The following is a 144,179-nucleotide window of genomic DNA, read 5'->3' as shown; positions in this document are numbered from 1 at the left end:
ACTGTTTGATTTCTTGTACTATACTGGGAACACAGATGTACAGAGATGGCAGGACGGGGGTCTTCAGGAGGCCACTGACTGCCACTGTTACCCACCGGTACCCCACGATCGATGGCATATACGGGGTAATCGGAAAAGACGTCACGACGGCAGCAGACCCGATCCCTGCGCAAGGAGGCGACGTACCTCGTTATAGGAGAGGTTCAGACTCTGCAGGTGCCGGGTCAGGTAGAAGAGATGAGCAAAACCAGTCAGCTTGGAGAGACGACGACAACTCAGGTCCAAAGACTGAAGCTACAAAAATATATATAGAGAATTTCACAAACACCCTATGGACAGGGGGGCGCTGGTTCTTACCCCATGTATCATTAGCCCAAGAGTGACAAAAAAGATTGTGGGGGTCCCAGCAGGGTCCCCAAGGATCTCCAGTGGCATAGCCTAGTGTGGATCTGCTCAGATCACAGATGGGGCTGTAATTAATAGTATTTATTATTACCTGGGGGTAACACTCCGAGATGATCTGCAAGACGACCTCTGCGGCTGCAGCGTGGGTCAGCGAAAGCACAATGTTGTCAGAAAGCAAATCTAAGGAAAGCAAATAACATTAGTGAGGAAGGGGCACGGCGCCGGCAGAGGAGAGAAGGCGACGGGGCGCCGGCAGAGGAGAGGAGGCGACGGGGCGCCGGCAGAGGAGAGGAGGCGACGGGGCGCCGGCAGAGGAGAGGAGGCGACGGGGCGCCGGCAGAGGAGAGGAGGCGACGGGGCGCCGGCAGAGGAGAGGAGGCGACGGGGCGCCGGCAGAGGAGAGGAGGCGACGGGGCGCCGGCAGAGGAGAGAAGGCGACGGGGCGCCGGCAGAGGAGAGAAGGCGACGGGGCGCCGGCAGAGGAGAGAAGGCGACGGGGCGCCGGCAGAGGAGAGAAGGCGACGGGGCGCCGGCAGAGGAGAGGAGGCGACGGGGCGCCGGCAGAGGAGAGGAGGCGACGGGGCGCCGGCAGAGGAGAGGAGGCGACGGGGCGCCGGCAGAGGAGAGGAGGCGACGGGGCGCCGGCAGAGGAGAGGAGGCGACGGGGCGCCGGCAGAGGAGAGGAGGCGACGGGGCGCCGGCAGAGGAGAGGAGGCGACGGGGCGCCGGCAGAGGAGAGGAGGCGACGGGGCGCCGGCAGAGGAGAGGAGGCGACGGGGCGCCGGCAGAGGAGAAGAGGCGACGGGGCGCCGGCAGAGGAGAGGAGGCGAGGGGGCGCCGGCAGAGGAGAGGAGGCGACGGGGCGCCGGCAGAGGAGAGAAGGCGACGGGGCGCCGGCAGAGGAGAGAAGGCGACGGGGCGCCGGCAGAGGAGAGAAGGCGACGGGGCGCCGGCAGAGGAGAGAAGGCGACGGGGCGCCGGCAGAGGAGAGAAGGCGACGGGGCGCCGGCAGAGGAGAGAAGGCGACGGGGCGCCGGCAGAGGAGAGAAGGCGACGGGGCGCCGGCAGAGGAGAGAAGGCGACGGGGCCGTGAGCAAAAAGCAAAGCAGGATGCCAATATTTATTTGTATAAGTATACAAAATGCCGTCATATAGTGCCCACACATTACCGCTATACAGTACAACATATATAATATAGTGCCGACACATTACCGCTATACAGTACCTACAACACGCATCATATAGCGCCCACACATTATCGCTATACAGTACCTACAACACGCATCATATAGAACCCACATTACCGCTATACAGTACCTACAACACGCATCATATAGCGCCCACACATTACCGCTATACAGTACCTACAACACACATCATAAAGCGCCCACACATTACCGCTATACAGTACCTACAACACGCATCATATAGATCCCACACATTACCGCTATACAGTACCTACAACACGCATCATATAGTGCCCACGCATTACCGCTATACAGTGCCTACAGCACGCATCACACAGTGCCCACGCATTACCGCTATACAGTGCCTACAGCACGCATCACAGTGCCCACGCATTACCGCTATACAGTACCTACAGCACGCATCACAGTGCCCACGCATTACCGCTATACAGTGCCTACAACACGCATCACAGTGCCCACGCATTACCGCTATACAGTGCCTACAGCACGCATCACAGTGCCCACGCATTACCGCTATACAGTGCCTACAACACGCATCACAGTGCCCACGCATTACCGCTATACAGTGCCTACAGCACGCATCACAGTGCCCACGCATTACCGCTATACAGTGCCTACAGCACGCATCACACAGTGCCCACAGCACGCATCACAGTGCCCACGCATTACCGCTATACAGTGCCTACAGCATGCATCACAGTGCCCACGCATTACCGCTATAGTGCCCACACATTACCGCTATACAGTGCCTACAGCACGCATCACACAGAGCCCACGCATTACCGCTATACAGTGCCTACAGCACGCATCACACAGTGCCCACGCATTACCGCTATACAGTGCCTACAGCACGCATCACACAGTGCCCACACATTACCGCTATACAGTGCCTACAACACACATCATATAGCGTCCACACATTACCGCTATACAGTGCCTACAACACGCATCACACAGTGCCCACACATTACCGCTATACAGTGCCTACAGCACGCATCAGTGCCCACGCATTACCGCTATACAGTGCCTACAGCACGCATCAGTGCCCACGCATTACCGCTATACAGTGCCTACAGCACGCATCACAGTGCCCACAGCATGCATCACACAGAGCCCACGCATTACCGCTATACAGTGCCTACAGCACGCATCACACAGTGCCCACGCATTACTGCTATACAGTGCCTACAGCACGCATCACACAGAGCCCAAGCATTACCGCTATACAGTGCCTACAACACACATCATATAGCGTCCACACATTTCCGCTATACAGTGCCTACAACACGCATCATATAGCGCCCACACATTACCGCTATACAGTACCTACAACATACCTCATATAGCGCCCACACATTACTGCTATACAGTACCTACAACACACATCATATAGCGCCCACACATTACTGCTATACAGTACCTACAACATGCATCACACAGTGCCTAAGCATTACCGCTATACAGTACCTACAACATACATCATATAGCGACCACACATTACCGCTATACAGTACCTACAACACACATCATATAGCGCCCACACATTACCGCTATACAGCGCCGACAACACACATCATATAGCGTCCACACATTACCGTTATACAGTACCTACAACACGCATCATATAGCGTCCACACATTACCGCTATACAGTACCTACAACACGCATCATATAGCGTCCACACATTACAGCTATACAGTACCTACAACATACATCATATAGCGCCCACACATAACCGCTATACAGTACCTACAACACGCATCATATAGCGTCCACACATTACCGCTATACAGTACCTACAACACGCATCATATAGCGTCCACACATTACAGCTATACAGTACCTACAACATACATCATATAGCGTCCACACATTACCGCTATACAGTACCTACAACACACATCATATAGCGCCCACACATTACCGCTATACAGTACCTACAACATACATCATATAGCGCCCACACATTACCTCTATACAGTACCTACAACATACATCATATAGTGCCCACACATTACCGCTATACAGTACCTACAACATGCATCATATAGTGCCCACACATTACCGCTATACAGTACCTACAACACACATCATATAGCGCCCACACATTACCTCTATACAGTGCCTACAACACACATCATATAGCGCCCACACATTACCGCTATACAGTACCTACAACACACATCATATAGTGCCCACACATTACCGCTATACAGTACCTACAACACACATCATATAGTGCCCACACATTACCGCTATACAGTACCTACAACACACATCATATAGTGCCCACACATTACCGCTATACAGTACCTACAACACACATCATATAGTGCCCACACATTACCGCTATACAGTACCTACAACACACATCATATAGCGCCCACACATTACCGCTATACAGTACCTACAACATACATCATATAGCGCCCACACATTACCGCTATACAGTACCTACAACACACATCATATAGCGCCCACACATTACCGCTATACAGTACCTACAACACACATCATATAGCGTCCACACATTACCGCTATACAGTACCTACAACACACATCATATAGCGCCCACACATTACTGCTATACAGTACCTACAACATGCATCATATAGTGCCCACACATTACCGCTATACAGTACCTACAACACACATCATATAGTGCCCACACATTACCGCTATACAGTACCTACAACACACATCATATAGTGCCCACACATTACCGCTATACAGTACCTACAACACACATCATATAGTGCCCACACATTACCGCTATACAGTACCTACAACACACATCATATAGTGCCCACACATTACCGCTATACAGTACCTACAACACACATCATATAGTGCCCACACATTACCGCTATACAGTACCTACAACACACATCATATAGCGCCCACACAAGTTCTCAGTGAGGATTGTCACTGCTAATTTCACTTAATGGTTTGCAAAGAGTGAAATCTGTGGCCAAATCTGCAGTTAAGTTTTGCACAGATTTTGGTGCAGATTTTCTGTCCCATTTACAGAGGCTTTATGACAGTTATTGCTTCAGTTATAAACTGTGGACACAGCTCAGGTGTGAACAGAGGGCAATGTGATGAGAGCTGATGGGCGGTGATGTCCTTCCTGTCCTGCAGCCAGATATTATCCGCCTCTGATTGGTAGAATTAGAAGCCCCCCTCATTCCTTTCCTCTGCTGAATGCGGCCCTTGTCCCCCTCATTACCGCGCTCGTCCCCCTCATTACCGCGCTCGTCCCCCCTCATTACCGCGCTCTTCATCCCCGGCCCGTCCCGCTCCTTCGCTTATTGTGCTGATGACTCCCGCGCTCTGGATTTCTGCCAGCACTAATGTTGTATCTTCTCCATCCCCCTCATCGGCAGGTGGAAGACCCCAGCCAGCCCAACGACGAGGGTCTCACAGCCCCCCACACCGCCGTGTGCGCCCCCCACACCGAGATCGTCCAGTTCCTCATCCAGTTCGGAGTGAAGGTAAACGCAGCAGACAGCGCCGGCTGCTGCCCCGAATATCGGCTCGCATTAAAGGGGTCGGCAGAAAACCCCCCATCCCTTGTTAGAGGCCTGAGAGCACTTATTAAGCACTACCCCGCCCCCCCGGCCAGCACGTGACTCAGCCCCCGGCCAGATTGCATCAATGGGAGAAAAAGAAAAAAAAATCTTGGCCCAAGAAATAGAAAAGTTGAGCCCCCGAGGGTCTGGGTGATTTAGGACAGACGGTCTAGTTTTTCAGGGGGTTTTCTGTGGCGGTTTCTGTCGTTTTCTCCGCTTGGTGTCGCTGTCAGGACCCCGCTGCACTGCGCCGCCTCCTGCAACAACGTCCAGGTGTGTAAGTTCCTGGTGGAGTCCGGAGCCGCCGTGTGCGCCATGACCTACAGCGACCGCCAGAGGGCGGCAGACAAGTGCGAGGAGATGGAGGAGGCTACAGCCAGTGCTCCCAGCTCCTGTACGCAGTGGCGTACCGCCAATGGCGGCAGACCACGCGACTGCTATGGGGCCCGTGAGCCGGGGGACCCCATAGCAGTCCAGGGGTGGACATACCGCCGCCGGTGCAGCAGCGCCGGGTCTCCACCATGCAGCTGCTCCCTGCACGCGGCGGTCAGGGAGCGATCCCTGCAGCTCCGCTGCTGTCAGGAGGAGAATAGCCGCGGAGCTGGAGGGTTCGTCCTCTGCTTCCTCCCTGACCCAGGCGCGCGCAGCTTGATGACGTCATCATGCAGCGCGCGCCTGGGTCAGGAAGAAAGCTGCCGGCAACCAGGAGGATGCTGCAGGCGAGCGAGCTGAGGTAAGTTGTTCTTTTTTTTTTTTTTTTTTTTTTTACTGAAATGCTGGGGAGGGGAGGTGGGTGGAGGAATGATGGGGCTGGGGAGAGGGCTGATGGGGCTGGGGAGAGCAATAATGAGGTTGATGGGGCTGGGGAGAGCAATAATGAGGTTGATGGGGCTGGGGAGAGGAATAATGGGGTTGATGGGGCTGGGGAGAGCAATAATGGGGCTGGGGAGAGGAATAATGGGGTTGATGGGGCTGGGGAGAGCAATAATGGGGATGGGAAGAGGAATGATGGGATTGATGGGGCTGGGGATGGCTACGGAGAGCAATGATGGGGCTGGAGAGAGGAATGATGGGGCTTTGGGGAGCAATGATGGGGATGGTGGGGCTGGGGAGAGCAATGATGGGATGGTGGGGCTGGGGTGAGCAATAATGGAGTTGATGGGGCTGGGGAGAGGAATAATGGAGTTGATGGAGCTGGGGAGAGGAATGATGGGATGATGGGGCTGGGGAGAGCAATAATGGGGCTGATGGGGCTAGGGAGAGGAATGATGGGGCTGGGAAGAGCAATAATGGGGCTGATGGGGCTGGGAAGAGCAATAATGGGGCTGGGGAGAGGAATGATGCGGCTGGGAAGAGCAATAATGGGGCTGATAGGGCTGGGGAGAGCAATGATGGGGATGGTAGGGAAGGGGAGAGCAATGACGTGTTGCTGGGAGCAAGCAATGATGAGGGTGCTGGGACAAAGCAATGGTGGGGGCCTGGGAGAGAGCAATTATGCGGGGCTGGGAGAGAGCAATGATAGGGGTGCTGGGAGAGCGCAATGATGGGGGTGCTGGGAGAGAGCAATGATGGGGGGGGCTGGGAGAGAGCATTGATGGAGGTGCTGGGACAGAGCAATGATGGGGTGCTGGGACAGAGCAATGATGGGAGTGCTGGGAGAGAGCAATGATGGGGGTGGTGGGACAGAGCAATGATGCGGGTGCTGAGAGAGCGCAATGATGGGAGTGCTGGGAGAGCGAATTGATGGGTGTGCTGGAAGAGCGCAACGATGAGGGTGCTGGGACAGAGCAATGACGGGGGTGCTGGGAGACAGTAATGATGGGGGTGCTGAGAGAGAGCAATGATGGAGGTGGTGGGAGAGAGCAATGATGGGGGTGCTGAGAGAGAGCAATGATGGAGGTGGTGGGAGAGAGCAATTGCGAGGGTGCTGGGAGAGAGTAATGATGGGGTGCTGGTAGAGAGCAATGATGGGGGTTTCACTTTGCTTGTACTGTAAAGCCTTGTATGTTTTCCGTGTGCACATAGCCTTACAGTTAATTGGGGAGAGTCACAGAGACTGAATAATTTATTTTATTGGCCGGTGCAGATTATAGTTAATGGGGGGCACAGTGCTGCTTATCACTTTATATTTTGATTACTAAGTGGCTAATAGTATATTAATGGGGGGGTGTTACATATCTGTATTCGAGGACGCAGAGCGGGGGAGACACATGTATGCCGACAATATCTGACCTTGTTATTTTTAGGGCTGTACTGATCATCGTGGCTGGGAGATGTCGACATGAAGGTCTGACCAGATGGAGAAGAAGCAGCAGAAACCGGCTCTGATCAGATGAGACGTCTGCGGTAAGTGCCTGGATGTAAATATTATTCTGTATCTGCACTGTGTGACTTGCAGTGATGATGTTATCTGTAAAATCCCTTAGGCTGCATTCTCACATTTGTGTAAAATGTCCGTGTGCTGCCAGATCTTTTTATCGGATGGTCCACGGACTCGTACAGTTTTATAGATCCATTCACACATCCATGAAAATCACGGATCTGAGAATGAGATCTAAGAGGGCAGAGAATGTCCTGTTCTGATCCGATTTTGAGGATTAGAATAGGACATGCTCAATGCGTCAGTAAAACAGGCCAGCACACCGACACTGCGCACAGATGCAGGAATGTAGCCTTATTATGTACAGCACAGTCCCTTAGTATATAGTGTACTCATTATGTATAGAGCCGTCCCTTATTATGTACCATCCTCTCTAGCGGCTCACAGTTGGGGGATCATACTGTGTTGGGGTCAGCATACTTTACCCTGGGAGTTGAGTTGGGGTACAGTAGGGTCATTATACTGTGCATATGGAGGAATTCACCATGGGGGTTTCATACTGTGTTTGGGGGGCCCTTTTTTTGGCATCACACTTTATGGGGCAATGAAAGCGAGATCTAGGACGTCAGCAGGAGGAAAATTACTATGTAAAGGATAGAAAGTTGTGAGATCTGATCTTTGGTGACCCCGACAATTATTTACATTTTTTTTGGGGGGGGGGGGCCCAATTAGAGCTTCTGCTATGGGGCCCCATGATTCCTATGTACGCCCCTGCCTGTACAGTAAGTACAGACAATCCACCTAGCCACGTACAAGACATCGTTCACACTTACCTGGCATTTTTTACATTTTCTTAAATGCATATATTTTAATTTTATTAAAAATGGGATTTATTAAATTTTTTGCGTCTGACATCTGCGGAATGAGTTAACTGAGAATTTATCAGTGAGCTTGCAGCTTTTTTTTTTAAGCTGTCATTTTACTGAGCCTACATGAAAGCTGAGCAGAACTTTGTGTCAGTGAGAGGAGCTCACTGACAGGTCCTCAGTTGACTCATTCCACAGCCACTTAAAAGGCCTGTAAAAGCCAAACTGTGAAAAATTTTAATGGAACCAATTTGCAAAAAATATTTGGCTCAAAAATAAATGCATTTAAATACAAAAGAAAGTCCCCAAAGGTGACCATAACATTTAAAGGGGAAATGCCCGCTCAAACCAGATCCCTATGGTTAGAGACTTCCTGGACACAGCCCTGCTCAGAGTGGAAAAACATGGCTGCTCTGATACAGAAACAGCGCCACATCTGCTCACAGCCGGTATTGCAGGACCCTGAGCTGTAATACCAAATACAACCCATGGGTCAGGGTGGTGCTGTTTTCCGTAACAATTATTTAAATGTTTTTATTCCCTGACGAAGTAAATGGTGAAGAATAAAAACGCAAGGTATATAAGAAAGCGCCTGCAGTTTATTCCGGCGGGCGGGATGCTGAAGCTTCGATCCCCATGGTGCGAGCCTCCATGTGAGGCCGGTGTGGGGACTCGCCTCCTCTCCTGCCTGGAGGGCGCACATTAGCGGCCGCTGTAGGCGGATTAGGATGAACGGCTGGAATGTGCTGGATTATAGGGCCCCGGCTCTCACCGCTCCGGGCTGAGACAATAATCATCTGCGCGCTGATTCCATTACTCAGAGGCGAACGCCCAGTAACCCTGTACGGCCGGGTCTGCGAGTCACTATAGCGGCAGGATGGGCCCTGAACACTGTCAGGAGTCAGTCATAGCCGGGGTCCTCCAAGTCACACCTGCTACCTACAGGGCACCAGGTCCAAGGCCAGAGTCCGGTAACTGACCTCCTCCCAGCGAGTGAGGCCGCACCCAGCGGAGGCCATACAGGAACAGAAGGGAGGCCATTGTAGAGCAAGTGCCCGGAAATGTGGCATCCAGAGAAGTCACCGCATACAAGCGCCCAGAGCTGAGCCCTCATCTAAGCCCAAAACAGGTTTAAGACGAGGAGGGGTTAATGCAGTAGAAAAACAGCTCAAATAATGATGGCAATACCGCCACTCATACCAGTATCATAGCAGTTATATTCTTACACAGGGGCAGTATATAGCAGTTATATTCTTATACAGGGGCAGTATCATAGCAGTTATATTCTTATACAGGGGCAGTATCATAGCAGTTTTATTCTTATACATAGTAGCAGTATTATAGTAGTTGTATTCTTATACAGGGGCAGTATTATACCAGTTATATTCTTGTACATAGTAGCAGTATTATAGTAGTTATATTCTTGTACATAAGAGCTGTATTATAGTAGTTATATTCTTATACAGGGGCAATATCATAGCAGTTATATTCTTGTACATAGGAGCAGTATTATAGTAGTTATATTCTTGTATATAGGGGCAGTATTATAGTAGTTGTATTCTTGTACATACGGAGCAGTATTATAGCAGTTATATTCTTGTACATAGGGGGCAGTATTATAGTAGTTATATTCTTGTACATAGGAACAGTATTATAGTAGTTGTATTCTTGTACATAGAGGGCAGTATTATAGTAGTTGTATTTTTGTACATAGGGAGCAGTATTATCGCAGTTATATTCTTGTACATAGGGAGCAGTATTATAGTCGTTGTATTCTTTTACATATGAATTTTCTTCTGTTGGGCAAATTGTATGAAATTCTGCTAGGTAGTCCTCGGCATTCATGTGCTCTGTATAACCCCATCCCCACCACTGACTGGAGTAAAGCTGCCGATCAGTGGTGTGGGTGGGGTTATACAAAGCTCAGCATTCAGAGAACTACTAGAGCTGCAGCAGATAAAACACTGATTTTATCAAAATAGCAGTAAGCAGCAAAAAGCGTGAGATATCACTGTAATCAGGGTCTCACCCCTTATATCATGCTGCTCTCAGATGGGGCATCTAAAACCGGGTGGCAGATTCCCTTACGATTTAACAGCACTTTCTGATGACTTTTTAGAATAAGGAGTACTATATAAGGAATAATTGCCACTCATTATACACTCCTGAGTGTACATGAATGTATGGGGAGTGTACATTATATGATGGGTCTCCTGCATTTTTTCTCTACATTATAAGCCTCAGCATTTACCTTTTCTGTGCTCTGCTTTTTCTCCCTCCATCTCCCCCTTCCATAGGTTTATAGGGGCATCGCAGACATTTTTGTTGAAATGAACCTGTCGCGTTCCTCCCGGTAGCGTTCGACTTCCAGTCACCGGGGTGGCACTGCTCTGTGTATAGAAAGTGGCGCCTGTAACTGCGACCCCTGTAGTGACTGATGGCAGCTCAGCATTAGGGCCGGCTGTCAATCAGGGCTGGGGGCACGGTGACAGCCGTCACTCTCTATACACAGAGCGGTGACTGAACCAGTGCCGCCCCCATGACTGATACCCAAACGCTACCAGGTACAATAAAGTTAATTTCCTCCTGGCAGAGGGAGTCTAAATGCCGGCACCGGGCAGGTTCAGAATGCTATTAACCTGCAGAGTAACCCCATATCTACAGGTTGATAGCGTTTTTTCACGTGACCGGTTCCCTTCCCTTCTCCCACAGATTTAGCCGATATTGAGAGTGAATGATTAGTGCAGGAGACCAAAAAATGTGTTTTAAGTGACAAAAGAAGAAGGTTTATCTGATAATGTATATTACAAAGTGTCTTATCTTTACTTGCACTATTGATTAATGAAATCAGGTTAGGCTGGAGCAGGAGCACAGTGATAGGACAATCAGAGGGAGACACGGGCAGATCGTACTGCAGCTTATTCTAGTAAGGAGTTTATCTCTACACAACCATATCACTGCCACTGCTTCTGAACATGTGCTGAATGGAAAGCGGGAATCCCTCCCGCCTGTGTGCGATGTGTACGTGAGCAGTCAGTGCAGCATTCTCTACCCACTAGCTGAGAGATAACTGAAGCTTAGCGCTAGAGCCTGCAGAGGGGAGAACTGGTGACAATTGCAGGACACACAGGGGCCAGAATAGAATATACACATAGCAGTAGCCACCTGACATGACTGTTATGCCCTCAATATAACATTCATTGTGTACGCTGTCCATCAGTGTACAAGCTGTGGGGATCTGGCCGAGGCCGGCAGTACCAGGCACACACACTTATATGGATCTTGCTGTGAAGGGGCGTCAGCGCCCCAGTGAGCACCATGGACCATTTGTTCTGTTAATTGGGAGGACCAATAACGTAATGCAGTAAAGTACCTGTACATTATCTGATAATGCCCTGTATATTATGTACTTACATTATTATTGCTATTATTACATACAGTTTTTACAGTACAGACTCATTTCTTGTTACATCATTTAGATGAAAAAGCGAGGTCTGGTTGCCACAGATGCCACATATACTGCCCTGTTCAACGCCTGCGCGGAGTCGCCATGGAAAGACTCGGGTCTGCAGCACGCACTGAAGCTGCGGAAAGAATTGATGGACAAGAACATTGAGCTTAATCCCATCACTTACCGGAGCTCGCTGAAGGTCTGCACGCTGAGCTCAGGACTGCAGGGGAGCTGTGAGCTATTTAAGGTAAGTCAAGGTCACAGTCCTGGTCACCCACAATGGAGTCCTTATAAGATGCCCCTATCGTAGATTAACCGGGAGGGAACAGCATCATTGTAATCATTCCACGGGGAATCACCAGTGCACCATGTCTGGCCGGGGACTTAGCCGCCATCAGAAGGCACCACCAGAGTTCAGTTCTTCTGTGGGGACCAGGGGGTCACTTACTAAATTCGAGAAAGGTGGACAGCTTTGAACTATCTGCTACTGCGACGCCCTCCCTGAGCGGTGGGGTTACTCGGTGCCGGACAATATATGGTGGGGGTATGTGGGTGTCGTCGTGGCCGCGACCCAGTCCGTGCCCAGGGCTGTCACATAAAAAGAATGGGCTATTGGATGAGTGGATGTTCGACTACGCCACCTGTGGTTTCTGGTGATGGCCACCAGCGCTGCAGCAGTCCTCTGAGGCTGATGTTCTGACAGCTTGGTTGGTACTACTCCCCACAGGTGGAGTAAGCCTCAGGGCAGTTTGGAGGATCTGGGGAGTTGTGGTGGGTGCAGTGCCGCGCAGGAATGATCAAACGGAGGCAGTATGTGAAGTCATCCAAAATTTACTCACTTTGATGAAGTAGTAGCTGCAAAGCTTCTCTCTGCTTCTCGTGGCGCGCTGCGGCCACCAGGAAGGGGTTCAGCACTTCCTAGGTAGATCAGGAGCACCTGTCAAGACCCCGCTGGGGTGTTCCTTTCTTTCCTAGATTCTCCCACTGAGTCCTCTCCTGACGGTATGTGATGTAAACGTGGAGTAAGGCCGGGTCCCACTAGATATACACAGGTTGAGAGATACAGGTGGCGACTCCGCTGCGTCCGTATCCCCCTGGGATCCACTAAGCCTCCGGGCTTTTCTAACGATGACGTGAAGTACACTGTCAGATATCGGGGGCCGGTCCCCTCTTGCGGCAGGAGTCCCTCAGGCTAGGCCAGAGTGAAGAATACAGGTGGCGACTCCGCTCCATCCGTACCCTCCTGGGATCCTTTCGTCTGTGGAGCCTATCTCCTCTGCTCCCCTCCTGGGCCTTCTTGATTGGACTCTGACCGGGGACAGAGCTAGCTATAACTCAACTCTGCCCCAACCCCGCGTCTCGAGGCCTGAGACCGGGAACCGTGACCCCTGAGCCGGCCGCAGCTTTGTGCTGACTGACCTTCCCAAGGAACCACGACAAAAGACTAGGTTATAAAGATGGCCGCTGTATATATATGATGCTAAAGTAAAGTGCTTCCTCCACCCTCACCCACTACATGGTTCCCACCATCTTTGGTTCCTCCCCATCTCCTCTATCGCGGGCCGGGGCAGCACCCTGGTGCATTTAGGCCCCCTACAGCAGAGGTCCCCAACCGCCGGTCCGCGGACCAGGACCGGGCCGTTGGGGTTTTTCAGCCGGTCCGCGGCGCCGCTGACCAGGGCCGGCGTCAGCACCCGGGCAAATGCCGGGGCTCTGAGCAGGCAGAGGGGCCCACTGGCGGTCGCGCACCCCGCTGGGCTATGGGCGGAGGAGAGGAGAGCGGTGTCAGCGCCCGCCCTTCTCCGCCGCTTGCTCAGGGCCCCGGCAGCCCGATACTTACCTCTCCCCGTGCCTCCGCAGATCAGCTGTCTTCCTGCTCTGCGCTCCCTGTGACGTCTCAGGTCAGAGGGCGCGGTGACGTCTTTACACCGCGCCCTCCCCTGAGCCGTCACAGGGAGCGCTGAGTGGGAAGAAACGACAACGCTGGAGTTCGGAGCCGAGCAGCGAGCGGCGGGCAGCAGGTAGCAGGTGAGGAGAAGGGAGGTGAGTATTTGATTTTTTTTTTTAATGTATGGAGGCATGGGGCAGTATAAAGAGGGGAGGGGGGGCATCCTGCTTGGGGCATTATAAAGAGGAGGGGTGACAGCCTGCATGGGGCATTATAAGGTGGGGAACAGCCTGCATGGGGCATTATAAAGAGGGGGGGATTCCTGCTTGGGGCATTATAATGAGGAGGGGTGACAGCCTGCATGGGGCATTATAAGGTGGGGACCAGCCTGCATGGGACATTATAAAGAGGGGGGGATTCCTGCTTGGGGCATTATAATGAGGAGGGGTGACAGCCTGCATGGGGCATTATAAGGTGGGGACCAGCCTGCATGGGGCATTATAAGGTGGGGAACAGCCTGCATGGGGCATTATAAGGTGGGGAACAGCCTGCACGGGGCATTATAAAGAGAGGGGGGGACATCCTGCATGGGGCAGTATAAAGAGGAGGGGTGACAGCCTACATGGGGCAGTATAAAGAGGAGGGGTGACAGCCTACATGGGGCAGTATAAAGAGGAGGGGTGACAGCCTGCATGGGGCAGTATAAAGAGGAGGGGTGACAGCCTGCATGGAGCATTATAAAGAGGAGGGGTGACAGCCTGCATGGGGCATTATAAAGAGGAGGGGTGACAGCCTGCATGGGGCAGTATAAAGAGGAGGGGTGACAGCCTACATGGGGCAGTATAAAGAGGAGGGGTGACAGCCTGCATGGAGCATTATAAAGAGGAGGGGTGACAGCCTGCATGGGGCATTATAAAGAGGGGGGGTGACAGCCTGCATGGGGCAGTATAAAGAGGAGGGGTGACAGCCTGCATGGGGCAGTATAAAGAGGAGGGGTGACAGCCTGCATGGGGCAGTATAAAGAGGAGGGGTGACAGCCTGCATGGGGCATTATAAAGAGGGGGGGCAGCCTGTATGGGGCATTATGTGGGGGGTAACAGCCTGCATGGAGCATTAAAAGGGAGGGGCCTGTATGGGGCATTATGTGGGGGGTAACAGCCTGCATGGAGCATTATAAGGGGGGGACAGCCTGTATGGGGCATTATGTGGGGGGTAACAGCCTGCATGCAGCATTATATGGGGACCGGTATCCTGTATGGAGCGTTATATGGGGGCAGTATCCTGTATGGAGCGTTATATGGGGGCCAGTATTCCGTATGGAGCCTTATATGGGGGCCAGTATTCCGTATGGGGTCTTATATGGGGGCCAGTATTCCGTATGGGGCCTTATATGGGGGCAAGTATTCCGTATGGGGCCTTATATGGGGGCAAGTATTCCGTATGGGGCCTTATATGGGGGCAAGTATTCCGTATGGGGCCTTATATGGGGGCCAGTATTCCGTATGAAGCGTTATATGGGGGCCAGTATTCCGTATGGGCGTTATATGGGGACCAGTATTCCGTATGGAGCCTTATATGGGGGCCACTATTCTGTGTGGAGCGATTCACCGGTTTCTGAGCTATTGTAGAATTTACAATAGATATCACTCATGAAGTGAAATCTTTGCATTGTACTATATATATATATTTCTCCGCCGTATCTCTGCATCATGAATCGTGGTATGTGTTAAAGGGGCCCACTGAGACTCTTTCGCCCGGGGCCCAGAAAAACCTGGAGCCGGCCCTGCCGCTGACAGCTAGCTCCGCGGCCCTGCGCCTGGTCAGAACTCGCTCTGTGTGGATTTATAATGTTTTCTGCCATAGCCGTGACAGCTCGCAGCTCCCGGCAGAGAACATTATGCAGGACGGGGTGGGGCGTCGGGCGGGTCTTAGTGACGCAGCCCTCCACAGCACAGCATGGTACCTGTTGTACGTCACGGGGCGGGTCTTAGTGACGCGGCCCTCCTGCACAGCATGGTCTGTTCCTGACGGGGTGGGGCGGCAGGCTCTCCTCACTGACACGCCCCCGGCAGAACATGTTATGTGGGGCGTGCTGGGGCAGCAGACTGGCTTCAGTGACGCGGCTCCCGGTACCGGTGTTCAGTGTGTAGCGCTGCTAAACAGCAGCGCTGTATACACTGACGCTCAATGTACAATGCTGCTACTTAGCAGCGCTGTACACCGAGGTCCCGCCAGCATCCTCCCCATACAGCTCCACCCCTCCATAACCCCACCCCCATATGACCAAAGCCCTGCCCCCACCCCCACCGGGCCATGGAAAACTGGTCTTGCTTAAAGCCGGTCCCTGGTGCAAAAAAGGTTGGGGACCTCTGCCCTACAGGACAGGAGTGGTGTAGTGTTGAGTGTGAAGTAGGGTCTTGTGTGATGCTCCATCCTTACCTGAGAGAGGAGATACCACACCTCTTTCTGAGGTGCAGTACCCCTGTGGCAACTGAACCCTCAGGGGCGCCACACTACCAACACATTCACTGTCAGCTTAAGAGATAGAAAGATGGTGCTGGGGTGTAAATTTTCAGCTAGTTAGTATGTCACCTGTTAGGGGGGCACAGGGACCCCACCAGGGGCGTTCTGGCCCACCGGAGGATCAGGAAATCCCCCGGTGGGCCCTGGGTCCCATTGGCCACGCCCCCAAGCCCCGCCCCCTACCCCCCCTGGGCCCTGTACAGAGAACAGAGGGCCCCCTGGTTCGCTTATCATATTGGCAGCACTGTATGGGCCCTTTCAGGTATATATTATTGGAGGCAGCAGAATGTATGGGCTCCTGACAGGTATATATTATTGGAGCCAGCAGAATCTAAGGGCTCCTGTCAGGTATATATTATTGGAGGCAGGAGAATGTATGGGCTCCTGTCAGGTATATATTATTGGAGGCAGCAGAATGTATGGGCTCCTGTCAGGTATATACTATTGGAGGCAGGAGAATGTATGGGCCCTTTCAGGTATATATTATTGGAGCCAGCAGAATGTATGGGCTCCTGTCAGGTATATATTATTGGAGGCAGCAGAATGTATGGGCTCCTGTCAGGTATATATTATTGAAGGCAGCAGAATGTATGGGCTCCTGACAGGTATATATTATTGAAGGCAGCAGAATGTATGGGCTCCTGTCAGGTATATATTATTGGAGGCAGGAGAATGTATGGGCTCCTGACAGGTATATATTATTGGAGGCAGGAGAATGTATGGGCCCTTTCAGGTATATATTATTGAAGGCAGCAGAATGTATGGGCTCCTGACAGGTATATATTATTGGAGGCAGCAGAATGTATGGGCTCCTGTCAGGTATATATTATTGGAGGCAGCAGAATCTATGGGATCCTGTCAGGTATATATTATTGGAGGCAGGAGAATGTATGGGCTCCTGTCAGGTATATATTATTGGAGCCAGCAGAATGTATGGGCTCCTGTCAGGTATATATTATTGGAGGCAGGAGAATGTATGGGCTCCTGTCAGGTATATATTATTGAAGGCAGCAGAATGTATGGGCCCTTTCAGGTATATATTATTGAAGGCAGCAGAATGTATGGGCTCCTGACAGGTATATATTATTTTAGCCAGCAGAATCTAAGGGCTCCTGTCAGGTATATATTATTGGAGGCAGGAGAATGTATGGGCTCCTGTCAGGTATATATTATTGGAGGCAGGAGAATGTATGGGCTCCTGTCAGGTATATATTATTGGAGGCAGCAGAATGTATGGGCCCCTGTCAGGTATATATTATTGGAGCCAGCAGAATCTATGGGCTCCTGTCAGGTATATATTATTGAAGGCAGCAGAATGTATGGGCTCCTGTCAGGTATATATTATTGGAGGCAGGAGAATGTATGGGCTCCTGTCAGGTATATATTATTGGAGGCAGGAGAATGTATGGGCTCCTGACAGGTATATATTATTGGAGGCAGGAGAATGTATGGGCCCTTTCAGGTATATATTATTGAAGGCAGCAGAATGTATGGGCTCCTGACAGGTATATATTATTGGAGGCTGCAGAATGTATGGGCTCCTGTCAGGTATATATTATTGGAGGCAGGAGAATGTATGGGCTCCTGTCACGTATATATTATTGGAGGCAGCAGAATGTATGGGCTCCTGTCAGGTATATATTATTGGAGGCAGGAGAATGTATGGGCTCCTGTCAGGTATATATTATTGGAGGCAGCAGAATGTATGGGCTCCTGTCAGGTATATATTATTGGAGGCAGGAAAATGTATGGGCTCCTCTCAGGTATATATTATTGAAGGCAGGAGAATGTATGGGCTCCTGTCAGGTATATATTATTGGAGGCAGGAGAATGTATGGGCTCCTGTCAGGTATATATTATTGGAGGCAGCAGAATCTATGGGCTCCTGTCAGGTATATATTATTGGAGGCAGCAGAATGTATGGGCTCCTGTCAGGTATATATTATTGGAGGCAGCAGAGTGTATGGGCTCCTGTCAGGTATATATTATTGGAGGCAGCAGAATGTATGGGCTCCTGTCAGGTATATATTATTGGAGGCAGCAGAATGTATGGGCTCCTGTCAGGTATATATTATTGGAGGCAGCAGAATGTATGGGCTCCTGTCAGGTATATATTATTGGAGGCAGCAGAATCTATGGGCTCCTGTCAGGTATATATTATTGGAGGCAGCAGAATCTATGGGCTCCTGTCAGGTATATATTATTGGAGGCAGCAGAATGTATGGGCTCCTGTCAGGTATATATTATTGGAGGCCGCAGAATGTATGGGCTCCTGTCAGGTATATATTATTGGAGGCCACAGAATGTATGGGCTCCTGTCAGGTATATATTATTGGAGGCTGCAGAATGTATGGGCTCCTGTCAGGTATATATTATTGGAGGCTGCAGAATGTATGGGCTCCTGTCAGGTATATATTATTGGAGGCTGCAGAATGTATGGGCTCCTGTCAGGTATATATTATTGGAGGCAGCAGAATGTATGGGCTCCTGTCAGGTATATATTATTGGAGGCAGCAGAATGTATGGGCTCCTGTCAGGTATATATTATTGGAGGCAGCAGAATGTATGGGCTCCTGTCAGGTATATATTATTGGAGGCCGCAGAATGTATGGGCTCCTGTCAGGTATATATTATTGGAGGCCACAGAATGTATGGGCTCCTGTCAGGTATATATTATTGGAGGCTGCAGAATGTATGGGCTCCTGTCAGGTATATATTATTGGAGGCTGCAGAATGTATGGGCTCCTGTCAGGTATATATTATTGGAGGCTGCAGAATGTATGGGCTCCTGTCAGGTATATATTATTGGAGGCAGCAGAATGTATGGGCTCCTGTCAGGTATATATTATTGGAGACAGCAGAATGTATGGGTTCCTGTCAGGTATATAGTATTGGAGGCAGCAGAATGTATGGGCTCCTGCCAGGTATATATTATTGGAGGCAGGAGAATGTATGGGCTCCTGTCAGGTGTATATTATTGGAGCCAGCAGAATCTATGGGCCCCTGTCAAGTATATATTATTGGAGGCATGAGAATGTATGGGCTCCTGTCAGGTATATATTATTGGAGGCAGCAGAATCTATGGGCCCCTGTCAGGTATATATTATTGGAGGCAGCAGAATCTATGGGCCCCTGTCAGGTATATATTATTGGAGGCAGGAGAATGTATGGGCTCCTGTCAGGTATATATTATTGGAGGCAGGAGAATGTATGGGCTCCTGTCAGGTATATATTATTGGAGGCAGGAGAATGTATGGGCTCCTGTCAGGTATATATTATTGAAGGCAGCAGAATGTATGGGCTCCTGACAGGTATACATTATTGGAGGCAGCAGAATCTATGGGCTCCTGTCAGGTATATATTATTGGAGGCCACAGAATGTATGGGCTCCTGTCAGGTATATATTATTGGAGGCAGCAGAATGTATGGGCTCCTATCAGGTATATATTATTGGAGCCAGCAGAATCTAAGGGCTCCTGTCAGGTATATATTATTGGAGGCAGGAGAATGTATGGGCTCCTGTCAGGTATATATTATTGAAGGCAGGAGAATGTATGGGCTCCTGTCAGGTATATATTATTGGAGGCAGGAGAATGTATGGGCTCCTGTCAGGTATATATTATTGGAGGCAGCAGAATGTATGGGCCCCTGTCAGGTATATATTATTGGAGCCAGCAGAATCTATGGGCTCCTGTCAGGTATATATTATTGAAGGCAGCAGAATGTATGGGCTCCTGTCAGGTATATATTATTGGAGGCAGGAGAATGTATGGGCTCCTGTCAGGTATATATTATTGGAGGCAGGAGAATGTATGGGCTCCTGACAGGTATATATTATTGGAGGCAGGAGAATGTATGGGCCCTTTCAGGTATATATTATTGAAGGCAGCAGAATGTATGGGCTCCTGACAGGTATATATTATTGGAGGCTGCAGAATGTATGGGCTCCTGTCAGGTATATATTATTGGAGGCAGGAGAATGTATGGGCTCCTGTCAGGTATATATTATTGGAGGCAGCAGAATGTATGGGCTCCTGTCAGGTATATATTATTGGAGGCAGGAAAATGTATGGGCTCCTCTCAGGTATATATTATTGAAGGCAGGAGAATGTATGGGCTCCTGTCAGGTATATATTATTGGAGGCAGGAGAATGTATGGGCTCCTGTCAGGTATATATTATTGGAGGCAGCAGAATCTATGGGCTCCTGTCAGGTATATATTATTGGAGGCAGGAGAATGTATGGGCTCCTGTCAGGTATATATTATTGGAGGCAGCAGAGTGTATGGGCTCCTGTCAGGTATATATTATTGGAGGCAGCAGAATGTATGGGCTCCTGTCAGGTATATATTATTGGAGGCAGCAGAATGTATGGGCTCCTGTCAGGTATATATTATTGGAGGCAGCAGAATGTATGGGCTCCTGTCAGGTATATATTATTGGAGGCAGCAGAATCTATGGGCTCCTGTCAGGTATATATTATTGGAGGCAGCAGAATCTATGGGCTCCTGTCAGGTATATATTATTGGAGGCAGCAGAATGTATGGGCTCCTGTCAGGTATATATTATTGGAGGCTGCAGAATGTATGGGCTCCTGTCAGGTATATATTATTGGAGGCAGCAGAATGTATGGGCTCCTGTCAGGTATATATTATTGGAGACAGCAGAATGTATGGGTTCCTGTCAGGTATATAGTATTGGAGGCAGCAGAATGTATGGGCTCCTGCCAGGTATATATTATTGGAGGCAGGAGAATGTATGGGCTCCTGTCAGGTGTATATTATTGGAGCCAGCAGAATCTATGGGCCCCTGTCAAGTATATATTATTGGAGGCATGAGAATGTATGGGCTCCTGTCAGGTATATATTATTGGAGGCAGCAGAATCTATGGGCCCCTGTCAGGTATATATTATTGGAGGCAGCAGAATCTATGGGCCCCTGTCAGGTATATATTATTGGAGGCAGGAGAATGTATGGGCTCCTGTCAGGTATATATTATTGGAGGCAGGAGAATGTATGGGCTCCTGTCAGGTATATATTATTGGAGGCAGGAGAATGTATGGGCTCCTGTCAGGTATATATTATTGAAGGCAGCAGAATGTATGGGCTCCTGACAGGTATACATTATTGGAGGCAGCAGAATCTATGGGCTCCTGTCAGGTATATATTATTGGAGGCCACAGAATGTATGGGCTCCTGTCAGGTATATATTATTGGAGGCAGCAGAATGTATGGGCTCCTGTCAGGTATATATTATTGGAGCCAGCAGAATCTAAGGGCTCCTGTCAGGTATATATTATTGGAGGCAGGAGAATGTATGGGCTCCTGTCAGGTATATATTATTGAAGGCAGGAGAATGTATGGGCTCCTGTCAGGTATATATTATTGGAGGCAGGAGAATGTATGGGCTCCTGTCAGGTATATATTATTGGAGGCAGCAGAATGTATGGGCCCCTGTCAGGTATATATTATTGGAGCCAGCAGAATCTATGGGCTCCTGTCAGGTATATATTATTGAAGGCAGCAGAATGTATGGGCTCCTGTCAGGTATATATTATTGGAGGCAGGAGAATGTATGGGCTCCTGTCAGGTATATATTATTGGAGGCAGGAGAATGTATGGGCTCCTGACAGGTATATATTATTGGAGGCAGGAGAATGTATGGGCCCTTTCAGGTATATATTATTGAAGGCAGCAGAATGTATGGGCTCCTGACAGGTATATATTATTGGAGGCTGCAGAATGTATGGGCTCCTGTCAGGTATATATTATTGGAGGCAGGAGAATGTATGGGCTCCTGTCAGGTATATATTATTGGAGGCAGCAGAATGTATGGGCTCCTGTCAGGTATATATTATTGGAGGCAGGAAAATGTATGGGCTCCTCTCAGGTATATATTATTGAAGGCAGGAGAATGTATGGGCTCCTGTCAGGTATATATTATTGGAGGCAGGAGAATGTATGGGCTCCTGTCAGGTATATATTATTGGAGGCAGCAGAATCTATGGGCTCCTGTCAGGTATATATTATTGGAGGCAGGAGAATGTATGGGCTCCTGTCAGGTATATATTATTGGAGGCAGCAGAGTGTATGGGCTCCTGTCAGGTATATATTATTGGAGGCAGCAGAATGTATGGGCTCCTGTCAGGTATATATTATTGGAGGCAGGAGAATGTATGGGCTCCTGTCAGGTATATATTATTGGAGGCAGCAGAGTGTATGGGCTCCTGTCAGGTATATATTATTGGAGGCAGCAGAATGTATGGGCTCCTGTCAGGTATATATTATTGGAGGCAGCAGAATGTATGGGCTCCTGTCAGGTATATATTATTGGAGGCAGCAGAATGTATGGGCTCCTGTCAGGTATATATTATTGGAGGCAGCAGAATCTATGGGCTCCTGTCAGGTATATATTATTGGAGGCAGCAGAATCTATGGGCTCCTGTCAGGTATATATTATTGGAGGCAGCAGAATGTATGGGCTCCTGTCAGGTATATATTATTGGAGGCTGCAGAATGTATGGGCTCCTGTCAGGTATATATTATTGGAGGCAGCAGAATGTATGGGCTCCTGTCAGGTATATATTATTGGAGACAGCAGAATGTATGGGTTCCTGTCAGGTATATAGTATTGGAGGCAGCAGAATGTATGGGCTCCTGCCAGGTATATATTATTGGAGGCAGGAGAATGTATGGGCTCCTGTCAGGTGTATATTATTGGAGCCAGCAGAATCTATGGGCCCCTGTCAAGTATATATTATTGGAGGCATGAGAATGTATGGGCTCCTGTCAGGTATATATTATTGGAGGCAGCAGAATCTATGGGCCCCTGTCAGGTATATATTATTGGAGGCAGCAGAATCTATGGGCCCCTGTCAGGTATATATTATTGGAGGCAGGAGAATGTATGGGCTCCTGTCAGGTATATATTATTGGAGGCAGGAGAATGTATGGGCTCCTGTCAGGTATATATTATTGGAGGCAGGAGAATGTATGGGCTCCTGTCAGGTATATATTATTGAAGGCAGCAGAATGTATGGGCTCCTGACAGGTATACATTATTGGAGGCAGCAGAATCTATGGGCTCCTGTCAGGTATATATTATTGGAGGCCACAGAATGTATGGGCTCCTGTCAGGTATATATTATTGGAGGCAGCAGAATGTATGGGCTCCTGTCAGGTATATATTATTGGAGCCAGCAGAATCTAAGGGCTCCTGTCAGGTATATATTATTGGAGGCAGGAGAATGTATGGGCTCCTGACAGGTATATATTATTGAAGGCAGGAGAATGTATGGGCTCCTGTCAGGTATATATTATTGGAGGCAGGAGAATGTATGGGCTCCTGTCAGGTATATATTATTGAAGGCAGGAGAATGTATGGGCTCCTGTCAGGTATATATTATTGGAGGCAGGAGAATGTATGGGCTCCTGTCAGGTATATATTATTGGAGGCAGCAGAATTTATGGGCCCCTGTCAGGTATATATTATTGGAGCCAGCAGAATCTATGGGCTCCTGTCAGGTATATATTATTGAAGGCAGCAGAATGTATGGGCTCCTGTCAGGTATATATTATTGGAGGCAGGAGAATGTATGGGCTCCTGTCAGGTATATATTATTGGAGGCAGGAGAATGTATGGGCTCCTGACAGGTATATATTATTGGAGGCAGGAGAATGTATGGGCCCTTTCAGGTATATATTATTGAAGGCAGCAGAATGTATGGGCTCCTGACAGGTATATATTATTGGAGGCTGCAGAATGTATGGGCTCCTGTCAGGTATATATTATTGGAGGCAGGAGAATGTATGGGCTCCTGTCAGGTATATATTATTGGAGGCAGCAGAATGTATGGGCTCCTGTCAGGTATATATTATTGGAGGCAGGAAAATGTATGGGCTCCTCTCAGGTATATATTATTGAAGGCAGGAGAATGTATGGGCTCCTGTCAGGTATATATTATTGGAGGCAGGAGAATGTATGGGCTCCTGTCAGGTATATATTATTGGAGGCAGCAGAATCTATGGGCTCCTGTCAGGTATATATTATTGGAGGCAGGAGAATGTATGGGCTCCTGTCAGGTATATATTATTGGAGGCAGCAGAGTGTATGGGCTCCTGTCAGGTATATATTATTGGAGGCAGCAGAATGTATGGGCTCCTGTCAGGTATATATTATTGGAGGCAGCAGAATGTATGGGCTCCTGTCAGGTATATATTATTGGAGGCAGCAGAATGTATGGGCTCCTGTCAGGTATATATTATTGGAGGCAGCAGAATCTATGGGCTCCTGTCAGGTATATATTATTGGAGGCAGCAGAATCTATGGGCTCCTGTCAGGTATATATTATTGGAGGCAGCAGAATCTATGGGCTCCTGTCAGGTATATATTATTGGAGGCAGCAGAATGTATGGGCTCCTGTCAGGTATATATTATTGGAGGCAGCAGAATGTATGGGCTCCTGTCAGGTATATATTATTGGAGGCAGCAGAATGTATGGGCTCCTGTCAGGTATATATTATTGGAGGCCACAGAATGTATGGGCTCCTGTCAGGTATATATTATTGGAGGCCACAGAATGTATGGGCTCCTGTCAGGTATATATTATTGGAGGCTGCAGAATGTATGGGCTCCTGTCAGGTATATATTATTGGAGGCTGCAGAATGTATGGGCTCCTGTCAGGTATATATTATTGGAGGCTGCAGAATGTATGGGCTCCTGTCAGGTATATATTATTGGAGGCAGCAGAATGTATGGGCTCCTGTCAGGTATATATTATTGGAGGCAGCAGAATGTTTGGGCTTCTGTCAGGTATATATTATTGGAGGCAGCAGAATGTATGGGCTCCTGTCAGGTATATATTATTAGAGGCAGCAGAATGTATGGGCTCCTGTCAGGTATATATTATTGGAGGAAGCAGAATGTATGGGCTCCTGTCAGGTATATATTATTGGAGGCAGCAGAATGTATGGGCTCCTGTCAGGTATATATTATTGGAGGCCACAGAATGTATGGGCTCCTGTCAGGTATATATTATTGGAGGCTGCAGAATGTATGGGCTCCTGTCAGGTATATATTATTGGAGGCTGCAGAATGTATGGGCTCCTGTCAGGTATATATTATTGGAGACAGCAGAATGTATGGGTTCCTGTCAGGTATATAGTATTGGAGGCAGCAGAATGTATGGGCTCCTGCCAGGTATATATTATTGGAGGCAGGAGAATGTATGGGCTCCTGTCAGGTGTATATTATTGGAGCCAGCAGAATCTATGGGCCCCTGTCAAGTATATATTATTGGAGGCATGAGAATGTATGGGCTCCTGTCAGGTATATATTATTGGAGGCAGCAGAATCTATGGGCCCCTGTCAGGTATATATTATTGGAGGCAGCAGAATCTATGGGCCCCTGTCAGGTATATATTATTGGAGGCAGGAGAATGTATGGGCTCCTGTCAGGTATATATTATTGGAGGCAGGAGAATGTATGGGCTCCTGTCAGGTATATATTATTGGAGGCAGGAGAATGTATGGGCTCCTGTCAGGTATATATTATTGAAGGCAGCAGAATGTATGGGCTCCTGACAGGTATACATTATTGGAGGCAGCAGAATCTATGGGCTCCTGTCAGGTATATATTATTGGAGGCCACAGAATGTATGGGCTCCTGTCAGGTATATATTATTGGAGGCAGCAGAATGTATGGGCTCCTGTCAGGTATATATTATTGGAGGCAGCAGAATGTATGAGCTCCTGTCAGGTATATATTATTGGAGCCAGCAGAATGTATGGGCTCCTGTCCAGTATATATTATTGGAGGCTGCAGAATCTATGGGCTCCTGTCAGGTATATATTATTGGAGGCAGCAGAATCTATGGGCTCCTGTCAGGTATATATTATTGGAGGCAGCAGAATGTATGGGCTCCTGTCAGGTATATATTATTGGAGGCAGCAGAATCTATGGGATCCTGTCAGGTATATATTATTGGAGGCAGCAGAATCTATGGGATCCTGTCAGGTATATATTATTGGAGGCAGCAGAATCTATGGGCCCCTGTCAGGTATATATTATTGGAGGCAGGAGAATGTATGGGCTCCAGTCAGGTATATATTATTGGAGGCAGCAGAATGTATGGGCTCCTGTCAGGTATATATTATTGGAGGCAGCAGAATCTATGGGATCCTGTCAGGTATATATTATTGGAGGCAGCAGAATCTATGGGCCCCTGTCAGGTATATATTATTGGAGGCAGGAGAATGTATGGGCTCCTGTCAGGTATATATTATTGGAGGCAGCAGAATGTATGGGCTCCTGTCAGGTATATATTATTGGAGGCAGCAGAATGTATGGGCTCCTGTCAGGTATATATTATTGGAGGCAGCAGAATGTATGGGCTCCTGTCAGGTATATATTATTGGAGGCAGCAGAATGTATGAGCTCCTGTCAGGTATATATTATTGGAGGCAGCAGAATGTATGGGCTCCTGTCAGGTACATATTATTGGAGGCAGCAGAATCTATGGGCTCCTGTCACGTATATATTATTGGAGGCAGCAGAATCTATGGGCTCCTGTCAGGTATATATTATTGGAGGCCACAGAATGTATGGGCTCCTGTCAGATATATATTATTGGAGGCAGGAGAATGTATGGGCTCCTGTCAGGTATATATTATTGGAAGCAGGAGAATGTATGGGCTCCTGTCAGGTATATATTATTGAAGACAGCAGAATGTATGGACTCCTGTCAGGTATATATTATTGGAGGCAGCAGAATGTATGGGCTCCTGTCAGATATATATTATTGGAGGCCACAGAATGTATGGGCTCCTGTCAGATATATATTATTGGAGGCAGGAGAATGTATGGGCTCCTGTCAGGTATATTTTATTGGAGGCAGGAGAATGTATGGGCCCTTTCAGGTATATATTATTGAAGGCAGCAGAATGTATGGGCTCCTGACAGGTATACATTATTGGAGGCAGCAGAATCTATGGGCTCCTGTCAGGTATATATTATTGGAGGCCACAGAATCTATGGGCTCCTGTCAGGTATATATTATTGGAGGCAGCAGAATCTATGGGCTCCTGTCAGGTATATATTATTGGAGGCAGCAGAATGTATGGGCTCCTGTCAGGTATATATTATTGGAGGCCACAGAATCTATGGGCTCCTGTCAGGTATATATTATTGGAGGCAGGAGAATGTATGGGCTCCTGTCAGGTATATATTATTGGAGGCAGCAGAATCTATGGGCTCCTGTCAGGTATATATTATTGGAGGCAGGAGAATGTATGGGCTCATGTCAGGTATATATTATTGAAGGCAGCAGAATGTATGGGCTCCTGTCAGGTATATATTATTGGAGGCCACAGAATCTATGGGCTCCTGTCAGGTATATATTATTGGAGGCAGGAGAATGTATGGGCTCATGTCAGGTATATATTATTGGAGGCAGGAGAATGTATGGGCTCCTGTCAGGTATATATTATTGGAGGCAGGAGAATGTATGGGCTCCTGTCAGGTATATACTATTGGAGGAAGGAGAATGTATGGGCTCCTGTCAGGTATATATTATTGGAGTCAGGAGAATGTATGGGCTCCTGTCAGGTATATATTATTGGAGGCAGCAGAATCTATGGGCTCCTGTCAGGTATATATTATTGGAGGCCACAGAATCTATGGGCTCCTGTCAGGTATATATTATTGGAGGCAGGAGAATGTATGGGCTCCTGTCAGGTATATATTATTGGAGGCAGCAGAATCTATGGGCTCCTGTCAGGTATATATTATTGGAGGCAGGAGAATGTATGGGCTCCTGTCAGGTATATATTATTGGGGGCAGCAGAATGTATGGGCTCCTGTCAGGTATATATTATTGGAGGCAGCAGAATGTATGAGCTCCTGTCAGGTATATATTATTGGAGGCAGCAGAATGTATGGGCTCCTGTCAGGTATATATTATTGGAGGCAGCAGAATGTATGGGCTCCTGTCAGGTATATATTATTGGAGCCAGCAGAATCTATGGGCTCCTGTCAGGTATATATTATTGGAGGCAGGGGAATGTATGGGCTCCTGTCAGGTATATATTATTGGAGGCAGGAGAATGTATGGGCTCCTGTCAGGTATATATTATTGGAGGCAGGAGAGTGTATGGGCTCCTGTCAGGTATATGTTATTGGAGCCAGCAGAATCTATGGGCTCCTGTCAGGTATATATTATTGGAGGCAGGGGAATGTATGGGTTCCTGTCAGGTATATATTATTGGAGGCAGGAGAATGTATGGGCTCCTGTCAGGTATATAGTATTGGAGGCAGGAGAATGTATGGGCTCCTGTCAGGTATATAGTATTGGAGGCAGGAGAATGTATGGGCTCCTGTCAGGTATATAGTATTGGAGGCAGGAGAAAGTATGGGCTCCTGTCAGGTATATATTATTGGAGGCAGGAGAATGTATGGGCTCCTGTCAGGTATATATTATTGGAGGCGGCAGAATCTATGGGATCCTGTCAGATATATATTATTGGAGGCAGGAGAATGTATGGGCTCCTGTCAGGTATATATTATTGGAGGCAGGAGAATGTATGGGCTCCTGTCAGGTATATATTATTGGAGGCAGGAGAATGTATGGGCTCCTGTCAGGTATATATTATTGGAGGCAGGAGAATGTATGGGCTCCTGTCAGGTATATATTATTGGAGGCAGGAGAATGTATGGGCTCCTTTCAGGTATATATTATTGGAGGCAGGAGAATGTATGGGCTCCTGTCAGGTATATATTATTGGAGACAGGAGAATGTATGGGCTCCTGTCGGGTATATATTATTGGAGGCAGGAGAATGTATGGGCCCCTGTCAGGTATATATTATTGGAGGCAGGAGAATGTATGGGCTCCTGTCAGGTATATATTATTGGAGGCAGGAGAGTGTATGGGCTCTTGTCAGGTATATATTATTGGAGCCAGCAGAATCTATGGGCTCCTGTCAGGTATATATTATTGGAGGCAGCAGAATCTATGGGCTCCTGTCAGGTATATATTATTGGAGGCAGGAGAATGTATGGGCTCCTGTCAGGTATATATTATTGGAGGCAGCAGAATGTATGGGCTCCTGTCAGGTATATATTATTGGAGGCAGGAGAATGTATGGGCTCCTGTCAGGTATATATTATTGGAGGCAGCAGAATCTATGGGCTCCTGTCAGGTATATATTATTGGAGGCAGCAGAATGTATGGGCTCCTGTCAGGTATATATTATTGGAGGCAGCAGAATCTATGGGCCCCTGTCAGGTATATATTATTGGAGGCAGCAGAATCTATGGGCTCCTGTCAGGTATATATTATTGGAGGCAGGAGAATGTATGGGCTCCTGTCAGGTATATATTATTGGAGGCAGCAGAATCTATGGGCCCCTGTCAGGTATATATTATTGGAGCCAGCAGAATCTATGGGCCCCTGTCAGGTATATATTATTTGATAATCATGCCCATTGCCCAGCTCCCGCCATATGTTGATCGCCAGCCAGATAAAACAAGGCAGCTGGGGGCTGGGATTCGCAGCATGGTAAGGCCCAAGCGTTCTTGGCCCCCCACGCTGAAAATCTCAGCCCGCAGCCACCCCTGAAAATGGCGCATTCCTCATAGCACCATTTCCAGGTGCTTTACCCGGCTCTTCCAGCGGCCCTGGTGGTGAGTGGCACCCTGGGTAATAATCGGGTTAGTACCAGGCCAGCTTTGTATTATCAGCTGGTACTAAGCCCGAAATTCATGGTGTCACGCCAAATTAGACATAGCCACCATGAATTTCTAGTAAACCGAAAAAAAAGACAGAAATTTTTTTTTTTTATTAAAAATAAAACACATTTAGGGACTCCATCTTTAATAAAGAAAAATCCTCACTCCAACCTAATCCATAGGTCTTCTGTCTTCAGCTCTGCTACATCTTTGCCATCTGACAATATGTCTGCTGACAGAGATGAGCCGGCACAGAATGACACCGGAGCAATGTTACTGTGTAGTGCGGCACTAGATTTCTTTTTTTGTCATTTCATGCAGTGTAGAAATCTTGGGAAAAGTGTAGATTGTGCTCTGGAAGTGATCAGTTATAGCTAACTATGTTATTTTCTGCAGAGATAAGTCCTGCATAGAAGATGTGATATATCGGTCTGCGGCAGATAAAGAACTTCACCTAGAGACATCACTGGTGAGTATGTGTGTTACCTATACACACACACTGACACTATATACAGAGCTCCTGTGTGTAATGTCACTGGTGATCACTGTATTACCTATACACACACACTGACACTATATACAGAGCTCCTGTGTGTAATGTCACTGGTGATCTCTGTACATCCTATACAGACACACTGACACTATATACGGAGCTGTCTTGTGTAATGTCACTGGTGATCACTGTATTACCTGTACTCTGACACTGTATACAGATCTCCTGTGTGTAATGTCACTTGTGATCACTGTATTACCTGTACACACACACTGACACTATATACAGAGCTCCTGTGTGTAATGTCACTGGTGATTGCTGTATTACCTATACACACATACTGACGCTATATACAGAGCTCCTGTGTGTAATGTCACTGGTGATCACTGTATTACCTATACACACACACTGACACTATACACAGAGATCCTGTGTGTAATGTCACTGGTGATCACTATATTACCTATACACACACACACTGACACTATATACAGAGCTCCTGTGTGTAATGTCACTGGTGATCACTGTATTACCTATACACACACACTGACACTATATACAGAGCTCCTGTGTGTAATGTCACTGGTGATCACTGTATTACCTATACACACACACTGACACTGTATACAGAGCTCCTGTGTGTAATGTCACTGGTGATCACTGTATTACCTGTACACACACACTGACATTGTATACAGATCTCCTGTGTGTAATGTCACTGGTGATCACTGTATTACCTGTACACACACACTGACACTATATACAGAGCTCCTGTGTGTAATGTCACTTGTGATCACTGTATTACCTATACACACACACTGACACTATACACAGAGATCCTGTGTGTAATGTCACTGGTGATCACTATATTACCTATACACACACACTGACACTATATACAGAGCTCTTGTGTGTAATGTCACTGGTGATCACTATATTACCTATACACACACACTGACACTATATACAGAGCTCCTGTGTGTAATGTCACTGGTGATCACTGTATTACCTATACACACACACTGACACTGTATACAGAGCTCCTGTGTGTAATGTCACTGGTGATCACTGTATTACCTCTACACTGACCCTATACACAGGACTCCTGTGCATAATGTCACTGATAATCTCTACATTATCTGTACACTGACTCTATATACAGAGCTTTTTTACATCTTCATTATCAGTCACTATCTGGTGCCATTATGTGCCATGGTCATGGCGTGGCGGAATTTGTCCCTTGTATGTGGTATTATTCGGACAGTCACTATGTGGTGGTAATATGTGGTCTTCTCATGGTGTGGCAGTATATATACCTTGTACTTGGTAGTATTTCATCACTATGTGGTGGTATGTGTTCTGGTCATGGTGTGGCGGTATTTCTCTCTTCTATATGGTATTATTAGTCTAGGGATAGTTGTCAGTCATTTGTTTTTTCTGATATTAAGAATGGGAACATTCTTTATTTGCAATACATATTAAATACTTGGATGGTTAACCTCTCCCTGTGTTGTGACTACTACAGAGCAGCAGAGATGCACGTCAGTTCAAGACGCAAAAAATAAGCCGTCACAAAGCCCCAGATCCAAAAAAATGAGAACACTACGGTGCGCAGAACATGGCGTGAAAAGTGTGATTTTTCAAACTTATGAATTTGTTTTCACCACTTAGATACCAGTAAAGGTATACATGTTTGGTATCTACAAACTCGTACTGACCCGAGGCATCACCCTGTCACGTCGGTTTTTCCATATAGTGAACATGGTGACTAAAAAACCCATTAAACAAACGTGCAATTGCACTTTTTTTGCAATTTTACTGCACTTGGAATTTTTGTTGCCATTTCCCTGTACACTATATGGTAAAATAAATGATTGCATCTGAAAGTACAACTCGTCCCGCAAAAAAACTGTCTTTCCTGCTGCTACAGACTTTTATATGACTACAATTTACATTCTGCTGCTTATGGAAACATTTTTGCAGTTTACAAGACCCTTCTTACACTTGCTTGCACCCAGGTTTCATGTGAAAGAGTGTTCTCAAAGCTGAAAATTGTAAAAAATCGTCTGAGGGCTTCGATTGGACAGGAGCTTTTAGAGTCCCTCCTTCTGTTGAACATTGAGTGTGACATTTCAAGGAACTTAGACTATGATGACATTATTAATACGTATGCAATGTCATCTTCTGTTCTGAAAAAAAACGTTTGTAATTTTGCTGCTGATTGACTGTTAGTGTGAGTTTATTTGTTGTTTTGGGCCTTTCACTACAATGATGCCGGCTGCTGGGATGCCAGATGGATGCAGGTTCAATTTGTGGCACTTATACTTTAAGAGAATGTACCTTGAAAGTATTTCTTGTTATTGTTCTGTTATGGCACTTTATCACACACTGGTGTGAATAAGATAACAGTGTTCCTCTTTCGCCAGGAGTGTTTCTTTAGTTTGTTATTTATTCGTTATATTGGTTATTTATTGGTTAATAAAGTTGATTCATTTTGAATGAGTTTGTGGACTTATGTTATTCCTATATACGGTATCTGCATGGTGCTGGTGGGCCCCAAGATTGATTGTTTCCTGGTGGGCCCCAGGTACTCCAGTCCGGCGCTGGACCCCACTGATCCTGGGCACTGGTGCAGCACTGCGCCCCCTTCACTGTTTTTTTCACTGGCCACCCGGCTGTTCTGGGAACGGCAAAGTGACGCTTTCCCTGAGATTTTGATTTTGGTTAGATTTCTCTTGCAATACTCAAGCAGTGATGTCGCGAGCTGGATAATAACAAGCTAATATGGTCTTCTTGGGTTTATAGGAAATTGCACAAAAATTCCGTGTCGTTGGCCCTGAAACATTCACCGTCCTGTTTATGGGATGCATAAAGGATGAAGAGCTGGGCTTCCTACAAGCTCTGCAGGTATGGCTTGCTGCACACATCCTGCATCCTATATCCGTACAGTGCACACTTACCTGGGAATTATGTCTCACACTTCCGACATGATGAGATACGCAAAAACTTTGAGGAATCATGGAGCGACTGTTCATTTTACTAATACAGATATTTCTTGCTGCAGTATTTCTGCTGAAGTGACGATGGGGCATGCCGGCTGAGGGTGGGACTCTTGGAGTCTCTGATGACTCTGTTGGGCTCGGTGCACATTACGTTTGTGGCCATTGTTGGGCGCATACACATAGAAGGTGTGTGCCCCCTAGTGGCCACTGTCAGGATGGATGATGAGGCATCCGTCCACTATTGGGACCCATTGTAAAGAAATGTATACCACATTGCAGAGGTCGCTCTACATTTTTTACAGAAGAGTAAAAATCCTCCTCATAGTATTTTTCAGGAGTATTTTTAGCCAGTCTTTGAATATTAGAGAAGAGGCTGCAACCTGTGCTTTGCTCTACCGCTTCACCATCTTTGACGTATATTTACGTCAAAGGTCGTGTCCCTGCCTTTGATGTGATCTCGCACACCGAGTCCACATATTTCCCTGCACATGATGACTGATTTAATCAACCATCATGTGCCTTTAATAGCTGCTGATGTACTGTTGCTCCGCCTGCTGCTATTAACCCGTTAAATCCAGCTGTCAATCGCTGACAGCGGGATATAGCGCACGTCGGCTGGAAGCGCGTCATACATCCTGCCACGTGATTGTGGGGCACCGATGGGTTGTCATGACAGCTGGGGGTCTGCTGATGACCTCCCATACATGTCATTATGACCCTCCTATGGGCCGGCGTTCATAGAAGATGGTGATTTCTGCTATAGATTGCAGTGTATGTACAGCACAAGCGATCAGACGATCGCCGCTCCAAGTCTCCTAATTAATCTGATCAGTAAACATTGTAATGGGGAAAAAATCAAAATGCCAGAATGACGTTTTTTTGGCTGCCACAGCATTGCAGTAAAGTGCAACATCAAAGTGGTTGCAGGGAGTATATAAGGATATGTAGCTCACAAACTCCTAAATATATGATGTTTTCATTTACAATGTATCTAATTTATACATGTATATAGAGAGTACTGAGCATGGATTTGTAAGGTTTCATAACTTCCATGCTAGACAAAATTCTATAAAATAAATAATGTGACAATTCTTTCATGGCCGGAGGTGATAATAAACTGATATAACATTGTACACTAGTAATTAGAATTCCCTGGGCTCGGGTGTAAGAGGCAATATTCCTGATGATCAGGGTCCCGTGTAGGGACGGTCACTGCTGTATACCATCTACTACAGAGGTACAGAAGCTGGCGGCGCTCCCATAACCTCCGGGCTGCTGGATTCTATCAAACATCTCCATGTTATTCTGTATACAGTTATATTCTTCTTTCCATCACAATGCGGTGGGATATCACTACAATATGCCAACATGCTGTGATTAGTGGAGGGCGGCTGTCAGTATCCCCCGACTTTAGAATTAGATTGAATAATCCTTCAAAGGGGGTGTACAAAGTTTAAAAGATATCTCCTATCCATAGGATAACTTCCCGATGGATGGGGTCTGACTGCTGGGAGCCTCACCAATCCTGAAAACTGGGGATTTGAAGAGTCCTTAGTGACTGATGTGATGGTCGATCATTGCTGCACCATACATTCTCTATGGGACGACTGAAGCTCTGTGCTCGGCTGGTCTTCAGCACTCCCATTAAGAATGAACGGAGCAGTGAGTATACTCAACCACCACTCCATTTGCGGCACCCTGCTACAACAGGTACCACAGGACCCAGGGTGCATGGATGGACTTCTCCACAAGAGGCCCTCACTACATACAAACACCTCCACCCTTCCTCCTCATACCACCAGAGGGAGCCCGTTAGGGATATATATATATGGAGGGTGGAGCCAGGCAGTTCAGTCAGAGTTAGTAGTCAGACAGAGGGAGTCTGAGAGCGTGCTGACGCTGAGAGCAGCGAAGACGCAGCGCATCTGCTGCTGGGTTCTGAGGGCCACGAGTGTGGCCGACGGTAAGGAGGAGAGATGAGAGGAGTTGAGGGGGCAGAGGAGCATCACAAGGCTCACACCGAAGATACAAACCGGACACCGGGTCCGCGCCTACAGGGTCCTTTATACCCAGTAGGGACAACCGGCATTCCAGGAGGACTACAAGTCCCTGGCAGACCTGAAGCTAGACCCATTACAGGACCAAGAACCACGATGGCCCCGACTACCAGGGATAGTGGTTGCCAGCAGAAGGTCCTACTACCGAGCGACAGGTGAAGGAACAGCACGACACATAAGCTAGGCCCAGTTGCAGGCTGGCCAGGAGCATACAGAGAGGCAGACACGGACCAGGAGGCCTTATACCCGCTCACTGGGGAGAAGTCCTGAAGTGCACCCATCCTGCTGAGTACCCTGGACCGTACCTGACATCCGCACCAGTAAAGATATTGAAGCGAATCCCCTGTCTCTGTCAGTTACTCCTGCTGCACCATCCCGCCTGCACTACAAGTCCCAGCATCACCTCCCACCAAATTCCACACTGCCCCGGGGGCCCGCTCCACCTGTGGGAAGCAGAAACACCTCAGCTGCCATCCCATCACCCCCCTGGAGGTCTGAAGCAGCGCTGGTAATCATTACCAAGTACCACAGGTGGCGTCACAAACTGTTTATTTATTTTATCCAAGTTTCAATCCCCTTTTTCAAGAGTGACCCCAGGGTACGGGCCCAGGAGCCGACCACCGCGACATCCCCAAAACCAGGCAAAGGCCCGGGTACCGAGTCGTCCCCATCCCCTGGGCGCGTCGTACTCATCGTCTGTGGGACTGCCAGAACTAGTGGAGCGCTGCTCTTGGCTATTTTGGGCAGTCCTATAGACAGTGAATGGAGGGGAGGCTGAGCATGCTGCCTGTTCTTGGGTTTGCTAGGGGTTCCAGCAGTCAGACCCTCAGTGATCAGTAAGTTATCCCCTAACCTTTGGATAAGAGATGATTTTCTATTTTGGCAATAACCCTTTAATTGCATCCATGTGGTTATTTTCCCCCTATCCTGTCCACCTTTATTATGTCCGTTATTCCCTCTGGTGGTCAGTGCAGCCATGTAGTGTATGTCTGTACTACTCAGGCTCTGGGGGGCCGGAGCGTGCAGCTACAGAGCAACCTGCTCCACATCACTGCCAGGAGGGGAGATTTATTGCTGTGTAGTTAGTCCAGGTGGTGCCGACAAGTAGAGGGAACAAGTTCTGGCAATCCTGCCAAAGGAGCACAGTTATTCCTGCACCGGACCTGCATCTCCGGTGTGCGGCGGCCGGGAAGGTGCCCGCTCTCCTCAGGGAAGATGCTGACGGCCCGCAGGCACATACCCGTCCTTGTGCCAATGCACAGGAGATAAAGCAGGACATTTATCTAAGTAGAGATGTGGCGTCTCCCACCCGCCTGTCATATTTGTAGATGACGCGTGGCGGAGGGCAGAAGCCGGGGCAGGACTCCTGTCCGGCTGCAGAAGTCTCATGTGTAGTGATACTCATGTGACTTTTCTAAAAGCATAAATCGGCCTGCAGAGGTGTCAGCGACGCTGGCTCAGACGTTACTGTGAGCGGAATAACAAGGCTTTGGTAACAGTTTCACCTCTTTATATTGTATTAGCTCCTTTACTTAGTCCTAGTTCAGACTGGTCTAAGAGATCACCTGCTGATTCCTTTCTTGCGATTCTGATAGGAGATTTCTGTTAGAAGTTTGGCGCAAGGCTAGTGATTAGACTGGCTAGTGATTAGACTGGCTAGTGATTAGACTGGCTAGTGATTAGACTGGCCAGTGATTAGACTGGCCAGTGATTAGACTGGCCAGTGATTAGACTGGCCAGTGATTAGACTGGCTAGTGATTAGACTGGCTAGTGATTAGACTGGCTAGTGATTAGACTGGCCAGTGATTAGACTGGCCAGTGATTAGACTGGCCAGTGATTAGACTGGCTAGTGATTAGACTGGCTAGTGATTAGACTGGCTAGTGATTAGACTGGCTAGTGATTAGACTGGCTAGTGATTAGACTGGCCAGTGATTAGACTGGCCGGTGATTAGACTGGCCGGTGATTAGACTGGCCGGTGATTAGACTGGCCGGTGATTAGACTGGCCGGTGATTAGACTGGCTAGTAGATAAGGATTTTGTGCCAGATTTTTAGTAACAAAGGGAATACCGCGGTCGGCCACTTTAGGTGGACTGTTACAGTAGGCAGCATGCTGATAAGTTATTTTTTGACGTTTTGCATGATTTTCGCTGTCTTCGGTTGGCATATCCCCCCCCGTCCCAACGGCACTTCCATCTGCAACCTGTAATGGCCAGTCGGAATACCCGTGCTGGCATCAGGGTCTTATTGCATGGGTAGGCGCTGTGGCATTGGGGTCTTATTACAGGGGTAGGCATGCTGGCATCAGGGTCTTATTACATGGGTAGGCGCACTGGCATCGGGGTCTTATTACACTGGTAGGCGCACTGGCATCGGGGTCTTATTACACGGGTAGGCGCGCTGACATCGGGGTCTTATTACATGGGTAGGCGCGCTGGCATCGGGTCTTATTACACGGGTAGGCGCGCTGGCATCGGGGTCTTATTACACGGGTAGGGTTGCTGGCATCGGGGTCTTATTACACGGGTAGGCGCGCTGGCATCGGGTCTTATTACACGGGTAGGCTTGCTGGCATCGGGGTCTTATTACACGGGTAGGCTTGCTGGCATCGGGGTCTTATTACACGGGTAGGCGCGCTGGCATCGGGGTCTTATTACACAGGTAGGCGCGCTGGCATCGGGGTCTTATTACACGGGTAGGTGCGCTGGCATCGGGGCCTTATTACACGGGTAGGTGCGCTGGCATCGGGGTCTTATTACACGGGTAGGTGCGCTGGCATCGGGGCCTTATTACACGGGTAGGTGCGCTGGCATCGGGGTCTTATTACACGGGTAGGCGCGCTGGCATCAGGTCTTATTACACGGGTAGGCGCGCTGGCATCAGGTCTTATTACACGGGTAGGCGCGCTGGCATCAGGTCTTTATTACACGGGTAGGCGTGCTGGCATCGGGGTCTTATTACACTGGTAGGCGCGCTGGCATCGGGGTCTTATTACACGGGTAGGCGCGCTGGCATCGGGGTCTTTATTACACGGGTAGGCGTGCTGGCATCGGGGTCTTATTACACGAGTAGGCGCACTGGCATCGGGGTCTTATTACACGGGTAGGTGTGCTGGCATCGGGGTCTTATTACACGGGTAAGCGCGCTGTTCGGAGACAATGGGAAAACCAGTGGGCAAGGCTTCACAGATACAGAAAATAGCACAGAATTTACTAGTAGGAGTTGCCTATTTATTATGTAGACACACGTTTGGAAATGACATAAGTAGATGGCCCAAGCCCTCCACAAAGCTTTTCATCCTGGAGGGCACCGGCTTTACCAATGTGACCCTCTGACATATGGGAGCATCATTATAATAGGGTACTGCCATTACATGCCAGCTAGTCCGTGTCCAGTTACTGCTTTCTCTGTGACGGGGTGTACATATTTGCGTGAATGTAATGTGGATAATGACTGTATACGCCATCTTGTGCTTCAGGTCTGGAGGCAGATGCGGCACATGGGGGTAAAGCCGGATGTAATCACCTATAACCTGCTTCTTTGTGCCCCCCGAGACTGTGGGATTGGAGACACCGCTGACGCTCTACATTTACTCACGCACTCTAAGGAACTGGCAGCCCTGACTTTAAGTGCAGGCAAAGAGAAGCAAGACAGGAAAAGCCAGCAAGTGAAGAAAAGAAAGGATAGTCCTGGAGAGGTGGGCAGCCCATGCTCCTGGGCCATTCCTCAATTCCAAGTGGCAACTATGGCACAGCTGAGGACTTGGCAGGCTCACAGGCACTGGCCGTGGTGAGTACGGCTGACCATTTTCCCAGCGTGCCCTCTTTTGATGCCAGTAATGTGCCAAACCTCCTGGACCTGTCTGTAAATACGGGAAAAATTGTGTCACTTGTAAATGTCAATACCCCATCTGACCGATTGGCAGTGATTGGCGACTTAGGGGGCGTTCTTCAGAAGATGAAAGAAGACAACGTCTGTCCTACAATAAAGACCTTCACCCTCCTAGCGGCAGTCATGAGAGCAGAAGTGGGGTCAGAATCTGCCGTCCGGGCCACTATGGACGCCTACGGAGTACAGCCAGATCTCACCTTTTTTAACACTTTGGTGTTGAAGAGGAGTAAAACTCTGAAGCTGCAGTCGGCTTTGGTAAGGGAATGGTTTTTATTTTATCATTTAAATGTTAAAAAGCCATCATAAAATAATTAACACGGCTTGTGAGAAGATCCACGCTATCTGACAGTAAAGAGGCTGAGGTACAGTAGGTGAATGATGTTACCGCATTGTGGGATTATATTTGCTGCATGAAATCATTTGTAAAGCGTGTGACAGATCTGCCTGACTTTTTATATATATTTTTTTCTTAAAAGTGAATACCTTTTTTTTTTTTTTACTATTGCTTAATAACGATCCAAAGCAAATGGTTCTGTGTGACCCACTACTACTCAGATAGCGTTAGCCCTCCCTGGGAAAGGTGTACTTGGACGATGGGCCGGTGGAAGAGGGGGATGCAGTCCCGGCCTTGACCCGGTCTGTGCCCAGGGCGCACACATTAAAAATATGGGCTAGCAGATGAGTGGTTATTTGTCGACTACGCCACCTGTGGTTCCCGGTGATTACCACCAGCGCTGCGGCAGTCCTCAGAGGCGGGTGTCGTGGCAGCTCAGCTGGTACTACTCCCCACAGGCGGAGCAGGGCCTCAGGGCAGAGAGAGAGGAAAGTCTGGAGGTTGGTGGTGTGTGTGCGGTGCCGCGCAGGACAGGATAACGGAGGCAAGGGGTGAAGTCTTCCAAGCTTTACTCACGTTGTTTCAGTAGTAAGCACAAAGCTTCTCCTTGCTCCTCACGGCGCGCTGCGACCACCAGGAAGGGGTTCAGCACACTCCGGGTAGTTTAGGTGCACTTAACGAGACCCCTGGACCAGAATGTTCCTCTCCTTGGTGAGTTCTCCCATTAAGTCTCCTCCTGACTGTGTGTGTGGTATGAACTTGGTGAAAGGCCGGTTCCCGCTGCATCAGCGCAGTTTAAGAGATACGGGTGGCGTACGCCGCTCCGTCCATATCCCCCTTAGGGATCCAGAAGGCCTCTGGGCTTTTCCGACTGAGACGTGAAGTAACAGAGTCAGATATCGGGGGCCGGTACCCCTCTTGCAGCAGGAATCCCTCTGACTAGGCCAGAGTAAGAAGTACAGGTGGCGTATGCTGCTCCGTCCGTATCCCCTGGGATCCTTTTGCCTGTGGAGCTTTACTCCTCCGCTCCCCTCCAGGCCTTCTTAGGTAGGGACCTTGACCGGGTAGAGACAGCGGTTAACTCTAACCCATTCCTCACCTCAAGCCCAGAGTACGAGGACCGTGTATCTTCAACAAGCTGCAGGTTCCAGCAGAAAGCCACTATCAGCGATAAAGATCACAATCAAAGACTTTGAACCTAAGATGGCCATGTATTAAATATGTATCAGTAAGTGTAACCTAAAAGTGTGTCCTCCACCCTCACCCACTACATGGTTTCCCCTATCTTTGGTCGTCCCCCCATCTCCTCTATCCCGGCTGGTTTTGCACCCTGGTGCATATAAGCCCCCCACAGGACAGGAGTGGTGTAGTGTTGAGTGCTGAGGCTGGGTCCCGTGTGGTGCTCCATCCTTACCTCGGAGAGGAGATACCGCACCTCGATCTGAGGTGCAGTACCCCTGTGGCGACTGAACCCTCAGGGACGCCACAGTTCCAACCGATTCATATAGAAACTACACTTTTAGATATCTGCCTAATTGTTTCTAAGCATGGCTTTGAAAGAAGGGGCATGGCTTTGAATTAAGGGGCATGGCTCTGAAGGAAGGGGCATTGCTTTGAAAGAAGGGGCATTGCTTTGAAAGAAGGGGCATTGCTTTGAAAGAAGGGGCATTGCTTTGAAAGAAGGGGCATGGCTTTGAAAGAAGGGGCATGGCTTTGAAGAAGGGGCATGGCTCTGAAGGAAGGGGCATTGCTTTGAAAGAAGGGGCATTGCTTTGAAGGAAGGGGCATGGCTTTGAAAGAAGGGGCATGGCTTTGAAAGAAGGGGCATGGCTTTGAAGAAGGGGCATGGCTTTGAAAGAAGGGGCATGGCTGTGAAAGAAGGGGCATGGCTTTGAAAGATGGGGCATGGCTTTGACAGAAGGGACATTGCTTTGAAAGAAGGGGCATGGCTTTGAAAGAAGGGGCATGGCTGTGAAAGAAGGGGCATGGCTTTGAAGAAGGGGCATGGCTTTGACAGAAGGGGCATGGCTCTGAAGGAAGGGGCATTGCTTTGAAAGAATGGGCATTGCTTTGAAAGAAGGGGCATGGCTTTGAGGAAGGGGCATTTCTTTGAAAGAAAGGGCATAGTTTTGAAAGATAGGGCATGGCTTTGACAGAAGGGGCATGGCTTTGACAGAAGGGGCATGGCTTTAAATACAACAACATGCACTAAATTGCTTGAAAATTGGGGGGCAAAAAAAGTGATGCAAGGCAAGCCAGCAAAAGAGTCTAAAGTATGACAAATTTTCTCATTTACATGTCCATATTTAACCACGTACATGGAAAAAATGGCCCTGGTGTCAGCAGTGTTTGTTCCGTGTGTCATCAGTGTTTGGTCTGTGTGTCCGTTTTTCCCATCAATGTTTGACGGATGGATAAATAAATCCTTGAATTACAGAGCTTCTCCTATTCTTTGCCATCCGGGTGCTGAATGTTTTTGCACAGACCCATAGACTTGTATCGGCTCTTTTCATCTGTGATATCGGAAAAAGACAGACAGATGCACAACAATCAGACACAATCCGTGTGGCAGGTATGTTTTACCGGACGCACTGCATAGATTACATAGGAAAGTGTGTCTGGCCTTCTATTAGGTTTTTTTTTAGTTATGGATGACAAATGGACGCTGTACGGATCAAAAATGGCCTTTTTTTCCCCTGAACACAAAGCATTGTGCTTGTGTGAATTTGCTCTTCGGCAGGGACTTGTGCCCTGAGCCTATATGAAGGCGTTTTGTGCGCTGCCGCCAAAATGCAACATTCAGTTGGACGCAGCAATATTTTATGTGTGAATACTGTTTAATACAGATTTTAGCATTTCTCTTTTTCTGAAAATGCGTCGGGCCTCATGCAGAAACAAACTTTTTGTCGAAACGGACAGTGATACCCATAACAACCAATCAGAGCTCTTCTTTTATTGCCCTGGTAAAATGAAACGTGGCATCTGGTTGGCTGTCATGGAGAACACTGACACATTCTGAAACTTAGTGCAGATTCTTACACACTTCATGCCACACGTACAGTGTAAAAACTGATCGTCTGAATGGTCTCTTTACAGCAGCTGTTGCCTATGATGGCACAGAGAGGCATTGCACCAAACATCCATACCTTTTGCAATCTCGCTAGGGCATGCCTTAAAGAAAAAGATGGTTTACAGCTCCTGGAAGACATGGAGGTAATGACATTGCTACTTTGCATAGTTTATTTAGTGTCTTTTTTTTTTTTACTCTAAGGCTATGTGCACACGATGCAGAAATGAAGCAGAAAATTTCTGCATCATTTCTGCATCTCCCTGGCAGAAAAAATGCATGCAGATTGTGCATGCGTTTTTCCTGCAGAATACATGCGGATCCACATGCAGATTCACATACGTTTCCGCATGCAGATTGACAAGCGCTTTCCAGGCGATTTTAGCATCACCTGGAAAGTGCTTGACAACTAGGTCACAGTATATAAATCCATGCAAACAGCATGGATTTATATAGTGTGACCCGAGAGAGTGTATATACTTACTTCCGATGGCCCGCGCTGTCCTGCTTTACACTCCGTTCTCCCGGCAACTTTGAATTGAAAGACCTGCCGACGTCAGCGTCACGTGACCCGTCACATGACTCTGACGTCACCGCAGGTCCTACAACTCACTGGAAGTGCCGGGAAGCAAGCAGGAGCGCTGCGCGGGCCGACAGATGGTAAGTATATATATATTTTTTATTTTATTCTTGTTTTACAGCTTTTTTAATGGTACCTGGGTGTGGAGGAGACTCTCCTCTCCTCCACACCCGGGTACCATCCGCACATTAGAACGCACCAATTACGCAAGTGACGCGCCCCTGGGCCTGTGTCGTGCGGCATCGCGCGCACGGGGGCTTACCCGGAGCCGGATCAGATGGGGGTAGTAGTCTCGTGGCGGTGACCCGGTCCGTGCCCAGGGAGTCAAACTGAGTGGCAGTATTTAGCAGTAGATGTTAGAATGTTCGACTACGCCACCCGTGGATTGCGGTTACGAAACCGCCGCTGCACGGCAGACCGCTGAGGCCGGTGTTGTTTGTGCAGCTGAGAATGAGATGACTCCCCACGGGAGGAGTATGGCCTCAGGGCAGATATGCTAGAGATGATGATGGGAGTGATGGTGCGGGCGTCCCAGTGCCGATGGTGCAGGTGTGACGACGGAACACGGAGGCGGGAAGTGCAGTTTCAAAAGCTTTACTCACAGTTCTTTATCAGGTCCTTGTGCACAGTAGGACCACCCGAGTCATGCTGCGTCCACCAGGTCAGGGACTCGGCCAACTCCCAGGCAATTCCAGAGCGTGGTCCAGAGCTCCCCTCTCTTCCTTCCTACTGGCCGTCCCCACCAGGGACCCACCTTTGTCCGGCTTCCTCGGGCCTTATGGGGGTAAAACCTCTCTCCGGTTTCCCTGACCCTATGTGGCGTGCCTTCCTGGTGGATGTGGTGAGGGGTCGTGCCAAAACTTGACCACGACCTCCGGTTCCTGGCTAAGGATAATTGGCCTCCACCAGTTTGGGATCCGGTACCCTTCTCTGCCAACCCTTCACCCGTTTTGGTTCTCTCGTGGGATCTCAGGGTTCCCTCTATGCTTGCGTCTCTGGGCCTTTCTCTGTGTTCCTCTTCTTCCTTCTCTCTCTCTCTCTCGGCTTCAGGCCTGGCTCTGGAGCTGGGCCCAGACGGAGCCACAGCTCCCTGTCAGCCCTCTCTGGCTGAGCTCCTCTCACAACTCCTCCAGGCTGAACTGAACCCTGTCTTAAGATGGTGCCCACCTTATATACTCCCTCTGACACCCGAGCCCAGGTGACTAGCACCCAATGGGCTCCTACCTATGCCCAGAGTCCCTCCCCTATCTGCTCCTACACCACTAGGATGTTCCTCCCCACTCCAGCCAGGGACAGACGCTGTCGCACCTGCACATCTACCTGGTGGGAGTACCGTTGTTCTGTCCCCCGGAAATGGGGTGAGTGTAGTGCATGCAGCTATCTGATCTCTGTTCCACACTCCATCCTTACCCGGGAGTGGAATACCACACCTCTGGTTTGAGGTGCAATACCCCTGTAGCAGCCGAGTCTTCGGGGTGCTACATTCCCCCCCGGTAAACCACAGCACGTCCTCGGGCTGGAAAAGAGCAAAACATAATAAAACATACAAAATTTTAAAATATACACTAACATATAAAACATTAACTAAACTCATCCCTTTATGGGAGTTACTTTTCTCTTAGAACGTTACAGGTATAAACATTACGAAAACATTATTATTTTAGCAGCGTAAACTTGCAATATAAAACTTTTTCCATATAAAACGTTCTTGATCCTCTGGCCACGGTGCAACTTGTGACCAGGTAAGGTGCAACAGTCACTAGAGAAAAACAGTTTCTTATAAAACCAGAAGGGGACGCTTAAGGAAGCGCAACTATTTACAGGGTATGGCCGCTCTCAGTCCTCGGCCAGTGGTAACAGGGGAATGGCTGCTCACAGTCCTCAGCCTGGTAAGGGATTAGGGGCACACAGGTAACAGTTCTTTAATAGTTCCATACTAGTCCCAACGGGGACCACACTCCGATTAGCAGCAACTTAGGTACCCCGACGGGTAACTATATACAGTTCTTTGTTCATGCTACTTCCCTTCAGTAGCTATGTCCTCTCTGTGCTCCCTCCTGAGGGTAGTCTTCAGACCCGTCCGGGTCCTTTTGGCTTTCCTCGTACTGCAGCTCCTCCTCGGTTAACCGGTGTACGTGAAGGGCGTACGGTCCCTTGGCACACTGGTGCCGGGTGAAGGTGACCACGTCACCCGGGTAGAGATCACGTCCACGGTGTCCCTCCGGTAGGTGGCTCTCGACATCCCTGCGGGTAACAAAGACGTCGCCGGGGGTTCGGTGATCCCGGATAAAGCCCCAGCCGTTCTCTAGTTGAAACTTTATCACAGTCCCGGTGGCGCGGGGACCGTGGGCCGTACGGGGGTTTCGTCGGGCCCGGCGTTTCTGCTCCGCGCTTTGGACCTGCAGTTGTTCCTCGCGGATCCGCCTCTCTCGCCGTTCTCTCCCAAAGACCTCCAGCTGTTGACGGCAACACTCCTCACGCTGGGCTGCGGCCGCCCGGGTCTCTTGGGTGAACCCCCATGAGGTTTTCACCGGTGGGGTCCCATGCAAATTGGGCCTCTTCCAATGGGAGCGGGACAATGTTGGCGGGTGCCGGAGCCGGGATCAGAGGCTCACACAGGGGCCATTCCTTCCGGAGTCGGGGGTTTACGTACTCCGGTGGCCACACGAAGGGCTGTCCATCCGGGCAAGTATGCTGCGCAAACAGATCTTCACCCAGGGGCAGCACTGTGGAAATTGAGGACGCTGTGGGGGCAGCGGCGCCCGGAGGTACTCGTCCTTGCGTCCAGGACGTGGGCATCCTCTTTGGATCCAGGTATGGCACCTTTGGGAATGAGGGCGCTGGAGGGGCTGCAGCGCCCGGATTCCCTAGGCCTTGCGACCAGGCCGGTGGCACTGTGGAGGTAGAGGGCGCTGTGGAGACTGCGGCGCCCGGGGGTACTCGGCCCTGCGACCAGGCCGGGGGTACTTCCTCTTTTGCCGCGCTTTGGGTCAAGGGGCGTGGCGTAACAGAGGGCGCGACCGCGGCTCCTTCCGCTTGAGGCCTAGTCGGGAGCAGCGGCGGTGCAGCAACGGGCGCGGTGAGTGGAACTTCGGGCTCTGCGACGGGGAACTGGGGCAGGCTTGCGGCTACTGGGCACGGGGTGATGACGTCCCCATTACCTGCTTCCATCCCTGCGGCTCCCTCCGCGGCGTCGTCTCCGGCCTTCGTCCCTCCTGCACCATCCTCAGGGGCAGACATGCTCCACGTTGCGGGTGGCGTCCTCTGCTGGCGGGTTCCAGCCTGCTGGACCATCTCTCTTCTCCACTCGGCCAGCGCTTCTTGCTGTACCCGGGCCATCTTCCGGGCCAAGGCCTCCAGCGCGGTCTGTGCACGCTCCCGATCTCTGGGGAGCTGTGCCAGGATCTCCACCAGGCCTTCTGGGGTGGCAGCCTGCAACAGGTTCCAGACCACAGGGTCGGTGCTGATCGACTCTTCCTCCATCTCCGGGTGCAATCTGTCCAGATTTTTGTAGATTTTGGATTTTTTATTTTGAAGATATTAATTTTTGAAATAAAAAAAAAAAGGCCTGCAGAATTAAAAACTGCGCATTTTAAAAATTATTTTTGCAGGAACCGTGCATCCCAGCCACACAAATTTTTGCATGCGAGATAAGTCTGTGGTGACAAACAAAGGATAAAAAACTTGTGGTGTTGACACAAGAGGATATAGAGATATTTTAGCCAAAACCATGGAAAAAAAACAAAATGGCCGATGCAATAAACACTCCTCGGGGTACTGTGCGAACTCTGCTTATCCTACAGCAACCAAATTTTCAGCATTTGTTTGAAACATGCATATTTAAGAGCCTGCCAAATATTACATTTCTATAATCTTTAGTTTTAAAGATATTAATTTTTAAATGTGAAAAAAAAGAGGAACAGTGAAAAAATGTGCAAAATTAAAAATTATTTTCGGAGTCTACGTTTTGTCTAGAGCTTCAAATTTTTTAGTGTTTGTTCAGAATGGCAGCCCCTAAATGGTTGCAAAATTTTATGGATTTTTGATGTTCGGTTTTGAAGATATTAAATTTTAAATGTAATACAAAGTGGCATAGTGAAAAGACGTGCGGGATTAAAAATTATTTTCGGAGGCTGCGTTTTGTCAAAAGCTTCAATATTTTCAGTAATAGTTCAAAATGAAAGCTCCTAAAAGTTTGCCAGATTTTATGGATTTTCAATGTTTGGTTTTGAAGATATTAATTTTTAAATGTAATAAAAAAGTGGCCTAGTGAAAAAAAGACGAACGAAATGACATCTGTGGTTTGCGGATCGGACGCATTTTAAATTTTTTGACGACTTTTGACGATTTTGCCAAAGTTTGGCGCGGGCTTAGAAGCGCCGAAAAACTTTTGACGATACACCATTTTTTTGACCTCGAAGTCACCCAACAACTTCCGGAGTAAGATTTCTGTTACACGTAACGTGTAAACATCAATTTTTCAAATTTCACCTTGTCAGGTGCGCGTTTCCCGGGCTAAGGACAGAATTCAGGTGAAGCTGTTGAGGTTTTCACCGGTGGGGTCCCATGCAAATTGGGCCTCTTCCAATGGGAGCGGGACAATGTTGGCGGGTGCCGGAGCCGGGATCAGAGGCTCACACAGGGGCCATTCCTTCCGGAGTCGGGGGTTTACGTACTCCGGTGGCCACACGAAGGGCTGTCCATCCGGGCAAGTATGCTGCGCAAACAGATCTTCACCCAGGGGCAGCACTGTGGAAATTGAGGACGCTGTGGGGGCAGCGGCGCCCGGAGGTACTCGTCCTTGCGTCCAGGACGTGGGCATCCTCTTTGGATCCAGGTATGGCACCTTTGGGAATGAGGGCGCTGGAGGGGCTGCAGCGCCCGGATTCCCTAGGCCTTGCGACCAGGCCGGTGGCACTGTGGAGGTAGAGGGCGCTGTGGAGACTGCGGCGCCCGGGGGTACTCGGCCCTGCGACCAGGCCGGGGGTACTTCCTCTTTTGCCGCGCTTTGGGTCAAGGGGCGTGGCGTAACAGAGGGCGCGACCGCGGCTCCTTCCGCTTGAGGCCTAGTCGGGAGCAGCGGCGGTGCAGCAACGGGCGCGGTGAGTGGAACTTCGGGCTCTGCGACGGGGAACTGGGGCAGGCTTGCGGCTACTGGGCACGGGGTGATGACGTCCCCATTACCTGCTTCCATCCCTGCGGCTCCCTCCGCGGCGTCGTCTCCGGCCTTCGTCCCTCCTGCACCATCCTCAGGGGCAGACATGCTCCACGTTGCGGGTGGCGTCCTCTGCTGGCGGGTTCCAGCCTGCTGGACCATCTCTCTTCTCCACTCGGCCAGCGCTTCTTGCTGTACCCGGGCCATCTTCCGGGCCAAGGCCTCCAGCGCGGTCTGTGCACGCTCCCGATCTCTGGGGAGCTGTGCCAGGATCTCCACCAGGCCTTCTGGGGTGGCAGCCTGCAACAGGTTCCAGACCACAGGGTCGGTGCTGATCGACTCTTCCTCCATCTCCGGGTGCAATCTGTCCAGACTCCTCCAGGCCGCACCCATCTTCTCTCTTTTGTTCGGTATCCGCCCCCATTGAGGGTGGTCCCGGGGCAACTTGGTGACAGTCAGTTCCAGGGGCAGCCCCCTCACGCTGATGGACATTTCTATCATTGCAGTCTCTGCTGGCGGGGGCGGTTTCCGCTTTTGGCGCCATTCTTGGACCTGGCCCACGATGGGAGGTGGCTTCTTGCCACCCTCTGGCACGCCCATAATGGAGTCCGCTCTGCCAGGGCGGGAAATCGTCTCAGATGGCGGGAATCGTCTCCTTATGGCGGGAAACTCCGTGGATGGCGGGAAAAGGCTGCAGATGGCGGGCAAACGGCGGGAAACGATCCGAGATGGCGTCCGATGGCGGGAACCCTCCGGAATTGGCGGGAGACTCCTTTTTGAGGTAAATGTGAACTTTTCTTCAGGCACGCAGTACCCGGTGGTTGCGGGCACGTAATCCTGCCGACTACACCAAAGTTGACGCGCCCCTGGGCCTGTGTCGTGCGGCATCGCGCGCACGGGGGCTTACCCGGAGCCGGATCAGATGGGGGTAGTAGTCTCGTGGCGGTGACCCGGTCCGTGCCCAGGGAGTCAAACTGAGTGGCAGTATTTAGCAGTAGATGTTAGAATGTTCGACTACGCCACCCGTGGATTGCGGTTACGAAACCGCCGCTGCACGGCAGACCGCTGAGGCCGGTGTTGTTTGTGCAGCTGAGAATGAGATGACTCCCCACGGGAGGAGTATGGCCTCAGGGCAGATATGCTAGAGATGATGATGGGAGTGATGGTGCGGGCGTCCCAGTGCCGATGGTGCAGGTGTGACGACGGAACACGGAGGCGGGAAGTGCAGTTTCAAAAGCTTTACTCACAGTTCTTTATCAGGTCCTTGTGCACAGTAGGACCACCCGAGTCATGCTGCGTCCACCAGGTCAGGGACTCGGCCAACTCCCAGGCAATTCCAGAGCGTGGTCCAGAGCTCCCCTCTCTTCCTTCCTACTGGCCGTCCCCACCAGGGACCCACCTTTGTCCGGCTTCCTCGGGCCTTATGGGGGTAAAACCTCTCTCCGGTTTCCCTGACCCTATGTGGCGTGCCTTCCTGGTGGATGTGGTGAGGGGTCGTGCCAAAACTTGACCACAACCTCCGGTTCCTGGCTAAGGATAATTGGCCTCCACCAGTTTGGGATCCGGTACCCTTCTCTGCCAACCCTTCACCCGTTTTGGTTCTCTCGTGGGATCTCAGGGTTCCCTCTATGCTTGCGTCTCTGGGCCTTTCTCTGTGTTCCTCTTCTTCCTTCTCTCTCTCTCTCTCGGCTTCAGGCCTGGCTCTGGAGCTGGGCCCAGACGGAGCCACAGCTCCCTGTCAGCCCTCTCTGGCTGAGCTCCTCTCACAACTCCTCCAGGCTGAACTGAACCCTGTCTTAAGATGGTGCCCACCTTATATACTCCCTCTGACACCCGAGCCCAGGTGACTAGCACCCAATGGGCTCCTACCTATGCCCAGAGTCCCTCCCCTATCTGCTCCTATACCACTAGGATGTTCCTCCCCACTCCAGCCAGGGACAGACGCTGTCGTACCTGCACATCTACCTGGTGGGAGTACCGTTGTTCTGTCCCCCGGAAATGGGGTGAGTGTAGTGCATGCAGCTATCTGAGCTCTGTTCCACACTCCATCCTTACCCGGGAGTGGAATACCACACCTCTGGTTTGAGGTGCAATACCCCTGTAGCAGCCGAGTCCTCGGGGTGCTACACAAGTACAGATGCAGTCTTGCGGTATTGGCGCGTTCTAATGCAAGTCAATGGCGGCGAAAACGCCGCGTTTACGCAAGATTAAATGACATGCTGCGGATTTTTGAGCGCAGCGTTTACGCTGCGGAAAAATCCGCATCATGGGCACAGCACATGCGGATTTCCATTGGGGAACATTGCTTCCCTTCTACCATGCGTTTTTCATGCGTTTCCGTGGCGTTTACGCAACTGCAAAAACGCCGCGGAAACGCATGAAATACGCATCGTGTGAACTCAGCCTTACTTGATAAAGTCTAGAAAATAAGTAAATAAAGTAATTTTCAATAAACATTATATTTTATTTTCCATTCACATCTTTTCCTCTTTTCCCTTCCCAGTCTATACTCGATATAATTATGGTGGTGTACACCAGTGAATGGTAGTCTAATGAGATATGATCCTCTTTTCTTTCTCTTTCTCATTCACGCTTAAACCTTCATTATGCTTACATACGCCCTTAGTTTCTTGGCACCACTAAACCTTACTCTCCTTTGCTGTCCTCAAACCCCAGCACCCTCTAACCAAATAATCATCTCTCCTTCCCTCTTACCTCCCAACCTGACCTCATCTGCAGACCTGCTCCTCAAACTCAGAGCTATCCTACCAAAACATAAAACAAGCCGGACACTCTCCTTCTCCCACCTGCTCTCCCTTTCTCTGCTTCTCCTCACTGCTGGCGACAGTCCTATCCAGTCCTATCCTGGACCCAAACAGCTCACACCTCCCACCAATACCCCCTCCTATTGCTTCCAACCAACTGCAAACTACAGCAACCTCTCCTACGTAAAACCCGTGCCGCTGATGACCACCCACCCTGCTCCCTCTCTTTGGAGCACTCTGGAACGCCTGCTATGTCTGCAACAAGCTCCATTTTGTCCACGACCTCTTTACCTCTCGTCATCTCTTTTTCCTGGGCATCACAGAGACATGGTTGACACCCTCCGACACTGCCTCCCCTGCTGCGCTGTGTTACGGTGGCCACCACTTCACACACACGCTCACTCCTCGCCCTGGTAACAGACATGGTGAAGGAGTGGGTCTTCTCCTTTCTACCAACTGCTCCTTTAGCCCTATCCCACCTCTACCCTCCCTTACTCTCCCTTCTTTTGAAGTCCACTCTGTCCTCATCTACTCTCCTTCCAAGTAGCTGTCATATACCGACCTCCAGGCCCAGTCACTGCCTTTATTGACCAATTCTCCACCTGGCTTCTTTACTTTCTCTCTGCTGACGTTGCACAATCATCATGGGCGATTTCAACATCCCCACTGACACTCGCCAGTCAACAGCATCCAAATTCCTGTCACTTACTTCATCCTTTGGACTTACTCAGTGGTCCTCCTCAGCCACCCACACAGACCGACACATACTAGACCTCATCTTCTTCACCCAACTCTGCTCCCTATCTAACCTTACAACCTCCCCCCTACCCCTATCCTCCTCACCTGTCACACATGTCCAGCAACTAGCACACCCCCTCAGAAACCTTGCATATCTAGACACTCACACACTCTCTGACTCTGTTCTACCACTGACATCTTTACTCCACGACACTGACAGCACCACTGCTTTCTACAATACCACTCTCGCATCAGCTATTGACTCGGTCGCCCCTCTTGTGCATGGCAGAGCGCGACGAGTCAATAGGCAACCCTGGCACAACACCCTCACTAAACCGCTTCAGCAAGCGTCCAGGGTTGCGGAACGGCGTTGGAGGAAAACACATTCGCAAGATGTCTTCACTGCATTCAAACAACAACATTCGCATTCAAATCAACCCTCGCCTCTGTTAAGCTGGCCTACTTCACAACCGTCATATCTTTCTTATCCTACAACCCCAAACCGTTATTCAACACTTTTAACTCTCTCCTCCACCCACCACTGCCCCCTCCAAACTCCGTCATCCCTGCTGAGGAGTTTGCCACACAATTCAAAAACAAGATTGACCAAACACGGCAAATCTTTACTGTCCGACCACCACAACCCCTTTGTTTCCCAGACCATTGCTCTTCCCCCATAACCTCCCTTTCCAACATCATGGAAGGAGAACTCACTCGTCTCCTTTCCAAATTACACCTCACCACTTGTGCACTCAACCCCATCCCCCCCAACCTCACCCCCACACTCATCCCATCCCTAACCCATCTTTTCAACCTATCACTAACTTCTGGTACCTTCCCCTCTGCCTTCAAACATGCCACAATCACTCCCATCCTCAAAAAGCCATCCCTCAACCCAACCGCCTTGTCCAGCTACCGACCCATATTGCTTCTCCCATTTGCCTCCAAACTCCTTGAGCAACACGTTCACGCTGAACTTTCCTCTCACTTTTCATCTATCTCTCTCTTCAATAACCAACAATCTGGTTTCCGCCCCCACCATTCCACCAAAACTGCCCTTACCAAAATTACTAATGACTTACTTACCAGCAAAGTTAACAGACAATTCACTGTACTCCTTCTTCTTGACCTGTCCTCTGCCTTCGACACAGTTGACCACTGCCTCCTACTGCAGATCCTGTCTTCCTTTGGAGTCAAAGACCCTGCCCTATCCTGGATCTCCTCATACCTTTCCAACCGCACATTTAGCCCCCCCCTCCCACACTACCTCCTCATCCCGCCACCTCTCTGTTGGAGTCCCTCAAGGTTCTGTCCTAGGACTAGGACCCCTACTCTTCTCAATCTATACCCTTGGCCTGGGACAGCTCATAAAATCCCATGGCTTCCAGTCATGAAGAGCATGGTCAGTCATCCTCTTGGTGAGGACACAGAAGTCTTGCCTGTCAGCAATCTGGCACGCATGGCTGAGTTTATGTTACGCAGCCTTTCCCGTGATCCTTGCATTGTCCAAACTTTGGGTGACAGTCCTTACTGGTTGGTGACACTTCTAGACCCACGCTACAAGGAGAACTTTCTGTCTCTTATTCCCTTGCAGGACAGGCCTCTAAAATGGTGCCGTACGAGAAGGCTTTTGTTGCGGAATTATTTAAAAAATTCCCATCTGAAAATGCTGGCGACAGAGGTCACAGTTCGTTGAACAACCAAGGAGTACAGGCGAGAGAGACACAAATTCAATCCAGCAGAGGCAGGGGAACACTGTCAAAGTTCTGGGACAGTTTTCTCAGACCCTCCCATCGCACAGGTCCTGAGGCGCGGGGTACTCTCCCAAAGAGGGGAAAGTTTCGGAAGATGGTGAGGGAGTACCTTGCCAACTGTGCCAACGTAGTCCTTGATTCCTCTGTGCCTTATAATTATTGAGTATCCAAGCTGTACACGTGGCATGAACTGGCTCTCTACACCTTGGAGGTCCTGGCCTGCCCTGCCGCTGTCAACTGAAAATGCTGACAGGCTGACTCATACAAAAATGATCAAAGGCTGGTTTGGGCCAGACTTCTCAACACCACTGAATGATAGCAGCGTAACATAAACTCAAATACAGTGTCTTTTTTTTGGGAGGTCTAACTGTATTCCCATGCACCTCTGTCTTCACACCCAGACATGGGTATACGCTTCCTGATTTTGTCTATTTGCTCTTGTCCTCCTCCTTCTCCTCATCCTTCACATCCTCCTCCATATCAGTACCATATCTACCATATCACCATATCTACGTCTCTTGCAAGGGGCAGTGGAGTTCCTCCAAATTTTTGGCAGCCGTTGCATTCACTGCATAGGCAAAGAGTATGGGAGACCCACTTCCTAATAATGGGAACATTGTTTTCAGGAGGCCCTCCGACCTCTACGTCTCTTGCAAGGGGCATTGGAGTGCCCCCAAATTTTTGGCAGCCGTTGCATTCACTGCATAGGCAAACAGTATGGGAGACCCACTTCCTAAATATGGGAACATTGTTTTCAGGAGGCCCTCCAACCTCTACATCTCTTGCAAGGGGCATTGGAGTGCCTCATAATTTTTGGCAGCTGTTGCATTCACTGCATACGCAAATAGTATTGGAGACCAACTCCTTTTTAATGGGAGCATGTCGTACTCATTACTGTAGCCCAGTTCCATGTGTCTTTAAATTGTTAATAGGGTTTTTTCTAAATTTTGGCAGCCGTTGGACTCACTGCATACCCTATAACTGGATAGGAGACCCTCTCCTTTCTAATGGGAACATGTTGTTACTGTGCCCAGCTCTATGTGTCTTTAAATTGTTAGTGGGGTTTTTCCTAAATTTTTACAGCTATTGGGCTCACTGCATACCCTATAACTGTATAGCAGATCCTTATCCTTTATAGTGGGAACATGTCATTACTGTGGCCCAGCTCTATGTGTCTTTAAATTGTTAGTGGGGTTTTTCCCAAATTTTGGCAGCCCTTGCAGTCACAGCATGGGCATTACCACTATAGGAGACCCACTCCTTTATAATGGGAATATTTTTTTTTACTGAGACCCTCCTCTATGTCTCTTCAAAGAGGTATTGGGTTGCGTCCAAATTTTTGGCAGCCCTTGCAGTCACTGCATATGCAATAACAGTATAGGAGACCCACTCTTTAATAATGGGAACAACAAAGCATAGCCGACTGCTGGCCCTTTAAGAATAGTAAGGCAGTAAAAATAGTGTTTGTGACTTTCACAATCCCTCCTTCATAAATGAAACAGGATGTGTCTGATGATGTTTCACACACCACATGGCCAGATAAGGTTGTAAAATGTTAAAATGCCATTTCCCGGTGAATACAATTGTCACGGTTGAAAGCAATGCAAAAATGCATCAAAAACGCTATGTGTGAACATAGCCCAAGGTGTGAAGGAGCATTTTTGTTTTTGGTTATTTATTTTGCCTTGTATACAATTCATTACCCTGGAAAGGATGTTCCTTAACATAATTCCCAGGAAAATCTATTTTAGTTTAGTTTTTGTATGTTTTATTGTGAGTCTGTAAAAGTGGCGTAATACCTCTGACAACATTGTTGACATCATTGACCTGGGAGTCAGAAATGCTTCCAGGAGTCTTCCCCATGCTGTTCCCATGTCATTTGAGTTCTGTTCCCATCGATTTGGGCAATTTTTAGGCCCTCTGCAGACCGCCGGGGGGGGGGGGGGGGCGCTGAAAGAATGCTCGAGTTTCCCATAGACTTACATTGGGCTCGTTACTTGGACCGAGCAGCCGAGTATTCCAATTTGCTTGACTTGAGCAGCGAGCACCCGAGCATTTTAGCGCTCGCTCGTCGCTAGTTTTCAGCTATACCATTTTTATTTCCATTCAACTTTTTGATCGTGTTTTATTCCACTCTTTGTTTGGTGGTAAGATGAAAAAGAATAGTTTTTTTTTCAATGTTCACTGAAGGCGTTAAGTAGTGTGACCGTTTTATAGGCCGTGGAAGTGATGATAACAAATATGTGGACCTTTTTGGTTTATTTTAGTTTTTGTATGAATTTACCCATTTATTGATATAACATTATTTTCATTTTCTTTTCAGTTTATTTTTTGATTAGGTTTTTTTTTTTAAATATTTTTTCACATTCTTTTTTTTACTTTTTCATTTAGTCCCTCTATGGGACTAGCTTTTATTAGTATAATCGCTGTTATAAAGCATTGCAATGAATTCTACCTGTCAGTGTTACAGTGATAGCAGCCTCTGAGACCATGCTCCTAGCTCGGTCTAAGCAGGCCACCGTCGCTGGGATACCTGGAGGCTCGGGTTGTCATGACAACAGGATCACTGACTAAGGGCATAACCAGAAACGCGTTGAGATTGCATCTCCGCTATCATGGACTTTTATATATTTTAATATTTTGCACCAATAAAGTGAGAATTATTTTTTATTGGAGACTTTCCCCACTTTCTCCTTATGTACACTGGCCGAGAGTCACGGCATTGTGGGTCTGAGCCCAGAAGATATGAGCAGCAGGATGGATTAAATGCATGGTGAGGCATATATTGTTTTTTGTAAAGAATTGTCCAATCAGTCAGTAAGGATTTAGGGCCCTTTTACATGGCGATATTTTGCATCAGTATTTGTTAACAGACGCCAGGAGTGGATCCAAAACACAGAAGAGGTGAGAGTGGTACAGTTATTATTTTTCTCTGTGTTTGTTCCCCTCTGGTTTTTAGCTTACAAATACTAATGTAAATTACTGCCCAAAATGCTCACTGTGTGAATGAGGCGAGGAAGCTGCTTGTAATCCTGTAATATAAGTCCTTATTCTGAGGATGAGCGCTCACTTGCAGGTGCTGTGCTGTAATGCTTATCTTCTCTGCTCCATCATACTCCCCAGAGCAGGGGCGACCCCTGGGGCAAAACTGCAGCCGGCAGATGTCAGACGTGTCACTCAGTGATATGTGATGGAGCCCGACTCCCAAACAAAATCAGACAGAAGCATACAAAATAAATACATGAAGCATTGCAATTAGGTGTCAAACGTTTTCAACTTTATTTAAATTTACATGACACTGAACCATCACCTATCAGGATAAAGAAGATTCTGTGTAGCCTCTGTTCCTATAGACCATCTTGCTTGCAGCCTTCTCCATTGAAGACTACGGAAATTACAGGAATAGATGAGTAATCTGCTTATACTGCTGTAATACAATTCTTTTATCCAATGATGAGAGCATGCGTCCAGGAGTTGTGCTGTAATGTTTGTCTCCTCTTCACCATCATCATCGGAGCAGGGGCGACCCCTGGGGCAAAATGTGCTTACTGGGTTCTGTGCAGCCGGCAGATGTCCAGCCGTATGTGATAGACCCCGACCCCCAAACAAAATTAATCAGACAGAAGCACACAAAATAAATACACGAAGCATTGCAATTAGGTGTCAAATGGTCAAAATTTTATTTAAATTTACATGACACCGAAAATAGCACAACCCCCGACTCACGAAGAGTCACCCTCCAGCACTCAGGAGAGGAAAACCCCCTGTGGAGGAAACCTCTATGGAACCATGGTTGGAGGGCTGCCCTTCCATTGGGCTTAGAGAGTTAGTGCCAATATATAACAGATGTAACTGCAGAATTGTACAATTTGTACATTTTACCAGATTTACAGAGAATGACATAACAAATACAGACTATAAATGTGATAAAGCGGATGTGGGAGAGATCTGGCTGCGATATCTGTCACCACATTGATTGATGGAGCGAATTTGGTTGATCTTATTGGCCAGGTGGATGTATAATTTCTCCCTTACAGATCCAGGTCCGCCTCTCAAAAAATTGGACATTTGGTTACAGTTCGTTATGCCTAATCCCTAATAGGATAAATAATCCCTCCCAATTTATCACCCATTAGAGTCATAGATCAGTCCATGAACTCCCAAAGGAGAGCTGCTCTATATAGAGGGTAACAGAAGGGGATCCTGGTCTAGGGACCCCCCTTTGTTACCTTCCCATGCCCTAGGGGTGTCTAAAGCAGACAACCCCTTTCCCTGCTAGAACCTCCAAATTACACCAAGTTTGGCACATTACGTGGGTGGTCAAGCTCAAGGTCCTCAGGCGCATCAGTAATGGCGCTGATCGTGGCAGCGCGGAATTCTTTTATGGAATCTTCTTTATGACACTGGTTTATGACCTCATAACAGTTGTCATGGTGACTACAGGGTCTATTACTGATGCAGGGCACAAGTATTAACCCTTTCATCATTGGTAATTTGCTATTGTTATAGAGGCAGATAACTGCACTTGTTACCAAGCAGGGGCCTTATCATTATTGCTTCCCTTAGGCACCATAAGAAATACAGATTACAAATTAAATGTGCAAGTTTGTCATGAGTGTTTTGCACTTTCTAGATCCAGAGATTGGGTTTATTACTAGCACTTTACAAAGAAAAAAAAAAGAAGAGGAAATTACTTGTAAAATAATATTATTGGGAATTGCATTTCAAGCATTTTCCTAATGTGCATTCTACATAGTTACATAGATTGAAAAAAGTAGGGGTGGACATTAACAGCTTGGGGCCCAAGTGCAAGAAATGTGTCCGAGCCCCCATCTTTTTATGGCGACAAAGCTACAGATATATATACACATACACAGTGGGGGAAATAAATATTTGATCCCCTGCTGTTTTTCTAAGTTTGGCCACTGACAAAGACATGAACAGTCTTTAATTTTAAGGGTAATTTTAACATTGAGAGATAGAATATCCCTGCCCAAAAGAATCAAGAAAATCACATTGTATAGATTAGATATTTTTTTTTGCATTTTGCAGTGAGAAATAAGTATTTCATCCCCTACAAACCATTATGAGTTCTGGCTGCTACAGACCAGTTAGACGTTCCTAATCAACTCGTTACCTGCAGTAAAGACAGCTGTCTTACATAGTCACCTGTATAAAAGACTCTTGTCCACAGACTCCATTAATCAGTCAGACTCTAACCTCTACCACATGGGCAAGACCAAAGAGCTTTCTAAGGATGTCGGGGACCAGATCATAGACCTGCACAAAGCTGGAATGGGCTACAAAACCATAAGTAAGACTCTGGGTGAGAAGGAGACAACTGTTGGTGCAATTGTAAGAAAATTAAAGAAATACAAAATGACTGTCAATCGACATTGATCTGGGGCACCATGCAAAATCTCACCTCGTGGGGTATCCTTGATCATGAGGAAGGTGAGAGATCAGCCTAAAACTACAGGGGGGAACTTGCTAATGATCTCCAGGCAGCTGGGACCACAGTCACCAAGCAAACCATTGGTAACACATTACGCTTTAAAGGTTAAAATCCTGCAGTGCCCGCAAGGTCCCCCTGCTCAAGAAGGCACATGTGCAGGCCCATCTGAAGTTTGGCAATGAATACCTGGATGATTCTGTGAGTTATTGGGAGAAGGTGCTGTGGTCAGATGAGACAAAAATTGAGCTCTTTAGCATTAACTCAATTGGCCGTGTTTGGAGGAAGAAGAAGGAAGTACAACCCTAAGAACATCGTTCCAACCGTGAAGCATGGTGGGGGAAACATACTTTGGGGGTGCTTTTCTGCAAAGGGGACATGACGACTGCACCGTATTGAAGGGAAGATGGATGGCATCATGTATCGCGAGATTTTGGCCAACAACCTCCTTCCCTCAGTAAGAGCATTGAAGATGGGTCGTGGCTAGGTCTTTGCAGCAAGGCAATGACCCAAAACATACAGCCAAAGCAACAAAGGAGTGGATCTAAAAGAACTACAGTAAGGTCATGGAGTGGCCTAGCCAGTCTCCAGACCTTAATCCCATAGAAAACTTATGGAGGGAGTTAAAGCTCCGATTTGCCAAGCAACAGCCTCAAAATCTTAATGATTTAGAGATGATCTGCAAAGAGGAGTGGACCAAAATTCCTCCCGACATGTGCACAACCCTCATCATCAGCTACAAACAACGTCTGACTGCTGTGCTGCCAACATGTGTTTTACCACCAAGTATTAAGTGTTGTTTTCCAGAGGGATCAAATACTTATTTCTCACTGCAAAATGCAAAAAAATTATCTAGTTTATACAATGTGATTTTCTTGATTTTTTTTTGGATATTCTATCTCTCAATGTTAAAATTAACCTACCCTTAAAATTATAGACTGTTCCTGTCTTTGTCAGTGGGCAAACTAAGAAAGACAGCAGGGGATCAAATAATTATTTCCCCCACTGTGTATATAATTATATATATACAGTATGTAGATTGTATGCATCTACCTCCTTCTAGGTTGTGCCTGGATATGTACACCCACTATATACTGTGTATGTCTGCACCACTTCAGTGCAGTAAGGCGACATTACTGACCACGGAGCAGCCGTGCTCTTTAGAGCTGATGTATTTTTATTTTTGTGAATTGTTTCAGCTGCCTGAAGACCATTGCTCGCCATCTACCATGGGCATGCTGCAGATCCTCGCTAAGTTGCCATCTTACTCCCTGGCATCAGGATGGTTAATAACAGTACAACTCATGTGCAGACAGATTTGTCTGACTCCTTACCGGACTCCAGCAACCATCGGCTGTGATCCCAGCAGAGAGTACTGCGATTCAGGACTATCTCCGACCATGCCGGTGCTGGTCATAATTCACCGGTACCAGAGGAGGACAACTTTGGGACATTGTCCAAGACATACTCCTCAAGAACTGTGTTTAAGAAATAGTCTCCAGAGGTCCAGGACTTGAAATATGAAGAGGGTGAGGACATTACTGGGGCACACAACCCGCTCATAATAGGTACAGGGGAAGAAGAAACACTCCGTACTGGTACTTCCTCCAGTGTAAGGCCAAAATAAAGGAGGGCAAGGTAAGAATGTCTATATTGTTATTCTACTGGGGATCCGCAGGGGAGGGATCGCACATCACAATGCTAGTTTACAATGAAGCATACCAGACAATATATGTCCTTCTATAATATATCCTCATATAATTTCCTATTGTGGCAAATATTATGCAATTACATTGTCCTAAATGATTGTATTTGCTGATCGTAACCTTAACGGTATGATGGTAGCGTCACTGACGCGCCCCCTGGGCCTGTGTTGTGCAGGGGAACCCGGAACCGGGCCTGTTGTAGAATGCTGGGGGTTATAGTCTCCGTGTGGCGGTGACCCGGTCCGTGCCCAGGGTGGTCAAACCAGTGGCAGTTTTAATGTATAGCAAATGTCCGACTACGCCACCCGTGGATTGCGGTCAGTGGGGACCGCCGCTGCGCTGCCGACCGCTGAGGCTGATGTTGTTTGCGCAGCCGAGTATGGGATAACTCCCCACGGGAGAAGTATTGCCTCAGGGCAGCTAATGTGAGAGATGATGGGAGTGATGGTGTGAGGGTCCCAGTGCTAATGGTGCTGGTGCGGCAAGGAATCACAGAGGCGTGAGGTGCAGTTCAGGGTCTTTACTGATGGTACAAGGCAGACCCTCCCGGGAGTACTGGCTAGTATAAGGGGCCTGGTCAGTCTGCGAGCAAGCAGGAGTTCCCCTGGCCAGGTGGAGTTGTAGGCCTCCCCGTTTATCTGCACTCTTCCTGGCTACCTTGCTGTCAGCGGTTACAAGTAGCCCACGTCCCTGAGTATACCGTGTGGTGCTCACCCGTATGGCTGGTGACTTGGGGCCTTCTGTTAGCCTCCGCTCCTGGATGGCGGCGCTGGTCCCTTCTTTGTGACTGAGCCTCCGGGCTTCTATGGCCAGAGGACCTGGAATCCCCTGCCGGTTGGTTTCTGCTGCTGGGTATATATCAGTCCCCACAGCCTCGGACTCCTGTGTCCGGTTTTAGTAACTTCAGCCAGGGCGAGCTATATCTCTGCTCACAGCCCCTGGCCTTCAGCTGCTGCTCCTACAGAGCTCCTGTTCTCACTTTCCCTCTCCAGGCTCTGACTGCTCTGCTTGTTCTGCAGGCTCTGTCTCTAGCTTCACTCACTAATCCCGCCCCAGACCCAGTTTATAAGGGCAGATTCCTCCCCTTCCAGGTCTGGGCGGACCGTGTTGCATGCTTAGGGCTCCTGGCCAGAGAAACCTCCCACTTGCTCTCAGACATAATATCTCTATTACTGTGGTAACCAGACCCCTGGGGTGCCACATTCCCCCCTAGTAAATTTTAGTACTCCGGGACTAAACACATTTTTAAAGAAACATAATAACAGGGTATAAACAATAATACGATAACATATTTACAAGAAGCTTTAGTTCTTTAAAGGTCACGGCGTGTCCGCAACCGGGTGTCCATATCACCCAAGGTGAAGCTTTAAGCGAAGTAGGGGACCTGTCCAAAGCAAACCCCTTGCGTTGTCCTTGGGTGTGGCTGCAAGGGTAGACTAACTACTTTGGGCCGCAAGGAGGCCACGCCAGACAGGTTTTCTCTTCCGCGGCCGTCTTCGCAAGAGGCACCAAGGTGCAACTATCTACAAAACTGTTCCGGTTATCCAGCGTCCATAATCTGTTAGTCCATAAAAATCTGCAGGGTAACAGAGAAACATAATTAATAACAGGCAACAAACATAAACCATAAACAGTTAACAGATAAATTCACAGTGCATTAGTTTAGATTCTCCAGCGAGCGGGCATCTGACCTCTAGTGACTCTAGTGGACCTACGGAGCTCACTAACTGGTTCTGCACTACAGGGTGTAGGAGGTGTTATGGGTAAGCTGGGCAGTTGTCTGCGCACTCTTTGGCTCACTAGGGGCACGGCAGGCTCACTACTAGCAGAGGGTTGATCCTCCTGTACTGCTGGTGTGGACTCTTCTGCCTCTTGGGCCGGCTGCTCTTCCAGCTCTACTGGTTCCTCTGTAGGCACTTGCGGGGCTGGCTGGAGAAAGGTGAGGACGGGTACCACGACAGCGCCGTTTACTTGTGTCCAAGACCGGGGGAAGTCTCCGAGTACGGTACTGATCATTTCTTCCCTTTCCTCTGCGGGTTGAGGGTTTCCTTGATCTTCTTCAGGGCTTTGCAGCTGCTCGGGACACTTCTTCAGGTGGTCTCTGGAGACAATGGCTGTGGTTTCTCCTCCATCCTTACTGATTACGCAGATTTTTGGGTTCTCATGGCTTGATGGCAGTACGGTGTACGGGTCCTTCTCCCACTGGTCGTCCAACTTGTGGAGCCGCCTCTTCCTCTTCAAGACCTGATCTCAAGGTACCAGGGGAACAGCGGGAGCATACTGGTTATAAGCCTTCTCTTGCCTTTCTCTAGCTTGAGACAGACTTCGCTCGACGCTCTCCTGTACTTTCCGATACTGCTGCTGCCGTTCTGTATCCCAGTCTGCCTCTGGCGAGGTGTCCTCAGGCGTCAGGACTCCCATATCCAGGTCAATAGGCAGCTTACCAGGTCTTGCTCTCATTAGGTAAGCCGGGGTACAGTTGGTGGAACCTACAGGGATGTGGTTATACAGGTCCACCAGATCGGGCAGTTTCTCAGGCCACAGACTGCGTTCTTCCAGGGGCAATGTTTTTAGCAGATCTATCACCACCTGGTTCATCTTCTCGCAGAGTCCATTGGTTTGAGGGTGATAGGGCGTTGTTCTTATCTTCTTGCAGCCATACAGGTTGCAGAACTCCTGGAAGACCTCCGCTTCGAAGGCTGGTCCTTGGTCTGTCAACACTTGGTCCGGGTACCCGTGTGGACGGCAGAAGTGCTGCTGGAAGGCTCTAGCTGCTGTTTGAGCCGTTAAGTCCTTGACCGGGACCACCACCAGGAACCGGGAGTAATGATCTACGATTGTGAGGGCGTAGACATACCCAGATCTGCTTGGAGCCAGTTTCACATGGTCCAGGGCTACCAGTTCCAGTGGCTGTCTGGTGATGATGGGCTGCAGGGGAGTCTTCTGGCTGGCTCGGTCTTTTCTTCTCAGGTGGCACGGGCCACAGTCTCTGCACCACCTCTCGATGGCTCCTCTCATGCCTACCCAGTAGAACCGTTCACGCAACAAGAACTCCAGCTTCTTCCATCCGAAATGCCCTGCTCCGTTGTGGTATGCCTCCAGAACCATAGCCGCGTCTCGTCTTGGGACCACTACCTGCCAGGTCAACTCATGTGTTCGAGAGTTAACCATTCTCCGGCACAGCTTCTCCCTGTAGAGGAACAGCTTACTTTTCTCCTTCCACAGTTGCTTGGTCTCCTCCGGAGCATCTGGGTCAAGACGAGCATCGGCCTGGGTCAGCATTTCCTTCACCAAATGGACTGCGGGATCACTGTCTTGCGTCTCTGCCCAGTTGTAGTGGGGCAAGGGATTGAACGTCACGGAGCGCCTGTCCTTCACACGGTGGGAATACAGGGTAATCCCATGACGGTGGAACGCAGGGAGCTCAACTTCTTCTGGATCTTCCCCTACGTCCGGTAAGTTCGGCATTCTAGACAGGGCATCCGCGTTGGCATTTGAGCGTCCTGTCCGGTATTTGATGGTGAATTCAAAGTTGGACAGGCGGGCCATCCATCTCTGTTCCAGGGCACCGAGCCTTGCAGTGTCCAGGTGTGTCAACGGGTTGTTATCCGTGTACACGGTGAATTTGGAGGAGGCAAGGTAATGCTTGAAACGTTCGGTCACTGCCCACACTACTGCCAGGAACTCCAGCTTGAATGAGCTATAATTCTCAGGGTTCCTCTCTGTGGGCCGTAGCTTTCGGCTGGCTTAAGCGATTACCCGTTCTTTCCCTTGCTGGATCTGGGACAGTACGGCTCCTAGCCCGATGTTGCTTGCGTCCGTGTGGAGGATAAAGGGCTGGCTGTAGTCTGGATATGCCAGGATTTCATCCCCCGTGAGGGCCATCTTCAGCTGGCAGAAGGACTCCTCTTCCAGCTTTTCCCACCTAAAGGGCGGCTTCTGGTTTTTGGCTTTCCGCGATTGACCTATCAGGAGGTCCTGCTATGGCTGCCATTTTGGTGAAACCGGGAATGAATCTTCGGTAGTAGCCTACCAACCCGAGGAACTGCCGCACTTCCTTTATGCTGGAGGGTCTTGGCCAGTCCTTAATCACGGTGATCTTATCAGGGTCAGGAGCCACTCTGTCAGCACTCACCACGTGTCCCAGGTATTGCACCTTTTGGTTTCAGGAGGTGACACTTGGAGGGTTTCACTTTTAGGCCGTAGTTTGCCAGAGCTTCAAACACTTCTGCCAGGTGTTTCAGGTGGTCCTCGTAGGTCTTGGAATAGACGATGACATCGTCCAGGTACAACAGGACCGTCTCGAAGTTCCGGTGTCCCAGACAGCATTCCATCAACCGTTGGAAGGTTCCTGGTGCGTTGCAGAGCCCGAACGGCATACAGTTAAATTCGCTGAGACCCATCGGGGTGGTGAATGCGGTCTTCTCCCGGTCTGCCTCTGCTACAGAAACCTGCCAGTACCCGCTAGTGAGATCCAAAGTAGAGAAGAAGTTAGCAGATTTTAATGCAGCTAAGGACTCTTCTATCCTTGGTAACGGGTACGCATCTTTGTGTGTGATACGGTTGACCTTCCTGTAGTCTACACACATTCTCATAGTGTTGTCTTTCTTTTTCACTAAGACTAGTGGAGCTGCCCAGGGGCTACAGCTGTCCCTAATTACCCTAGCCTCCTTCATGTCTTTTAGCATCCCCTTGGCGTGTTGGTAGTGTGCAGGGGGTACGGGTCGGTATCTCTCCTTTATGGGAGGATGGTCTCCCGTGGGGATGTGATGTTCTACCCCCGTTACTCGCCCGAAGTCCAGCGGGTGTTTACTAAACACTCTCTCGTACTCTTGAACCACCCGATAGACTCCCTGTTTCTGGTGTGAGGGAGTGGAGTCAGTACCCAAATGCAGTTGCTGACTCCAGTCCTCCATTGGTTTCTTAGAGCCGTTACCTTCCTCTGGTTGAGATGGAGGCAAGGGTTCCACGGCCTGTACAGAATTCTGCTTTATGGTGAACAATTTGGCTAGCGTGGCATACCGGGGCAGGTGTACTTCTCTCTCCCCGATATTTATGATGCGAACGGGCTCCCTCCCATGGCGTACATCGACCACCCCTCGTGCCGTCAAAATGGTGGGCCTACTGTCTGAGTAGACTTGTTCTACCATTGCTTGGTAGTCTCTACCTCTTAGACCAATAGCTGCCCGGCACCAAATCATCATCTCACTTTTTGGGGGCATGGCAATAGGGAACGGGTCACACATTCTCACGCTACCTATCTCACCACCAGATAGTTCCACCTGTTGCCGCTTCATCAGTGCCCGGATCTCTTTTTGGAGCACACGCTGCTGGCCGGAACTGGCGTTCTTGGCAACCTGCTGTAAAATGAGAATCACCTCTGCAAGACAATTTTCAATCACATTAGTTCCCAAGGTTATTCTAGGGTGACTCTCATGACGGTCTATGTCCACTATAATCAGTCCTTGTACCGCCAGTTCGACTTTACCGATCTTAATGGTCACCTCTTTGAATCCCAATTGCGGCACGGGCTGACCATTGCTGGCGATGATACTCAGGTCGTCATCTGGGTAGCGGGTTATGTCCGAGTCATTCCAGTACTGTTTAAAGAGCACGTACGGGATTGTGATCACCTGTGACCCAGTGTCTAGTAGGGCACTCATAAGAATGCCATCCAGTACCACAGGCAAGATTGGACGTCCCCCTATGTATTTATCACGCCAGTTTGATGGGCCTGATGGTCTTATGCCTGGGGGTTGGCCCTCTACCCCAGGTTGTGCCCGTTTAAATGACAGTACCTTGCCACATGTCCGGGTTGATTGCAGCGGCGGCAGATGGGTCGTCCGTCCTCGTTGTATCTGTCGCTGGGTCTTCCTCTGGCCGGTGGGGTCCTCCTCAGTCGGCGCCACGGGACGTCCTCCAGTCCGGATGCCAGCTGGATCTTTCCTGGAGAAGAGACCTGTAAAGACTGCACAGTTCTGGTTAGCGCGGCAACGCTCTTAGTCAGCTCTTGGACCTGATGGTGCAGGTCTGTAGCCGGGTCACTGTTTAAAGCCTGCGCATCAGCTCCCACAGGCCCCTCAGACAAGGGCGCCGTCTCCTGGTGGTAAGTGATAGCAGGGGGCCTGTGGGTCACAGCGCCACCTGGTGCCAGTTCTCGGAGCACCCGGATGGCTCTGTCCTTGAACTGTGCAAAGTCCAGGTCAGGGTCCTGTAAGGCCATTGCCCGCAACTGGGTTCGGTGGGCATTGCACAGTAGACCCTCAATAAATTGTTCAGTCAACAGCTTATCTTCATTTCCCACGCTGTCAGGGTCTGCCTGCTTAATGGCTCTCAGGGCCTCTTGTAGGTTTAGAGCATAGTCTCTTATACTCTCATGTGCCCGTTGTTTACACCTGTAAAATCTGAGCTTTATTTCGGCTGAGGTGCGGGTATCAAATGTGTCTTTCAGCCGGGCTAGTATTTCCCTGACAGTCCTCTTCCTCCCAGGTGACCAGGACTTTACCTCCCTTTGGGCTGCCCCGATTAATTGGGCCACCAGGATGCTCACTTTTTGCTCTTCTGTGAGGGGGTACACCTGGAAGAGGCTATCCAGTCTTTCTCTAAAGTCATTTAGAGTATGTGACTCCCCTGAGTACTGGGGTAGCCAGGTTGCCCCCGGGATATAAGGCATGGTGAATGGCATGACTGCTGCAGCGGTTGCGCTGGCGGTGGCTGTGGCAGTGGAGCTCCCCTCGGTATCCGGCATCCTCCTCCCCCCTAGTGGACCGTGGCCTACCTTGCGATGCTCTTCTTCCGTAGGCCGCGGCTCCGCAGTCGATCGTCGGGGGTTGAGGACCTGGCGTCGCGCTCCGATGACGTCAGCGTCGCTCTTCCTCCCTTCCAGGACCTTGCGCAGCGTCAGAGCGTGGGGCGGAGCTTCGGATCTCGCGCGCTTTCGGCGTCCACGCCCCTCTTCTTCCCGTGCGGCTTCCCGAAGATGGCGTCTGAAGGCGGGAAGCAGCTGCGGATGGCGGGAAGAAGGCAGAAGACAGCGGGAAACGATCCAAGATGGCGTCTGATGGCGGGAATCGGCTCCGGATGGCGGGAAACGACTCCGGACGGCGGGAAACTTCACCACAGGTAAGTATAAAAGTCTCTTTTTCAGGCACGCAGTACCCGGTGGTTGCGGGCACGAAATCCTGCCGACTACGCCAAAGTTGACGCGCCCCCTGGGCCTGTGTTGTGCAGGGGAACCCGGAACCGGGCCTATTGTAGAATGCTGGGGGTTGTAGTCTCCGTGTGGCGGTGACCCGGTCCGTGCCCAGGGTGGTCAAACCAGTGGCAGTCTTAATGTATAGCAAATGTCCGACTACGCCACCCGTGGATTGCGGTCAGTGGGGACCGCCGCTGCGCTGCCGACCGCTGAGGCTGATGTTGTTTGCGCAGCCGAGTATGGGATAACTCCCCACGGGAGAAGTATTGCCTCAGGGCAGCTAATGTGAGAGATGATGGGAGTGATGATGTGAGGGTCCCAGTGCTAATGGTGCTGGTGCGGCAAGGAATCACAGAGACGTGAGGTGCAGTTCAGGGTCTTTACTGATGGTACAAGGCAGACCCTCCCGGGAGTACTGGCTAGTATAAGGGGCCTGGTCAGTCTGCGAGCAAGCAGGAGTTCCCCTGGCCAGGTGGAGTTGTAGGCCTCCCCGTTTATCTGCACTCTTCCTGGCTACCTTGATGTCAGCGGTTACAAGTAGCCCACGTCCCTGAGTATACCGTGTGGTGCTCACCCGTATGGCTGGTGACTTGGGGCCTTCTGTTAGCCTCCGCTCCTGGATGGCGGCGCTGGTCCCTTCTTTGTGACTGAGCCTCCGGGCTTCTATGGCCAGAGGACCTGGAATCCCCTGCCGGTTGGTTTCTGCTGCTGGGTATATATCAGTCCCCACAGCCTCGGACTCCTGTGTCCGGTTTTAGTAACTTCAGCCAGGGCGAGCTATATCTCTGCTCACAGCCCCTGGCCTTCAGCTGCTGCTCCTACAGAGCTCCTGTTCTCACTTTCCCTCTCCAGGCTCTGACTGCTCTGCTTGTTCTGCAGGCTCTATCTCTAGCTTCACTCACTAATCCCGCACCAGACCCAGTTTATAAGGGCAGATTCCTCCCCTCCCAGGTCTGGGCGGACCGTGTTGCATGCTTAGGGCTCCTGGCCAGAGAAACCTCCCACTTGCTCTCAGACATAATATCTCTATTACTGTGGTAACCAGACCCCTGGGGTGCCACATCACCACTAGCACCTAAGAAACACAGTGAAGCCTGGTAAGTGTCCGGACGGAGGAGATAGCCATTGATGAGAAGCATTATTTTTTAGGATCATAGCCATGACTGTTATAGCATTTGCATAAGTCGCCCTTGTGCCATGTTGTTCTCCTTTTTTCAAGCAATGTCTGTAATCACAGCAAAACTATTGCAGTCTTCACAACACAGCCCGGCTCTGCTACGATTATGGAAATCATGTCCAAGAGCAATAAAGAAAAATATTCACAAGTGTTTTTAAGAAATTGCGACTGGTTTTTTTTTGCTTGGATTATTTATTTATTTTTTTATGTTTGCATTATTTTGCATTATTTTGTCTTTTTGCTTCTTTTGTTGCATCTGTGCATTTTTACGTTTTTTTCTTTTGTTGCTAATCACAGCATGTTCTAAGTTTCGTGATTTACTTATTTTTTTTTCTTTCTTTACTTTTTCTATAAATTTTACCATTAGAAAATGCACCTAAAAAATCATACACATGTCTGTATGTGTCAGAGTTGTCTTGGGGTCTCATCTATTTATTTAGTAGGGTAAAGAGGGAGGAGGTGAGTGAGGACATAAGTGTGAAGTGCTGGGTCCTGATTGCTTGTATATCCTGCACTGCTTCTAGCACTTCTATTGCTCTCCTCTGAAGACATGTCCCTCTTGTGTGCTGCTGGCCGAAGCCCTGGACCTCTTCCAGGAACAGATGCTGAAAGAGGAGCGGCTGCAGCCGGAGGAAAGTAACTACACTGTTCTCATCGGAGGCTGCGGAAGAGTTGGATATATCCTATATATAACGTATTGACGGCTCTGTCTGACAGTCTAATATGTATGGGGTCCCGGACAATTTTTTGGGGGAGTTAATGATCCAGCATAACTGATCATTTAATTTGGCTGATCATTATGTTCTGGAGATAAGGTGCCAGTAGACATGTCTGGTGGTGACTCTCATAGAGAACACAGGAGTGTATGGGAGAGATGGCTGCCAGACAACTGTTAAGCGCGGGCCGTCTTTCATCCAAGAGCCATCTAATGTGTGTGGCGGGCTTTATAAGGTTGATCTGTGACCCCTTGATAATGAGCCATGATAAAGCAGCATTGGGTAAGCTCCAAGGAGTGGCGAGTAAAGTCCTTCTGCCTGTGTTCACATGGATGAGATTAGCCGGGGTCCATGCCGTGGTGGCTGTGCTCATCAGGCCCTGGACACATTAGTCAGATCTGTACAGCATGTTGCAGCTTATTCTGAAATATTTATAACAAAGCCCAGATAATGGTCACATTAACTGTGGCATGTTTGTAGCTTTTTAATGATTTAATACCAAAATGATCTTATTTACTCTGTGAAACAACCTTTAAAGGGACTTTCTTGTTTCACAAAACCGCTGTTCCTGGCTGCAGTTTGTTTAAAGAAATTACAAAAACCGTCTGTTCTCTATTCATCCTCCCCAGGTCCAGCGCAAAGTTTCTCCTGCTGCTCCCGCTGTCTACAGCTCTGCAGCCTGTAGCTACGCTCAGCGGCTCGTGCCGTTAACTCGGGCCGACCTTCAGAGCTCACTGACTGACTGCAGTGCTTTCACCGTCACGTCAGCGCTGCAGACAATGACTGACACCAAAGCATTATTATTATTACTATTTATTATTATAGCGCCATTTATTCCATGGAGCTTAACATGTGAAAAAGGGGATATACATAACAAACAACAAGTACAATAATCCTGAACAAAAACGCAACGGCAAACTGTTACAGAAGGAGAGAGGGCCTCCCCGCGAGGGCTCACAGTCTACCAGGGATAGGTGAGGGTACAGCAGGTGAGGGTAGAGCTAGTCATGCAGCGGTGTGGTGGAGCGGCGGTTACTGCAGGTTGTAGGCTTGTCGGAAGATGTGGGTCTTCAGGTTCCTTTTGATGGTTTCCACGGTAGGCGAGAGTCTGACATGTTGGGGTAGAGAGTTCCAGAGTAGGGGGGAAGCACAGGAGAAATCTTGTATGCAATTGTGGGCAGAGGAGATAAGAGGGGAGTAGAGAAGGAGATCTTGTGAGGATCGGAGGCTGCGTGCAGGTAAGTACTGGGAGACTAGGTCAGAGATGTATGAAGGTTTATAAAAAAAATTCAATAAAAAACATTGAAACACAGATATATGGGGGAGACAGGTTGTGGATGGCTTTGTATGCCATGGTTAGGGTTTTGAACTGGAGTCTCTGGGTACATGGGAGCCAGTGCAGGGATTGACAGAGAGGAGAGGCCGGGGAACAGCGGGGGGACAGGGGGATTAGTCAGGTAGCCGAGTTTAGGATAGATTGGAGGGGTGCAAGAGTGTTGGAAGGGAGGCCACAGAGCAGGAGGTTGCAGTAGTCGAGGCGGGAGATGATGAGGGCGTGCACTAGTGTTTTTGCAGATTCGTGGTTGAGGAATGTGCGGATCCGGGAGATGTTTTTGAGTTGACGTTGGCAGGAAGTGGAAAGGGCTTGGATATGTGGCTTGAAGCACGGTTTGTTTCTTAAAAAAAAAAAATGCTGTGTTGGAATAGGGGTTGTCTGAAATAGGATAACCCCCTTAAAGTGAATCTGTCACCAGGTTTTTGTTATCTAATCTGACAGCAACATAATGTATGGGCAGAGACCCTGATTCCAGCGATGTGTCATTTACTGGGCTGCTTGCTGTAGTTTTTATAAAATCACAGTTTTATCAGCAGGAGATTATCACTAGAGGACTAGTAAGCCTGCTGCTAGGTAGTCCTCGGTATTCATGTGCTCTGTATAACCCCATCCCCACCACTGACTGGAGTAAAGCTGCCGATCAGTGGTGTGGGTGGGGTTATACAAAGCTCAGCATTCAGAGAACTACTAGAGCTGCAGCAGATAAAATACTGATTTTATCAAAATAGCAGTAAGCAGCAAAAAGCGTGAGATATCACTGTAATCAGGGTCTCACCCCTTATATCATGCTGCTCTCAGATGGGGCATCTAAAACCGGGTGGCAGATTCCCTTACGATTTAACAGCACTTTCAGATGACTTTTTAGAATAAGGAGAACTATATAAGGAATAATTGCCACTCATTATACACTCCTGAGTGTACATGAATGTATGGGGAGTGTACATTATATGATGGGTCTCCTGCAGTTTTTCTCTACATTATAAGCCTCAGCATTTACCTTTTCTGTGCTCTGCTTTTTCTCCCTCCATCTCCCCCTTCCATAGGTTTATAGGGGCATCGCAGACATTTTTGTTGAAATGAACCTGTCGCGTTCCTCCCGGTAGCGTTCGACTTCCAGTCACCGGGGTGGCACTGCTCTGTGTATAGAAAGTGGTGCCTGTAACTGCGACCCCTGTAGTGACTGACGGCAGCTCAGCATTAGGGCCGGCTGTCAATCAGGGCTGAGGGCACGGTGACAGCCGTCACTCTCTATACACAGAGAGGTGACTGAACCAGTGCCGCCCCCATGACTGATACCCAAACACTACCAGGTACAATAAAGTTCATTTCCTCCTGGCAGAGGGAGTCTAAATGCCGGCACCGGGCAGTTTCAGAATGCTATTAAACTGCAGAGTAACCCCATATCTACAGGTTGATAGCGTTTTTTCACGTGACAGGTTCCCTTCCCTTCTCCCACAGATTTAGCAGATATTGAGAGTGAATGATTAGTGCAGGAGACCAAAAAATGTCTTTTAAGTGACAAAAGAAGAAGGTTTATCTGATAATGTATATTACAAAGTGTCTTATCTTTACTTGCACTATTGATCAATGAAATCAGGTTAGGCTGGAGCAGGAGCACAGTGATAGGACAATCAGAGGGAGACACGGGCAGATCGTGCTGCAGCTTATTCTAGTAAGGAGTTTATCTCACTTCAGTGCTGAGCACTTCTACACAACCATATCACTGCCACTGCTTCTGAACATGTGCTGAATGGAAAGCGGGAATCCCTCCCGCCTGTGTGCGATGTGTACGTGAGCAGACAGTGCAGCATTCTCTACCCACTAGCTGAGAGATAACTGAAGCTTAGCGCTAGAGCCTGCAGAGGGGAGAACTGGTGACAATTGCAGGACACACAGGGGCCAGAATAGAATATACACATAGCAGTAGCCATCTGACATGACTGTTATGCCCTCAATATAACATTCATTGTGTACGCTGTCCATCAGTGTACAAGCTGTGGGGATCTGGCCGAGGCCGGCAGTACCAGGCGCACACACTTATATGGATCTTGCTGTGAAGGGGCGTCAGCGCCCCAGTGAGCACCATGGACCATTTGTTCTGTTAATTGGGAGGACCAATAACGTAATGCAGTAAAGTACCTGTACATTATCTGATAATGCCCTGTATATTATGTACTTACATTATTATTGCTATTATTACATACAGTTATTACAGTACAGACTCATTTCTTGTTACATCATTTAGATGAAAAAGCGAGGTCTGGTTGCCACAGATGCCACATATACTGCCCTGTTCAACGCCTGCGCGGAGTCGCCATGGAAAGACTCGGGTCTGCAGCACGCACTGAAGCTGCGGAAAGAATTGATGGACAAGAACATTGCGCTTAATCCCATCACTTACCGGAGCTCGCTGAAGGTCTGCACACTGAGCTCAGGACTGCAAGGGAGCTGTGAGCTATTTAAGGTAAGTCAAGGTCACAGTCCTGGTCACCCACAATGGAGTCCTTATAAGATGCCCGTATCGTAGATTAACCGGGAGGGAACAGCATCATTGTAATCATTCCACGGGGAATCACCAGTGCACCATGTCTGGCCGGGGACTTAGCAGCCATCAGATGGCACCACCAGAGTTCAGTTCTTCTGTGGGGACCAGGGGGTCACTTACTAAATTCGAGAAAGGTGGACAGCATTGAACTATCTGCTACTGCGACGCCCTCCCTGAGCGGTGGGGTTACTCAGTACCAGACAATATATGGTGGGGGTATGGGAGTGTCGTCGTGGCCGCGACTCGGTCCGTGCCCAGGGCTGTCACATAAAAAGAATGGGCTATTGGATGAGTGGATGTTCGACTACGCCACCTGTGGTTTCTGGTGATGGCCACCAGCGCTGCAGCAGTCCTCTGAGGCTGATGTTCTGACAGCTTGGTTGGTACTACTCCCCACAGGTGGAGTAGGCCTCAGCGCAGTTTGGAGGATCTGGGGAGTTGTGGTGGGTGCAGTGCCGCGCAGGAATGAGCAAACGGAGGCAGTATGTGAAGTCATCCAAGATTTACTCACTTTGATGAAGTAGCAGCTGCAAAGCTTCTCTCTGCTTCTCGTGGCGCGCTGCGGCCACCAGGAAGGGGTTCAGCACTTCCTAGGTAGATCAGGAGCACCTGTCAAGACCTCCCTGGGGTTTTCCTCTCTTTCCTAGATTCTCCCACTGAGTCCTCTCCTGACGGTATGTGATGTGAACGTGGAGTAAGGCCGGGTCCCACTAGATATACACAGGTTGAGAGATACAGGTGGCGACTCCGCTCCGTCCGTATCCCCCTGGGATCCACTAAGCCTCCAGGCTTTTCTAACGATGACGTGAAGTACACTGTCAGATATCAGGGGCCGGTCCCCTCTTGCGGCAGGAGTCCCTCTTGCTAGGCCAGAGTGAAGAATACAGGTGGCAACTCCGCTCCGTCCATACCCTCCTGGGATCCTTTCGCCTGTGGAGCCTATCTCCTCTGCTCCCCTCCTGGGCCTTCTTGATTGGACTCTGACCGGGGACAGAGCTAGCTATAACTCAACTCTGCCCCAACCCCCCGTCTCGAGGCCTGAGACCCGGAACCGTGACCCCTGAGCCGGCCACAGCTTTGTGCTGACTGACCTTCCCAAGGAACCACGACTAAAGACCAGGTTATAAAGATGGCCACTGTATATATATATGATGCTTAAGGTGCTAAAGTAAAATGCTTCCTCCACCCTCACCCACTACATGGTTCCCCCCATCTCTTCTATCCCGGGCCGGGGAAGCACCCTGGTGCATTTAGGCCCCCTACAGGACAGAAGTGGTGTAGTGTTGAGTGTGAAGTAGGGTCTTGTGTGATGCTACATCCTTACCTGAGAGAGGAGATACCACACCTCTTTCTGAGGTGCAGTACCCCTGTGGCGACTGAACCCTCAGGGGCGCCACATTCTCCCCTGGTGAAACACAGCACGTCCGCGGGCTGCAATAGAGCAAAAGATTGGTACAAACATTCAAACTTTTAAATGCTTTTTAAACAAATAACTATCTTCCCTTTATGGGAGGCTCAAATACTTTTAACGTTTCAGGTTATATAGATATAGTATAAACATATAAAACATTAGGAAGACATTATAGATATAGAATACTTGTACAAAAGTGTCAGTTCAGCAGCATGAGGGACCTGCCCAAAACCCTCAACGTAGGCCCTGGGGTGGCTGCAGGGCATGGAGATCCTGAGTTGGACCTCCAGGAGAGCCACTCCAGACAGGTTTTACTTCTGAGGTCAGAGGTAGAAATGGCTTTGTATAAAACCAATAGTGATCACCTAAACAGGTGCAAACCATCCACAATCCAGTCTGTAGACTGCTCATCATCCGCAGGCACAATGTCATCCTAAATAAACCGGGTGCAAACAAAGCATAAAGAGAAAGGATTACCAGCTTCATGAATAGTTCAAAAATTAGGTTACTTTATTGTGAAAAAAGCTCTTTAAAAACAGATTCCATAGTCACATAGTGTAGCCAGGGCAACGCGTTTCGAACGCTAAAGATGCGTTCTTTGTCAAGACTGGCTTGCAAATGGCATACCCATGGTATATAAACCATTGTTCACCAATCACATACAAAATGGAAGTCACATGATGCATATATTAGCATACAGAAATATAAAACCGATTTCCAAAGTATATGCATAGTAAAAACAATCACATGACAAAGAAGAAATCACATATGCATAGAAAAGTTACTCGCTGTAATGGAACAGCAGTTCCCTCCGTAAATTTAGTCCATTTGGTTGGCAAGTGTTCAGATGATACATCCAAAATGCTTCTCGATCAAGTAGGCGTCTCCTATTATCCCTGCCTCGAGGATCAAAGGTAAGTTTTTCAATGCCAAAGACCTGAAATGAGGATGTCTCTCTATTATGCCGCTCAATAAAATGTCTGGAGGCGCAAGAAATGTTCTGATTAGTGACATTAAAAATATCAGAAAGATGTTCTGCCACTCGCTGTTTTAGTTTTCTTATGGTGCATCCCACATATAACAGATCACAACTGGCACATCTTATGATGTAAACCACAGAATTACTGTTGCAATTCAGACAGCTTTTTATATTGTGTTTCACTAGAATCAGCATTAGGAAGTTTTTAGTGATTTTTACATAGCGACAAATGCCGCATCTGGTGTAACCACACTTGTAAAACCCTTTACAATTAAGCCAGGTATGCCGTTTTTGTAGATTATTTGGGCGACTAGATGCCAATAGCCCCCCTATTGTTTGCGCTTTTTTTGCCACCACCAAAACTCCAGAATCAAGAATTTTAGATAATACAGTATCCTCATATAAAATAGGAAGATGTTTCAGTATTATATTTTTGATCAGTTGAAATTGTGAACTATATCTAAAGGAAATAACATTTAGATTTTTATGTGCTGTAATATCATTGCGATTAATCCTTGTCCTAGACAGATCAATCAGATCCAGTCTATTTTTACTGTCCACAATTTTTTCTGCTCTCTTTAGAGACCAATCCGGATAACCCCTAGATTTCAATGTATTTTTACACCTGATGAATTCTTCATCCAATTTGTTGGCATTGTTACAATTACGTTTGATTCTTGTCAGTTCCCCCACAGGTATAGCTTTTATAGTATGGCGCGGATGTCCGCTTTTGGCATGTAGAATGGTATTCCCAGATATGGGTTGGAAAATGTGGAAGTAGTGATGGAACCGTCAAGAATCTCCAATTTTAGATCAAGAAATGATATACACTTAGAATCAGAGGTGTAAGTGAAAGAAAGATTAAATTCATTGTTATTTAAATACTTGATGAATTCCGGTATGGCAGACACATCCCCACGCCAGATAAAGATCAAATCATCTATGTATCTGCCATACCAGAAAACATCACGGGCCCATGGATTAGCGAAAGTGTACAGTGCAACATATTCCGAATGGGACATTACCATATTTGCTAGCGATGGAGAATAGCTAGATCCCATGGATACTCCTCTACATTGGAGATAAAATTCCTGATTGTACATAAAAAAATTATTAGTGGCCCTGCTCCAGCCGCGGCTCAACGTCCCGCCGGTTGACAAAGACGTCCCGGTGGAACTGTGGGCTGCGAATGAAGCCCCATCCGGCCTCCTGGTGGAAGCGCACAATAAGGCCTTCTTCCCGGGGGCTTGAACGGGCGGCCTCTGCCTGGCGGGCCTGCGACTTTGCGGCCTTGGCGCGCACCTCCAGGTGCTCGCAGCGGATCTCCCTCTGTCGATGCTCCTTCTCGAGCTGGAGAAGCTCCCTGCGGCAGAACTCCTCCCGCCTCCGCGTTTCAGACCGGGTCTCCCGAGGGAAGCCCATCAGGTCACCCTCCTGGTTGTCCCAGGCAAACTCTTCTGCCGCCGGGCAGGCGACCGGAGGCGCGGGCAGCAGCGACAGGAGGGGTTGCTGCGGGCCCTCTGCTGGTGCGGACCAGTCCGGGTTGGGGCAGGTGGACACCCCAGAAAGTGCAGGGATCTCTGGACCGGGAGTCGTGTGGCATATCAGGCCTCCAGTGATGGCGGTGGCTTGGGTCTCAGCCGTCAGAGCCAAGAGTTGCTCCCAAATGATGGCACCCGGGGAAAGGGGTGCCGGCAGGAGATCGAGGAGGGCTTTGGTGCGCCCCGCACCCGGGATAGGGGTTTCCGCCTTACCCGTTCTTGGGCTGCACAAGGCCTCCGGGGCTTCCTCCCCCTGGGCCAAGGCCTTTGTAGACAGGCATGACAAGCTCTGGCGGCAGGCCTGGATCTTTTGCAGCACCTCCTCTCTCCACTCCGCAGCGGCCAGTCGCTTGGCCTCTTCGACCCTCCGGGTCAGGTCCTGGATTTCACCGTGGAGGAACTCGGCCTCCTCCTGGGTCAGGTACATTCCCTCCATACCGAGGGAGGTGGCAGCTGGTGGGCCAGCGTCGGAGGACATCTCCTTGGCTGCGTCCATCTCTGCTGCAAGGTGCGGCCTTTTTTGCCTCCTCCTTTTTGGGAGGCTCCCGGGCGGCTGGCTGACGGGCACTCCTTGGGAAGTCCCATCCGTTTTGACGGACACAACTATGCGGACAGTCTCTAATGCAAGGAGCGGTCTTAGCTCTTCGCACCATTGGGAAACCTGGCCCACGATAAGAGGTCTTAAGTTGCTGTTGTTTTGGCACCTAATGGTGTCCATTCTTCTTGGGCGGGCACCACATTGAGTGTGTAACGACAGTCTTTTGTGAAAGGCGCAAAGTACCCGGCGGCAATGGGATTATCTTCTTCCGTTGCTGCGGGCACGCGATCCTGCCGACTACGCCACGTTGCGACACCCTCCTTGAGCGGTGGGGTTACTCGGTGCTGGGTCAATATATGGTGGGGGTATGTGGGTGTCGTCGTGGCCGCGACCCAGTCCGTGCCCAGGGCTGTCACATAAAAAGAATGGGCTATTGGATGAGTGGATGTTCGACTACGCCACCTGTGGTTTCTGGTGATGGCCACCAGCGCTGCAGCAGTCCTCTGAGGCTGATGTTCTGGCAGCTTGTTTGGTACTACTCCCCACAGGCGGAGTAAGCCTCAGGGCAGTATGGAGGATCTGGGGAGTTGTGGTGGGTGCAGTGCCGCGCAGGAATGAGCAAACGGAGGCAGTATGTGAAGTCATCCAAGATTTACTCACTTTGATGAAGTAGCAGCTGCGAAGCTTCTCTCTGCTTCTCGCGGCGCGCTGCGTCCACCAGGAAGGGGGTTCAGCTCTTCTAGGTAGATCAGGAGCACCTGTCAAGACCCCGCTGGGGTGTTCCTCTCTTTCCTAGATTCTCCCACTCAGTCCTCTCCTGACGGTATGTGATGTGAACGTGGAGTAAGGCCGGGTCCCACTGGATATACACAGGTTGAGAGATACAGGTGGCGACTCCGCTGCGTCCGTGTCCCCCTGGGATCCACTAAGCCTCCGGGCTTTTCTAACGATGACGTGAAGTACACTGTCAGATATCGGGGGCCGGTCCCCTCTTGCGGCAGGAGTCCCTCAGGCTAGGCCAGAGTGAAGAATACAGGTGGCGACTCCGCTCCGTCCGTACCCTCCTGGGATCCTTTCGTCTGTGGAGCCTATCTCCTCTGCTCCCCTCCTGGGCCTTCTTGATTGGACTCTGACCGGGGACAGAGCTAGCTATAACTCAACTCTGCCCCAACCCCCCGTCTCGAGGCCTGAGACCGGGAACCGTGACCCCTGAGCCGGCCGCAGCTTTGTGCTGACTGACTTTCCCAAGGAACCACGGCAAAAGACTAGGTTATAAAGATGGCCACTGTATATATATGATGCTAAAGTAAAGTGCTTCCTCCACCCTCACCCACCACATGGTTCCCACTATCTTTGGTTCCCCCCCATCTCCTCTATCGCGGGCCGGGGCAGCACCCTGGTGCATTTAGGCCCCCTACAGGACAGGAGTGGTGTAGTGTTGAGTGTGAAGTAGGGTCTTGTGTGATGCTCCATCCTTACCTGAGAGAGGAGATACCACACCTCTTTCTGAGGTGCAGTACCCCTGTGGCGACTGAACCCTCAGGGGCGCCACACTACCAACACATCCACTGTCAGCTTAAGAGATAGAAAGATGGTGCTGGGGTGTAAATTTTCAGCTAGTTAGTATGTCACCTGTTAGGGGGGCACAGGGACCCCACCAGGGGCGTTCTGGCCCAACGGAGGATCAGGAAATCCACCGGTGGGCCCTGGGTCCCATTGGCCACGCCCCCAAGCCCCGCCCCCTACCCCCCCTGGGCCCTGTACAGAGAACAGAGGGCCCCCCTGGTTCGCTAATCATATTGGCAGCACTGTATTGGCCCTTTCAGGTATATATTATTGAAGGCAGCAGAATGTATAGGCTCCTGTCAGGTATATATTATTGAAGGCAGCAGAATGTATGGGCTCCTGTCAGGTATATATTATTGGAGGCAGGAGAATGTATGGGCTCCTGACAGGTATATATTATTGGAGGCAGGAGAATGTATGGGCTCCTGTCAGGTATATATTATTGAAGGCAGCAGAATGTATGGGCTCCTGACAGGTATATATTATTTTAGCCAGCAGAATCTATGGGCTCCTGTCAGGTATATATTTTTGGAGGCAGCAGAATCTATGGTCTCCTGTCAGGTATATATTATTGGAGGCAGCAGAATGTATGGGCTCCTGTCAGGTATATATTATTGGAGGCAGGAGAATGTATGGGCTCCTGTCAGGTATATATTATTGGAGGCAGCAGAATGTATGGGCTCCTGTCAGGTATATATTATTGGAGGCAGGAGAATGTATGGGCTCCTGTCAGGTATATATTATTGGAGGCAGCAGAATCTATGGGCTCCTGTCAGGTATATAGTATTGGAGGCAGGAGAATGTATGGGCTCCTGTCAGGTATATATTATTGGAGGCAGGAGAATGTATGGGCTCCTGTCAGGTATATATTATTGGAGGCAGGAGAATGTATGGGCTCCTGTCAGGTATATATTATTGGAGGCAGCAGAATGTATGGGCTCCTGTCAGGTATATATTATTGGAGGCAGCAGAATGTATGGGCTCCTGTCAGGTATATATTATTGGAGGCAGCAGAATCTATGGACTCCTGTCAGGTATATATTATTGGAGGCAGGAGAATCTATGGGCTCCTGTCAGGTATATATTATTGGAGGCAGCAGAATGTATGGGCTCCTGTCAGGTATATATTATTGGAGGCAGCAGAATGTATGGGCTCCTGTCAGGTATATATTATTGGAGGCAGCAGAATCTATGGGCTCCTGTCAGGTATATATTATTGGAGGCAGCAGAATGTATGGGCTCCTGTCAGGTATATATTATTGGAGGCAGGAGAATGTATGGGCTCCTGTCAGGTATATATTATTGGAGGCAGGAGAATGTATGGGCTCCTGTCAGGTATATATTATTGGAGGCAGCAGAATCTATGGTCTCCTGTCAGGTATATATTATTGGAGGCAGGAGAATGTATGGGCTCCTGTCAGGTATATATTATTGGAGGCAGGAGAATGTATGGGCTCCTGTCAGGTATATATTATTGGAGGCAGCAGAATGTATGGGCTCCTGTCAGGTTTATATTATTGGAGGCTGCAGAATCTATGCGCTCCTGTCAGGTATATATTATTGGAGGCAGGAGAATGTATGGGCTCCTGTCAGGTATATATTATTGGAGGCTGCAGAATCTCTGGGCTCCTGTCAGGTATATATTATTGGAGGCATGATAATGTATCGGCTCCTGTCAGGTATATATTATTGTAGACAGGAGAATGTATGGGCTCCTGTCAGGTATATATTATTGGAGGCAGGAGAATGTATGGGCTCCTGTCAGGTATATATTATTGGAGCCAGCAGAATGTATGGGCTCCTGTCAGGTATATATTATTGGAGCCAGCAGAATGTATGGGCTCCTGTCAGGTATATATTATTGGAGGCAGGAGAATGTATGGGCTCCTGTCAGGTATATATTATTGTAGACAGGAGAATGTATGGGCTCCTGTCAGGTATATATTATTGGAGGCAGGAGAATGTATGGGCTCCTGACAGGTATATATTATTGGAGGCAGCAGAATCTATGGTCTCCTGTCAGGTATATATTATTGGAGCCAGCAGAATGTATGGGCTCCTGTCAGGTATATATTATTGGAGGCAGGAGAATGTATGGGCTCCTGTCAGGTATATATTATTGGAGGCAGGAGAATGTATGGACTCCTGTCAGGTATATATTATTGGAGGCAGGAGAATGTATGGGCTCCTGTCAGGTATATATTATTGGAGCCAGCAGAATGTATGGGCTCCTGTCAGGTATATATTATTGGAGGCAGGAGAATGTATGGGCTTCTGTCAGGTATATATTATTGGAGGCAGCAGAATGTATGGGCTCCTGTCAGGTATATATTATTGGAGGCAGCAGAATCTATGGGCTCCTGTCAGGTATATATTATTGGAGGCAGGAGAATGTATGGGCTCCTGTCAGGTATATATTATTGGAGGCAGCAGAATGTATGGGCTCCTGTCAGGTATATATTATTGGAGGCAGCAGAATCTATGGACTCCTGTCAGGTATATATTATTGGAGGCAGGAGAATGTATGGGCTCCTGTCAGGTATATATTATTGGAGGCAGCAGATTGTATGGGCTCCTGTCAGGTATATATTATTGGAGGCAGCAGAATCTATGGGCTCCTGCCAGGTATATATTATTGGAGGCAGCAGACTCTATGGGCTCCTGTCAGGTATATATTATTGGAGGCAGCAGAATGTATGGGCTCCTGTCAGGTATATATTATTGGAGGCAGCAGAATGTATGGACTGCTGTCAGGTATATATTATTGGAGGCAGGAGAATGTATGGGCTCCTGTCAGGTATATATTATTGGAGGCAGCAGAATCTATGGGCTCCTGTCAGGTATATATTATTGGAGGCAGCAGAATGTATGGGCTCCTGTCAGGTATATATTATTGGAGGCAGCAGAATGTATGGGCTCCTGTCAGGTATATATTATTGGAGGCAGCAGAATCTATGGGCTCCTGTCAGGTATATATTATTGGAGGCAGGAGAATGTATGGGCTCCTGTCAGGTATATATTATTGGAGGCAGCAGAATGTATGGGCTCCTGTCAGGTATATATTATTGGAGGCAGGAGAATCTATGGGCTCCTGTCAAGTATATATTATTGGAGGCAGGAGAATGTATGGGCTCCTGTCAGGTATATATTATTGGAGGCAGGAGAATGTATGGGCTCCTGTCAGGTATATATTATTGGAGGCAGCAGAATGTATGGGCTCCTGACAGGTATATATTATTGGAGGCAGGAGAATGTATGGGCTCCTGACAGGTATATATTATTGGAGGCAGGAGAATGTATGGGCTCCTGACAGGTATATATTATTGGAGGCAGCAGAATGTATGGGCTCCTGTCAGGTATATATTATTGGAGGCAGCAGAATGTATGGGCTCCTGACAGGTATATATTATTGGAGGCAGGAGAATGTATGGGCTCCTGTCAGGTATATATTATTGGAGGCAGGAGAATGTATGGGCTCCTGTCAGGTATATATTATTGGAGGCAGGAGAATGTATGGGCTCCTGTCAGGTATATATTATTGGAGGCAGGAGAATCTATGGGCTCCTGTCAGGTATATATTATTGGAGGCAGGAGAATGTATGGGCTCCTGTCAGGTATATATTATTGGAGGCTGCAGAATGTATGGGCTCCTGTCAGGTATATATTATTGGAGGCAGGAGAATGTATGGGCTCCTGTCAGGTATATATTATTGGAGGCTGCAGAATGTATGGGCTCCTGTCAGGTATATATTATTGGAGCCAGCAGAATCTATGGGCTCCTGTCAGGTATATATTATTGGAGGCAGGAGAATGTATTGGCTCCTGTCAGGTATATATTATTGGAGCCAGCAGAATGTATGGGCCCCTGTCAGGTATATATTATTGGAGGCAGGAGAATGTATGGGCCCCTGTCAGGTATATATTATTGGAGGCAGCAGAATGTATGGGCTCCTGACAGGTATATATTATTGGAGGCAGGAGAATGTATGGGCTCCTGACAGGTATATATTATTGGAGGCAGGAGAATGTATGGGCTCCTGACAGGTATATATTATTGGAGGCAGCAGAATGTATGGGCTCCTGTCAGGTATATATTATTGGAGGCAGCAGAATGTATGGGCTCCTGTCAGGTATATATTATTGGAGGCAGGAGAATGTATGGGCTCCTGTCAGGTATATATTATTGGAGGCAGGAGAATGTATGGGCTCCTGTCAGGTATATATTATTGGAGGCAGCAGAATGTATGGGCTCCTGACAGGTATATATTATTGGAGGCAGCAGAATGTATGGGCTCCTGTCAGGTATATATTATTGGAGGCAGCAGAATGTATGGGCTCCTGACAGGTATATATTATTGGAGGCAGCAGAATGTATGGGCTCCTGTCAGGTATATATTATTGGAGGCAGCAGAATGTATGGGCTCCTGACAGGTATATATTATTGGAGGCAGGAGAATGTATGGGCTCCTGTCAGGTATATATTATTGGAGGCAGCAGAATGTATGGGCTCCTGACAGGTATATATTATTGGAGGCAGGAGAATGTATGGGCTCCTGTCAGGTATATATTATTGGAGGCAGGAGAATGTATGGGCTCCAGTCAGGTATATATTATTGGAGGCAGCAGAATGTATGGGCTCCTGTCAGGTATATATTATTGGAGGCAGCAGAATCTATGGGCTCCTGTCAGGTATATATTATTTGAGGCAGCAGAATCTATGGGCTCCTGTCAGGTATATATTATTGGAGGCAGGAGAATGTATGGGCTCCTGTCAGGTATATATTATTGGAGGCAGCAGAATCTATGGGCTCCTGTCAGGTATATGTTATTGGAGGCAGCAGAATGTATGGGCTCCTGCCAGGTATATATTATTGGAGGCAGCAGAATGTATGGGCTCCTGCCAGGTATATATTATTGGAGGCAGGAGAATGTATGGGCTCCTGTCAGGTATATATTATTGGAGGCAGCAGAATGTATGGGCTCCTGACAGGTATATATTATTGGAGGCAGGAGAATGTATGGGCTCCTGTCAGGTATATATTATTGGAGGCAGGAGAATGTATGGGCTCCAGTCAGGTATATATTATTGGAGGCAGCAGAATGTATGGGCTCCTGTCAGGTATATATTATTGGAGGCAGGAGAATGTATGGGCTCCTGTCAGGTATATATTATTGGAGGCAGCAGAATGTATGGGCTCCTGTCAGGTATATATTATTGGAGGCAGCAGAATGTATGGGCTCCTGTCAGGTATATATTATTGGAGGCAGCAGAATGTATGGGCTCCTGTCAGGTATATATTATTGGAGGCAGCAGAATGTATGGGCTCCTGTCAGGTATATATTATTGGAGCCAGCAGAATCTATGGGCTCCTGTCAGGTATATATTATTGGAGGCAGCAGAATGTATGGGCTCCTGTCAGGTATATATTATTGGAGGCAGCAGAATGTATGGGCTCCTGTCAGGTATATATTATTGGAGGCAGCAGAATCTATGGGCTCCTGTCAGGTATATATTATTGGAGGCAGGAGAATGTATGGGCTCCTGTCAGGTATATATTATTGGAGGCAGCAGAATGTATGGGCTCCTGTCAGGTATATATTATTGGAGGCAGCAGAATCTATGGACTCCTGTCAGGTATATATTATTGGAGGCAGGAGAATGTATGGGCTCCTGTCAGGTATATATTATTGGAGGCAGCAGATTGTATGGGCTCCTGTCAGGTATATATTATTGGAGGCAGCAGAATCTATGGGCTCCTGCCAGGTATATATTATTGGAGGCAGCAGACTCTATGGGCTCCTGTCAGGTATATATTATTGGAGGCAGCAGAATGTATGGGCTCCTGTCAGGTATATATTATTGGAGGCAGCAGAATGTATGGACTGCTGTCAGGTATATATTATTGGAGGCAGGAGAATGTATGGGCTCCTGTCAGGTATATATTATTGGAGGCAGCAGAATCTATGGGCTCCTGTCAGGTATATATTATTGGAGGCAGCAGAATGTATGGGCTCCTGTCAGGTATATATTATTGGAGGCAGCAGAATGTATGGGCTCCTGTCAGGTATATATTATTGGAGGCAGCAGAATCTATGGGCTCCTGTCAGGTATATATTATTGGAGGCAGGAGAATGTATGGGCTCCTGTCAGGTATATATTATTGGAGGCAGCAGAATGTATGGGCTCCTGTCAGGTATATATTATTGGAGGCAGGAGAATCTATGGGCTCCTGTCAAGTATATATTATTGGAGGCAGGAGAATGTATGGGCTCCTGTCAGGTATATATTATTGGAGGCAGGAGAATGTATGGGCTCCTGTCAGGTATATATTATTGGAGGCAGCAGAATGTATGGGCTCCTGACAGGTATATATTATTGGAGGCAGGAGAATGTATGGGCTCCTGACAGGTATATATTATTGGAGGCAGGAGAATGTATGGGCTCCTGACAGGTATATATTATTGGAGGCAGCAGAATGTATGGGCTCCTGTCAGGTATATATTATTGGAGGCAGCAGAATGTATGGGCTCCTGACAGGTATATATTATTGGAGGCAGGAGAATGTATGGGCTCCTGTCAGGTATATATTATTGGAGGCAGGAGAATGTATGGGCTCCTGTCAGGTATATATTATTGGAGGCAGGAGAATGTATGGGCTCCTGTCAGGTATATATTATTGGAGGCAGGAGAATCTATGGGCTCCTGTCAGGTATATATTATTGGAGGCAGGAGAATGTATGGGCTCCTGTCAGGTATATATTATTGGAGGCTGCAGAATGTATGGGCTCCTGTCAGGTATATATTATTGGAGGCAGGAGAATGTATGGGCTCCTGTCAGGTATATATTATTGGAGGCTGCAGAATGTATGGGCTCCTGTCAGGTATATATTATTGGAGCCAGCAGAATCTATGGGCTCCTGTCAGGTATATATTATTGGAGGCAGGAGAATGTATTGGCTCCTGTCAGGTATATATTATTGGAGCCAGCAGAATGTATGGGCCCCTGTCAGGTATATATTATTGGAGGCAGGAGAATGTATGGGCCCCTGTCAGGTATATATTATTGGAGGCAGCAGAATGTATGGGCTCCTGACAGGTATATATTATTGGAGGCAGGAGAATGTATGGGCTCCTGACAGGTATATATTATTGGAGGCAGGAGAATGTATGGGCTCCTGACAGGTATATATTATTGGAGGCAGCAGAATGTATGGGCTCCTGTCAGGTATATATTATTGGAGGCAGCAGAATGTATGGGCTCCTGTCAGGTATATATTATTGGAGGCAGGAGAATGTATGGGCTCCTGTCAGGTATATATTATTGGAGGCAGGAGAATGTATGGGCTCCTGTCAGGTATATATTATTGGAGGCAGCAGAATGTATGGGCTCCTGACAGGTATATATTATTGGAGGCAGCAGAATGTATGGGCTCCTGTCAGGTATATATTATTGGAGGCAGCAGAATGTATGGGCTCCTGACAGGTATATATTATTGGAGGCAGCAGAATGTATGGGCTCCTGTCAGGTATATATTATTGGAGGCAGCAGAATGTATGGGCTCCTGACAGGTATATATTATTGGAGGCAGGAGAATGTATGGGCTCCTGTCAGGTATATATTATTGGAGGCAGCAGAATGTATGGGCTCCTGACAGGTATATATTATTGGAGGCAGGAGAATGTATGGGCTCCTGTCAGGTATATATTATTGGAGGCAGGAGAATGTATGGGCTCCAGTCAGGTATATATTATTGGAGGCAGCAGAATGTATGGGCTCCTGTCAGGTATATATTATTGGAGGCAGCAGAATCTATGGGCTCCTGTCAGGTATATATTATTTGAGGCAGCAGAATCTATGGGCTCCTGTCAGGTATATATTATTGGAGGCAGGAGAATGTATGGGCTCCTGTCAGGTATATATTATTGGAGGCAGCAGAATCTATGGGCTCCTGTCAGGTATATGTTATTGGAGGCAGCAGAATGTATGGGCTCCTGCCAGGTATATATTATTGGAGGCAGCAGAATGTATGGGCTCCTGCCAGGTATATATTATTGGAGGCAGGAGAATGTATGGGCTCCTGTCAGGTATATATTATTGGAGGCAGCAGAATGTATGGGCTCCTGACAGGTATATATTATTGGAGGCAGGAGAATGTATGGGCTCCTGTCAGGTATATATTATTGGAGGCAGGAGAATGTATGGGCTCCAGTCAGGTATATATTATTGGAGGCAGCAGAATGTATGGGCTCCTGTCAGGTATATATTATTGGAGGCAGGAGAATGTATGGGCTCCTGTCAGGTATATATTATTGGAGGCAGCAGAATGTATGGGCTCCTGTCAGGTATATATTATTGGAGGCAGCAGAATGTATGGGCTCCTGTCAGGTATATATTATTGGAGGCAGCAGAATGTATGGGCTCCTGTCAGGTATATATTATTGGAGGCAGCAGAATGTATGGGCTCCTGTCAGGTATATATTATTGGAGCCAGCAGAATCTATGGGCTCCTGTCAGGTATATATTATTGGAGGCAGCAGAATGTATGGGCTCCTGTCAGGTATATATTATTGGAGGCAGCAGAATGTATGGGCTCCTGTCAGGTATATATTATTGGAGCCAGCAGAATCTATGGGCTCCTGTCAGGTATATATTATTGGAGGCAGCAGAATGTATGGGCTCCTGTCAGGTATATATTATTGGAGGCAGCAGAATGTATGGGCTCCTGTCAGGTATATATTATTGGAGGCAGGAGAATGTATGGGCTCCTGTCAGGTATATATTATTGGAGGCAGCAGAATGTATGGGCCCCTGTCAGGTATATATTATTGGAGGCAGCAGAATGTATGGGCTCCTGTCAGGTATATATTATTGGAGGCAGCAGAATGTATGGGCTCCTGTCAGGTATATATTATTGGAGGCAGCAGAATGTATGGGCTCCTGTCAGGTATATATTATTGGAGGCAGGAGAATGTATGGGCTCCTGTCAGGTATATATTATTGGAGGCAGCAGAATGTATGGGCTCCTGTCAGATATATATTATTGGAGCCAGCAGAATCTATGGGCTCCTGTCAGGTATATATTATTGGAGGCAGCAGAATCTATGGGCTCCTGTCAGGTATATATTATTGGAGGCAGCAGAATCTATGGGCTCCTGTCAGGTATATATTATTGGAGGCAGCAGAATGTATGGGCTCCTGTCAGGTATATATTATTGGAGGCAGCAGAATGTATGGGCTCCTGTCAGGTATATATTATTGGAGGCAGCAGAATGTATGGGCTCCTGTCAGGTATATATTATTGGAGGCAGCAGAATCTATGGGCTCCTGTCAGGTATATAGTATTGGAGGCAGCAGAATGTATGGGCTCCTGCCAGGTATATATTATTGGAGGCAGCAGAATCTATGGGCTCCTGTCAGGTATATATTATTGGAGGCAGGAGAATGTATGGGCTCCTGTCAGGTATATATTATTGGAGGCAGGAGAATGTATGAGCTCCTGTCAGGTATATATTATTGGAGCCAGCAGAATGTATGGGCCCCTGTCAGGTATATATTATTGGAGCCAGCAGAATGTATGGGCTCCTGTCAGGTATATATTATTGGAGGCAGGAGAATGTATGGGCTCCTGTCAGGTATATATTATTGGAGGCAGGAGAATGTATGGGCTCCTGTCAGGTATATATTATTGGAGGCAGGAGAATGTATGGGCTCCTGTCAGGTATATATTATTGGAGGCAGGAGAATGTATGGGCTCCTGTCAGGTATATATTATTGGAGGCAGCAGAATCTATGGGCTCCTGTCAGGTATATGTTATTGGAGGCAGCAGAATGTATGGGCTCCTGCCAGGTATATATTATTGGAGGCAGCAGAATGTATGGGCTCCTGCCAGGTATATATTATTGGAGGCAGGAGAATGTATGGGCTCCTGTCAGGTATATATTATTGGAGGCAGCAGAATGTATGGGCTCCTGACAGGTATATATTATTGGAGGCAGGAGAATGTATGGGCTCCTGTCAGGTATATATTATTGGAGGCAGGAGAATGTATGGGCTCCAGTCAGGTATATATTATTGGAGGCAGCAGAATGTATGGGCTCCTGTCAGGTATATATTATTGGAGGCAGGAGAATGTATGGGCTCCTGTCAGGTATATATTATTGGAGGCAGCAGAATGTATGGGCTCCTGTCAGGTATATATTATTGGAGGCAGCAGAATGTATGGGCTCCTGTCAGGTATATATTATTGGAGGCAGCAGAATGTATGGGCTCCTGTCAGGTATATATTATTGGAGGCAGCAGAATGTATGGGCTCCTGTCAGGTATATATTATTGGAGCCAGCAGAATCTATGGGCTCCTGTCAGGTATATATTATTGGAGGCAGCAGAATGTATGGGCTCCTGTCAGGTATATATTATTGGAGGCAGCAGAATGTATGGGCTCCTGTCAGGTATATATTATTGGAGCCAGCAGAATCTATGGGCTCCTGTCAGGTATATATTATTGGAGGCAGCAGAATGTATGGGCTCCTGTCAGGTATATATTATTGGAGGCAGCAGAATGTATGGGCTCCTGTCAGGTATATATTATTGGAGGCAGGAGAATGTATGGGCTCCTGTCAGGTATATATTATTGGAGGCAGCAGAATGTATGGGCCCCTGTCAGGTATATATTATTGGAGGCAGCAGAATGTATGGGCTCCTGTCAGGTATATATTATTGGAGGCAGCAGAATGTATGGGCTCCTGTCAGGTATATATTATTGGAGGCAGCAGAATGTATGGGCTCCTGTCAGGTATATATTATTGGAGGCAGGAGAATGTATGGGCTCCTGTCAGGTATATATTATTGGAGGCAGCAGAATGTATGGGCTCCTGTCAGATATATATTATTGGAGCCAGCAGAATCTATGGGCTCCTGTCAGGTATATATTATTGGAGGCAGCAGAATCTATGGGCTCCTGTCAGGTATATATTATTGGAGGCAGCAGAATCTATGGGCTCCTGTCAGGTATATATTATTGGAGGCAGCAGAATGTATGGGCTCCTGTCAGGTATATATTATTGGAGGCAGCAGAATGTATGGGCTCCTGTCAGGTATATATTATTGGAGGCAGCAGAATGTATGGGCTCCTGTCAGGTATATATTATTGGAGGCAGCAGAATCTATGGGCTCCTGTCAGGTATATAGTATTGGAGGCAGCAGAATGTATGGGCTCCTGCCAGGTATATATTATTGGAGGCAGCAGAATCTATGGGCTCCTGTCAGGTATATATTATTGGAGGCAGGAGAATGTATGGGCTCCTGTCAGGTATATATTATTGGAGGCAGGAGAATGTATGAGCTCCTGTCAGGTATATATTATTGGAGCCAGCAGAATGTATGGGCCCCTGTCAGGTATATATTATTGGAGCCAGCAGAATGTATGGGCTCCTGTCAGGTATATATTATTGGAGGCAGGAGAATGTATGGGCTCCTGTCAGGTATATATTATTGGAGGCAGGAGAATGTATGGGCTCCTGTCAGGTATATATTATTGGAGGCAGGAGAATGTATGGGCTCCTGTCAGGTATATATTATTGGAGGCAGGAGAATCTATGGGCTCCTGTCAGGTATATATTATTGGAGGCAGGAGAATGTATGGGCTCCTGTCAGGTATATATTATTGGAGGCTGCAGAATGTATGGGCTCCTGTCAGGTATATATTATTGGAGGCAGGAGAATGTATGGGCTCCTGTCAGGTATATATTATTGGAGGCTGCAGAATGTATGGGCTCCTGTCAGGTATATATTATTGGAGCCAGCAGAATCTATGGGCTCCTGTCAGGTATATATTATTGGAGGCAGGAGAATGTATTGGCTCCTGTCAGGTATATATTATTGGAGCCAGCAGAATGTATGGGCCCCTGTCAGGTATATATTATTGGAGGCAGGAGAATGTATGGGCCCCTGTCAGGTATATATTATTGGAGGCAGCAGAATGTATGGGCTCCTGACAGGTATATATTATTGGAGGCAGGAGAATGTATGGGCTCCTGACAGGTATATATTATTGGAGGCAGGAGAATGTATGGGCTCCTGACAGGTATATATTATTGGAGGCAGCAGAATGTATGGGCTCCTGTCAGGTATATATTATTGGAGGCAGCAGAATGTATGGGCTCCTGTCAGGTATATATTATTGGAGGCAGGAGAATGTATGGGCTCCTGTCAGGTATATATTATTGGAGGCAGGAGAATGTATGGGCTCCTGTCAGGTATATATTATTGGAGGCAGCAGAATGTATGGGCTCCTGACAGGTATATATTATTGGAGGCAGCAGAATGTATGGGCTCCTGTCAGGTATATATTATTGGAGGCAGCAGAATGTATGGGCTCCTGACAGGTATATATTATTGGAGGCAGCAGAATGTATGGGCTCCTGTCAGGTATATATTATTGGAGGCAGCAGAATGTATGGGCTCCTGACAGGTATATATTATTGGAGGCAGGAGAATGTATGGGCTCCTGTCAGGTATATATTATTGGAGGCAGCAGAATGTATGGGCTCCTGACAGGTATATATTATTGGAGGCAGGAGAATGTATGGGCTCCTGTCAGGTATATATTATTGGAGGCAGGAGAATGTATGGGCTCCAGTCAGGTATATATTATTGGAGGCAGCAGAATGTATGGGCTCCTGTCAGGTATATATTATTGGAGGCAGCAGAATCTATGGGCTCCTGTCAGGTATATATTATTTGAGGCAGCAGAATCTATGGGCTCCTGTCAGGTATATATTATTGGAGGCAGGAGAATGTATGGGCTCCTGTCAGGTATATATTATTGGAGGCAGCAGAATCTATGGGCTCCTGTCAGGTATATGTTATTGGAGGCAGCAGAATGTATGGGCTCCTGCCAGGTATATATTATTGGAGGCAGCAGAATGTATGGGCTCCTGCCAGGTATATATTATTGGAGGCAGGAGAATGTATGGGCTCCTGTCAGGTATATATTATTGGAGGCAGCAGAATGTATGGGCTCCTGCCAGGTATATATTATTGGAGGCAGCAGAATGTATGGGCTCCTGTCAGGTATATATTATTGGAGGCAGCAGAATGTATGGGCTCCTGTCAGGTATATATTATTGGAGGCAGCAGAATGTATGGGCTCCTGTCAGGTATATATTATTGGAGGCAGCAGAATGTATGGGCTCCTGTCAGGTATATATTATTGGAGCCAGCAGAATCTATGGGCTCCTGTCAGGTATATATTATTGGAGGCAGCAGAATGTATGGGCTCCTGTCAGGTATATATTATTGGAGGCAGCAGAATGTATGGGCTCCTGTCAGGTATATATTATTGGAGCCAGCAGAATCTATGGGCTCCTGTCAGGTATATATTATTGGAGGCAGCAGAATGTATGGGCTCCTGTCAGGTATATATTATTGGAGGCAGCAGAATGTATGGGCTCCTGTCAGGTATATATTATTGGAGGCAGGAGAATGTATGGGCTCCTGTCAGGTATATATTATTGGAGGCAGCAGAATGTATGGGCCCCTGTCAGGTATATATTATTGGAGGCAGCAGAATGTATGGGCTCCTGTCAGGTATATATTATTGGAGGCAGCAGAATGTATGGGCTCCTGTCAGGTATATATTATTGGAGGCAGGAGAATGTATGGGCTCCTGTCAGGTATATATTATTGGAGGCAGCAGAATGTATGGGCTCCTGTCAGATATATATTATTGGAGCCAGCAGAATCTATGGGCTCCTGTCAGGCATATATTATTGGAGGCAGCAGAATCTATGGGCTCCTGTCAGGTATATATTATTGGAGGCAGCAGAATCTATGGGCTCCTGTCAGGTATATATTATTGGAGGCAGCAGAATGTATGGGCTCCTGTCAGGTATATATTATTGGAGGCAGCAGAATGTATGGGCTCCTGTCAGGTATATATTATTGGAGGCAGCAGAATGTATGGGCTCCTGTCAGGTATATATTATTGGAGGCAGCAGAATCTATGGGCTCCTGTCAGGTATATAGTATTGGAGGCAGCAGAATGTATGGGCTCCTGCTAGGTATATATTATTGGAGGCAGCAGAATCTATGGGCTCCTGTCAGGTATATATTATTGGAGGCAGGAGAATGTATGGGCTCCTGTCAGGTATATATTATTGGAGGCAGGAGAATGTATGAGCTCCTGTCAGGTATATATTATTGGAGCCAGCAGAATGTATGGGCCCCTGTCAGGTATATATTATTGGAGCCAGCAGAATGTATGGGCTCCTGTCAGGTATATATTATTGGAGGCAGGAGAATGTATGGGCTCCTGTCAGGTATATATTATTGGAGGCAGGAGAATGTATGGGCTCCTGTCAGGTATATATTATTGGAGGCAGGAGAATGTATGGGCTCCTGTCAGGTATATATTATTGGAGGCAGGAGAATGTATGGGCCCCTGTCAGGTATATATTATTTGATAATTATGCCCATTGCCCAGCTCCCGCCATATGTTGATCGCCAGCCAGATAAAACAAGGCAGCTGGGGGCTGGGATTCGCAGCATGGTAAGGCCCAAGCGTTCTTGGCCCCCCACGCTGATAATCGCAGCCCGCAGCCACCCCTGAAAGTGGCGCATTCCTCATAGCACCATTTCCAGGTGCTTTACCCGGCTCTTCCAGCGGCCCTGGTGGTGAGTGGCACCCTGGGTAATAATCGGGTTAGTACCAGGCCAGCTTTGTATTATCAGCTGGTACTAAGCCCGAAATTCATGGTGTCACGCCAAATTAGACATAGCCACCATGAATTTCTAGTAAACAGAAAAAAAAAAGACAGAATTTTTTTTTTTCTATTAAAAATAAAACACATTTAGGGACTCCATCTTTAATAAAGAAAAATCCTCAATCCAACGTAATCCATAGGTCTTCTGTCTTCAGCTCTGCTGCATCTTTGCCATCTGACAATATGTCTGCTGACAGAGATGAGCCGGCACAGAATGACACTGGGGCAATGTTACTGTGTAGTGCGGCACTAGATTTCTTTTTTTGTCATTTCATGCAGTGTAGAAATCTTGAGAAAAGTGTAGATTGTGCTCTGGAAGTGATCAGTTATAGCAAACTATGTTATTTTCTGCAGAGATAAGTCCTGCATAGAAGATGAGATATATCGGTCTGCAGCAGATAAAGAACTTCACCTAGAGACATCACTGGTGAGTATGTGTGTTACCTATACACACACACTGACACTATATACAGAGCTCCTGTGTGTAATGTCACTGGTCATCACTGTATTACCTATACATACACACTGACACTATATACAGAGCTCCTGTGTGTAATGTCACTGGTGATCACTGTATTACCTATACACACACACTGACACTATATACAGAGCTCCTGTGTGTAATGTCACTGGTGATCTCTGTACAACCTATACACACACACTGACACTATACACGGAGCTCCTGTGAGTAATGTCACTGGTGATCACTGTATTACCTGTACACACACACACTGACACTATATACAGAGTTCCTGTGTGTAATGTAACTGGTGATCACTGTATTACCTATACACACACACTGACACTATATACAGAGCTCCAATGTGTAATGTCACTGGTGATCACTGTATTACCTATACACACACACTGACACTATATACAGAGCTCCTGTGTGTAATGTCACTGGTGATCACTGTATTACCTATACACACACACTGACACTATATACAGAGCTCCTGTGTGTAATGTCACTGGTGATCACTGTATTACCTATACACACACACTGACACTATATACAGAGGTCCTGTGTGTAATGTCACTGGTGATCACTGTATTACCTATACACACACACTGACACTATATACAGATCTCCTGTGTGTAATGTCACTGGTGATCACTGTATTACCTGTACACACACACTGACACTATATACAGAGCTCCTGTGTGTAATGTCACTGGTGATTGCTGTATTACCTATACACACATACTGACACTATATACAGAGCTCCTGTGTGTAATGTCACTGGTGATCACTGTATTACCTCTACACTGACCCTATACACAGGAGTCCTGTGCATAATGTCACTGATAATCTCTACATTATCTGTACACTGACTCTATATACAGAGCTTTTTTACATTTTCATTATCAGTCACTATCTGGTGCCATTATGTGCCATGGTCATGGCGTGGCGGAATTTGTCCCTTGTATGTGGTATTATTCGGACAGTCACTATGTGGTGGTAATATGTCGTCTTCTCATGGTGTGGCAGTATATATACCTTGTACTTGGTAGTATTTCATCACTATGTGGTGGTATGTGTTCTGGTCATGGTGTGGCGGTATTTCTCTCTTCTATATGGTATTATTAGTCTAGGGATAGTTGTCAGTCATTTGTTTTTTCGGATATTAAGAATGGGAACATTCTTTATTTGCAATACATATTAAATACTTGGATGGTTAACCTCTCCCTGTGTTGTGACTAGTACAGAGCAGCAGAGATGCACGTCAGCTCAAGACGCAAAAAATAAGCCGTCACAAAGCCCCAGATCCAAAAAAATGAGAACACTACGGTGCGCAGAACATGGCGTGAAAAGTGTGATTTTTCAAACTTATGAATTTGTTTTCACTACTTAGATACCAGTAAAGGTATACATGTTTGGTATCTACAAACTCGTACTGACCCGAGGCATCACCCTGTCACATCGGTTTTTCCATATAGTGAACATGGTGACTAAAAAACCCAATAAACAAACGTGCAATTGCACTTTTTTTGCAATTTTACTGCACTTGGAATTTTTGTTGCCATTTCCCTGTACACTATATGGTAAAATAAATGATTGCATCTGAAAGTACAACTCGTCCCGCAAAAAAACTGTCTTTCCTGCTGCTACAGACTTTTATATGACTACAATTTACATTCTGCTGCTTATGGAAACATTTTTGCAGTTTACAAGACCCTTCTTACACTTGCTTGCACCCAGGTTTCATGTGAAAGAGTGTTCTCAAAGCTGAAAATTGTAAAAAATCGTCTGAGGGCTTCGATTGGACAGGAGCTTTTAGAGTCCCTCCTTCTGTTGAACATTGAGTGAGACATTTCAAGGAACTTAGACTATGATGACATTATTAATACGTATGCAATGTCATCTTCTGTTCTGAAAAAAAACGTTTGTAACTTTGCTGCTGATTGACTGTTAGTGTGAGTTTATTTGTTGTTTTGGGCCTTTCACTAACAATTGAATGGTATTGTATTATAGAGGAGAGGAAATCGTGCAATACAAACTTCCAAAATGCTTACAGAATTCTTTTACTTTTCCCAGCGGCCAAGTTTGGTGCTGCTACAATGATGCCGGCTGCTGGGATGCCAGATGGATGCAGGTTCAATTTGTGGCACTTATACTTTAAGAGAATGTACCTTGAAAGTATTTCTTGTTATTGTTCTGTTATGGCACTTTATCACACACTGGTGTGAATAAGATAACAGTGTTCCTCTTTCGCCAGGAGTGTTTCTTTAGTTTGTTATTTATTCGTTATATTGGTTATTTATTGCTTAATAAAGTTGATTCATTTTGAAAGAGTTTGTGGACTTATGTTATTCCTATATACGGTAACTGCATGGTGCTGGTGGGCCCCAAGATTGATTGTTTCCTGGTGGGCCCCAGGTACTCCAGTCCGGCGCTGGACCCCACTGATCCTGGGCACTGGTGCAGCACTGCGCCCCCTTCACTGTGTTTTTCACTGGCCACCCGGCTGTTCTGGGAACGGCAAAGTGACGCTTTCCCTGAGATTTTGATTTTTGTTAGATTTTTCTTGCAATACTCAAGCAGTGATGTCGCGAGCTGGATAATAACAAGCTAATATGGTCTTCTTGGGTTTATAGGAAATTGCACAAAAATTCCGTGTCGTTGGCCCTGAAACATTCACCGTCCTGTTTATGGGATGCATAAAGGATGAAGAGCTGGGCTTCCTACAAGCTCTGCAGGTATGGCTTGCTGCACACATCCTACATCCTATATCCGTACAGTGCACACTTACCTGGGAATTATGTCTCACACTTCCGACATGATGAGATGCGCAAAAACATTGAGGAATCATGGAGCAACTGTTCATTTTACTAATACAGATATTTCTTGCTGCAGTATTTCTGCTGAAGTGACGATGGGGCATGCCGGCTGAGGGTGGGACTCTTGGATTCTCTGATGACTCTGTTGGGCTAGGTGCACATTACGTTTGTGGCCATTGTTGGGCGCATACACATAGAAGGTGTGTGGCCCCCTAGTGGCCACTGTCAGGATGGATGATGAGGCATCCGTCCACTATTGGGACCCATTGTAAAGAAATGTATACCACATTGCAGAGGTCGCTCTACATTTTTTACAGAAGAGTAAAAATCCTCCTCATAGTATTTTTCAGGAGTATTTTTAGCCAGTCTTTGAATATTAGAGAAGAGGCTGCAACCTGTGCTTTGCTCTACCGCTTCACCATCTTTGACGTATATTTACGTCAAAGGTCGTGTCCCTGCCTTTGATGTGATCTCGCACACCGAGCCCACATATTTCCCTGCACATGATGACTGATTTAATCAACCATCATGTGCCTTTAATAGCTGCTGATGTACTGTTGCTCCGCCTGCTGCTATTAACCAATCACTGACAGCGGGATTTAACGCACGTCGGCTGGAAGCGCGTCATACATCCTGCCACGTGATTGTGGGGCACCGATGGGTTGTCATGACAGCTGGGGGTCTGCTGATGACCTCCCATACATGTCATTATGACCCTCCTATGGGCCGGCGTTCATAGAAGATGGTGATTTCTGCTATAGATTGCAGTGTATGTACAGCACAAGCGATCAGACGATCGCCACTTCAAGTCTCCTAATTAATCTGATCAGTAAACATTGTAATGGGGAAAAAATCAAAATGCCAGAATGACGTTTTTTTGGCTGCCACAGCATTGCAGTAAAGTGCAACATCAAAGTGGTTGCAGGGAGTATCTATATATATATAATCGTCTTATCCCATCTGTCTGTCTGTCTGTCTGTCCAGGAAATCCCGCATTGCTCATTGGTCCGCCAGCGGCCAATCAGCGCCGCGGGATTTCTGAAAAAAGATGGCGGCCGTTAGCAGCTCATCTGCGGGACGGAGCTCAGCGGCGATGCAGCCGGGAGATGACCGGCGCGAGGTGCTCATCTCCCGGCCGGTACCAGCAGAAGGACCCCGACCGCCGGACCCATCTGCGGGACGGAGATGCAGCCGGGAAATGAGCGGCGCGAGGCGCTCATCTCCCGGCCGGTATCAGCGGAAGGACCGCCGGCGCCTCTGACCTCCATGCGGAACGGAGGACAGGGGAGCGGCGCTGCGGGTCGGGATACTTCTCCTGCGAGCGCCCGCTATGTCCCGGGTTCTCGCAGCGGAAGTAGCCGCAGAGGCAGCGCCGGTCCTCACCAAGACTATTCGATGATTGGTCGCGGTCTTCGGACCCGACCAATCACTGATCTTAGCGCAAAAGTTAAACATCGCTGTGCTGATTGGTCGCCGACGCTGCCCGCGACCAATCACCGATTTTTAACACAAATGTCTGGACCTCTGTAACACCATGCGGATACTGTGGGGACATCAGCGGCTAGGGTGTGAAGAGAGGACCGGGGAGCGGCGCTGCGGGTCGGGATACTTCTTCTCCGAGCGCCCGCTCATGTCCACCGGTCCTCACTAATACGATTACGCTCCCTGCTCCTCACCAATACGATTTGCGGATTGGTCGCGTGCGGAGAGCGCGACCAATCAGTGATCTTGGCGCTAAAGTTAAACACCGCTCTGCTGATTGGTCGCGGCCGCTGCCCGCGGCCAATCACCAATTTGGGCGCTGCATTTAAATAGCCGCCACGACCAATCACCGATCTTACCGCCACTTTTAAACACTGCTGTGCTAATTGGTCGCGGACACCAGCCGCGACCAATCAGCGAGCTTGGCGCAAAATTTCAACAACGCTCTGCTGATTGGTCGCGGACACCATCCGCGACCAATTAGTGAGATTGGCGCCAAATTTAAACAGCGCTCTGCTGATTGATTGCGGTCGCTGGCCGAGATCAATCAGCAGTATTGGCGCAAAATGTAAACAACGCTCTGCTGATTGGTCGCGGACGCCGGACGCGTCCAATCAGCGAGATTGGCCCCAAATTTAAACAACGCTCTGCTGATTGGTCGCGGACTCCAGCTGCGACCAATCAGCGATTTTGCCGCCAAATTTAAACACCGCTCTGCTGATCGGTCGCTGGCCGAGATCAATCAGCAGTATTGGCGCCAAATTTAAACCTCACTCTGCTGATTGGTCGCAACCACTGGCCGCGACCAATCTGCGTTTTTTGTGCCAAATTTAAACAACGCTCTGCTGATTGGTCGCGGTAGCCGGCCGCGACCCATCAGCATTATTGGCGCCAAATTTAAACCCCGCTCTGCTGATTGGTCGCGGCCGCCAGCCTCGAACAATCAGCGAAATTGGCGGCAAATTTAAACAACGCTCTGCTGAATGGTTGAGGCCGCCGACCGCGACCAATCATCGATTTTGGCGCCCAATTTAAACAACGCTCTGCTGATTGGTCGCGGCCGTCAGCCGCGATTAATCAGCGATTTTGGCGCCAAATTTAAACCCCGCTCTGCATCTTTCTGCTGTTTGGTCGCGGAAGCCGGCCGCGACCAATCAGCAGTATTCTCACCAAATTTAAACACCTCTATGCTGATTGGTCGCGGTCGCGACTAATCAACGATTTTGGTGTCAAATTTAAACACGCTCTCCAGTCCTCACTAACATGGCTTGCTGATTGGTCACGGCCGCCGCCCGCGACCGATCAGCGATTTTGGCGCAAAATTCAAACACCGCTCTGCTGATTGGTCGCGGCGGCCAGCCGCGACCAATCAGTGAGATTGGCGCCAAATTTAAACAGCGCTCTGCTGATTGGTCGCGGCCGCCATCCGCGACCAATCAGCGAGATTGGCGCCAAATTTAAACAACGCTCTGCTGATTGGTCGAGACCGGCGACCGCGACCAATGAGCAGAGCGATGCAGAGCGTTGTTTAAATTTTGCGCCAAAATCGCTGATTGGTTGCGACCGGCGGCCTCGACCAATCAACGATTTTGGCGCCATATTTAAGCAACGCTCTGCTGATTGGTCGAGGACGCCGGCCGAGATCAATCAGCAGAGCGTTGCTTAAATTTGGCGCCAAAATCGTTGATTGGTCGAGGCCGCCGGTCGAGATCAATCAGCAGTATTGGCGCAAAATTTAAACACCGCTTTGCTGATTGGTCGAGGCCGGCAACCGTGACCAATCAGCGATTTTGGTGCAAAATTTAAACACAGCTCTGCTGACTGCGCCCGGTCGGCCGCATACCTATTCTAGAATACCCGATGCATTAGAATCGGGCCACCATCTATTATATGGATATGTAGCTCACAAACTCCTAAATATATGATGTTTTCATTTACAATGTATCTAATTTATACATGTATATAGAGAGTACTGAGCATGGATTTGTAAGGTTTCATAACTTCCATGCTAGACAAAATTCTATAAAATAAATAATTTGACAATTCTTTCATGGCCGGAGGTGATAATAAACTGATATAACAGTGTACACTAGTAATTAGAATTCCCTGGGCTCGGGGGTAAGAGGCAATATTCCTGATGATCAGGGTCCCGTGTAGGGACGGTCACTGCTGTATACCATCTAGTACAGAGGTACAGAAGCTGGCGGCGCTCCCATAACCTCCGGGCTGCTGTATTCTATCAAACATCTCCATGTTATTCTGTATACAGTTATATTCTTCTTTCCATCACAATGCGGTGGGATATCACTACAATATGCCAACATGGTGTGATTAGTGGAGGGCGGCTGTCAGTATCCCCCGACTTTAGAATTAGATTGAATAATCCTTCAAAGGGGGTGTACAAAGTTTAAAAGATATCTCCTATCCATAGGATAACTTCCCGATGGATGGGGTCTGACTGCTGGGAGCCTCACCAATCCTGAAAACTGGGGATTTGAAGAGTCCTTTGTGACTGATGTGATGGTCGATCAGTGCTGCACCATACATTCTCTATGGGACGACTGAAGCTCTGTGCTTGGCTGGTCTTCAGCACTCCCATTAAGAATGAACGGAGCAGTGCGTATACTCAACCACCACTCCATTTGCGGCACCCTGCTACAACAGGTACCACAGGACCCAGGGTGCATGGATGGACTTCTCCACAAGAGGCCCTCACTACATACAAACACCTCCACCCTTCCACCTCATACCACCAGAGGGAGCCCGTTAGGGATATATATATATATATGGAGGGTGGAGCCAGGCAGTTCAGTCAGAGTTAGTAGTCAGACTGAGAGAGTCTGAGAGCGTGCTGACGCTGAGAGCAGCGAAGACGCGGCGCGTCTGCTGCTGGGTTCTGAGGGCCACGAGTGTGGCCGACGGTAAAGAGGAGAGATGAGAGGAGTTGAGGGGGCAGAGGAGCATCACAAGGCTCACCCCAAAGATACAAACCGGACACCGGGTCCGCGCCTACAGGGTCCTTTATACCCAGTAGGGACCACCGACATTCCAGGAGGACTACAAGTCCCTGGCAGACCTGAAGCTAGACCCATTACAGGACCAGGAACCATGATGGCCCCGACGACCAGGGATAGTGGTTGCCAGCAGAAGGTCCTACTACTGAGCGACAGGTGAAGGAACAGCACGACACATAAGCTAGGCCCAGTTGCAGGCTGGCCAGGAGCATACAGAGAGGCAGACACGGACCAGGAGGCCTTATACCCGCTCACTGGGGAGAAGTCCTGAAGTGCACCCATCCTACTGAGTACCCTGGAGCGTACCTGACATCCGCACCAGTAAAGGTATTGAAGCGAATCCACTGTCTCTGTCAGTTACTCCTGCTGCGCCATCCCGCCTGCACTACAAGTCCCAGCATCACCACCCACCAAACTCCACACTGCCCCGGGGGCCCACTGCACCTGTGGGGAGCAGAAACACCTCAGCTGCCATCCCATCACCCCCCCGGAGGTCTGAAGCAGCGCTGGTAATCATTACCAGGTACCACAGGTGGCGTCACAAACTGTTTATTTATTTTATCCAAGTTTCAATCCCCTTTTTCAAGAGTGACCCCAGTGTACGGGCCCAGGAGCCGACCACCGCGACATCCCCAAAACCAGGCAAAGGCCCGGGTACCGAGTCGTCCCCATCCCCTGGGCGCGTCGTACTCATCGTCTGTGGGACTGCCAGAACTAGTGGAGCGCTGCTCTTGGCTATTTTTGGGCAGTCCTATAGACAGTGAATGGAGGGGAGGCTGAGCATGCTGCCTGTTCTTGGGTTTGCTAGGGGTTCCAGCAGTCAGACCCTCAGTGATCAGTAAGTTATCCCCTAACCTTTGGATAAGAGATGATTTTCTATTTTGGCAATAACCCTTTAATTGCATCCATGTGGTTATTTTCCCCCTATCCTGTCCACCTTTATTATGTCCGTTATTCCCTCTGGTGGTCAGTGCAGCCATGTAGTGTATGTCTGTACTACTCAGGCTCTGGGGGGCCGGAGCGTGCAGCTACAGAGCAACCTGCTCCACATCACTGCCAGGAGGGGAGATTTATTGCTGTGTAGTTAGTCCAGGTGGTGCCGACAAGTAGAGGGAACAAGTTCTGGCAATCCTGCCAAAGGAGCACAGTTATTCCTGCACCGGACCTGCATCTCCGGTGTGCGGCGGCCGGGAAGGTGCCCGCTCTCCTCAGGGAAGATGCTGACGGCCCGCAGGCACATACCCGTCCTTGTGCCAATGCACAGGAGATAAAGCAGGACATTTATCTAAGTAGAGATGTGGCGTCTCCCACCCGCCTGTCATATTTGTAGATGACGCGTGGCGGAGGGCAGAAGCCGGGGCAGGACTCCTGTCCGGCTGCAGAAGTCTCATGTGTAGTGATACTCATGTGACTTTTCTAAAAGCATAAATCGGCTCGCAGAGGTGTCAGCGACGCTGGCTCAGACGTTACTGTGAGCGGAATAACAAGGCTTTGGTAACAGTTTCACCTCTTTATATTGTATTAGCTCCTTTACTTAGTCCTAGTTCAGACTGGTCTAAGAGATCGCCTGCTGATTCCTTTCTTGCGATTCTGATAGGAGATTTCTGTTAGAAGTTTGGCGCAAGGCTAGTGATTAGACTGGCTAGTGATTAGACTGGCTAGTGGTTAGACTGGCCGGTGATTAGACTGGCTAGTAGATAAGGATTTTGTGCCAGATTTTTAGTAACAAAGGGAATACAGCGGTCGGCCACTTTAGGTGGACTGTTACAGTAGGCAGCATGCTGATAAGTTATTTTTTGACGTTTTGCATGATTTTCGCTGTCTTCGGTTGGCATATCCCCCCCCTTCCCAACGGCACTTCCATCTGCAACCTGTAACGGCCAGTCGGAATACCCGTGCTGGCATCGGGGTCTTATTGCATGGGTAGGCGCTGTGGCATTGGGGTCTTATTACACGGGTAGGCGCGCTGGCATCTGGGTCTTATTACAGGGGTAGGCGTGCTGGCATCAGGGTCTTATTACATGGGTAGGCGCACTGGCATCGGGGTCTTATTATACTGGTAGGCGCACTGGCATCGGGGTCTTATTACACGGGTAGGCGCGCTGGCATCGGGGTCTTATTACACGGGTAGGCGCGCTGGCATCGGGTCTTATTACACGAGTAGGCGCGCTGGTATCGGGGTCTTATTACACGGGTAGGCGCGCTGGTATCGGGGTCTTATTACACCGGTAGGCGCGCTGGCATCGGGGTCTTATTACACGGGTAGGCGTGCTGGCATCGGGGTCTTATTACACGGGTAAGCGCGCTGTTCGGAGACAATGGGAAAACCAGTGGGCAAGGCTTCACAGATACAGAAAATAGCACAGAATTTACTAGTAGAAGTTGCCTATTTATTATGTAGACACACGTTTGGAAATGACATAAGTAGATGGCCCAAGCCCTCCACAAAGCTTTTCATCCTGGAGGGCACCGGCTTTACCAATGTGACCCTCTGACATATGGGAGCATCATTATAATAGGGTACTGCCATTACATGCCAGCTAGTCCGTGTCCAGTTACTGCTTTCTCTGTGACGGGGTGTACATATTTGCGTGAATGTAATGTGGATAATGACTGTATACGCCATCTTGTGCTTCAGGTCTGGAGGCAGATGCGGCACATGGGGGTAAAGCCGCATGTAATCACCTATAACCTGCTTCTTTGTGCCCCCTGAGACTGTGGGATTGGAGACACCGCTGACGCTCTACATTTACTCACGCACTCTAAGGAACTGGCAGCCCTGACTTTAAGTGCAGGCAAAGAGAAGCAAGACAGGAAAAGCCAGCAAGTGAAGAAAAGAAAGGATAGTCCTGAAGAGGTGGGCAGCCCATGCTCCTGGGCCATTCCTCAATTCCAAGTGGCAACTATGGCACAGCTGAGGACTTGGCAGGCTCACAGGCACTGGCCGTGGTGAGTACGGCTGACCATTTTCCCAGCGTGCCCTCTTTTGATGCCAGTAATGTGCCAAACCTCCTGGACCTGTCTGTAAATACGGGAAAAATTGTGTCACTTGCAAATGTCAATACCCCATCTGACCGATTGGCAGTGATTGGCGACTTAGGGGGCGTTCTTCAGAAGATGAAAGAAGACAACGTCTGTCCTACAATAAAGACCTTCACCCTCCTAGCGGCAGTCATGAGAGCAGAAGTGGGGTCAGAATCTGCCGTCCGGGCCACTATGGACGCCTACGGAGTACAGCCAGATCTCACCTTTTTTAACACTTTGGTGTTGAAGAGGAGTAAAACTCTGAAGCTGCAGTCGGCTTTGGTAAGGGAATGGTTTTTATTTTATCATTTAAATGTTAAAAAGCCATCATAAAATAATTAACACGGCTTGTGAGAAGATCCACGCTATCTGACAGTAAAGAGGCTGAGGTACAGTAGGTGAATGATGTTACCGCATTGTGGGATTATATTTGCTGCATGAAATCATTTGTAAAGCGTGTGACAGATCTGCCTGACTTTTTATATATATTTTTTTCTTAAAAGTGAATACCTTTTTTTTTTTTACTATGGCTTAATAACGATCCAAAGCAAATGGTTCTGTGTGACCCACTACTACTCAGATAGCGTTAGCCCTCCCTGGGAAAGGTGTACTTGGACGATGGGCCGGTGGAAGAGGGGGATGCAGTCGCGGCCTTGACCCGGTCCGTGCCCAGGGCGCACACATTAAAAATATGGGCTAGCAGATGAGTGGTTATTTGTCGACTACGCCACCTGTGGTTCCCGGTGATTACCACCAGCGCTTGGGCACTGAATGCCCGCCTGCTTCATCCCAGCATAGGATTTTGTGCTCAGGGAGGTGATTGATCGTAGCGCTATTATGTGCAGGAGGGATACTTACAGCATGAAAGGGTTTTGTATTTATTTATACCCTGAATAGTACTTTTTGTGGTATGTGAGTATATAGTATTTGTTAGCTCAGATATTCTATATGGGCTTCATTTATGTTTGGGACTCTTTGTATTTTTCAATATATACTCTGCTGTAGTAGGCACATATTTCCCTCTTCATCTTTCTGGACTATAGTACACCTCCTTGTATACTAATGTCAGGCAGTCATAACTAATTTGCATGTGTACGATATTGATCACCAGGGATAATACTGGCACTTGTATTATGGTACTGCTTGTTCTGTTGTAACTAGGGATGTTTTTTTGGAGCAGGTGGGCTTCAAATTAGTGGGTAACCCCACTATATTGATTTTACTTGTGTTTTAGCAATTTGGGTTTTTTTACGTTGTTTGTATGTATTTATATTTGTAATGAATAAAATTTATTGTCACTTATTATAACGTTTGATAATTTATTGAAGTATTGCTGGGTGATCACTGCTTCATAGCACACCTCTTTTCCCTTTTTTCACGTACCACCAGCGCTGCGTCAGTCCTCTGAGGCGGGTGTCGTGGCAGCTCAGCTGGTACTACTCCCCACAGGCGGAGCAGGGCCTCAGGGCAGAGAGAGAGGAAAGTCTGGAGGTTGGTGGTGTGTGTGCGGTGCCGCGCAGGACAGGATAACAGAGGCAAGGGGTGAAGTCTTCCAAGCTTTACTCACGTTGTTTCAGTAGTAAGCACAAAGCTTCTCCTTGCTCCTCACGGCGCGCTGCGACCACCAGGAAGGGGTTCAGCACACTCCGGGTAGTTTAGGTGCACTTAACGAGACCCCTGGACCAGAATGTTCCTCTCCTTGGTGAGTTCTCCCATTAAGTCTCCTCCTGACTGTGTGTGTGGTATGAACTTGGTGAAACGCCGGTTCCCGCTGCATCAGCGCAGTTTAAGGGATACGGGTGGCGTACTCCGCTCCGTCCATATCCCCCTTAGGGATCCAGAAGGCCTCTGGGCTTTTCCGACTGAGACGTGAAGTAACAGAGTCAGATATCGGGGGCCGGTACCCCTCTTGCAGCAGGAATCCCTCTGACTAGGCCAGAGTAAGAAATACAGGTGGTGTATGCTGCTCCGTCCGTATCCCCTGGGATCCTTTTGCCTGTGGAGCTTTACTCCTCCGCTCCCCTCCAGGCCTTCTTAGGTAGGGACCTTGACCGGGTAGAGACAGCGGTTAACTCTAACCCACTCCTCACCTCAAGCCCAGAGTACGAGGACCGTGTATCTTCAACAAGCTGCAGGTTCCAGCAGAAAGCCACTATCAGCGATGAAGATCACAATCAAAGACCTTGAACCTAAGATGGCCATGTATTAAATATGTATCAGTAAGTGTAACCTAAAAGTGTGTCCTCCACCCTCACCCACTACATGGTTCCCCCTATCTTTGGTCTCCCCTTCATCTCCTCTATCCCGGCTGGGGCAGCACCCTGGTGCATATAAGCCCCTCACAGGACAGGAGTGGTGTAGTGTTGAGTGCTGAGGCTGGGTCCCGTGTGGTGCTCCATCCTTACCTCGGAGAGGAGATACCACACCTCGATCTGAGGTGCAGTACCCCTGTGGCGACTGAACCCTCAGGGACGCCACAGTTCCAACCGATTCATATAGAAACTACACTTTTTTATATCGGCCTAATTGTTTCTAAGCATGGCTTTGAAAGAAGGGGCATTGCTTTGAAAGAAGGGGCATGGCTTTGAAAGAAGGGGCATGGTTTTGAAAGAAGGGACATTGCTTTGAAAGATGGGCATGGCTTTGACAGAAGGGGCATGGCTTTAAATACAACAGCATGCACTAAATTGTTTGAAAATTGGGGGGCAAAAAAAGTGATGCAAGGCAAGCCAGCAAAAGAGTCTAAAGTATGACACATTTTCTCATTTACATGTCCATATTTAACCACGTACATGGAAAAAATGGCCCTGGTGTCAGCAGTGTTTGTTCCGTGTGTCATCAGTGTTCGGACTGTGGGTCCGTTTTTCCCATCAATGTTTGACGGATGGATAAATAAATCCTTGAATTACAGAACTTCTCCTATTCTTTGCCATCCGGGTGCTGAATGTTTTTGCACAGACCCATAGACTTGTATCGGCTCTTTTCATCTGTGATATCGGAAAAAGACAGACAGACGGACATGTGAATAGCACCATAGATTATACTGGGTATGTGATGTATCCATGAAAAAAAGGGATAAACCTCCACGTGCAACATGATGTGTGAATGAGGCCTTTTGCTTTTTCTGGCCGCATCATCAAGGAAGATTTCCTCCATTTGTGTTTTTGGTCTGTGTGATGTCCATGTCACCCAGTGTAATATTCCACATGAATGGATTGACCACCAGACTGTGGGGGAATAATGGCTACAGGCGCTTATCTCATCCATCCGTTTTTTAAATGAGATATAACCGTAGATTTCAAAGGCTGCACAACAATCAGACACAATCCGTGTGGCAGGTATGTTTTACCGGACGCACTGCATAGATTACATAGGAAAGTGTGTCTGGCCTTCTATTAGGTTTTTTTTTAGTTATGGATGACAAATGGACGCTGTACGGATCAAAAATGGCCTTTTTTTCCCCTGAACACAAAGCATTGTGCTTGTGTGAATTTGCACTTCGGCAGGGAATTGTGCACTGAGCCTATATGAAGGCGTTTTGTGCGCTGCCGCCAAAATGCAACATTCAGTTGGACGCAGCAATATTTTATGTGTGAATACTGTTTAATACAGATTTTAGCATTTCCCTTTTTCTGAAAATGCGTCGGGCCTCATGCAGAAACAAACTTTTTGTCGAAACGGACAGTGATACCCATAACAACCAATCAGAGCTCTTCTTTTATTGCCCTGGTAAAATGAAACGTGGCATCTGGTTGGCTGTCATGGAGAACACTGACACATGCTGAAACTTAGTGCAGATTCTTCCACACTTCATGCCACACGTACAGTGTAAAAACTGATCGTCTGAATGGTCTCTTTACAGCAGCTGTTGCCTATGATGGCACAGAGAGGCATTGCACCAAACATCCATACCTTTTGCAATCTCGCTAGGGCATGCCTTAAAGAAAAAGATGGTTTACAGCTCCTGGAAGACATGGCGGTAATGACATTGCTAGTTTACATAGTTTATTTAGTGTCTTTTTTTTTTTTTACTCCTACTTGATAAAGTCTAGAAAATAATGTCATTTTTAAACTGATTTGCCTTTTTATAGAAAACAAGTGACAAGGATCTTTTTGCATATCTGATCGGTAACTTGTTTTACAGATTTGTGGATTCCATCCAAATATCAATGTATACAGCACATTGATTAATGCGGCCATAAAGAGGTTAGATGACGTCTACTTGACCAATATTCTGCGGGACATGAGGAACAGAAACGTGGCTCCTAATGAAGTGGTGGTCCGTCAGCTGGAGTCTGCAGCACAGTACCCACTAAACTTTGATAAAGTGAGTATACGATCTGATAAAACCAATAATGGAGGCTGGTGAAGAGGAGGGAATTCGCCTCCATGTGGGTAAAAATGTGTTGTTTTTTATCAAAATGGAAAATTGTATTCGGTAAAAATACTCCACACCACACACCATCAACCAAGAAGTCCAATAACTAGTAATAGATTAGAAACAAGCGTTTGAAGACTTTTCCTGTTGTGAACATGATCCTTTAAGTTAAAGGGAACCTGTCACATTGGATAACGCTATTAACCTGCTGATGTAGGGTTAATCTGCAGGGTAATACCATTAGGAAGTGCTTGGCCACTATACTGAATGTGTAGCACATGGGAGTAAATTAACTTTATTCCTCCCGTGAGCCACTGACAGGTGGCTCTGCACTGATGTACTGTAGAGCTAGCTGTCAGTCAAAGGGCTGGGGCGTGCTTACAACCATTGCTTACTGTGTACAGATTGGTGACACTGTCTGAGCACTAACTCTCAACTCTAGCTAGATTCTAACTACTGACTGAGCTGCCTGGCTCCACCTTCCCTTTATATATCCCTATCTGGGCTCCCTCTGCTGGTAAGAGGTGGAAGGTGGAGGTGTTTGGATGTAGTGAGAGCCTCTTGTGGAGAAATCCAATCATGCACCCTTCTAGGTTCTGTGGCACCAAGCGCAGCAGGGCGCCACATATACAGTTATAGGTTAAGCAGTGAGTCTAATGGCTGGCCATATTTAGGAAAAACCCCACTAAGAAATTAAAGACACATACAGCAGGGCCACAGTAATGACAAATTCCCCTTAGAAAGGAGAGAGTCTCCCATAGTGTTGGCCTATGTAGTGAATGCAAGGGCTGCCAAAAATTTGGAGGCACTTCTATGCCCCTTGGAAGAGACGTGGAGGAGGACCTCATAAAAAATGTTCCCATGAGAAAGGAGCGGGCCTCCTATACTTGTAATGCCCATGCACTAAGTGTATGGGCTGACAAACATTCTCCCCTGGGGGGTATACATGTACATACTGTATAAAACATTTTTTTTACGGGCATCATAAACACTCCTTCAAAAAAATTCTGTGGGTGTTGCATCACGGACCACGGTCACCCTGGTGATATGGTGGTGGAAGATGAGGAGAAGGAGGAGGACAAGAGCAAATAGTCAAAATCAGGAAGTGTATACCCATGTGTGGGTGTGAAAAGGTGCATGGGAATACACCTCCCAAGAAAAGACACTGGATTTGAGTTTGTTACGCTGCTATTATTCGGTGGTGTTGAGAAGTCTGGCCCAATCTAGCACTTGTTCATTTTTATAAGAGTCAGCCTGTCAGCATTTTCAGTTGACAGGCGGATGCGCTTATCAGTTATAATTCCACCAGCGGCACTAAAAACCGGCTCTGATAAAACGCTGGCGGCAGGGCAGACCAGGACCTCCAAGGCATAGAGACCCAATTCATTCCACATATCCAGCTTGGATACCCAATAATTATAAGGCACAGCGGAATCACAGAGGACGTTGGTACGTTCGGCAAGGTACTCCCTCAGCATCTTCCCAAACTTTGAACTCCTTGTGAGAGTACCCCGCGCCTCAGGCCCTCTGCGATGGGAGGGTCTGAGAAAACTCTCCCAGAACTTTGACAGTGTTCCCCTGCCTCTGCTGGATTGAAGTTGCGTCTCTCTCGCTTGTACTCCTTGGTTGTCCAATGAAGTGTGCCCTCTGCTGCCAGCGTTTTCAGATGGGAATTTTTTTAATAGTGCCGCAACACAGGCCTTCTGGTACAGCCCCATTTTTGCAGGCCTGTCCACCTCAGGAATAAGAGATATAAAGTTCTCCTTGTTGTGTGGGTCTAGAAGTGTCACCAACCATTAATGACTGTCACCCAAAATTTTGAGAATGCAAGGGTCATGGGAAAGGCAGCGTAACATAAACTCAGCCATGCGTGCCAGACTACTAACAGGCAAGACTTCCGTGTCCTCACAAAGAGGATGACTGACCATGCTCTCCTCCTCATCCTCCTCTCTGTCCTCTGGCCATCCACGCTGAACAGACGGTATGACAGCTGTGCAGGTAGAACAGTCTATAGTGCATGAAACTAGCTCCTGTCCTTCCTCCTCCTCCTCCTCTTCCTCATTTTCACCCAATCCACGTTGGGATGAGATGAGGCTTGGCTGTGTGTAATCAACCTGTATGGTTCCTTGCTCCATCTCATTGTGCTCCACCTGCAATGCATCCTCTTTGATTGTGAGCAGAGAGCATTTCAGAAGACAGAGAAGCGGGATGGTGACACTAATTATGGCGTCATCTCCGCTCACCATCGTGGTGGAGTCCTCAAAGTTTTGGAGGATGGTACATATGTCTGACATCCAGGTCCACTCCAGAGGTCTTATGTGTGGAGTCTGAACTGAATACTGACGGCCTTATTGATGCTGGTACTCAACAACTGCCCTCTTCTGCTCAAATATCCTTCCCAACAACTGCAGTGTAGGGTTCCAACGCGTGGGGACATCACACACCAGTCTGTGAGCCGGAAGCTGCAAACGCTGCAGAAACACGGCAAGGGCGGCGGAAGCTGTAGCTGACTTTCTAAAATGGGCACAAAGGCGGCGTACTTTAACAAGCAGATCCAGCTGCTCCGGGTAGGATTTGAGAAACCGCTGAACCATGAGGTTAAGCACATGGGCCAGGCATGGTACGTGTGTGAGCTCATCTCGTCTCAGAGCCGCCACCAGGTTCCGGCCATTGTCACACACGACCATGCCTGGCTGTAGGTTCAGCGGTGTGAGCCACAGATCTGCCTGGTCTTTCAGAGCTGTCCACAACTCTTCAGCATTGTGCGGTTTGTCATCTAAGCATATTAGCTTCAGCATTGCCTATTGCCGCTTGGCCGAGGCAGTGCTGCAGTGTTTCCAGCTTGCAACTGATGTGGTCATTTCGGAGATGGAGGCTGAAGAGGAGGAGGCTAAGAAGGATGAGGTGCAGGAGCTGTAGACCGTGGGGGCAACCCTGATTGACCTACGGCCCGCAATCCTTGGCGTCGGGAGGATGTGTTCCATCCAAAGTAGTGTTGAGCCACCCCTGTATGTTCGTCGAACACCTTCGAACACTGTTAAAACCAATGGCAGGCAAACAAAAACACATAGAAACACATAGAAAACACATAGAAAACACTTCAAAGGTGTCCAAAAGCTGACAAACTGCTCAGAAGACACAACTAACACAAGGAAAAGTGACAAGTACATATAGTCATGCGAAAAGAAAAGAGGTGGAGGAGTAAAAGGAGGGGGAGACACAGATATAGGCATGTCATGACATTCTAAAATCAAGAAAGGCTGGAGAAAAAATCTAAAATCAGCCTACCAACACCCAGACGTCGTGACAAGAAAATTTAAAAAAGAAATATCTTTAGGTAGAATGGCGGTTCCATTCAGAACACTTTCCTTACAAGACGTAGTGGTATCCCCGTTGTGAGTTGTGCCAAAAACAGAACCCAATACATTCGGACTAATCCACCATTTGTCATATCCAAGGGGCAGGTCCGTAAACGACAACATCGACGCGGAACCAAGTACAGTAGTATATACTGTACATCCTTTGACAAGGCAATCAGGCGGATCAAGAAGTTGGGAAGGGTCACCCTAATGGCCAAAACAGACATAGATGCGGAGTTCCGATTACTTACTACCTGTGCCTCCGAATAGTGTCCACCTATTGGGCTGCTTCTGGGAAGGAGCATACTATATAGATCGCTGTTTGCCCATGGGGTGCTCCAGATCCTGGTCACTATTGGAGGCGTTTAGTTGCTTCCTCGAATGGGTTGTAATGGACGTTTCTAAGGGGGCACATATTATCCATTACCTCGACAACTTCTTATGTCTGGGCCCAAAAGATTTGCCACAGTGTGAATACACGTGGTAGTCCACCTGTGAGAAGGAGAGAGCTGGAGGGAGAGCGGACACCACAGAGCCGAGGGGTTAGATGGAGAATGAAAGAAGGAAAGAGGGCGAGGGAGGTAAGGGAGTACAGTGGAAGGCCGACCTGAGCTCACCCACGTTCCTGCTGGACGGGGAACAGCCCTGGGAAGAAAAGCCGCTTGCGCATCCCTTTGAGGTTACGGGAGCGAGCGGGCAGAGGGACTACGCTGGAGTGCGAAGCCGACACGGCCAGTCCGTTCCTGCCCATGCGACCTCCGTGTCCCCAGGTTTGTGCCAGAGCCGCGGTGGACCCTGACAGCCAGCCCCCTCTCCCAATACTGGTGTCTGTCCGCTGGTGGGTCGAGCCCAACCACGGTGGGGGGGGGTAACATCTGCAGAAGAAAGACCATCTTCCAGCCAAACTAAGATGTCTACTTCTTTTCGTGGACAATGTGGTACGATCCCTTTCTTACGGACACGCCCATCGCTACAAATTCCAGATGAGGCACAAAAACAGCAGGTGCTTCAACGGATGTCAAGTGCTCCTTCAAGTGGGCTCTCCTCCACCTCAACTTCAACATCACAAATACTCCAGTCCTCAGAGGTGTCACCCCAATCGCACTGGCTTCCTCACAGCTCCCAAGTCTCCAGCTGCCCATCTGAGTATGGGGTAACACAGATGGTTGAGTCTGCACAGCTGTTTACTCATACTATAGCCTGGGAAACGGAGGTCTGCTCCAGAGCTTCTATTAATCCAGACGAGGAAATGATCTGCACTGATGCCCAGAATCTTTGAGTCGGATCCAGGACCAGATGAAGAAGGTTCTGAGCATAATGTAGACCCTCGTTCCCAAACTGTAACTCCTGTTGGTGGAGACAGCGATGAAGACGATGATGAGACTCAAATACCTGATTGGAGCGACAACTTGACTTTTCGGTCAGGGCAGGAAGAGGTTGGCTCTGAGGACGATGGGTGTGACAACACACAGGGTGATGATGACGAGGTTGGAGATCCCACTTACTGTCAACCCACAGTCAGCCAGTCGATGAGGTCAGCAGAGGAGGTGGAGGAGAATGTGACTAGCCCAAGGGATGGGGATGACTCGGTACCCGGGCCTTTGCCTGGCCTTGGGGATGTCGCGGTGGTCGGCTCCCGGGCCTGTACCCTGGGGTCACTCTTTAAAAGGGTGGATAATTGTTACTTTTATAAGAGTTCGTGACGCCACCTGTGGTATCTGGTGAGAAGCCCCAGCGCTGCAGCAGTCCACTGAGGCCGGTGATAAGGCAGCTCGATGGTATAGCTCCCCACAGGTGAAGCTAGGCCTCAGGGCAGCTTATGCAGGGGGAATGCCGGACAGGCGAGACCCAGCTGGGTCAGAGCAAGAATGGGAACGGACACGGTAGTCACTTCAGTACCTTTTACTGGTGGAAATTCAGGCACATCCGGGAGCACTGTAGGGTGAAGGGTGCATATCAGGATCCTACCCAATGAGCGGGTGTAGGGCCTCCTGTTTCTTGCCTCTGCGTAGTAAGTTTCTGACCTGCCTGGAGCTAGGCCTAACTTTGTCTCTGTCCTGCGATGGCTGACCTTGTGGTAGGGCCTTGTCTTGGAGTACACGCTCTCAGTATGCGGGGCCTAAGCGTCTCCTGGCTCTGTTACGTATCAGCACCTTAGCAATCCTGGGACTTGTAGTTCTCCAGGGATTCCGGTTATGCCTTACTGGGTCATAGAGATCCCGGTAAACTCGGATCCGGTGTCCGGTAAAGCTTTGGGGTGAGCTGGTTAAGCTCCTCTGCCCCCTATGTACTAACTCTCCATTCGCCTTCGGCATACTCGGGCCCTCACTAAGCTATACACACTAACGGCAGCTTGCCGCGCTTCACCGATCTTATGGCACCGGCACACCTTAAGCTCTAACTGGGCTCCCTGAATCTAGCTAGCAGGAGCCTCGTGCTCCACTGCTGAACTATTAACTGAGTTCTCTAGACTGGACTGAGCTCCACTGCACACTGACCTCTCTTAGGCTTCTCTACTGCAGGAACTCTTCAGACGAACTGAACTGCCTAGCTCCACCTTCCCTATTTATATCCCTAACGGGCTTCCTCTGCTCGGCTGATGTGGAAGGTGGAGATGTGTGAATGTTTATGGGGGCCTCTTGTGGAGGATTCCATCAATGCACTCTTTTAGGATCTGTGATACCAAGCGCAGCTGGGCGTCACAGATGCTATTGACGACGAGGTTAGGTTGCGCCTTACTGGACAGAGACGGAGTACTGGAAGCACGTCAACTACTGCATCCTCAACCACAACTCTGCCTCTGACCAGAAGTCGTGGTGGCTGTTCAGGTCGCATGGGCTCTAAGCCTTGCATAGCCTGGGCATTTTTTCAGATCGATAAGGATGACCCAACTCGTGTTATCTGTAATATTTGTCACCAAAAGCTAAGTAGAGGCCAAAAAATCCATAGTTTGAGTACTTCATGCATGAAAAGTCAAATGGATATGAAGCATAAGTTGCAGTGGGAAGCTCACTGTGCTACAATGCAGCCTAGCGGGCTGGGCCAACCACCGTCTGCCCCATCTTGTGCATCCGCGGCCTCTTCATCATCTGTGACTGGGGGGTCAGCAGTCACATGTTTTTGGACGCAGACCTGCCAACTCTTTACCCGCAACAGCCAGTGTGATTGGCAGGTCATCATTTCATTTGGAAGTGGAAACACCAGCTGGTGTTGAGCGCTCTCAGACATCAAGAGCACCACCTTTGGATCAAGGCAACCTAACTTTTCTGCCTGCATCTTCCTCACAGACCGGCAGTTTGCTGGGGACACCCTTCTCAACCTAGTCTATGCACAACAGCCAGCCCTCGGTCCCTCAGATGTGGACAAGTAAAAGACCATTTCCTCCTAGCCATGACAAAGCTAAGAGGTTGAATTTCACCATCTGCAAGCTGTTGGCTACAAAAATGCTGCCTTTCCGCCTGGTGGACACAGAGGATTTTCGAGACCTTATGTCCGTCGCAGTGCCCCAGTACCAGATGCCCAGTCGGCACTACTTCTCAAAGAAAGGTGTGCCTGCGCTACACCAGCATGTCGCACACAACATCACTGCTTCTTTGAAAAACTCTGTGTGTGATAGGGTGCATTTCACCACAGACACTTGGACGAGTAGGCATGGACAGGGGCGTTACATGTCGCTGACAGGGCACTGGGTAACTATGGTGACAGCAGGACAAGGGGCTGCTGTCCAAGTCTTGCCGTCCCCACGAGTTGTGCGTCAATCCTCTTTATCTAGAAGTTCCTCCACTGCTTCTGCCTCCTCAGCCTCCTCTCGGTCCTCCACCTGCACCCAAAGCCTGTCTGGTAATGCCACCCGCTTTCTAACTGCGCAGAAGGAATCTTGCACACCTCCTTACGATGCTGGCAGCAGGACTCAACGGTATCAGGCGGTGTTTACTTTGAAATGTCTGGGAAATGTGAGTCACACAGCTGAGGAGTTGTGGTCAGCTCTGTAGACCCAGTTTCATGAATGGTTGTCTCCACTGGACCTGCTACCAGGTAAGGCTGTGTGCGACAATGCTGCAAACCTGGGTGCGGCCCTTCGCCGGGGCAATGTCACACACGTGCCTTGTATGGCTCATGTGTTGAACCTGGTTGTCCAGCAATTTTTAGCCCACTATCCCGGACTAGATGGCTTTCTGCAGAGGGCACGGTCGCTGTGTGCTCACTTCCGCCGTTCGCAGCTCAACAACTTACATCTCTAAAGAAGTCGTTGGGCCTGCCAGTTCACCGGCTGAAATGCACATGTTTCAGCGACTGTGGCAGCACCGACAAGCCCTGGTGCAATACGTTCTGACGTATAGCCTGGGCAAACGAGATCCAGAGGTGGGGCAAATCACGCTGCAGGAGTGGTCTCAGATCAGGGACCTATGCACCCTTCTGCACAGTTTTGAAATGCGACGAAGATGTTTAGTGCTGACGATGCCATTATCAGCATGACTATTCCGGTGATTTACATGCTGGATGACACGTTAAACAGAATTCGGAGTCAGGTGGTGGGACAAGAGGAGGTGGAGGAAGTAGAGGAGGAGTCGTATGCGGAAGGGATAACATCTCCAAGGTCCAGACGGTCGGCAGCACCAAGGCGGCAGGCATGGGAGGGTGGGAGAGAGGGATTAACCAGGGCGCAAGGTAGCAGCCAAACTGTTGAGGAAGGTGCAGGAGCCGAGGAAGAAGTGGAGGACGAACTGGCGATGGGCATGGAAGACTCATTAGATGAGGGAGACCTTGATCACATCTCTGTTGTGCGAGGTTGGGGGGAGAGGGCAGAGGAAGGAAGCATGATTCTTACCTCGCTATCAACACAACAAGGACTTGTTCCTCCTGGATGCGCAAGACACATGAGTGCCTTCTTGCTGCACTACCTGCAACATGACACTCGGATTGTCAGAATTCGAAGTAATCCCGACTACTGGGTTGCCACACTCTTAGATCCCCGGTACAAAAGTAAATTTGCCGAAATAATTCCTGCCATAGAAAGGGATTCACGCATGCAGGAGTATCAGCAGAGGCTGTTGCAGTATCTTACATGTGCTTTTCCACAAAACATCAGTGGTGCACGTAGTGAATCTCACAGTTCTAATTTGCAAACCGTGGGACTGTCAAGTCTTCATCACTCAAACCGTAACAGTATCACAGTATCTGCTGGTAACAGCAATTTTGTGGAATCGTTTCACCACTTTTTTAGACCATCCTTTGCAAGGCCACAGGAGACAAGAAGTCTGACACATAGTCAACGCCTAGAGAGGATGGTACAGGAGTATCTCCAAGTGAACATCAAAGCCATGACTGTGTCACTGGACCCTTGCTCATTTTGGGCTTCTAATCTGGAAACATGTCCGGAGCTCGCCACTCACGCTTTGGAGATCTAGTCATTCACTGCAGCCAGCGTTCTCTCTGAACGTGTGTTCAGCGCTGCTGGTGGTGTGCTGACAGATAAGCGCATCGGGCTGTCCCCTGAGAATGTAGACAGACTCACGTTCATAAAGATGAACAAATCATGGATCCGCAAGGACTTTTCTACCCCTGTGTCATCCTGGGGAGACTAAAAGCTTGAGGATTTGGTAAAATCACCTCACCAACCGTTTTAAGCAACTCTGGGGCAATTGATGCCACTTAAGTGGTGTCTGTGCCACAATTTTTGGAAAAAATGGAGACTCTTTTTGGAGTCCCCTTGCTGTGTTTTACGTGACGTTGGCATCGTCAATTCCAGGTGGGTTGGGTCGCCCCCCTCTTTTAACCGTAAGAAACTACATACACTATGGCTTGGGGTAACATAGATGGTTGAGTCTGAAGAACTGTTTACTCAGATGTCTGCTCCAAAGCTTCAGTGTCTGCTAGTCAGCGTAGTAGCCCAGCTCTGAAGCAAGCTACACCGCCTGTGTATCTAATAAGAATTTTTAACTGCATCTAGCCTAGGCAGACTGTGGGGACCCCCGACCAAATACAGATGCTCAGCCCCCCTACCGCCCCCCTTTCCTTGACAATACAATAATGTAACTCTTACAACTGGATGGGTGAGGATCGGTCACAGCTTTATTAACTCTTTTTACTCATTCCATTAGAAAGGCATTTTATTTCTAAAATAATTCAGCTTGTTGCAGCATGCCCTGTGTCTCCACATGGGCAAGTTGGTCAACAAGTGTAACTCTCCAACATGTCCTTTCTATTTCCAGGCCACGAAGGATCCTGCGTACTCGTATGCAGGACTCTGACCCCCATCCATCACTCTTAACGCTTGTTCCACTCCGTCCTGGAGTCCTGACAGGAATATGTCCAGTACAATATCCATTAAGTGAACACCATCGGGCCTTATGAGGCCTGCTTTATCTCCTTCCAGTTGTCGGTGTCGTATCACTACACCGCCTCTGTCTCTTCTAAATTTTGCCATCCAAATATTTATTACCCGCCTTGTCCATTCGATGGCCGTGATGTTTTGCGCACCTTGCCATACCGCTATCGGCACAATCTCTGACCATACTATAGTTAGTTTTGTGAAAAATTCTCTGAAGCGCTCAGTGTCTAGTTTCATTATTGCCATTAATTATGCGCTCTTGTGATGACCTAGGTCGTTTCCCCCGGCCTGTATGACTAAGATGACCGGATCTCTTGCCTCTCTCCCTACCTTGATTACCTCCATTAGTACCTGTGGCCATTGCAGGCCTCTAATACCTCTCCAGTTGAAATATGTGTTATGAAATTCTAATTTCCTCCCACCTGGGCGGACTTTCGCCCTTTTTTCTGCCCAATATAAATACGAGTGGCCTATCACCCACACTGTTGGCTTAGCGTCACCTGTAAAAGAAACAAACCACGTTAGGATAACAAGTCCGGTCTTATGTACCTCGCCAAACATGTGTATCGCCATGTCCCTGTCCTCTGAACTTCCGTTTCTGACAGTCCTGCTCTTGCTGCTTCCGTGGCCGCGCCTATGCTCAATGAGTGTGTCCCATAATCTTTCGGGTGGTTCCCTGCCGATGTTAGGCATTTATTAAATATAGCTTGGAACTGGTATCTTGATAATGGCGTTCCATCAATGTGTGATAGGAAGAAATTACTTGTGATCTGATGGTTATATATGTTTTTACTATTGTTACCCGACTCAGTGTACCGTTTGTGGGTTGTAGAAGTACCCAAGTGCCCCTGTCCGCTGGAACCGTTTTCGATTTGCGTATGCGTAGACGTATCGCATTATTGGCTATGACTACGTCCTGCTGTAATAAGCTTCCACTGGTGGTAATTTTGGATTGAGGGACTAATTCGCTTATGCATAGAGCCCCAAAGAAGGCGATCACAAATGCAGTAGACAGTAGTGTTGCTTCAAATTGTGAGTGTCATGTTAATGGTGTTAGGGATATGATGTGAGAAATCAGTTTTAGTGACACGAGACGGGACGTCTACACTCCTGACTTGGCTGACCCCTTTTCCACCCTTTTATGGATTGTCTGATGATGAATCTCTTTGTCACATCTCCCCAATTCAGTAGTTGGAAGTGAAATGCTACTCCGGTCAGACACCGCTGTGCTCACGCCCCTGATATGCCCATCATCATTAGCTGGTGGAGAAATTCTATGGTGACTTGTAATCTGGCTTGTTCACATTGGTCAACCCGTCTGCCTGCTAGTAGTCGTGTCCACTCTTCCCATGCCTTACCGTATGCTTGCCACGTCAACGGGGCAACTGACGCTCTGATTAATGGCATCAACTATTCGCCACTAGATCCCATAGGGAGGGTGGGTAACTATTGCCCTATGGGTGGGCGTTGGGGGGGAGCTCTGTGAAAATCTGCCAATTGAACTGTGATAAAGCGTTAGCAGCAGGGTTAGACCCCTCAGCATCGTGGCTAGCGCGGACCCATACATTGTGTTTTAGGCACAGGAATGCTAGCCGGCGTAGTAGGCCTAGCACGGGGAGAGACGATGATGCCATCTTATTAATGCAGTGCGCTAGGCTGGTGTTTTTTGTTATGAAGCGTATATTTTTGTTAGCCAGGCGCGCGCCCCATATTTCTATTGCTACCACTATTGGGAACAAAAATTATTTTCCGGGCTAGATGCAGCTAAAAATTATTATTAATTTCGAAGCTGGTGGAGCTTGGTATAGATGGCCTAATACAATGAGTACCACACACTGCTACTATGCCCAAAATTATTTTCCGGGCTAGATGCAGCTAAAAATTATTATTAATTTCGAAGCTGGTGGAGCTTGGTATAGATGGCCTAATACAATGAGTACCACACACTGCTACTATGCCCAAAATTATTTTCCGAGCTGGATGCAGCTAAAAATTATTATTAATTTCAAAGCTGGTGGAGCTTGGTATAGATGGCCTAATACAATGAGTACCACACACACTGCTACTATGCCCAAAATTATTTTCCGGGCTAGATGCAGGTAAAAATTATTATTAATTTCAAAGCTGGTGGAGCTTGGTATAGATGGTCTAATACAATGAGTACCACACACTGCTACTATGCCCAAAATTATTTTCCGAGCTGGATGCAGCTAAACATTATTATTAATTTCAAAGCTGGTGGAGCTTGGTATAGATGGCCTAATACAATGAGTACCACACACACTGCTACTATGCCCAAAATTATTTTCCGGGCTAGATGCAGCTAAAAATTATTATTAATTTCAAAGCTGGTGGAGCTTGGTATAGATGGCCTAATACAATGAGTACCACATACTGCTAATATGCCCAAAGTTATTTTACAGGCAAGATGCAGCTAAAAATTATTAGTAATATGAAAGTTGGTGGAGCTTAGTATAGATGGCCTAATACAGTGATTTTCAACCTTTTTTGAGCCGCGGCACACTTTTTATACTTAGAAAATCCTGGGGCACACCACCAAACAAAATGGCACAAAATGACACTAAAACAGTCATATTATACATATAGTTAATAATATAGATTCTAAATTTATTTTACTCACTCAGTGTGAAACCTGGGCCTGTTTCGATAAACACAAAAGGGATATCCTGGCAGGAATGGTGGAAAGACACACACGAAGCTCTTCCTCAACAGTTCTCAGTTTCTCCCTGTTTTTAGCTTTTATCGCAGTCAAGCTTGAGAAGCCCAGCTCACATAGATATGTGGTTGAAAATGGGAGCAATGTCAAAATAGCTTTGTTGGCCAGAATGGGGAACTCCTTGGCAACAGATAACCAAAAACTGTCCAAAAGAAGATCAGCAAACTTTAGCTTTAAACCGCGATCTTGCTTCAGTTCAACAAGTTCCTCTTGCTCCTTTAAAGTCATGTCCTTTCCAGCAATGGATAATGAGCTGTATGGGTCCCTAACCCAGTCAAGGCATTCTGTGAAGGCTGAAGAGAAATAGAACGATAACTTCTCCTCAAGAGTTTTCAAATGTCTGCCAATCGCTTCGCACATTGCAGCAGTATTGTCATCATGCAGTTTCTCGGTGAGTGGGAACATCTGAAGGTTGCCATCCTGCACATGTTGTTGCCAGAGCTGCACCTTTAAACGGAATCCGTTCATTTTATCAGTGCTTGTAAGCAGGTTTTCATTTCGACCTTGCATCCGTGTGTTTAGTTCATTCAGATATTGAAATATATCAGCCAGGTATGCCAGCTTTGCACACCACTCATCACTTGCAAGCAGCTTTGAATAATCGGACCTCTCGTTTGTAAGAAATATTTTAAGTTCCTCTCGCAACTCATACACACGGGCCAGCACTTTGCCGCGTGACAGCCACCTGACCTCCGTGTGGAGCAATAAGATTTTATGTTCCGCTCCCATTTCTGTACACAAAGACCCAAATAAGCGACATCTCAAAGGTCGCGTCTTCACAAAGTTCACTATGCGCACAACATCATCCAACACAGGAGCTAGATCTGCTGGTAAGGTCTTTGCAACGAGGGCCTCACGGTGCAAGAAACAGTGGGTAGCAAGAACATCTGGGTTTCTTTCTTTAACCCTACTTACAAAGCCTTTGATGCGCCCGACCATGGCTGCGGCTCCATCAGTGCAGACACCTGTGCAGTTTTCCCATGTAAGTCCACTTTTATCAAGATATTCCGATGTGACTTGGAATATTGCCTCTCCTGTTGATTTTTCTGTCAGTGCCTTGCAAAATAGGAAGTTTTCTCTAATGGCTTCACCATCCACAAAACACACATTGGCCAACAACTGACAATGTCCACTGATATCTGTCGACTCATCAAGTTGCAAGGCAAATTTCTTACTGATGCGCACCTTTTCCAAAACAACTGTTTCAATGTCCGCAGACAAGTCATCAATCCGTCTGGCAATTGTGTTATCAGAGAGAGGCACTTTAGCTATCTCTTTAGCTGCTTCAGGGCCAAGCATCTCATTTACAATAGCTTTACAAGCTGGTAGTATTAATGTTTCTGCCACAGTGTGGGACTTTTTTGATTTAGCTATGAGTTCAGCAACAAGGTAGCTAGCTTTGAGGGCTCTCTCATTTACCTTTGTGCTTTTTCTCAAAAAAGTTGCCCCTTTCTCATTGTTTGTACGTAAGCGTACAAAATACTCCATCGGTTTATTTTGAACGGAAGGGTGTTTCGTTTGGAGATGGCGTTTAAGTTTGCTTGGCACCATAGCGCTATTGGAAAGCTTCTCACCGCACACCAAGCACAGTGGTGTTGGTGCTGTCGCATCCCCAGTGGAAGTAAATCCAAATGAAAGATAGCTTTCACTGTATTGCCTTGAGCTCACCGTCTTGTCTTTTTTCTTTTGTCGAACTCTCATACTAGGGCCTTCATTTGGGTTAGAATTGTGTCCAGGGTCCTGTTCGGCATTTGCCTTTTCCATTCTCAAATACTTCTCCATCACTGCTGAGATAGTGTGCGCAGCCACACACTAAAATAGAAGAGTATTACATTATCTGCCACACTTAAAGGACCTCTGCTAGGCATATTTCATTCCTGAGGGCTTAAAAAGCAGCTCTCGTGGTGACAAGAAGCTGATTTAAACCCCCCAAGAGTGAACTTCGCGAGAGCTGTATGTGTGTGATAATAACTTCTATTACTACGGTCTGCATTTCCTGCTTGAATTGACACTAGTGACGTAGCACTCAGCTTTCTCTATAAGTAGAATAGAGCCGGCTGCCAAGTGCTACGCCACTAGAGTCAATTCAAGCAGGACATGACTGCTGAAGAACGGTACTAATATCATTTATTATTCCATACATACAACTCTCACGGAGTTCACTCTTGGGGGTTTTAAATCAGCTTCTTACCACCACAAGAGCTACTTTTTTAGCCCTCAAGAGTGAAATATGCCTGGCAAAGGTCCTTTCAATAAATTATTTATTTTAAAAAAGTGAAATAAAAAAGGATAACCCCCTCATATATTCAATCCCATGTAACCTCATAAATACAGTCCCACGTATATGAGCACATGATTATCAGCATCATATACTGTGGTGATGTGCACTGTACAGCGCCACAGTATATGGTGCTGATTATTATGTGGCTCATATACTGCAATATAAAGGGGTACAATGAGAAGTACTATGGCCATGAGGCCAGAGTACAAGTGCCAGCTCATATACTCAGCATATGAGCTGGTACTTGTAGTACTCCAGCCTCATGACTATAGTATTTCTCATTTTACATTTCTCATTGTTATATGCAGTATACTGCTGGAGTACTAAAAGTACCAGCTCATATGCTGAGTATTCTGCCAACAGTTCATATACTCAGGCAAAAGCTCATATAGTCAGCATTATTGGCGGGCATTACCTTGTCGGCGGGCAAATGCGAGAGTCTCTCCGCTCTCAGGATGACGCACCGGCCTCGGTGACGTCATTAAGTCGCACGAGGTTCAAAGCTTGCGCATGTGTTATTGTACACGTCTCCTACATTGTAAGAAGGCGTGACTGCGCATCGAGCGCATTGCCGGGAAACAAAACACAGGGGGCACCATAGTTTGGGGAACTTTCCCCGCGGCACACCCGACCATGTGTCGCGGCACACTAGTGTGCCGCGGAACACTGGTTGAAAATCACTGGCCTAATAGAATGAGTACCACACACTGCTAATATGCCCAAAATTATTTTACAGGCAAGATGCAGCTAAAAATTATTAGTAATTTGAAAGCTGGTGGAGCTTAGTATAGATGGCCTGATAGAATGAGTACCACACACTGCTAATATGCCCAAAAGGTTTTACTTGGCTACGTGCAGTAAAAAATGTGTATTACAGGCCCTAAAGGATTTGCTTAGCTAGTTTTAGCCAAATGCTGTGAAAAACACTTGCACAGCACTAAAACTGACCTGCCTAGGAAAAAGTGATAGGAACTGATGTAACCTAGCCCTCAAAAGTGCTGCAATTACAACTAGTCACTACTCCCAACCTATCTGTCTATTTAAGAGCGCAGACCTGCCTGCTAAAAGTCGTAGGAAATGCTGTAACCTAGCCCTCAATAGGGCTGCAATTAGAACTAGTCCCTACTTCCAAGCTATCTGTCTATTTCAGATAAAATTCGCTTGCAATTCTCACAGTTATACTGTATAGCGCGCACACAGCAGCAGCGGTGCGGGCTAACACTCAGCTGCAGCAGTGAGAAAATGGTGGCGACGGGGAAAATGGCTGTGTCTTATAGGGCAAGGACATGTGACATACACAGCCAATGACACATGCCCTTGCTTGTGTGAAAAAAAGCACTTTGCTCCGTGTGTGCGCTGCTGATAGGCTGACAGACTGCACCTCCCCACTGTACATGCGGGAAAGAGAAAAAAAAATGGAGATCTTCATTATTTCTGCAGAGATCCATCCCATGCCCCTCCCCCCACCCCGCTGTACACTCAAACTGTGTATTAACATTGATTATCAGCATTACTGTGAAAAAATCCAGTTACGATTTTGGTGCACGAACAGTTATCGAACATAACCTCGAACAGCCGGATTTTTTTCAAATCTTTCGGGTTCGTCGAACGGCTCGAACACCGCCCAAAACAGCTCGAATTTGAGATTGGCAAACAGTTCAATTCGAACACCGCTCATCTCTAATCCCAAGGTCCAACTGGGTCCCGCTTCCACTATGTTAACCCGGTGTGCCGTCAGCGAGATGTACCGTCCCTGCCCTCAAGCACTTGTCCACGTGTCCGTGGTTAGGTGGACTTTCCCAGTAACTGCGTATTTGAGGGCACAGCTAATGTTTTGGGACACATGCTTGTGTAATGCGGGGACGGCACACCAGGAGAAATAGTGGCAGCTGGGGACCGAGTACCGAGGGACAGCCGCCATCAGGTTGAGGAACGCTTCCGTCTCCACGAGCATAAAAGGCAACATTTCGAGCGCAAGCAGTCATGAAATGTGAGAACTTAGTAGTGTGGCCTGTGGGGCGTTGGCTGCATATTTACTCTTGCGTTCCAAGGACAGGGGTATGGACGACTGAACGCACGCTGCTGGGACAAGGACATGGACGTGCTTACTGAGGCTGCTACTTGAGAGTGCTCAACGAATGGTGCAGGGCAGGAGGCATCTTCGCATGCACCATGGACAGGGGATTGGCTTGAATGCACAAGAGTGGAAGAAGCAATGGTGTCACCTGCAGACACTGTTCCTGGACTCTGGGGTTCGGCCCACAAAGTCAGGTGCTTTCCTGCCATGTGCCTGATCATGCTGGTGGTGGTCAGGCTGGTCGTTTTGCCACCCTTGCTGATGCTGGCCTGGCTGGTGGTGCAAATGGCCTTTTGGGGTTATCGGCAGAGTCTTTTAAAAACAACCAGACTTGGGAAGACCTAACAGTTGTACTGGCAACTTCCTTCATATTGGTGTTATGGGGAACGGTTGCCTGCCTTCTGTCTGCGGCCAACACACTGCTTGTTCCTGCCTTTTGGGGTGCTCTGCCTCGCTCCCCCTGTGTGCTGCTGTCCTCGCTCTGCATGTCCTCCTGCCAGGTTGGGTCAGTTACTATATCATCCACCACCTCGTCTTCCACTTCCGCACCCTGGTCCTCCTCCTGAGTTTCTGGCAATTGTGTCTCATCATCGTCCACCTCTTGTGACACTTTCCCACCATCGCCTTTGTGTGACCGTGGCTGCTCAAATATTTGGGCATCGCTACACGCGATCTCCTCTTGCCCCGCTTCAAGTGGACCGGGCGAGAGGCCCAAATCTATAAATGTAAAAGTAAACAGCTCTTCAGAGTGTCCAAGTGTGGGATCAGTTGTCTCCGGGCACTCGGCAAGGTGGGAGGAAGGAGGATCAGGTTGAGGAATATGCTGTCCAGACTCACGGCTACTGAGACTTGACCATGTGGAAGACAGGGTGGTGGTGGTGGCTAAGTGACTGGAAGCATTATCCGCTATCCAACCAACAACCTTTTGACACTACTCTGGGTTCAATAGTGGTGTGCTGCGGTCCCCTAGAAATTGGGACAGGAAGGTCAGGCGAGAAGATGTGGGTGTTTGTTGTGGCACAATTTCAGCTTGCCCACGGCCTTGTCCTCGGCCTCTGCATGCACCATCACCATCACATCCAGTACCCCGTCCCTTGCACGTGCCTTGCCCATTTTAAATGGAGGACAGTATCTTCCACGCTCACTACAAATGACTGAGTTTGGAGGGAACTTATATGTGATCCGTGTGACAGAGAAAACACAGTTTTAAATACCTGGCCTGTAGGTAAGTAGTGTGAACAGCAAACTGGTGTGAATTGCTTCACTGACACACTGAAAGAAATTTTTAATGGAGGCCAGAAATGGCAGTATTTTCTGACAACGTATATGTGATCCGTTTGACGGAGAAACCACAGTTTTAAATAGCTGGATTTTTAGCGCTGTAATATGGAAAGGACAGAAAAATGGTGTTCCCTGGATTGCTTTTTAAGCAAATAATGAGGATTAAGATCCAAAAAAAGCATTCCTGGCCTCTGAGACCTGGGCCTTAGTATAGAAATATCTAACAGCAGCAGGACGCAGAATTGGAATGGAGCCTCTTGTGCTATATGCACTGCAGTCTGCTATATACCCTGCCTGCCTGCCTATATACACTGCCTGCCTGATATGTCTGCAGATGGATTAGTTAGTCCTCAAAATGACTGTTTGATAAGATGGATATGCGTAATGTACGGTTTTTCTCCCTACACTACCTAATACACAAGCAAATCTCTCCGTGACGCAGCAGCACCTCTCCCTACACTGTCTGATTACAGAGTGACTGTGACGAGCACAGCGGCGCCAGGTCTGATATAGACCTGATGACGCTGTGCGGCCAGCCAATCACTGTAATGCCACAACCATCATGGCTGCGGCATTATAAAGAGTGGCAGGCAATCACTGTATGTTGATTGGCGCTCTAAAGGGCGCCAAACATGCAGGAAGGGGACCCGAGCTCCCGCCAAGCAACCCCGGAAATACTCGGCGAGCGCTGAGCATCTCGAGCAGTGAGATGTTCGGGCAAGCACCGAGCAGTAGCGAGCATGCTCGCTCATCACTAGTGTCTAGAAAACTCTGGTTGGTGTCGCCTATGAAGTTAATCATCAACAGATTAAAAAACTGACAGACTCCAAGGACGTAAGGTGACTATATTAATATATTGGTCACTGATATTATTTTTGAACATCTGATATATATTTTGTACATTTTGAGCTGTTTGGTTCTTATTCTATTTTAACAGATGAAAATAAGTACACTGTAATTGAGATGGAAAATATATATTTTTTTATTTAGTTGCCCAATAATTCTGCACACATTGTTCTCCAAAGAAAGACAAAACCGCACTTTTACTTTCTTAAATATTCAGGTTTTACTTTTATTAACCTTTTGCATTGACCGACAGCACTGTAGTTGTTTAATATTAAAAGTAATCATCAAAAATATAAATTGCCTAATAATTGTCCGCATAGTGTATAGAAAAATAATCTCTAACTACGACATATAAAAAGTGGCATCTTATAATGAGATGAAAAGAAGAAAAAAATTCTGGAATATGGAATAATTATATTGGTAAGGGGAAGAGCTAGTAAATTAATAGTATTATTTTTTATATGATTTTTTTTATTTCTGATGTATATGGGAATAAATATAAAAAAAAAATCACTAACAGTCGCCATGAAGTTCTCTGCCGTTCCTCTGGACTGTAAACTGTCACCCATGATGCCCACATCAGTGTATAGGGCAGAGCAGGCCATGAGCCGCTGCCTGGTAGGTAGCACAGGAGGGTTCCGTCACCTCTAGCATCACCTGCACACGACCAACTGCCATTTACTTTCAACTGTCGACTGAAGCGATCTGACCGAGGTCTGCAGGCGGGAAGATAATTATGAGAATGGCGTCTACTGGACATGGACAAGAGAACGAAGGGAAGAGAGCGAGAGAAGAGCCCAGCGTGACCGGATTCAAGAAGAGGCGATTGGACGAGCCAACACCTGGATGCAGCGGAGACCGTGGATCATCCAGCCCCTATGCCAGGCTTAACATCAGCCGCTTCAACATCCACCAAGTCTTGGGTAGGGGCGCCTTTGGCAAAGTAAGTCCTGCATCTTTTTTTATTTATTTGAAATCTGAAGCATTTATTATATCCCCATGTATTCTTCTCTGCTGTCAGCCATGTCATGCTTTGTTGTTTGTCATTGTAGCGTTCTTCTGTGAGATTACATTTAAGATATCACCATAGTTAGGTCTAGTGCTGCTGTAACATGGTATTTTTTATGCTGGATGTTTTTCCTCAGGGGTCACAGCTGTAGGGGGTATGGGACATTGTTTTTTTTCACGTCATTGTCAATATAGGCTACAATCAGGCTGCCATATTGTGAATGACATTGATCTCTGTGTTTTTATTAAATATAGATAGACATTGATATTGACCACACTAATGGCAACTCAAAGCATGACAGTTGGTGCTGATAGTATTCCATGTAAAGGGGAGGGAGGGAGATCGAGGAGCTAAATGCAGAACTCCTCCCTCCACTTTCCCCTCCTCCCCCATCCCTCTTACATAGAATATTTTCAGCACCAACTGTCATCTCCTATCTCAGTAATGTAACAATCCGTCTTCACTGAATATAGATTTTACCATGAAATAGAGAATTTTGAAAGCTAAAAATCAGTCCTGGCGGAGAAAAAACAGATTTCTCTGAAAAGATTTATTGCAAAGTTGCTTATTTTCATGTGTGCTATTGATTTATGAAATACAAATTAAAATGATAATTATTCATTAAAGGGAACCTGTCTTGTCCTGTGTACTATGTAAACTGCCCCCATTGCGTTGATATTGATGCAATGTGTATCACTAACACGCTTTTTTCATTTAAATTGGCGCTAATATAATACAGCTCTGGCAAAAATGAAGAGACCACTGCAAAATGTTCATTTTCTCTGATTTTTCTCTTTCTAGGTATATTTTTGAGTAAAATGTACATTGTTGTTTTATTCTATAAACTACTGACAACATGTCTCCAAAATTCAAAGCTAAAAATGTTGTATTTATTTGTAGCAAATGAGAGATCGTCAAAATAAAAAAGAAGCCGTGCTTTCAGACCTGAAATAATGCAAAGAAAACAAGTTCTTATTCATTTAGAAACAACAACACTCATGTTTTATCTCAGGGAGAGTTCAGAAATCAATATTTGGTGGAATAACCATGATTTTTAATCCCAGCTTTCATGCGTCTTGGCTGCTTTCCACCAGTCTTTCACACTGCTTTTGGGTGACCTTATGCCACTCCTGGCACAAAAATGTAAGCAGTTCTTCTTTGTTTGATGGCTTGTGACTATCCATCTTCCTCTTGATTACATTCCAGAGGTTTTCAATGGGGTTCAGGTCTGGAGACTGGGCTGGCCATGACAGGGTCTTGATGTGGTGCTCCTTCATCCACACATTGATTGACCTAGCTGTGTGGCATGGGGCATTGTCCTGCTGGAAAAAACAGTCCTCAGAGTTGGGGAACATTGCCTGAACAGAAGGAAGCAAGTGTTTGTCAAGGATAACCTTGTATGCAGCTTGATTCATACGTCCCTCGCAAAGATTAACTTGCACAATTCCAGCCTTGCTGAACCATCCTCAGATCATCACCGATCACCGAGGCTTATATGCCTCTCCAGGTCTCCATCTAACCATTAGACGACCAGGTGTTGGGCAAAGCTGAAAATTAGACTCATCAGAGAAGATTACCTTACTCCAGTCCTCTATGATCCAATCCTTATGGTCTTGGCAAACTTCAGCCTGGCTCTCCTTTGCTTCTCATTGATGAAATGCTAGGAGCCTGTTCGTTTAGTCATAGAGGTGCGATTCCTGGCATTTATTCAGGGTTTGTGCCACCCACGCATTTGAATTCTGCTCCCGGCTGGCGCTGATGTAAGTATGGGGCGCTTGCGCAGTATGTCTTGCCAGTAAAGCTTGTAGCGCTGGGAGCCGCACATGCGCTGTGACTAGCGGCTCCCTGCGCTTGCACAGTGACACTGCTGTGTAGTTCCCAGCTTCACTGTGTGCGGCCGGAGACGCTCGTCACAGCACATGTGCGGCTCCCAGCGCTACAAGCTTTACTGGCATGACATACTGCGCAAGCGCCCCATACTTACATCAGCACAAGCCGGGAGCAGAATTTAAATACGTGGGCGGCACAAACCCTGAATAAATGCGAAGAATCGCACCTCTATGACTAAAAGAGCAGGTATGATACAAACATATAAAGTGGATTTTACATATTATATTAGCGCCAATTTTAATGAAAAAAGCGTGTTAGTGATACACATTGTATTACTAACGCAATAGGAGCAGTTTAGATTCTACACAGGGAATGACAGGTTCCCTTTAAGACCTTTCCATAGCCCATCCATGGAGCAGGCAGTGCATTATGCTGATAGATGGATTTGCTCCTCTACCTAGACCTGGTTACCAGCAGACTGAGCGACCATTCAGTTTACTCATGTGCCTTGTGTGCTATAAAATCCAGATTACTTCCACTCCCTGCAGATGCCTTCTAAGTATTCTCCATTTGTCTCTCTTAGGTGGTCCTGGCATCAGTCCCTGGCCGAAACATCCAAATGGCTGTCAAAATGATAACCAAAAAAGAGGACAATGAGGACACCATCATGAGAGAGCGGCAGATACTCCTGGCTGCCAGAGACTGCCCATTCTTATGCCACCTCTATGCCGCACACCAGTCTCTGCAGAGGGCATATTTCATCACGGAGTATCTGTCCGGTGGCAGCCTAGAGAATTTGATCAGGATGTGCGGCTGCCTGAACATCGGCAATGTGAGGTGAGAAAGTGGAGAATGTATGTAAAAGAGAACTAAGGAGATGGAAAAAAATTCTGGGGTCAGGATGTAGCTAAGGTAGCAATGGCAGGTCATATACAGTATTTAGTGTGCTGGATGCAGCAGGTGGGGTGCCATGGTATTTGGGGATTGCTAGAGAAGGATTTGATGACATTGATACTACACTCTGTTCTCTCCATCAGATTCTACACAGCAGAGATCGTATGTGGCCTCCAGTTCCTCCATGGACACAACATCGTCCACCGGTAAGCAGGACGTTCCTCCTTCTCTCTGTCCCCTTTACATTCTAGAGATATGACCCCCAGCTTTCCTTGTGTCCTGCCACTTATTCTATCTGATCTTGCAATGACTCAATTTCCATCTCTTTTATCACTGGACAGATTTCTCTTTTTTTTTTTTCATTACAGAGACATAAAGCCAGATAACATCATGTTGGATGCAGATGGCCACATCCGTATAATCGACCTTGGGCTCGCCCAAGATGGCGTTACCTCCTCCAAAAACATCTCTGGAGTGACGGGCACTTTCCACTACATGGCCCCTGAGGTGTTTCGTAGAAAACGATACGGCGCAGCAGTGGACTGGTGGAGCCTGGGGATTGTCGTTTCCAGGATGGCAGCAGGACGATTCCCATTTTACAACGGCCCCATCAAGCAAATGGCTTTCAAAGCTATCATCAATGAAAAGCCAAAATTTCCATCTTGGCTTGATGCTCATGTGAAACATCTCATTAAGAAGCTGCTGCGCAAAGACCCTCAGACACGCCTGGGTGTGAGCGGGAACATCCGGGAGCATCCATTCTTTACCACCATCGGCTGGGAGGAATTGGAGGAAAGGAGAGCAGAGCCACCATTTTCACCATTCAGGCAAGTTCTGGAGAACCATCATCTGCAGTGGCCGGAGCATACAGTCCTTCACCCCGTGGACAGATTTACGTACATGTCACCAAGCTGGGCCCGGTAAGGATCTCTTCATCTGGGGATAACTCCCATCAGGTGTTCTCACATTGTGGTAATCATCATCATTCATCTTGTCTTTTTTCACATTTTCTAACAATGACTTTATGTCTCTGTTTCTCTTAGGTGGATGAAAAGATCTGGACTGTAAAAGAATCCACGACCATCTGGTGAGTGACCTCTGTTCACACAGGACACCTATGATATCAGTACATTGTATCTGATGTTACATAGGGGAATGGTTCATTATAAAGACCATTCCCCTAATATAACAGAAGATCTGGCAGAGAGAATAATCAATGTCTTCCTTTTTTGTCTTGCAGGATAAGCCCCTGCCAACTGCCCAGAACTTCATGCCTCCTGACCCGTACCTCGTCTCTGCTGGTGTACTTCACCTCGGCTGCCCTTCAACATCATATCTCTCCAAAACATCTTCATGCCGGACCACTGCCATTGTTTTGCTGCCCCAGACCCTTGACTTGGCCTCCTCTAATACTGGGCTGGCAACTGACATCCCTCCATCCAGAAGATCTTCTACCCCAGGAATGGCCTGTGCTAAGTTTCCATCTGATGTGTTCAAAAGCAATAGTCCTGGGCAGCTGAGCAGAAGAATGTATAGAGCGGCCATTATCACCTTAGCACAGGCCTGGTAAGTACCGCACCCATCACCCATCACATCACCCACACTACTATAGGCATACATATAGCACACCGTACATTTCCGCACATAGATATAGGACATAGATTGGCTTTTGATCCTGGGATTTAATCTGATCGCCATATTTGGGGTCAGGAAGGAATTTTTCCCCTTAATATGAGGACAATTGGCCCATTCCTCATAGGGGTTTTTCGCCTTCCTCTGGATCTACACGGCCTTAAATAGGTTTGGTATCATAAATTAATAAGTAGATTGACACACTAGTAGCAAAAGAGAAATTTTAGAAAAATTTAAATTTTCTTTGTTGACAATTAAAATTAGTTCTCAAAAATAAAAAGGATAATTAGTCTAAGTAACTAAAATGATTTTTATATATCACACTTACATTACACAGGTTAGGTACATTACACAGGTTAGGTATCAGCCTTTGATCTTGGGATTCATTCTGATCGCCATATTTGGGGTCAGGAAGGAATTTTCCCCCCTGATACGAGGACAATTGGCTTATTCCTCACAGGGGGTTTTCGCCTTCCTCTGGATCAACACGGCCCATAAATAGGTTAAGTCTGATAAATAAATACAAAAAGTAATAAATAATAATAAATAAATACAATAAATAATAATACATTTAGTATGCTAGGTTAGTAAGGAGACTCACACTATAGTAGCAGAACAAAAAAGGTATAAAATTACAATAATTTTAGTTGAAAAGATATGTAATTTCAGACATTGAAATAATCAAATCCAAACCTACAAAAATAATTTATATATTTTTTCATTTGTATTTACATTACATTAGGTATCAGCCTTTGATCCTGGGATATATTCTGACCGCCATACTTTATTTGGGGTCAGGAAGGAATTTTCCCCCCTGATATGAGGACAATTGGCTTATTCCTCACAGGGGGTTTTCGCCTTCCTCTGGATCAACACGGCCCATAAATAGGTTAAGTCTGATAGATGAATAATTTTCACATATACATAATACTAAAATATAAAATAATTCAATCTATAAATAAAATCTTCTTTTTACCCCCCTTATATCTTTGTGCTTGTCTTTATTTCATTGGACGTCCATGTAGTCATTATTATGCTGCCCCTTATGTCTTAAGGCCCAATACACATTAGAATAAATTTGCTTGAACGCCCCTGATATCGTTACTATCCTATGGTGATAAATCAGCTAATTGCTGTGATTCCTGGGAGTGTTGGGTCCGGAGCAGGAGATGCTGTTACCTTTCTCCATTTTGGCTAATAAATGAGAACACTGAGCTGGGTTCCTCCATTAATTACCCAGATGTTCCTCAAAGGACATTGGAAAGAATGGGTTTTCTAAACCAGACAGTAATTGCACTGCTCATATAATAGGGGAGAGGGTTTGTTACAATGTGTCAGTGCAGCTGGGAACTATGAAACTCACAGAGCATTGCCTGGACTGGATACGCTGGATGTGGCTCAGTGGGAGATGGTGGATCTGCAACAATGTTGCCCCCTGCAGTCAGGACCCCACATATCATGGACGCCACATGATCAGATCCTCCAGAGAACATTCATGAAGAAGGAGAATCCTCTGTAGAGAGGCGTCCACAGCGAGGTACATGATAGGAGCAGTTATTGTTTCATTCCCCAGGTATCTCTATCTGGGAATGCAGGATGACAACCAATATGGCTGCCATTACTGCTCTTACAGGGGGCATCACTAAGCCCTCATACATCCTGAATAGTACATGGTGTAATGACACGTCCCCTCACATTACCTGCTTAGTTGGGTAGATTTCATATTACAGAGTGTGGGAAAGCTGACTGACAGGAGCCATAGCTCCCAACCGTCCCGTATTCGGCGGGACTGTCCTGCGTCCCGTCTCGACTCAGCTCTTCTCCCGGCTCATTTAGACCTATTACAGTTATCTCTTATCAGAATATAATACCGAAGGAGAGAGAATTGTAGCCAATATATAAACAATATTTGTAAATGGCACTGATCTAAAAAAAACTGCCAGAGATAGAGCTATTAATAAAAATATATATTTATTATCCACAAAATAGAAAGATATATACGGTCCACTAAGTGGCTAAGGTGAGAGAAATGACCAATAGTGGCAGATGTAAAACAGTCAGAGAAAGAAGAGCACATCCCACATAGCAGGACCTCCACAACAACCATCTGTAAAAATAATTGATAGACACTAGTATATATAGATCACGCTAGAGCTGCCACAAAGACAACAGTCTCATGGTTCATGTATTATACACAGAAATATGTCCGACTCATACTAAACCAACAGTGCCGTATGGAAGAAATATACAGTATATGTGTGTATATTGGCCGTGTAGCGTATTTGTGCACCTGTGTATTAATTTAACACTTCAGGTGTCCGGGCCTTATATTTTTTCCTTTTTCTTTTTTGTAGTGCTTGATAATGCACACTGAGGAATTTCAGATACCCTCATATCACAGTAGTATATCCCACTCCTCAAAAAGTTAGTTACCCTTAGGTAATCTCAGCAGCACTATAACAAAATGGTCTTAGTCACTAGATGCAATTTCTATTCCCACCAACAAAGCAGCCAAAGCCACCTCCACCCACCCCATGGTGGTTACAAGCAGCCTCTTACCCAGAATTGTCACAAGAGCCTCCAAAAAGTAATTATAACAGCCTTCTTCCCACAACACCTGCAATTTTCACTTTAAGGGGTTGTCTGGTCAAAATAGATAAGTCTGCAGTTACTCTGTGTGACTGCAGACTTATGAATCCCCCAGGTTGGCTGGTTTCAGACCGGCATGTATGAGATATACATACCCCTGGCCAGTGGGCGCAGAGTCGCTCTCCATACACTTGTAAGGAGCAAGGCTGCCCCCTCTAGTCGGACACGCTTATTGGCCATCCGTGTCACTAGATGGGGTGCGGCCTTGGCTCTATCAAGTGTATGGAGAGCGAAGCTGCACCCACTGGTCGAGGGCATGTATAACTCATACATACCCTCTGTTCCCGAGTCTGAAACCGGCGAATCCCCACAGCGCACAGTGCCTGCATAATTCATAAGTCTGCAGTCATTCTGTGTGATTACAGACTTATCAGTTTTGACTGGACAACCCCTTTAAATACACCCACATATGCGTCCCTCCTACATGCTCTCCTATATCATCTGCTGATGATTGCGCCACAGAAGTTATATTTTACTACAGCTGTGTGAGAGTGTCAGCGGCATTTAGATGGTTAAATCAGCAGCAGTCTAAGCTAGCTCTGGTTGCTGCTGTTCACACAGGCACTGACTGTATAACACAGATGACACCTGCAGAGTACAGAGCAGGTTCATATCCTGAGCCCGCTCCCAACATATGTCACCAGTAAATCCAATGGTTGGAAAGGATCAATGGTGTTTGGTCATTCAATCAATTCAGGGCTGAAGGTGCTTAGGTGACCATATGAACATTTTGATGTACAGAAAATTAATCTCTGGAGTCTCAATAAATGTGAACTATTAATTCAAAATTTACATCTCTTGAAGCAACAACTTTGCCTCCATTTGCAAGGCAGGATCACGAAGCCACTCTCGGATAGGAACATTTGTATATTGCATATTTAGAAGAAACACCCAAAGGTAATAAATACAGGTTTACCCTGCATCATAATAAAAAAACTATGGCTCAGGGTGATGTGTATTTCTGTAATGAGGGGGGTGCGGACTAAGGATACGATTATCAAGGTGTGCAGAATTATTAGGCAGCTTGTTTTCCTCAGACAAAATGGGCTAAAAAAAGAGATTTAACTGACTGAAAAGTCTTACAGAGGGATGTAGCACTCTTAAAATTGCTAAGATATTGAGGTGCGATCACAAAACCAGCAAAAGTTTTGTTGCCAATAGTCAACAGGGACACAAAAAACATGGTGAGAAAAATAAGACTCACATTAACTACCAAATATTTGAGAAGAATCAAACATGAAGGGACAAAGAAGAAATTGTCCTCCAGTGCTGTCATATTCCAGATCTGCAACCTCCCTGGAGGACCAGAAGTACAAGGTGCTCAGAGACATAACCAAGGTGAGGAGGCCGAAACCCAGCCGCCACTGAACAAGACACAGAAATGGAAACATCTAGACTTGGCCAAGAAATATCTGAAGACAGATTGTTCAGATTGTCCCCTTTCTTATAAGTGTCTAGTAGTGATGAGCGAGCACTAAAATGCTCGAGTACTCGTTGCTCGGGTCGAGCACATTGGAATACTCGGGTGCTCGACCTGAGCAACGAGCCCAATGTAAGTCTATGGGAATCTCGAGCATTTTTCAGGCGGCTCCTCCCTTCGGTCTGCAGAGGGCCTAAATCGATGGGAACAGAGCTCAAGTAACATGGGAACAGCATGGGGAAGACCCCTGGAAGCATCTCTGACTCTCATATCACTGCTGTCAACAACAATGTCAGAGTATTATGCCACTTTTACGGACTCCTAAACATACAAAAACGAAACCAAAATGGATTTTCCTGAGAAATATGTTAAGGAACATCCTTTCCAGGGTAATGACTTGTATATAAGGCAAAATAAGTAACCAAAAATACTCCTCCACACCTTGGGCTAAGTTCACACGTAGCAGTTTTGATGCTTTTTTGCACTTTTGCATTGCTTTCAACCAAGACAAATGCATTCACCAGGAAATGTCATTTTAACATTTTACAACCTTATCTGGCCATGTGGTGTGTGACACATCATCAGACACATGCATACAGTGCTGAAAAGACATGGGAACAGCATGGGGAAGACCTCTGGAAGCATTTCTGACTCCCAGGTCACTGCCTAAAAGTGTGCCCATCATAAGTGTTCCTTGGCGCATGCGTAGATGCCTCCCGCCATGCACCTGTCGTTGCAGACTTGCAACAATCACCGTCCACGTCCTTGTTCCAGTGCAGCGTTCAGTTGTCCCTACACCATTCCTTGGAATGCAAGCGCAAGTATGCAGCCAGCCACCCACCAACCCACAGGCTGCAATACTATACTGCCAAATTTTTGACAGCTGTTTGCACAGGAAATGTGGCCTTTTAGGCTCGTGTAGGCGGAAACTTTTCATAAGCAAATGCCGGCGGCGGCCGGGTGTCCTTACTCGGTCCCCAACCACCACTGTTTCTCCCGGTGTCGTCTCCGCCTTCCACAATCACGGGTCCCACAACATTACCCGTGCCCTCCTCAGTGCACTTACTGGGAAGGACCGCCTAACCACAAACACGTGGACAGGTGAATGTGGCCAGGGACGGTACAGAGCCAGTCCACAGCTTTTTTTGCTGAGTTGTATTTCACCACAGCCATATTCTTTAGCTCGGTGAAAAGACTGACATAAAAGGAAACCGTATCTACTCTGGGTGTCATTTCTCCCAGGAAGTCCTCTGAAGCAGCTTTTGCAGAAGGAATGGCAGCCCATCTAACATCAACTAGCACTTCTCGGTGGTGCTTTGACACACAAACATCTTTCTTTGCGCATTTAATTTCAGGACTACAGAGTTGGGCAATGGCCTGATCTGCAATCCAGTTTAAGAAATAACATGCACAAGCACGTCCAATCCACATTAAAAAAACAGCCATAGAGTGTCCGGGAATCTTCCCCCACACTTTTCTTAGCCAGGGCTGCTTCTCGGCAGGGTTGGACGGACCCACCTGAAAACCGGAGACTCCTCCGGTGGGCCCTGACTTCTCCTTCAGGAGAGTTCTTAGTGCCGAGGTGAGGCCATGATAATGATAGAGGCCACTATCTGCTTATTTTTCTGTTACTTGGAATGCAAGCGCAAGTATGCAGCCAGCCACCCACCCACAGGCTGCAATACTAAACTGCCAGATTTCTGGGCAGCTGCTTGGACTTGAAATGGAGCCTTTTAGGCTCGTAGAGGCAGAAGCTTTTCACAGCCTCATGCCGGCGGCGTCCGGGCGTCAATACTCGGTCCCCAGCAACCACTATTTCTCCCGGTATCGTCTCCGCCTTCCACAAGCACGGGTCCCACAACATTACCCGTGCCCTTCCCAGTGCACTTACTGGGAAGGACCGCCTGCGCACAAACACGTGGTCAAGTGAATGTGGCCAGGGACGGTATGGAGCCAGTCCACAGCTTCTTTTGCTGAGTTGTATTTCACCATAGCCATATTCTTAAGCTTGGTGAAAGGACTTGGGAAACCATATCTACTCCAGCTGTGATTTCTCCCAGGAAGTCCTCTAAAGCTGCTTTCACTTGAAATGTGGCCTTTTAGGCCCGTGAAGGCGGAAGCTTTTCACAACCTCATGCCTCGTGTCCATACTCTGTCCCCAGTCGTCACTATTTCTCCCGGTGTTGTCTCCGCCTTCTACAAGCGCGGGTCCCTGAACATTACTGCTGGTACTTTTCTGTGGGAATCTGCTTACCTCCTACCAGCCTGGAATATTTCCAGTAAACTATGGTACAACACCATGGTATTAGCACTGTCCCAGTACCAGTAGCGAAGCCTTCCACAATTTCCTTCTCAGGAATTTTATTTGGTAGACTGAGTGGCTGCCCAAATACATTAGTTTCTCACAAAGGAGCTGAAGATAGAGTGGCAGTAGGTGCAAGTTTCCCCAGCCTGTTAGATATCAGAGGGTGAACGGCAGCACATTGGATCAGTGGTTAGCACTGAAGCCTTGCAGCGTTGGGATCCTGGGTTCAAATCCCAGCAAGGACAATATCTGCAAGAATTTTGTATGTTCTCCCCGTGTTTGCGTGGGTTTCCACCTCAGTAAAAAATCAGCCATAGAGTGTCCGGGAATCTTCCCACACACTTTTTTTTAGCCAGGACTGCTTCTTGGCAGGGTTGGACGGTCCCACGAAGAATCCTCTGGTGTGCCCTGGCTTCTACATCAGGAGAGTTCATGATAGCGCTAACTTTGCAGCTGCTATGGGGCTCTTGAGCGGGGGAGAAAGGTGAACCCTCAGAATCAAATCCTCTGGTGGGCCCAATGTTTTTCAATCTGAAACAGCTTCTCAGTGGGAGTTGTATTTCATCACAGCCATATTCTTTAGCTCGGTGAAAGGACTGGCATAGAGGGAATCTGTATCTACTCCGGCTGTCATTTCTGCGTCACCAGGTTCCGCCCATTGTCACACACGACCATGCCTGGCTGTATGTTCAGCGGTGAGAGCAACACATCAAGCTGCTGTGTTACAGCTTTCAACATCTCTACAGCGCTAGGTGGTTTGTCACCTAAGCATTAAGCATGTTATCTTCAGCACAGCCTGTTGCCGCTTGGCCAAGGCAGTGCTGCAGTGCTTTCAGCTTGTGACTGATGTGGTAATTTCAGAGATGGAGGAGGAGGTGCAGGAGCTGAACAATGTGATTACATTGAGGTTACATTGGCGACTTTGTTTTTATACTAAAGAAAGATCCTACTGTTTTGTTTTGTTTTACGTTATTTTTTAAGGCAAATGCATTTACAGGGAAATGTCATATTTACATTCTACAACCATATCTGGCAATGTGGTGTGTGACACATCATCAGACACATCCTGTTTCATTGATGATGGAGGGACTCTGAATGACACATAGAGCAGGGCCACAGTAATAAGTATGACATGTTCCCATTAGAAAGGAGAGGGTCTGCTATACAGTTATAAGGCATGCAGTGAATCCAACGGCTGACCAAATTTAGGAAAAACCCCACTAACAAATTAAAGACACATAGAGCAGGGCCACAGTAACGACAAATTCCCATTAGAAAGGAGAGAGTCTGCTATACAGTTATAGGGTATGCAGTGAGTCCAACGGCTGACCAAATTTAGGAAAAACCCCACTAAGAAATTAAAGACACAGAGAGCAGGGTCACAGTAATGAGTATGACTTGTTCCCATTAAAAAGGAGAGGGTCTGCTATACTGTTATAGGGTATGCAGTGAGTCCAACGACTGACCAAATTTAGGAAAAACCCAACTAAGAAATTAAAGACACATAGAGCAGGGCCACAGTAACGACAGATTCCCATTAGAAAGGAGAGAGTCTGCTATATAGTTATAGGGTATGCAGTGAGTCCAACGGCTGACCAAATTTAGGAAAAACCACACTAAGAAATTAAAGACACATAGAGCAGAGCCACACTAACAAGTACGACATGTTCCCATTAGAAAGGAAAGGGTCTGCTATACAGTTAATGGGTATGCAATGAGTCCAACGGCTGACCAAATTTAGAAAAACCCCACTAAGAAATTAAAGACACATAGAGCAGGGCCACAGTAGCGACAAATTCCCATTAGAAAGGAGAGAGTCTGCTATACAGTTATAGGGTATGCAGTGAGTCCAACGGCTGACCAAATTTAGGAAAAACCCCACTAAGAAATTAAAGACACATAGAGCAGGGACACAGTAACAAGTACGACATGTTCACATTAGAAAGGAAAGGGTCTGCTGTACAGTTATAGGGTATGCAGTGAGTCCAACAGCTGACCAAATATAGGAAAAACCCCACTAAGAACTTAAAGACACATAGAACAGGGACACAGTAACAAGTACGACATGTTCCCATTATAAAGAAGAGGGTCTGCTATACAGTCATATGGTATGCAATGAGTCCAACGGCTGACCAAATTTAGAAAAACCCCACTAAGAAATTATAGACACATAGAGCAGGGCCACAGTAACGACAAATTCCCATTAGAAAGGAGAGAGTCTGCTATACAGTTATAGGGTATGCAGTGAGTCCAACGGCTGACCAAACTTAGGAAAAACCCCACTAAGAAATCAAAGACACAGAGAGCAGGGCACAGTAACAAGTACGACTTGTTACCATTAGAATGGAGAGGGTCTGCTATACAGTTATAGGGTATGCAGTGAGTCCAACGGCTGACCAAATTTAGGAAAAACCCCACTAAGAAATTAAAGACACAGAGCAGGGCCACAGTAATGACTAATTCCCATTAGAGAGAATCTGCTATATAGTTATAGGGTATGCAGTGAGTCCATCTGCTGACCAAATTTAGGAAAAACGCAACTAAGAAATTAAAGACACATAGAGCAGGGCCACAGTAACGACAAATTCCCATTAGAAAGGAGAGAGTCTGCTATATAGTTATAGGGTATGCAGTGAGTCCAACGGCTGACCAAATTTAGGAAAACCCCACTAAGAAATTAAAGACACATAGAGCAGGGCCACAGTAACAAGTACGACATGTTCCCATTAGAAAGGAGAGGGTCTGCTATACAGTTATAGGGTATTCAATGAGTCCAACGGCTGACCAAATTTAGAAAAACCCCTCTAAGAAATTTAAGACACATAGAGCAGGGCCACAGTAACGAGTACGACATGTTCCCATTAGAAAAAGAGGGTCTGCTATACAGTTATAGGGTATGCAGTGAGTCTAACAGCTGAACAAATTTGGGAAAAACCCCACTAAGAAATTAAAGACACATACAGCAGGGTCACAGTAACGAGTACGACATGTTCCCCTTAGAAAGGAGAGGGTCTGCTATACAGTTATAGGGTATGCAAGAGTCTAACAGCTGAACAAATTTGGGAAAAACCCCACTAAGAAATTAAAGACACATAGAGCAGGGCCACAGTAACGACAAATTCCCATTAGAAAGGAGAGAGTCTCCCATAGTGTTGGCCTATGCAGTGAATGCAAGGGCTGCCAAAAATTTGGAGGCACTTCAATGCCCCTTGGAAGAGTCGTGGAGGAGGGCCTCATAAAAAAATATTTCCATTAGAAAGGAGCTGGCGTCCTATACTTGTAATGCCCATGCACTAAGTGTATGGGCTGACCAACATTTAGTCCTGGGGGTATACATGAACATACTGTATAAAAAAAAAAATTTTACGGGCATCATAAACACTCTTTAAAAAAAATTCTGTGGGTGTTGCATCATGGACCACGGTCACCCTGGTGATATGGTGGTGGAGGATCAGGAGAAGGAGGAGGACAAGAGCAAATAGTGTTGAGTGAGCATGCTCGACACTGCTCGGTACTCGCTCGAGCATCTCACTATTCGGGATGTTCGGCGAGCACCGAGCATTTTCGGGTTACTCGGGCGGGAGCTCGGGTCTCCGCCCTGCATGTTTGGCGCTCTTTACAGAG

This window comes from Phyllobates terribilis, unplaced genomic scaffold, assembly GCF_046119375.1.
Source record: "Phyllobates terribilis strain yellow unplaced genomic scaffold, ASM4611937v1 Scaffold_573__1_contigs__length_1044454, whole genome shotgun sequence".
Taxonomy (NCBI): domain Eukaryota; kingdom Metazoa; phylum Chordata; class Amphibia; order Anura; family Dendrobatidae; genus Phyllobates; species Phyllobates terribilis.
Note: the sequence above shows the minus strand (reverse complement) of the source record.